Source organism: Lissotriton helveticus, chromosome 11 (genome assembly GCF_964261635.1).
Source record: "Lissotriton helveticus chromosome 11, aLisHel1.1, whole genome shotgun sequence".
Taxonomy (NCBI): Eukaryota; Metazoa; Chordata; class Amphibia; order Caudata; family Salamandridae; genus Lissotriton; species Lissotriton helveticus.
This window is the reverse complement of record NC_136072.1, coordinates 1,090,032,465-1,090,176,643: the sequence shown is the minus strand read 5'-3', so window position 1 is coordinate 1,090,176,643 and position 144,179 is coordinate 1,090,032,465. Positions and strand designations below refer to the sequence as shown.

At 45.5% G+C, this 144,179-nt stretch overlaps 1 protein-coding gene, 1 long non-coding RNA gene and 1 other non-coding gene across 4 annotated transcripts; 2 read left to right on the top strand and 1 right to left on the bottom strand.

Annotated features, from left to right (window-relative positions):
• Positions 1 to 27,165: 27,165 nt before the first annotated feature.
• On the bottom strand, positions 27,166 to 112,531 carry HNF1A (HNF1 homeobox A). Of its 2 annotated transcripts, none has more exons than XM_078667703.1 (10): positions 111,909 to 112,531; positions 86,863 to 87,062; positions 83,238 to 83,424; positions 64,932 to 65,170; positions 58,359 to 58,516; positions 50,597 to 50,798; positions 48,990 to 49,181; positions 38,913 to 39,034; positions 38,591 to 38,729; positions 27,166 to 30,532 (listed from the first exon to the last, which is right to left on the bottom strand). In XM_078667703.1, exons 1-10 carry the CDS (start codon positions 112,244 to 112,246, stop codon positions 30,375 to 30,377), a joined length of 1,935 nt encoding a protein of 644 aa, XP_078523829.1. In that variant the 5' UTR covers positions 112,247 to 112,531; the 3' UTR covers positions 27,166 to 30,374. The 2 variants fall into 2 exon arrangements, with proteins under 2 accessions (XP_078523829.1, XP_078523828.1); XM_078667702.1 differs by having other exon boundaries at positions 50,597 to 50,810; positions 111,909 to 112,529.
• On the top strand, positions 103,553 to 142,522 carry LOC144792601 (uncharacterized). The gene is made up of 3 exons (XR_013602587.1): positions 103,553 to 103,876; positions 139,929 to 140,510; positions 140,960 to 142,522. It is a non-coding gene; the product is annotated as an uncharacterized LOC144792601 (long non-coding RNA).
• On the top strand, positions 142,523 to 142,595 carry TRNAG-CCC (transfer RNA glycine (anticodon CCC)). Its single transcript has one exon. It is a non-coding gene; the product is annotated as a tRNA-Gly (tRNA).
• The last annotated feature ends 1,584 nt before the right edge of the window (positions 142,596 to 144,179 follow it).

The following is a 144,179-nucleotide window of genomic DNA, read 5'->3' as shown; positions in this document are numbered from 1 at the left end:
GAGTAGTAACCCTGTGCACCGCGTCGACTTGCCAAGGCTTGTTGACCATCTCCTCCAGAGATCTTCGAGCTCCAAGAAGCTCCAGCCTCCAGCATCTCCTGCAGCCAAGATCTTCACCTGCACCTCATCCTTTGCACCACGGGCCTTCATCCTTTGGTGAGCTGCTAGAGGTCCTCTTGCGACTCCGGTGTCTTCAGCCCGTGTCTCCCCTTGAGGGTCTTCTTTAGCTCCACTGGGCTCCCCTTTTGCTCTGGGCCTTCTCTGACTTACCTGCTAGTGGTGAGTCACTTGGATCTTGCTGGTCCCGACACTGCACCCTTTTCTACTGTGGAAAAGTAAATTTTGCCATGTTCTGTGTCCCTACGTGTCCCCCATCTTATGTTATGTGTGCATGATTAATATGCATATGTATTCCCCATGTTTGATTAAAGACGCAATTACAGTTGTGTCCATCTCTAGTATGCCAGTTTCCAGTTCTCGTGAAAACTACGAGTATCAGGCCTATGTAAAGTTACGTTGCCACGTTTCTCGGTGTGCACGTTATTTCATTGAAAAGTCCCCGTTTCTAGGCCTCAAAAGGGCCCGGACACCAGATTCAGCTCCTGTCTCCTGAGCCCTCGCTGAGGAGCGATACAGCCCCCACCTGTATTCCTGACCCTTCACTTACTTCCTGCCTCACAGTGCCCGGCCCAGCCTGGCTCTGCCTGCTAGTCTGCCAAGAGTATGTTATGATTCTAGTTATCAGTCCAGCCCTCCTTCTCTGCATTCCTAAGCTACTGAATCGCATCAATAGTTTCCGTCATCGTCTAGCCTTTACGTCTCCATGTAAGAGAAATACTGTATTAATGGTCATTTAATATTCCTCAACACACACTACATGTAGAATAATGCATGCACCAGTCTTAGAGTCTGTTAGCCTTTACCCCGATAACTTCTGGATTCTATCAACATGTTCTCTAAACATCAGATACTAGATAGTGTTTAGGTACATGTCGCCCTGACTCTCCAGACTCCAGTCTCTGCTCCTAGCGCAGAAGTCATAGCCCCCAGCTTCTCCTAGTAACACGTCATTGTCAGTTTGCGCGCACCACTAGGTTAGAGGTCCCGGCTCCTCAGGTAGCCCCCTCCATGTTTCCGCCCCATTTGTGACATATTCTGTTACGTTTACATCACATGTCTATGTAAACGCCTTCTGTTACACCTCTTTTCACCCTTATCTTTCGCGACTGCTATTGACCACACCCACTGCTCCGCCTATTGTATGTATTGTAATGCAATTGTTTTAGTATATATACTTGTGCACTGTTATTAAATGTTACGCCAACACCGATCCTGCCCCCGGCAGCGCTGCCATCCTATTCCTGTGCAGGTTGTCCTGTTCCTGTTCTTATGCTGTATTAAACCTGCAAACTCCTACTACCTCGAATCTTGACTCTTATTTATTGAGCTATCTGTTATTACTATGTCCAGTCAAAAATAGATCCGGTATTATTTATTTATATACCACATAATGGCGCCCGAATAGGGACTTGCCCTTTCCCCACGTGCCGGTGAAGCCACGTATGCCCCCTGACCCTCTGCAGCCGTGACGGAACCATACCGTGCACGTGCAGATATTTCTGCTTCAAGTATCCCTCAGGCCCACGGAGGAGACGGAGGTTGCGGTCCAGCATCCAGACGAGGCGGTGGAGGAACGCGGCGAGTCCCGACCAGAGCCCAAGCCGAGAGTCCAAGGTCCGAGGTATCCGGAGGCCCACCCGTAACAGAAGTCCGAAGTGTGTCCGTCCGGCGTCGAAGCAGTCCAGTCCAGTCCGAGGCCTTCCGTTCTTGCTGCCCGGTGAGTACCGTTGCTGGGGTAGTATCTAGACAGGGTCAATCTAATTGACTCTGGTCCGTGGGTTTGGTGGTACACAGATCCAACACGAAGTGTCCACTTAGGTGGATGCGGGTCCTGACGTGTCTCTTTATGAGACCGGTAAGTTTCGTACTGTTTCAGCAGTGCATCTAGTCTCTGTTCTAGTCAGTTCTGTTCTCGAGAAAATTCATGTATTCTGTTTTCAGTATTCCAGGTAGTATTCTGTTCGAACTGTTATTTTAAATGTCATTCATGTATTTTAATGTCGTGGTATGAAAGTGGTGTAATTATCGTGTTCATTGTGTATTGTATTGTGTCTAGATTACAGTTCAGTCATGCCTTTGTTTTCCAAACTACGTCAGTTAAAAACCAGAAAAGGTCTGTTAGAAGCAGCGGTTCCTGTCCCGCCTAGGGACAGTCCAGGTCACTTTATGTATCAGAAGCATGGCATAAGTGCCATATTGTATCTAGATTTATGGGTAGAGTACACCAAAGAGTTAGAAGAAAAGTATAGATGGCCCGTATCAGGTACGTGGGATGCCGAGTGCATCATGCGAGTAGAAGAAGCATTATGGAAAAAGAAAGCCAGACAGTCACAGAAAGACGCCATCGAGTTATGGCGCAAAGAATCTCATAAAAGAACCGAAAAAGAAATCAGAAAGTCAGAATTAAGTAGAGAATCCTTAGAACGAGCCCAAGAAAGGGAATTAATCGAGATAAGTGAACGAGTTAAAACCGAACAGTCAGACAGACAGAGGAATGCCCTTATTAAGGGTATGTATCCTCTTCTTGCCGAGGGCTTGCCAAAAGCAACCCCGGAGGCATCCAGTAATTTTCCGCCACCCTTAGTTCCGATCAAGTTACGTCACAAACCGACCGCAGCTGATATTTTTATTTCGTCCTATTTGGACGACACAGTCCCGGAATATGCAAATCCTGTTCCGCCAGTTCCTGTAAATAATGCAATTCCTGCTCCTCCAGACACCGGGGCACCTTTTGCAGTACCTGCTACGGTACCCCCGGTCCAGCCCATAGTACAACTTCCCGCCACATCAGCCACTCTGCCAGCACGAAGAGTATCAGTCGACGATTCTAGTCTAGGGGCCGCAGGAGGAGGTCCTCCTGGTACCCCGCCACCACACCAACGTGTAACGTTAGTCGAGTTACATGAACGTGCGTTACAGCGTACGCCCAAATATAAGTCCGTTGCAGACATCCGACGAGCTCTTACTGAATGCCGCTATGATCCAGTCACAGGCGATGATAGTACGGTTATATACTCCATACGTGTAAGACGGGTGACCGGGTATTTGGACACCCTACCGGATATGAAAGAAGATCTAGACAGAATATATCGTTTCATCCGTACAGGGGATGATCCAGAAAGTATTGGTGAAGCCATGTCTCAAAGGAAAGCTGAGATCCAGCTCATGATGTTAAAGTTTCTGATTAATTGTTTAATAAGGGAACAAGATTATCCGACCAAAGATCCGGCCGAAATGAGAACCCTGACAAGGTGGAGTGATAATATAGCCGAGGGTAAGCACAGAACCATCAGTAGTATAGAGAGTATGTACAAGAAAATTCGTAAGGAAATAATAAGGTTACACGAACAACGTAAAACAGCACAAGTAAGCGAGAAAGAGAATGACTCTCCTACGGAAGAGGTAGAGGACGAGAATCCCGCCAGAATAGCGTATGTAGGTAAATCTAGATTTCCAGACCGACATTTACGCCTAGAACACAAGAAAATCTTTCATCATCCAGCACCGGAACAAGGTTCTCTAGAACAAGTATTTCAAGCTACCGATCACATTTTGAAATCACGAATCGGTTATAGTGAGTTAAGTACTATGCATGAACAAGAACTAGTCCGATCAGCAGTCCGATGGATTACTGATTCTACCACTTTTCCAGACGAAATAATGGCACAAATGTTTCTGAAATTGCCCCCAGCCGAGCAACGACTGGTGGGTATGTATATGATTCAGCACCTCATTACATTATATGAGGGTCAACATTCTGATCCAGGTCCGTTACATGATGTCCTGAACGAGTTACTCCAGTATAGATGGAAAGGTTTAGGTACCGATTTAATTAGTGTCATTTTAGAACAGCGCCATAAATATAGTATGTTTTTGAACCCACATTTTGTTCATGTCTCACCTCCAGAAAGTAAACCGTTTTACATAGATAGACAGAATCCGTTACGAGAAGTACACCCAGTCAGGACAGCAGATGGTGAAATGCAACGAGTATTTGTTTACACCCCGATTACAAAGATGGAACTCTTAGAGATGAAGAAACTAATTCCCTGTCACGACAAAGATCCAGCAGGGTTCCACCGAGAATTAAAAGACATGCTCCGTATGGGAGAATATACGTATCCAGATATTATTAAAATGCTAAAAGTCCTGTTGCCTGCGGGCATATATGAAAAACTCAAAGAAAAAGAATGGGAGGTGGGAGAGAAAAAGATCGATTGGGCAGTTCTAGAAGCTGAAGATAAGATACGAGTACCAGGTACCGGTCTTGGAGAGAAATGTAAAGAATTACCAGAACTGTTAATACAAGTTTTGCCCAGGTTATTAGCCACTAAAAAGGAAGACTGGGATGCAATCTCAGCCTGTAAACAGAAACAAGATGAAGACACTAGTGATTTTTATTCTAGATTTGAAAAATGTTATATTATAAACAGTGGATTGAAGACGAGTAGCGAGTCATACCCTCATCTTTTTGTTACTAAATTAGTCGAGAATTCAAGTCCACAAGTTAAGAATCGAGTTTTGAAAGTCGAAAGTACATGGCAAGCTAGTACCCCGTCCCAGATGTTACAGATGCTCCAGTATCACCAGAATAGAATCAGAGAAGAGCAAGAACACGAGAGAAGACGTATGAAAGACACGAAAATGAAAGTACTAGTTGCACAATCTATTCCTCAAGACAGTCAGAAGAGGGGTCCGAATCAAGCCAGTCATCCTGCAGCTCCCGTTAAAGGGACCTGCAACTATTGTAAACAGCCAGGTCATTTTATAAACGAGTGTGCAGTTCTGAAACATAATATAGCTACTGGTAAAACTAAAGAAAGACCACGTCCGCCTAGACAAGAACAAGTTTCACAGACTTCTCAGCCACAGAATGCACAACAGACAGTTCCAGCACCGCAGCCTATTGCTGCAACACAGCATGTTACACAGCAGATGTACCAGTATGCTCAGACAGAGTATCCAGAGTATCAACAGTATTCATGAAACAGCCTAGAGAGGGAGGTAGGCTTGCCTCTCATCGAGATTCCTGTAGATCAAGAAGGTCCCTATATTCATAGTCAAGTACTAGGGAAAGACAGAAAGTTTCTGATTGATACAGGGGCAAGTAGGACTACCATAAGTCACGCCGAAGTTCCAGGGGCTCCGCTCTCAGGCTCTAGAAATGTTTCCCTTGGATTTTCAGGAAAGCCTATTGTAAACGAGATTTCTAAACCAGTTACTCTAGAAGTAGGTCCATTGTCCCGAACTACTGATCTATTACTTACGAAGTCATGTCCAGAAAATTTGTTAGGCATTAAGACACTGAAAGAATTAGGTGCAGTTATTTGCTGTTCCCCCGAGGGAATACGTTTGTTTTTACGTGACTTTAAGGGTCACTATGTATTACGAGATTTTGATCCGAGATTGTCTAATGTCCCGCAGCATCTATGGGCGCAAGGTCCAACTGATGTTGGTTTTATGCAAATCACACCCCATCGTGTGACTCTCAAGCAAGGTATAGTCCTGCCACGAATCGGACAGTACAGATTGCCACCTGAGGCTGTAGCAGCCTTATCCAAAATTATTGACGAGCTCATGGCTCAAGGAGTAGTTGTAGAAACTGACTCCAATGTATGTAATTCTCCGATCATTCCAGTCATGAAACGTACTGATCCAAATGCACCCCCAGTATATCGATTTAGTGATTGACCTTCGAGAACTCAATAAATGTATTATTCCCCAGTACCCAGTTGTCCCAGATATCTCTTCCCTATTGACAGCCATTGATTCCGAAGCCTCATTTTTTACAGTCATAGACCTCAAGAACGCGTTTTTCAGTGTCCCCATTCATCCAGACAGCCAGTTTCTTTTCGGATTTTGTTTAAATGGAAGGAGCTATAAATTCACACGAGCTCCTCAAGGTTTCACAGAAAGCCCTAGTATTTATAGTCAAGCACTTAAGAGACAACTAGACAACATTCACATGCCAGCTGACACTGCCCTGCTCCAGTATGTCGATGATCTACTGATCACAGCCCGTTCTGAAGGTTCTTGCGAGCGAGCATCACTTACAGTCTTGTATTTCCTTGCCGAGATGGGGCACAAGGTGTCCCCTTCGAAGCTTCAATTCTGTGTCCAGCAAGTGATCTACTTAGGCCACTTACTGTCCAAGTGGGGTAGGCAGTTGACACCAGACCGTATCCAGTTAATAGCGAGTCTTCCTCAGCCCAAGACCCAGAAGGAGGTACGTGCTTTTATCGGCCTTACTTCTTATTGCAGACAATGGATTCCTCAGTATGCATTTCTAGCCAAGCCACTGATACAGTTAACGACACAGGAGGCAGCCGTATCGACTGTCCTCCCTTGGACATCTGAGCATACACTTAGTTTCAATGAGTTAAAGAAAGCTTTATGCCAAGCTCCTGTTCTAGCTACACCGAACTACAGTAAGCCTTTTACACTTTTCGTCACAGAACGTGATGGTACAGCATTATCTGTTCTCACGCAAGATCAAGCAGGACAATACAAGCTCTGTGCTTATTTTTCGAGCACATTAGATCCAGTAGCCCAGGCTCTGCCTGCGTGCCTCAAGTCAGTTGCAGCCACAGCACTGGCTATCAGACAAAGTGATTCCATAGTATTAGGACATTCCTTGACAGTACAAGTTCCACACTCCGTGGAAGTTCTTTTAAACCGAACACAGACTCAGCACTTGACAATTGCACGTTTAACAGGTTATGAACTGACACTGTTCCAGCCACACATAGAAATCAGACGCTGCAACGTTCTAAATCCTGCTACACTGTTACCGTCAGTTATTTCGAATCCTGCCACACACGACTGTGTGGAAGCAGTTAACACTATGACTAAGCCAAGACAAGATCTGACAGATATTCCATTACCAGATCCCGACCTGACACTTTATGTGGATGGTTCATGTATGAGAACAAGTACAGGAGAACTAGTAGCCGCGTATGCAGTGACTACTGACACTGAAGTTATAGAAACACACCGTATTGACACCCTGTCTGCTCAAGCAGCAGAGCTAGTCGCTCTGACACAAGCCTGCATACACGCCAAGAACCTGAAAGTCAATGTTTACACAGATTCACGCTACGCATTCGGAGTTGTACACGACTTCGGAGTGCTCTGGCAGGAGAGAGGTTTCATGACTTCTCATGGAACCAAGATTCAGCATGGTCTCCTTATTCAAGCTCTGTTAGATGCAATACATTTACCGACATCTGTCGCTATCATGAAATGCAAAGCACATACTAAAGTGACAGACATTATTTCCCAAGGTAATGATCTAGCAGATCGAACAGCCAAGCTTACAGCACAGACTCCAGACATGTCAGTCAATCTGACACAGACACATACTCAAGATCCGACTACTTGTATGACAGTTAAGGACCCCACTCAAGATGTCATAGATATCCAGTTACATGCTCCTCCTGATGAAATCAAGAAATGGTCCGAACAAGGAGGGGTCCAGACAGATCAGGGATGGGTGACGAAGGGTAGAGCCACATGGTTTCTCCCCGACTCTATGGTTCAAGTCATTATCAATACCGCACATAGTCCAGCACATTTAGGAGAAAAAGCTATGTTAGACAGTATCCAGAACATTTGGTTTAACAAGCATTTACGAGCTGCAGCCAAACAGAAAGTCCGTACCTGTATGATATGTTGCCAGTTCAATCCAGGTAAAAGTGTCCCGGTGGAACAAGGTGGATTCCAGCCCCCTGACCACCCTTTTGAAGTCCTCCAGATGGATTATATTCAGATGGAGCGATGTCGAGGTTTCAAGTATGTCCTTGTAGTTGTATGCGCTTTGTCCAGGTGGACAGAAGCATATCCAGTCCCAGATTACACAGCCGCGACCACTGCCAAGCAGTTGGTTCGTGAATTCTTCCCCCGTTACGGACTCCCTAGGGTCGTATATTCTGATAACGGCCAGCCATTCTCATCTGAACTGATGAAACACGTTTCCCTTTTGTTAGGGTACCAGTGGAAGTTCCATTGTGTACGCCATCCTGAAGCAGCCGGTCTAGTAGAGAGACATAACCAGACCCTGAAAATACGTATTGCTAAAATCTGTCAAGAAAAAGGTGTAGATTGGCTAGTTGCTCTGCCAGTCGCTCTGTTTTATATGCGCATGGTCGCACATTCCAGATCAGGTCTGTCCCCGTACGAGGTCGTATTCGGCCGCCCCCCGAATATGTGGGGTACACCTAGACCCCGAAGTATTACAGATGTTTCAAGTAATATGCTGACAGATTACCTAGCTTCCTTGATGTCTGCCCTACACTCTTGTCGTTCACAGGTTGCCGCCGCATTTCCAGACAATACCGAGGTGGCACCGCATGAAATCGTTCCCGGAAATCTGGTTCTTGTAAGGAACTTTGATCGTTCAAGTCCGCTGGAGCCCCGCTGGAAGGAGCCCAAGCAAGTTCTCCTGGCCACCCGTACTGCCGTCAAGCTGGAAGGCAGGAAGGGCTGGGTGCATTTGTCGCATGTGAAGAAGTTTTATGAACTAAAGACCGTTTCCAAGAACATTTCCCAGGATTTTAAAGACTGCCAAAGTACTATTCTCAAGGACTGTCCCGCAAATGACATTGATACGAAACCCTCCCTGTTAGAGAAAACTCCGCAGCAGGAGTATAAGTTAAAATTAAGGTCTAGTAAAATAAGTCAGCCAGTTTGATTGTCTAAGTCCTCCCCTAGGTGAAACGGTTAGACCGGTTTCTGACATGTATAAAATAGACCCCCATAGAGAGAGAGTTAGTGAGAACTCTAAAAGTTGCATTATTATTTTATGTTTTCTGTTATATCTCAGCCTTATGATTACCTGCACGAGTTATGCATTGTATTTATATTTTCCAGTTTCTCATGTAAATAAGTCTTCTAATACTACAGTAGAGCATACGTTTAGTGATCTGCCTCCTCATGAACTATCTTATCGTCTTGCTATGCGAAATAATTCCTTTATCCGCATGTTACATTATTCACACCAGACCAGCAATGCCACTAATTGTTGGGTGTGTGGTCGACTCCCCCCTTTTCAGACACCGAAGGGAGTTCTGCCACTTTTTCCTTATCCATTTTCACATAACGGTTCATGTGGAGCATGGTCCACGTTAACGTCATCCTCAAATGATATGTCTTTTCTTAACAGTACATGTTTTCCAGACAAGCAAGGTCTTCCCCACAGAACAGGGTTAGATCTAGAAAATGAAGTTTATAATTTGGGTAATTATTCTTCGAATTTCATGGTCCTGAATGTTCAGTCTGATACTACTCCAGACTTACCTGCTATGTCAGTATTACCAGTCAAAGGTGAATTATGTGTCAGAAAGAATGGTTCCGTACATGTAGGACATAGTGATTGTACTACTATTGTCAAGTATAGTGACAGTGGGAAATCTATTTTCAAAGCTTTACGTCATTCCTATTTTGTTTGTGGTCAGACCGCATATGTTCGTCTGCCCCTCGATTGGGAGGGAACCTGTTACATTGCCTTCCTACTGCCACCAGTTTTTCTAGCCCCACCTGACTATCATAGGAACTCCCACCTAGTACATACTAGACACAAGAGAGACCTCCCGATTGTCGATTATACTGAAACTGCTCTAGAACAATACATAGATATCAATAAAGGTGTCTTTCCCTACTTAGGTACTGTCGTGAATAGTAAACTGATACGTAGATTAACCAGAACACTTGAAGCAGTAGTGATTGAGACTACCTCCGCTCTAGGTAACTTAACCGAAGAGCAATCTTTTATGAGAATTGTCGTGCTCCAGAATCGTCTCGTCCTTGACGTCATACTGGCCGATAGGGGCGGGGCATGTAGAGTCATCGGATCTAGTTGCTGCATTTTCATTCCTAATAACGCGCCGTCTGTTTATTCAGCTATAACCAGACTCCATAAAATTGCCCATCTGTTACACCAAAATCCAGGCACCTGGACATGGTCCGGTTGGTTCTGGAATATAATTTCCGCCTAGGGATGGAAAGTGTTGTCATTTCTAGGTATTGCAGTAGCGATCATATTCAGTTGCTGCCTCTGTATACAATGTGGCCCTGCGATTTGCGGCATTTGTGCTACCTCTTGTATTCCTAGTCCCAAGTCCCGTTCTAAATCCAGTTCCAAGAAAATTCGAGACGAGCAAATGATACTGTATGAAATAATAGATGGTATCATGAATATTGATGTTTCCTGATGGAAACGTAGTGACAAGGAGGGAATGTGGAAAAGTAAATTTTGCCATGTTCTGTGTCCCTACGTGTCCCCCATCTTATGTTATGTGTGCATGATTAATATGCATATGTATTCCCCATGTTTGATTAAAGACGCAATTACAGTTGTGTCCATCTCTAGTATGCCAGTTTCCAGTTCTCGTGAAAACTACGAGTATCAGGCCTATGTAAAGTTACGTTGCCACGTTTCTCGGTGTGCACGTTATTTCATTGAAAAGTCCCCGTTTCTAGGCCTCAAAAGGGCCCGGACACCAGATTCAGCTCCTGTCTCCTGAGCCCTCGCTGAGGAGCGATACAGCCCCCACCTGTATTCCTGACCCTTCACTTACTTCCTGCCTCACAGTGCCCGGCCCAGCCTGGCTCTGCCTGCTAGTCTGCCAAGAGTATGTTATGATTCTAGTTATCAGTCCAGCCCTCCTTCTCTGCATTCCTAAGCTACTGAATCGCATCAATAGTTTCCGTCATCGTCTAGCCTTTACGTCTCCATGTAAGAGAAATACTGTATTAATGGTCATTTAATATTCCTCAACACACACTACATGTAGAATAATGCATGCACCAGTCTTAGAGTCTGTTAGCCTTTACCCCGATAACTTCTGGATTCTATCAACATGTTCTCTAAACATCAGATACTAGATAGTGTTTAGGTACATGTCGCCCTGACTCTCCAGACTCCAGTCTCTGCTCCTAGCGCAGAAGTCATAGCCCCCAGCTTCTCCTAGTAACACGTCATTGTCAGTTTGCGCGCACCACTAGGTTAGAGGTCCCGGCTCCTCAGGTAGCCCCCTCCATGTTTCCGCCCCATTTGTGACATATTCTGTTACGTTTACATCACATGTCTATGTAAACGCCTTCTGTTACACCTCTTTTCACCCTTATCTTTCGCGACTGCTATTGACCACACCCACTGCTCCGCCTATTGTATGTATTGTAATGCAATTGTTTTAGTATATATACTTGTGCACTGTTATTAAATGTTACGCCAACACCGATCCTGCCCCCGGCAGCGCTGCCATCCTATTCCTGTGCAGGTTGTCCTGTTCCTGTCCTTATGCTGTATTAAACCTGCAAACTCCTACTACCTCGAATCTTGACTCTTATTTATTGAGCTATCTGTTATTACTATGTCCAGTCAAAAATAGATCCGGTATTATTTATTTATATACCACACTACAACGACATTACTTTCCATTGCCAAGGCTTGTTGGTGCCCCTGCCGGACACTGACCCCTTGGCTCTTGACATTCGACATGGGACAGCTTGTGAATGACTCGTGGTCCTCTACAGCATTGCCTCATCCATACTGCTGCAACTTCAAGGTCACTGTCGGCACTCCTGCATCTCCGACATCGGTGGGCATTTGTCTTCCGTGTCTCCTGGTCACTCCTGATTGGCATAGACTCTGTCCCCTCTGCTTGCAGGTACTTCTCTTCTTGAATCCACCTTTGGGTTCCACTACACTCTTTCACCTTCTTCGCCAGCGGCATCTTCACTGAAGTCCTCTATTGTGGTCTACGGCGGTTTCTGACGTCACTTTGCACCCATGCACCCAGCTTCCCTGGTGTAGTTATCCTGGTTCCTGGGGTATCCACTGCTGGGGTGACTCGCCAACCTTCCATCTTTCACAGGGTTTCTTCAGGGTCCGCTAGGTAGCGTCCTTCTTTTTTCTTTAAAACAGCAACTTACCCATTGACTTGCATTGAACACGCGGTCATGTTCCCACTCTGCATACAACCTCCACGGGGTTCCTAGATACTCACCTTGGGTGGTTCCTTGGGTCCCCGACTACGTCTTCTGGGTCCCGTCTTGACTTAAGTCGTGGTTCACATTCCACTATTTAAGTATATGTTCTGGTCTCCCCCTGGAGACCAATGTGTATTTGTGCTACTTACGTGTTCTATTTCCAAAGTATTGTGTGCATTGTGGTTATATCTCTGGATAGGAGATATTGCAATGTGTTAGTGAGTGTTTATAATAAATACATATTTTTATAACTGCATTATGTGGTTCTTTTTCACTTAACCTATGCCATAGGATTATCTGCTGGTAAAACTAGCTGATTTACACTCCTTCTGGACTAAGCCTGAAGGCTGCTCTCCACAGTTACCACTTAGAGAGTTTTTTTTTTTTTTTATATCTTTTTATTGACAATCAACGAAAGAGAAAGGAATAAACAATACAAAACAAAGGCATCAGGCGGAGTACATTTTCAGCGGCGGTCAATGTCACAGTCTCATCTATACCAAGTTATACCAACAATAAAAAAAGGATCGGGTCATGGGGATTCTTGCGCTTCCACCTTTACTCGTCGCGCGGGGGTGCACAAATTTCTCCTCAGTAGCTATTCCAGGTCCCCCAAACCTTCCCCCATTTCTCAGGACCACCCCCATGGCCACATACACTGACCTCTCCCAAAACATACACCAGTCCAAGTCCTCCACCCACTTGGAAACCCGGGGCGGCTGACTGGTACCCCACAACTGAGAGATATTTTGTTTCGTTTCGCTACCATACACACCAGCATTACCCATTGTTCTGTAGTAGGGTATCTCGGTGTATAGTCATATTCTAGTGAATAGTCCCGCTCATGTGCGGGGACCCCTGAACAATCAAAAATAATCTCTTAAGCTGTCTTCTTTGCAGTCCTGCATAGACACTTAAGAGAAAATTAAAGACAAATAATGCAGCCTATACATGCAAGGCTACACTGTCCAGTACTTCAACTAGAAATGCAAAGGCTATTCCACCAATATCACATTTAACCAGTCTGCCAAGTTTCACCATGGAGAAAACTCCCCCCTTCTCCAAATCCTTGGGATGATAGAGAGGAAGGACAGGACAGACAAGCCCCCATAGGCTGCCATTATGTGGCTTAAAAAGGGATAACGTGCCTTTTAAGGAAACTTTCCAGAACTCTCCTGGTATCCCAGAATGCACAACAACTCCCTCCACTTTTAGTTCTTTTTTCTGGCTCCTGCTAGCAGGACCCTGGAGCATCGAGCTCTCCCTTTTTAGGTTTCGCCTGGGGCACGGAGCTTTAGCTCCGCCCCCAGAGAAATCTTTAGTTTTCAGTAAGGGACACTTGAATCCGCCCTCTGTTCCATTGGCTAGCTCCATAAATGGAGGCTAGCCATTGGAACAGAGATCTGTCCGTCAAGGCTGGACCAGATTCGGGGGGCGTTCCCAAGATTTTTTCCCTCTCCACCCACTTCTGTTCGTCATCGCGGTGGTGGGTGGGTGTTATTTTTTTTTTTCGAGTGGGCCTGTTTTGTTCCTTTTCAAAGTGTCTGTTGTTGGAGTTGGCTGCAAGATTCGAGTTCCCACGAGGCGATCAGGTAAGGAGCATTTTGTTTATAAATGTGCATGCGCTGTGATCCTCCCCCCACCCCTCCCGCTGTCCGTGAGCATTTTGTTTATAAATGTGTTTTCACTTTGTAAGTTTACGTACACTTCTAGTGCTGGAGCGCTATATGTGCCTCTATAGCGCTTGGAAGCGCGTTGCTGCTGGAGGCCGGCGGCGGATCGGCGCGGGAGCCCACTCCGCTTATTTTGCTGACTTGGATTTGCCCAGTTATTTATTTAATTAGCGAGTGCCCACCTCGCGATTTCTGCCCGCCTGCCTGCCTAGCGAGGGCCGCGGCGCTGCCCGCTGCGACCCGGAAGTACCTGGCCGGCCAATCCCTTCGCGGCCGGCCGGAAGTCCCGCCCCGCAGCCCGGGGGAGGGAAAGGGAAGCCTTGGTGTTTGCCGCTTCCCCCTGCCTGGGGGAAGCCTTTGCCGGTGTTGCCGGTCTCCCATGCCTGGAGGGAGACCGGAGAGGAGCCTGACGAGGGAGGAGCGGAGGGGGCGCGGGGCACATTGTCGGTGCCCGCCCCCACCGCTAATCCGTACCGGCAGCAAGGAGAAGCCTGGCGGTGCGAGGAGGAGGGCAGCTTCAGGCGCAGGCGGGGCTCCGGTGTCGTGGAGAGCCCCGTGCTGCCTCAAGAAGAGCCTGGGGTGTTGCTGGCCGGGACGGAGCTGTGCGCAGGTGACCCCGCGGGAGTAGCAGGTGGCGCTGTGGCCGCGCAGTCAGACTGCGCACTCAGAGCGGTGAGTGGGTCACGCTCCTCTTTCCCTCTATAAGCGTCGGGATTATGAGACCCATTTGTGGCTAAAGATAGCCAGGGGTGGCTGTAGTCCGTCCTCTAGGGGCCCATAGAGCGGCTCTGCTGAGGAATGAACACGTAGGCCCCGATGGAGGCTGGAATCCTTTGTCTTGCTGAAGGAGCTCAGCGCTGCGAGGCACCGGGACCTCTTCGAGGCCCGTTACTTCACCCCACGGCTCGCCTGACCCACTCCATACCGCCGTTTTCTGAGGGGGTGATATGCGCACAGGCAGGAGCGCGGGATCCGCCACTGTCGTCAGGCTTCCTCACAGCCCTCCCTGCAGGAGCTCAATGCACCTCACCGCCCTCCCTGCAGGAGCTCAATGCACCTCACCGCCCTCCCTGCAACTCACAGCCCTCCTTCCACCTCACAGCCCTCCTTCCACCTCACAGCCCTCCTTCCACCTCACAGCCCTCCTTCCACCTCACAGCCCTCCTTCCACCTCACAGCCCTCCTTCCAACTCACAGCCCTCCTTCCAACTCACAGCCCTCCTTCCAACTCACAGCCCTCCTTCCACCTCACAGCCCTCCTTCCACCTCACAGCCCTCCTTCCACCTCACAGCCCTCCTTCCAATTTACAGCCCTCCTTCCAACTCACAGCCCTCCTTCCACCTCACAGCCCTCCTTCCACCTCACAGCCCTCCTTCCACCTCACAGCCCTCCCTGCAGGAGCTCACTGCACCTCACAATCCTTCCTGCAGGAGCTCACTGCACCTCACAATCCTTCCTGCAGGAACTCACTGCACCCCACAGCCCTCCCTGCAGGAGTTCACTGCACCTCACAGCCCTCCCTGCAGGAGCTCACTGCACCCTCAGGTGGTTAAGCTGATCTCGCGAGGATAGCTCTGGTTGGTTCCGGAAGTGGGGGTCTACGACTTTGAGACCGCCTTCTCCGTGTTTATTCCACCTGGCTTTGCTGTGGCAGAGACTTGTTTGATATTGGACAAGGTGAGAGCAACTCGACGTGACAGCTTCTTGCATTTCCACCAGAATTTCCAGCCTGTCCTCTCCCTGCCTGTTGTCGTGTCCCGGCGGCAGCAGGCAGGAGCGTGCACTGCGTCCCCGAAGTAACAGCTCTAAAGCAAGCAAGAAGTACGCCCCCCTCCCACCAATCCCTGTTAGGTAGTGGAAACTGTCCAAACTGGGGTGCAGACAGCCCCTCTCACCTTTAGGCTTGGTACCACTGCACCAGCCGCACTACTTCCCTACTGACCGTTCTCCACTTCAGCCCCGTCTAAATTACAATTCCTGCTTGTGACCCTTTTGCCTGCTTGTGCTTGTTTTCCTGACCCTGTTGCCTGCTTGTGCCTCCGTGTGCCCCTGTTGCCTGCTTGCGCCTCCGTGTGCCCCTGTTGCCTGCTTGTGCCTCAGTTTTCGTGCCCCTGTCGCCTGCTTGTGCCTCAGTTTTCGTGCCCCTGTTGCCTGCTTGTGCCTCAGTTTTCGTGCCCCTGTTGCCTGCTTGGGCCTCCGTGTGCCCCTGTTGCCTGCTTGTGCCTCCGTGTGCCCCTGTTGCCTGCTTGTGCCTCCGTGTGCCCCTGTTGCCTGCTTGTGCCTCCGTGTGCCCCTGTTGCCTGCTTGTGCCCCTGTTGCCTGCTTGTGCCTCCGTGTGCCCCTGTTGCCTGCTTGTGCCTCCGTGTGCCCCTGTTGCCTGCTTGTCTCTCCGTGTGCCCCTGTTGCCTGCTTGTGCTTCCGTGTGCCCCTGTTGCCTGCTTGTGCGTCCGTGTGCCCCTGTTGCCTGCTTGTGCCTCCATGTGCCCCTGTTGCCTGCTTGTGCCATGTGGGTGTGTGTGGAGGGCTCTGTGTGGCTGTGTGTGTGGGGAGCTTTGTGTGGCTGTGTGTGGGGAGCTTTGTGTGGCTGTGTGTGTGGGGAGCTTTGTGTGGCTGTGTGTGTGGGGAGCTTTGTGTGGCTGTGTGTGTGGAGGGCTTTGTGTGGCTGTGTGTGTGGGGGGCTCTGTGTGGGTGTGTGTGTGGGGGGGCTCTGTGTGTGTCATTTGCGAGAGATAAAGCTAGCGGCATTGTAAATGACAATGCCATTTATTTATGTTAAAAAAAACATAAATAAAAATGTCAAGAGCAATGCCAATAGCTCTAACTTTAACAAAGGCGAAACCATTGCATTGTAAATGCTTGTTTGGGTTTTTTTCTACAAATTTTGCACTTTTAAAGTGTTAGTGTGTTCACTCGACATGTTTTGCCTTTTCTCATCTTTGCTGGAGTTTCTCTGGTGTTTTGACTGCGCTTTTATCATATAGGCCTACCTTATTTGATAAATGCCCTGAGTGCTCTAGGAAAAAGGCAAAATCGGATCCTCACAGGGTTTGAATCCTGTGTCTGCCTTCTTCTCATATCCCTGAAGAGTGTGATATCTGTCTGCAGATCCCTAAAAGGACCCTGAAGGACAGGGAGAAACCAGGCTCCAGGGTTTGGAGCAGAGAAGGCAGCAAGGACAAGGTGGGCTTGGGCATGAAGGGGCTCCTTCCTCTGCCCGTGCACAGGCCTCTGGGGGGCTCCCCAGTAAGGAAAAGGCCAGAAACGCCACCGGTCCCCGTCGACGTCGATGGCCTCGGCGTCGAAAGGAATGACCAGAGTCTGTTCCCCGTCTCCCCAGGGCTCTGGGTCAAAGCGCCGTTGACGTTGAGGGGACTGACGTCGAGATCGACGTCGAGGACTGACTCGTCGTCGAGCCATTATCGGCGTCGAGAGGGGTCAAGACGCCGGCGCTCGCCGTCAAGGCGACACCGCCGGTCGACGTTGACACGTAAGTCCGCAACGTCGAGACGAAGATCAGCGTTGAGACAGAGGTCGTCGATGCCGAGGAGATCGTCGTCATCGAGAAGACGTTCGCTGTCGAGGCATCGACCGTCGACGTCGAAGCGACGGCCATCGACGCCGAGCAGACGCTCGTCGACGTCGAGGCAACGTTCGTTGATGTCAAGGAGACGCTCGTTGACGTCGAAAGGGCGCTCAGCATCGAGGAGGAAGCCTAGACGTTCTAGGACCAGGACTGTCACAATCCGCTCTGTAATGTGTGTTGTATGCCTGTTGGACTACACGTCCCAGAAGTCATAGGGCTAGATCCACCACTCTGTTTTCTCTTTCTATGGCTACATAGGCTCTGCCTTCCTGGATGCGGGTGCTTGTCACCTGATTTTTGTGGACGCTTATGGAGAAACTCGTGTTTGTGAAGAGCCTGATCCTTGGAGTAGTTTCGTACCCCTGATGTTGTAGCGCATACACACGCTGGATTCTGAAGCTACACGACAAGGAAGATTAAGCCGTTAGCGTTTTCGTAGTTTTTTGGAGGTTGCGCGTGAACCTGAAACGCAAGAAACATTTTTGCTTATGTGGCGTTTGTTCGCGCCTAACACAGAGACTGGATTCTAGTTAGTAAAGCGCATGCCGCGCTGGATTAGATAGGCTCTGCTTCGCGTTCAACGAACGTGTGTCCACGGAGAACATTGCATTCTTTGGGAGTCGTGATAAAAAGCCGCATTCATTCGAGCCGTTGTTTGTGCTGTAGAACTGCTCAAAGGAATCGTTGAGCTGGTTACTCGCAGACCCTGATACCTACCTGGGTTCAGATAAGTACTTTTGCGAATGAAAGAGTGGCCATCTATTCTCCTTACAGTAATTACGTACTGCTTCAAGAAGTAGAATTACTTTTGTGTTTTTTCTTTTACTTTTGTTTTATTTTTTCTATTTTTGTGCTTTGTATATATCAGCAACTGCAGTAGTGTTTAAAAGTAAGTTATCTTTCACACATAGTCTGATTGATAGAAAGTGCATAGGGTGTATGTGTGTATGACCTGTGCTCTTGTCCTTGCAAGGTCCTGGGTGAGGAAGGAGTGATTTCTAACGTCTGCAAACAACCCCGACCTGCTGATTTACACTGCAGCTACTTTATGGTTTCTTTATCCACTTTTCCCCTTCCCCCGATTGTGATACCCTTGTTAGAGTTGTCTGTATTACTCGCAGGAGGTACTTCACACAGGGGAGGTAGGAAATAAGCATCAGACATCGCTCCTGCTGTATCCGGAATTACGAGGTTAGTTAACTTCTGTTCAGCATATGACAAGGACGGAGTCTTCGGCTTCAGCGAGCACACGGTCGCGGCGGTGCTGTCGCTCTTCTACGAGGGGTAGGGCCTCAAGATCTCCCCCCGCTGGACAGAAGAAGAAGAAAAGGAGAGTGGGACAGTCTCCGGGCTCGGAGTACTCTCGTTTACTCACCCTCCAAACCGAGGTCTCCTACAACCTCCCCCTTTGCCCGTGGATCCTCCTCCGCGTACCCCAACTCCTCCTCCACAACCTCCTACTCCTCCACCGCCTCCGGTTCTTCCTCACTGTCCTCCTCCACCGGCTCCGCCAAGGTCGGCCTCGCTACCTCGATTGCCGACGCCGCCTACGGGGCCTCCGCAACCTAGGCTCCCGGTTCGGCCGCCACAGCGCCCTCCTTTCCGGCCCGCGGAACGTCCGAGGCCGCGGAAGTCGAGGTCTCGCTCAAGACGGAGAGATAGGTCCAGGAGTCGCCGACGCTCGTCTACGAGGTCCAGACAGCGTCGTAGGAGGGACAGGTCTAGATCCCGCCACACGGATTCGTCCAGTGCCAGGGACTACTCGCCGACCCTGTCTGACTCCCCTCGGACGACTCAGTGATTGTGACGGCGGCGAGGAAGCAACACGCCACCACTCCGTCATCGACAGTGCCTCCTGACAAGGAGAGCCGCTGGATGGATTCGGCAGGCAGGAAGGTCTCGGGACGGCATCCACGTCTATGAAGCCCGCAAGTTCCTCGGCCTTGTTGGGACGTTATGATCGGTGCCTCTAGGAGTCCCTTACACGGTTCATGGAACTCCTTCCCCGGGAGAACAGGGAGGACTTCCAAGAAATCCTTAATGAAGGACTGATGGTCTCCAACCAGGTGATCAGTTTGGCTGCGAATTCCTCCCTCCTGGCAGCACATGGATACTGCCATGGAGTCAACCTGAGGCGCCACGCCTGGCTGCGTCTGACGTCCTTGAAGCCCGAGACGCAGCAGAAGGTTGTAAGCAAAGTGGTTGTACAGAGTTCCCCAGAGAGAGCCAACCGATTGGCTCAAGCTAACCTTTCTCTCACTAGGTATGACAAGGGAAGTGCATGATGTGAACCCTTTTCGGAATTTAAGGATACCTCACACAGGTTACCGGTTGGACGACTACTGTCATCCCATCCGATGGCCGTCCAGCGTCATCATTGGTATCCTGCTCCTACGGCAGGCTGGCGGTGCAATGCCCGTCGGGCAGCTCAGGGGGCTGCACTTTGGCGGAGTTCTTTTATTCCAAGCCAACGGGTGTGTGAGTGTGAGGGGCCTAAAAAAGTGCAATAGTGAGCGTGAGTGTAGTCTAAAAAAAGTCAGTAGAGTCCATTAAACAATTTTAATAGTCTGGCTCACTGCCTTGTTAAAAAGGAATTTAAGGGGTATTAAGGAGTGATGGGCGATGTAATCAATCCTTATTCAACCCTTAATGTGAGTGTGGTCGACATGTTTCTTGCCACGAAGGGCAATTCATCAGGACCTTTGGTGCTCATATAATTGCTTAGATTCCTCTAAGGTATGAGGACTCGAATATATGACCTGAATAGTGTCGCAGAATGACTATTTTCTTTATGGACCTCCCGGAAACCGCTATTCCCATTTGTAGGTACCACAAGCTGTCCTGGTGGGGCCAGCAACGAGTGATTAGAACCTCAAGGGTTGCTGGTAGCAGGCCTCTAGGCACCTACCCCTCCCACGTCAATGCCGGGATCAGGACAGCAGAAGGTTGCCAATCTACCCTTCTTGGGTGAGACCCTCTTTGGAAAGCATGCGGACGAGGAAATGGCCCGCATGAAGGTGGAGGCGGAGACATTGATGGCTGTCGGATTGGAGAAGCCGAAAGAACAGAAGAAGACCTTCCGCTCGTTCCAAAGACGGTACGGGGCGCAAGGTAGAGGGCAAGGTCGACAGGCTGGGCAGCAACAACAACAGCAGCAGTTCCAGCGGCACCCGTTCCAAAAGTGCCAGAGGGGCCATGGTGGTCAGCAGGCCTCATCCGCGACCAAAGGCCCGGCTGGGTCTAGGCCCTGAGGTGTTTCTTCCCCCTCATCCGTTACCCGCTCCGGTGGGGGGAAGCATCCAACATTACCTGGCAGAGTGGAGAAACATTACTCAAGACAAGTGGGTGCTGAATATTGTTTGCAATGGATAAAGTGTCCGGTTCACCAGTCCGCCTCCAGCGATTCTACCGCAGTTCCGGCTGCGCGAGCTCCAGGCGGAGGTTGATACCCTGTTAAGAAAAAGGGCGATAGAAGACGTCCCTCTGAGTTGGTTGGGGGTAGGTGGGAGGGGTAGAAGAGTTGGATGTTCGGTTCCCTGATCTATTGAATGGAAGACGACTATATCTAGTATGATTGAGTACCAAATAGCTTGAGTCCTGCGGAGATATGCTGCTAAGCGACAAAGCTGTGACACCTGACTCAAGGAAGGCTGCGCACGGCACGCTAAAAGGGCAGAGAATGCAACTGACTGGCTAAACGGTGAAGCAATGTTTTACTATGTCTACTTGTATAACTTGGACGTTATGAGCTTACCATGCATTTAATGAGCCCTTGAAAATGATGTATGCCCTCAAAACAAAAAACCCAATAAATTCTGTTTAAAAAAAAGAAAATAGAAGACGTCCCTCTGTCTCAAAGGGGAAAGAGCCTTTACTCGCGCTTCTTCCTAGTCCAGAAGAAGGACAAGAACGAGTTCAGACCCATTCTGGATTTGCGACAAGCAAACAAGTGGATCCGCAGGGAAAAGTTTTGCATGCTGTCTTTGCACCAGATTTATCCTCCGCTGCAGAGAGGGGACTGGCTGTGTGCGATAGATCTGCAAGATGCGTACTTCCATGTGCCCATTGCACGGAAACACCGGAAGTTCCTGCGCTTCCTCGTCTGCGCCAATCACTATCAGTACACCGTACTACCGTTTGGTCTAAAGTCCTCAACCAGGACTTTTTCAAAATGCCTGGCTGTGGTGGCAGCGCACCTGAGAAAGAACAAGGTGTTTGTCTACCCGTACCTGGACGACTGGTTGATCAAAGCCTCCACCTTCCAGGAAGCACAGTTGCACTTCAACATGACGGCCGTCTTGTTGAACAGTCTGGGGTTGCACATAAATCTGTCCAAGTCTGTCCCGATTCCTGTGCAGTGCCTGCAGTACTTGGGAGCCTCCATCAATACGCTGTCGGCAAGCATGTCTCCTTCGGAGGGGAGACGCTTATCCATCCTTCGGAAGGCTCAGCCTCTCATAGCTGCTTCATCTACAACAGTGAGGACGGTGTCTTCTCTACTAGGATCGATGGCCTCTTGTATCTTCCTCACTCCGCACGCGCGCCTACACATGAGGCCTCTACAGGAATGCTTGGAGGATCAGTGGGACCAGAGGAAAGGGTGTTGGGACGACAGGATTCAGTTGTCTCTTCACGCCCAACAATCCCTGAGATGGTGGTGCTCGGCAGAGAATCTCCTCAGAGGGGTTCCTTTCCACAAGGACATCCCGACTCAGACTATCGTGACGGATGCGTCCCTCCTGGGCTGGGGAGCGCATTCCGACCATCTACAGATCCAGGGAACGTGGTCTCCGGCGGAGTCCACATATCACATCAATTTCCTGGAACTCAGAGCGGTTCACTTGGCACTGAAGGCCTTTCATCCGTCCTTCCAGACCAACTCCTTGCTTGTACAGACGGACAATACGACCACGACGTATTACCTCAACAAGCAGGGGGGCTCAAGATCGCGCACACTGTCACAGGAAGCGCAGGCGATCTGGCACTGGCTGCTGGCCAGAGGACTGATGATAACGGCGACTCATCTGCCCGGTGTGCAGAATGTTCAAGTGGACGCCCTCAGCAGACTGCTTCAGGAAAACCACGAGTGGGTCATAAACGACGAGGTGCTCAGCGATGTCTTTGCCATGTGGGGCACTCCAGACGTGGATCTGTTCGCCACCGCCAAAAACAGCAAATGCCGCGACTTCGCCTCGAGGTATTATCAGCCGGGGACTCTGGGGAACGCGATATGGATCAGCTGGTCGAACAGCTTTCTGTACGCTTTTCCTCCCATTCCCCTGATTCCGGCGGTGCTCATCAAACTGGCCCAGTCCCGGGCGCGGATGATCCTCATTGCTCCGGAATGGCCCAGGCAGTGGTGGTTCACAGACCTGCTTCACCGGTCGATCCTGCCTCATCGGCAGCTGCCGTGTCGGCCGGATCTTCTCACGAAGTTCGGGGGCAGATGGTGCACCCCAACCACTCATCGTTGAGTTTGGCGGCATGGCTCCTGAGATAGTGCAATATGGCCACTTGAATCTTCCTGAGGATTGCATGGACATACTGAAGGAGGCTAAAAGGCCATCTACTAGGACCTCTTATGCTTACAAATGGAAGAGATTCTGCATCTGGTGCATGTCTAAGAACTATGATCCAACGACCTGCAAGGAAGATGTCATCCTACCATACCTTCTGCATCTAGCTCAGTAGGACTTAATTTCCATTCCAATAAGGTTCATCTGGCTGCATTGACTGCGTACAGGAAATGCCCTTCGCAGCCTTCCTTCTTCCAGATTCCTGTGATTAAGGATTTTCTGGAAGGGTTAAAGAAGGTGTTCCCTCCTCTTCGGCTTCCTTCGCCTGCATGGGAACTGAATGTGGTGCTGTCCAGGCTGATGAAGGAACCTTTCGAGCCTATTCACAAGGCTTCGCTGCAGCACCTGTCTTGGAAGGCGGCGTTCCTCGTGCCCATTACATCGGCCCGCAGGGTGAGTGAGATTCAGGTATTGTGTTGCCAAGAACCTTATACTGTGTTTCATGCTGCTAAGGTTGTTATGCATTCTCAAGGTGATTTCTGAATTTCATGTTAATCAGACTCTAACTTTACCGACTTTTTTCCAAGAATCCTTCCACTCCAGGGAAAACATCTCTTAATTCCCTGGATGTCAGAAGGGTGTTGAAATTCTATCTGGATAAAACCAAAGACATTCGAAGATCCGACCAATTGTTTGTCAACTATGGGTCGGTTAGGACTGGTCTGGCTACTTCTAAGCAATCTATCTCTAGGTGGATTGGGTCTTGTATCCAGCTATGTTATCAGAAAGCGAATAAGACCTTAGGGGGTAAGCCTAAGGCTCATTCCACCAGGGGCAAAGAGGCTACAACTGCTTTGCTTCGTAATGTTCCCATTGCAGAGATCTGCAGGGCTGCCACTTGGAAGTCGGTCCATACCTTTGCTAAGCATTACTGTCTGGACTCTGATGCCAGAGCAGATGCTCAGGTTGGGCAGGCATCATTGATAAATCTGTTTGCACAGTAGTGGTGTTGCCTTTTTTCTCCACCGCCGGGTTGTTTTTTGGATGGGCTTGCCATTCTATTCACTAGATTATGACTATACACAGAGATCCCCTACTACAGAAGGAGTAGTTTCTTGCCTGTAACTCAAGTTCTGTAGTAGGGGTATCTCTGTTATAGTCATAAGCGCCCGCCCTCCTCCCCGGTGGAGAAAAGGATGACGTGATGAATGCTACAGGTCTAGCTTTATACACCTCCAAAAAGAACTGAAAGTGGAGGGAGTTGCCGTGCATTCTGGGATACCAGGAGAGTTCTGGAAAGTTTCCTTAAAGGCACGGTTTCCCTTTTTAAGCCACATAATGGCAGCCTATGGGGGCTTGTCTGTCCTGTCCTTCCTCTCTATCATTCCAAGGATTTGGTGAAGGGGGGGAGTTTTCTCCATGGTGAAACTTGGCAGACTGGTTATATGTGATATTGGTGGAATATCCTTTGCATTTCTAGTTGAAGTACTGGACAGTGTAGCCTTGCATGTATAGGCTGCATTATTTGTCTTTAATTTTCTCTTAAGTGTCTATGCAGGACTGCAAAGAAGACCGCGTTAGAGATTATTTTTGATTGCTCCGGGGGTCCCCGCATATGAGCGGGACTATTCACTAGATTATGACTACAACAGAGATACCCATACTACAGAACTGGAGTTACAGGCAAGAAACTACTCCTTTCCCATATGCATTCAAGTTCGTGGGCTCTCATACGTTCAGTAGACCTCTCCGGGCCTCCGGCCGCATCTCCACACTCAATGCGCCTCACATCTCGTCGTGGATCTTTGTCCAGTACTCCTGCACTTCCGTGCAATGCCGGAGAATATGCATAAAGGTGCTGAGCTCTCCACACCCCTTAGAGAGCTTTCTAAGGTTGTCTAAGACCACTAAAATCACCATATGGGTTGTCTGGATTAGTGCAGGGTGCTACACTTACATAAGAGAGCACCATATACTAAGCCAGCTTCCTACAATTGTCCAGTATAAACGCCCCATTTTGAAGAGTACATCCCCATTCTTTTCAAGAAGCCCTTCTGCCTTTCTAAACCCATCCACATAATGGAACAATAATTGACAGGAAGGAAAGTCAAATGAAAGAAGTCACCAAGACCAGATTAACCAGGCTCGGCTTTGCAGGCTACAAATGCCAATACATAACCGAGCACACACTCTCCCTATCTGTATGTCTCATTCAGATCATAATATGTTCTCTGAGTTATACGTTGATTATGTTGTTGCACACTGAAAAAAAGTAGTCCTATTTCATCAGCACATTGACAAGCTGGCACATTGAGCACTATATTATTAACAGCACCTTTCTAAACTTTAGGAGCAATGTGAACCACAATAGCATCAGTTCAGATGATACTTTATTGTCTGGCACCAGAAGTTTGATGGGGTATTAACTGGTACATTCACAGTATATTTTTAAACACATTAAGAATGACTGCCCACGAGGGAGAGAGGAAAAAGTGGGTCCAGACCCCTCACTATTTCAAGATGAATACCCTCATGTACCTAGTTGGAGTTATGCTTCATTCTCGAGCCCCACCTTGCACTGGTCATTGTGATGTAGGAGTGATCTACTATCCACCGAATGATTGGGAGCTCGTGAGGGATTCTTTTTATGGGGATCGATCCTTATAGGGTGCGAGGGTGACCGTGCAGAGGGAAATGTACTATTATCAAAAACTGTTGCATTGGTGGACCATCAACATTTTATTTAATGCCCTAGTGATAGAATTAAAAGTAATGTGGGGGCTGATTCAACCCACCAGTGGAGATCAACATGTTTCTGCCAATGTGAAACCTTCTAATGAGATGTTGGTGGCATTCGTCAGGATTAGATGGTCCTCTCTGTTTTATGTTAACGTAAGAAAAAATCTGATTGTCACAACAAGCACCAGGGGAGAGATGTTTGAAAGATGTCTGGTGTGGTCCTTCTGGAGTCAACTAGTGTTGATCTAGAAAAGCAAAATCTGTCAACCATTATAACATATATTGCATCATAACTTTGTGTATTGTGTGGAATGCTGATATTGAGGTGGAATTCTAGGGAACATGGCATAGTAATTGTGGTTTGCAAGCTCAAGTATACAACCAAGCCATACTAAAAGGTCAGAAGACTATGGTTTCAGTCTCGATGTTTGAGAAATGTATCAGGTATCTAATTATAATTCAAGTATGACAAATATTAAACAATGGTAATGAATGTTTAAAATGGATACAGTAACATCTCATTTCTGTATGTAATTGTAAGGATATGTGGGGGGTCTTTAAAATCTGCCTTAAACATAGGTGCTTAAGGTATTGTCCCTTTTCAATTTTCGCATCATGTGTGATTGTTTTGTAGAACAAAAACAATTGTTACTTTTTAGCAAATCGAATAAGACTCCATGTTGCCTAAAAGATCATTGACATCCCGTTTATGCCCAATTGTCTTTCTCAGCCGCTTGTAGCCTTATAAGTGGGTGTACATTTGTGACTGCTAGTTATTAAAAGGGTTACTAGGTCTTAACGTCCCCCGTTACAACAGCCAATGCTATTGATGAACATAACCATTTGGTCCTATTTAGGATGCCACACTAACGTTACGATTTACCTGTCTCAGCCGAGCGCATCTCTATGCAGTGAGGGAACACCATGGAGCACTCCAGCGGGTACAAATAAGGCGTTGGGCAACGTCATCAATACATAATGCAGCGTTCTTTGGCATCTAGTGTTTTCCTCTTGTGTGAAGTATTTGATGTTAATGGAGCATATGGCCAATGTCCCTTAATATTGGTTCTATAATAATGCATCAACCCCACTATGGGGTGACAGGCAACATAAATTGTGTTTTCCATAAGGATACATAAAGGCAGTTTCTGGCTTTCTTCTATTATAAATAGCTGGATAATGGAGTTTTGTTAGCTCAGCTAAACACTGCTAAACCCCACTCCCGTTCAGTCTGACACTTCTTGTAAACGTTACAAATATAGCCTTATCATTTAGTGGAGAGATCAGAAATATGGCGAATCCAAAGCAGTACGTCACTGTCACCTAGGGTGATGTCGACCATCGTCTTGAAGATCATCTAGGCGCAAAAGGATGTCCTCTACTATTCGTAGGCTGACAACACTCAACTTTGCATCCACACCACTAAGTAAAGATAATCCATCCAAACGCTTTCCACTGTTTCTCACCACTTAATAGACCACCATCTCATATCAGTTTAATTTCTAGTTCTCATCCTAGTTCAATTACTTAGCCGAAACACTGAGGTAGAGTATACCCTTTAATTACCCCATAGGCTGAATTGTTTCGGCTCATGTTAGTCGTAATGGATTTGGGTGCATTCGATGGGATTTATGGCTTTCGTCAGTGGCTAGCGGGCAAGGTTTGTAAGCATACAGTCCATTCACCTTGCATCAGGTGTTTTCATTGAGGTTCTTTTTAAGAGAAATCCAGTCTTAATGAAATCATCCTGAGGACACCGTACAATGCATGATGGTAGCAGGGTTTAGCAAGTCTTTTATCTTTCGCACAAATGAGTTACATTTCATTGAATGGGATGTTTGCGTCCACAATGAAGAGTGAATACTGACGAGGAAAATATTTGAGGGGGGTTAATGACAATAGAAAAATAGATTAACTTGCTCCGAACGCTTTTTCCACTTTCAGTGGGAGACACAAAAAAAGAGGTTTTAATGCAGCATTACAGAAACATTTCCATCCATGTGCATATTTACCAAGTTGTCTGGTATCACTTCAGCCAGCTCCTGCTTGTAAGGCACTAAGAATTTGCATTCTTGGACTCGTTTTGCTTTTAGCATGGAAAACATACTCTTAAAAACTAAACATGCAAAACGCTGCTTCCAAGGAAAGCTAGGACTGGCTGAAAGTGTTCCTGATGAGTTATATTGTGTTGCACCTATTGTACATATACATGCATCCCCATTTTGCTCCCATCACCATGTGCCCTATAATGCACACAACCATGAGCCTATGAACTGTACATCACCCAGTGTGCCCCCCCCCCCACCACCCCCAAGGATATTAAAAGTACTGCTTTTGCACCCTAATGGGGATCAGATCGCCTTGCTGGGAGTTGTGAATGATAGTTGCTCTACATACATTGATGCATGTATATAATTTGATTTGTCAGCGGGTGCCTGCAAGTCTGTGGGTTTTGTTAGAATTGGGGTCTGCATATCTGTAGGTCTTTGGGCCTACTCTTTAAAGGTTGCTTCTGTGGTTCAATCCGTATTCAAATACATTATCATCTCAAATACATACCCCATCAACACCGCTCTTCCTGGGTGAGCGTCAGTGGCTACAGAGTTGAGGTGTACTGGTGAGTATATCAGTGCTCGGATGCAGCTGTGTAACAGTCGTTCGCTGATGTCTCTTGTGCATTTCGAACATGCCACGAAATCTATCTTCCATGGCAGGGTACCACTATAATTTTCTTTATAAATAACAATCAAAGCTATATACAATTTATTTTAATATATAAAACTTTGTTTTGTCCGTTATTATCGTTTTCCTAAACATAGTTCAGGTGAGGCAGTATATAAAACCATTAGTGAAAGTTCATTTAACATGCAGCGAATGATAGTTTGTGTCTGACTTTTGGTGCCCCATGCGTTTGCCTGTTCAGTAAAGGATCACCATGATGTTAGCAGTTTAAAAAAAAAACAAAAACTATATGGTAGCATCCTTAGTGGAAAGCTGATCGTGACAAAAATATGTGATTGTGGATTGCCCCGTTGGAATTCATTAGTCAGCTTTCACTAGTGCCTAACTTTGAGGTTGTAGCAGGCACTCCAAAATAGATCTGATAGGAAAGGAGATGGGAGTGTTTATATCTTATTGGACTATGCATCCCTTTTATTTTGATTGTTCCTATATTAAATGCAAGCGTTTTTTTCCCTTGAATGTTGAGGTCTCTATTCTGCCAGTTATTAACTCGTGGTCTTCGTGTGCCTGTTATGCCTGGCCGGACATCCTTTTGGATAGGTCTAGATCCTTTCTTGTGTATCTTTGGCCTTCTTCGTTCAGCACATTTGTTTTACTAGGGTGTCTCTCTAGTGTGGTTGGATAGAGTATGTGCCCACAGCCCTCTTTATCTTCAAGTAATTTGCTTGTATGTGAAATGTTTCATTTCTCCGTTTTCTTTAAATATCCGTGGCTTGTCACACCGTAAGGATATCGCACAATGATCTACCAATGATTGACCATCATACAAGAATGCTGCCTCATTCAAAAATTTGTCTTGGTGCTCAAGGATACCTCAAGGGAGGGGGAACAAAACAAATGATAAGCTAATAAAGTGACACAGCCCTTCCACCCTGGCACGCATGTGCAGAATAAATCCCTCTGCTCATCTGGTACATCTTTGGCTTTCATTGGAAGCGGTCCTTCATTGTCTCTTTCACTTTTTTTTTAGGGAATTAATCCCACTCCTGTGCTGACAGTGGTCCTCTGGTACATCTTTGGCTTTCTGTAGAAGGTGCATTACCCTTCTTCTTTAAAAAAAAAAAAAAAATCACCTTCCCAGAACTGCATCTGTGCAGTTGTTCTGTATTTCTTTGGTAACAACAGGTTCTCTTCTGTGGCTCTAAATGCCTTTTAGATGACACTCTTGTTCTGGTGTCTCTAAGGCTTCCCTTAAATGGAAAGTTTCCATTTCTCTGTGATTTTCCTTTGTTTGGACATTTCCACCTATTCTAGTATCACTGGAATTTCCTAGATAGAGCACACGTCTTTGCTTAGCTCTTTCTGTCTTGAACAGGGCGTGTAGGTATAACTTTGATTTTGACATAACATTTAAAAAGGGTTCACACTGTGTATACCTCTGTGGATGTAACAAACCGTCCTAGGTGACTCTTCTTAATTTTCTTGGACATTTCACCTCTGTTCATGTGTTTTTTTGGACTTTCTTGAGTTAAACATTTGCAGCTGGTCATGCGTTGTCTTTGTGTCCCTCGGCTGGAACATGTGGTACTTAGCCTGGCTTTCCATACATGGAGGATGCCCCCAGAGTTTGGGGTCCATTTGAAATTCTTTGTGTTGGACTGGTCCATCCATTCCCTGTGTTTAGCTTGTCTTGGACGGAACCAAGATCGCGTTCTCTGGCATTCTCTTTCAATTTTTGGAAAAATCTGATTGTTCTGGGTTTGTTTTCTTCTTATGGATGCAATGTCTACTCTATACCCTTGATACCATGTCTTGGCCTTTCTTTGGTAGGGCTTGTTCTTCCTCTTCTTTGGAGGAATCCATAGCTTTAGTGTCTCAGTGGCTTTCTGTGACCATGTCCTTGCTTTCCAGCATTGTCCCAGGATATCAACGCCCCCCCAGCACTTGCCTCTGTTGCTCTTTCTTGAAACAGGAATGTTTATGCTTGCTGGGGCCACAGCTTTAAAGACTGGAGGCAGTGAAGCCCTCATTGTCCACACTGTTTTTCACCAGGTTATGGTGGATTTCGCCGGTCACTGGCTGGAGGAAGCCATCTGTGTTGATATGTAGGCCTCGATGACACCCTGACTGGCAGTCAGGAGGTGACTGTGGCTGTGACTGTGGTTGTGGCTGTGGCTCTGGTTGTCTGGCGACTCTGAACTCTGGTACAGAACCAGGTTTCCGGAAGACACTGTCAATATGAAAATAGAAAGTGTAAAATTAAACTGGGCACAATTTATTGTTCAAAGTGATTCCTCCCGTCTCACTGGCACATCGCAAAATAACTGGGATACCATCCTGTTCCCTACTTCTGTCTGTATAATTGTAATTGAAGTGGGCAGTCTGTTCTCTCATTTCACTTCATCCTTGATCAGAAACTTGAAAACTCATCCTGTCTTGAGATCTATTCTCTATCACCAACCACTATTCATTAAGTGCACCAGAGACATTTGTGCTGGTGCCTCCACAGCATCAGTAATTCTATTTTATCTTCCCTACCTCTGATCCTTCCTAGAATCAGAGGTAGTTATATCCTGGCTACTCTTTCTTATTAGTGCCAGAGGTTCCATTGTGCTGGGCTTTCCCCAGGGTGAGAGATGCAGTTCCACCTTCCCCACCTATGCACCTTCATAGCACACAAAGTACCATTTTCAGCTTACCAGTCCCTAATTCTGACGTAGTGCCACAGTGCGAATTGGTTCTCGTCCTAATTAAATGATGCCACAATCTAAACTATCAAGAAACACCAAAGGGCCTTGACTCTACTCAGTAAGGCTGAGTCTCTATAACCACAACAGAACAATTGCCTATACTGAGCAACACTCCTATACTTATTTGATAACCAGAACCTAAGAACGAAACATGTAGGTCCACACTTTTTACTATGCCATCAATTATTTTATTTGGCAAATATCTTCCAAATCACTTATCAACAACGTTTTATATACATGTGTATCAAAGATGAATACAAAAATAAAATATATACACAAGACTAAAGGTAAATATTATTTACCGATTCTAAAATACCGAATTTTACCGATTCGCTATTTTAGAATCTGTAAATGATATGGAGATAATGATTCGGTAAGTTTTACCTAATCGGTAAAATGCCTGGAGGCCCATAGGAATAAATGAGAATTACCGAATAGGGGGTAGACCTACAAGGGTGGCAGGGTGTCACATTGACATCCTGTAAAGCACCCCTATATATTGCATGTGTGGCACACATACATGCCCTAAGGGCATGTATGTCTACAACATGGCACTGTTAAAAAAAACACAAATTGCCTTTTTAACGGTTTTCGTTATTTACCACCAACTTGTAGTTGGTGGTAAATAATACAAGTTGGTGGTAAATAACGAATCCTTGCAAGTGAAAAGCACTCACTTGAGTGCTTCCTACATTAAGGATTCGGTAATTTACCGAATCGGTATTTAAGAATTCGGTAATTTACCGATTCCTTAAATTACCGATTCTGTAAATTACGGAATCCTTAAATTAGGCCCCCCCATTCCAAAAGCCTAATACCGGTCGGTAACGGCCGAAATTCGGTAATTTCGGCCGCTACCGACCAGTATTAAGCTTCCTACATCTGGCCCTTAATTTCATAAAAATCAACTGATCACCAGGACACCACCACACATTCAATGCAAACCTTCAAACATTACTCCAAGCAAGCTCAGCAAACACTTATACCAAACACTCACACCATCCAACTGCCACACCAGGACGAGTCTAGCCACAATACACAATTACTTTTTAGTGGCCACAGACCTGGTGGACAACACTCATACTACAAAGGTCAAACAACCAAATAAATCCTATACACTCTTACTGAAGTGCACAAACAATTCTAAATGACCACAGTTTCCTACGTACAACAACTATTTCACTGCACCAGTGGATAACCTAAACAACATTGGTGTTTGACAAAGCAAAAAAGGTCGATGCTTTGTTAAGTGATTTGAAAGATATTTGCCAAATACAATAATTGATGGCAGAGTAAAAAGTGTAGACCTACATGTTTTGTTCTTAGGTTCTGGTTATCAAATAAGTATAGGAGTGTTGCTCAGTATTGGCAACAATCTAAACTATGTCCCACCTGACCATTCGTTTTCCTTAACATTTCACAAGAGCCCGTGACCTGTTCCATTATACTAGTGTTTTCCTTAATACAGCCCCACACTGAGCAATCTTCTCCACCTCATCCGTGACGCGGTGACCCTTGGCTATTACTCTGCATGCAGCAGTGATGCCCATTTTTCAGTCCTGCGCTATCATTTTCCATGGCTTCCATGTCTTCCCCCCCATACTCTGACCATTGCCCATTTTCCGCATAAAATATAGACTGACACTCTTGTCACAGTACTCCAATAGATTAGGCAGCTTCAACACGCCCACTGATTCTGTGACACAATCACCGCCACCTTTTCCACTTTAACATAGGTCCTTTGTCTGATGACACTTTGCTACTACCCTGCCCTCCACCCACGATCCCAGAACTGGTGCAAACTCCACCCCTTGCACCATACATTTTTTGGGGTCATATTACACCAGCAATCTTGGCTTTTCGTTGATGATCTCCATACTACTTCAGTGTTTTAATACCATATTCAGCACTGCACGGCACCCCCATTGTTCATTACATGATACTAGATGCTCCAGCCCATGCATTCATGGTTATATACCAGAAAAGGAACTCTCTCTACATGGCACAGAATGAGATACAACAGTCAGTTCCACTCTGTGAATGCCTCCATTTACCTGACACATAATCTAAAATAATAACTGGAGACCATGCAAGTCCACTTCATGCTCAACCAAGACTCTTTCCATCCTCGGACAAGGGGACATGGCTCAAACTCAAATTGAGGCCTGGCTATACTCTGTGCAACTAAATTGTTACTGCCCACTCTCACCCATGTCCTAAAGTTTCTACATTGAACCATTTGTCACTTTCAGAAAGCATTGAAAAAATAACCCTAGCACCTGGGTACTAGGTTAGATGGCAAGGAATAAGCCCTAACTCTTGGCCCACACATACCTTTTTGCTATAGAGCGTCTCAAGCATCAATACTAACAACACCCTGCAGGCGGGTGTCTTGAACTGCATTTTAACCCCACATGGGGCTTTCTTCCATGTTTTAGTCTGACTGATTATCGTATGTTGCATATTCAACATTTTAACCTGCCACTCTCTGCCTCGCGTACCATTCCAGCACACGTCAAGTTCAAATCACTATGCATTCTATAAAAGTCTATTCACACCATTCTGAGGCTGCACCTGCTCTACACAAAGCTTGTAAATAATGATTCTGGAGGTCATGGAAACCAGGAACTCGTGCTCTGTCTTAGGTACAAACAGCCTTTCTCACTGAAAAGCCATTTTTCCCATGACATACTGGAAAAAATGTAAGGTAATCCATTTCTCCACCTCCCTCCCTTTAAAGCTGCTCTTTCAAATTGATCTCAGTCCCCTCCTAGGTATGGGTAGCCGACTGTAATGTGTGTTACTGTTGAAGTAAGAATATGTTCGGAGCATGTGTGGTTGTAGAGCCCAGTGTTGAGTTCAGACATTTGCAAGTTGTTTTTATCCAAAGAAGTGCTTGATTCACGCAATGCACATGAGCACCAACTCAATGTTAGATATTTGTTTTCACCTTCATTTGGATATGCACCAAAAGGGCTCAGAGTCCTTTGTGCTCTTCACACGTTGTTCAGGCCCACATGATTTAAATTCGACACACATGATTCAGAAGAGCAATCCACTTTTCAATGACTGTGTGCTCTACTCCACTGACTACCTTCGGAAGACTGCTGATTACTGTTCGACACCCCGGTCACCAGACACCTTCCTATAATCTTTGGGAATTGTGAGTCCTTAATCGATGACCGGCACTGAAGCATGCAGACCAGAAGGGGGTACTGACATGCCCAAGGTGCAATTCCGAGTATCTGTGGGCCGATAACTACGATATATTCAACCTCTACCTCTCCCCAGTTAAGACAGTGCATCTTGAGAGTCCTGCAAGAATTGCACAAACATACATCCGTCGAAACTCTGGACATCTTTGGAGAAGAGGATGCATTTGGTGCCGAAGGTGGTGATGCAGCAGGTCGGTCTGGAGTCCGGGACCCCACAAATTCTCAGTCCAGAGACGTTATCCTCGAGTGATTCCGTACACAAAGAAGAAAAGGATGTCACACCAACAGTGAAAATTGCTGGCCCTCAACCAAGACGATGCCAAGAGTGGTAAGTACCATGCCTGTCTCCGAAAGCCATGCGGCTAAACCAAGTCTGCACCAGAAGCCATGGTAGAGCACAGTTGCTGCAGGAGTCTAGCATCTAGAACCATGAATGTACACAAGAAACCGCAGCCTCCTGGGCCTCCCCTGCCTTAGTCTGCACTAAGAAAAAGCTTTGATGTCGAACAAGCCTCTGCCGAAGGGTGCCTCGCTGGCGGGCATTAAGCACCCTCCCTGGCACCTGAAGTAGACGCCAAAGAAACTACCGAAGCCTGCATCGAAGATCCCCCTCAATGTCATAAGTTTCTTTGACGGCCGGATCCAAAAGAGCCGGAGGCACAGATTTTGCAGGAGGAACTCAACAGCATGCAGAAGTGTCTCATGCAAACTTTCACCTGGAAGATCTCGGCGAAACCACCTCTGTGGAAGCCCATAGAGCTACTTCCTCATAAGAGTTCTCTTTGTAGATGTCAGGAATAGCGGTCAGACTCTGGGATCTCCAAGTGTCATGCCACAGGAATACAGCCTGAGCCTGCAGTAGAGCATTGGTACAAGCATATTCAAGCTCTGAAGAACAGGTAGATGCAAACTGGAAAGGCTTTTGACGGCGGAGCTAAGCCATAAGGGTCAGCCCTTGGTTGCAGTCCTCGGCTATTCGAGTCAGTGGCCAACCGTTGCTGGATTTCATCCGCTTTGCACTCGTTTGGTATTCCCACTTGTTTGCTTTTTTTTTCTTCTTTCTTCCCACAGTTCCCTCTGTAGTTAGGTAGGGCTCTAGCTATCCTCCTTTCCGTCTGCTCCCCTTCTGTTCCATTATACTAGTCGGTGTCTCTATTGTTTGGTCCTCACTCAAGATTTAGAGTGATTCACACTTGTTAGAATGTGTTGTGTGCTTTTGCTCTAGCAACTCAAAGGTCTACCATGTGCTAAACTCCTTTAATCAGTAGCTTGCCTGTCTTGCTCCCGTGGCCCCTTTTTTTTGCAGTTTATTGAGGAAGGACTTATATTATATTCAGGTCTTTCAAATATCACGCTGAGAGTGTACTGTCTTAGGTAGCGAGGCAGATTCTTTCCGGACTCTGCACCGAAGAAGCACATGGACGCAAGCCCTCTTCCACCAGATCATAACATGGCCTACCATGAGGTCATCCACGAGGCAGCTAAACACCACAAAGTGGACATACATGTGGTGCCAAAGGAGGACTTCCTATTGGAGACTCTTTCCAAGCCTGAACTTGTGGTCCAATTTGCACCTAAACTCACAGGCATGCTTAAATCTGCCCCAGATAATATTAAGTTACCTGTAAAATCTAAGGTGCTAGAGAGAGAAGGTAGAAGCATTAAGCCAGTGCCCCCTTCCCCTTATTTTATAGCAGAAATCAGGTCCCCCCTGATTCTTTAGTGGTTTACACCGCACTGGTGGAGAAGTGTGGCTCAATGGTTAGAGCGGCAGACCCTGATGCAGAGGTCTAGCCCGGGACCAGGATTCAATTCCCTGCCTCGGCGGGTCTTGGGCTCAAAAATTCCACGGACCTGATAATTTTCACCTCGGAGCCTATTCCAATCATGGAGTCCCACTCTGCAACTCTGGGCAATAGCTTGCTTAATCTCCACAACGGCCCCCACAACGCTAAGTATGCCTGGCCTCCACCTTGGGGGTGCCCAGGAGTGGACACCTCACAGGGAAAGCCAGGATGGGTTCCACAGCGGTATTCGTACAAGCGCCTTGAGACCCTTGCGGGTGAGTAGTGCGCTATACAAGTATCAATTTTTTTATTTACATGCAAGAAAGCCTCCGCCCAAGCCACAACTATGCCCTGCTGCATGATGGAGTAAAACACAAGATGCTCTGGGCTGGACAGTAGCAGTTACTACACATTGGTGCATAGCCAGTTCTCTCGTACTCCTCTTCAGGGACCACAGTTTTTCATAGGAGGAGATGCACGAACTCCTCAAACATCCCCTAGATGAGTACAGAGAAAGGGGGGGGAGGAGATAGTGTCCGAAGGCAAAAGTGTCTCTACTGCCAACATTCGTTGCACGCTCTATGCTGTGGACTCAGTCCACAGAGGCGTTCACAGCATTGTCCTCAGAAGACATGCCTAGCTTCGCATCTCTGGGTTCAAACCCAAAATCCAATAGCATCTCCTCAATGTTCCTTTCAACGGGAAGCATATCTTTGGGGAAAGAAAAGACACAGCGATTACTAAAACCGTGGATGCCCTGCAAACTCAGCTGCAAGAGGCACTTTTGTTTTTTGCCAACAACAGCCCAGGAGAGGAGTCTAAAGCGGCATCCGTAGACCAGCTGCATTCTTATCAAAGACAGCAGCGTGCCTTCCACCAACATGCGGGCAGGGGATATACCAAGGGTGAGTAAAGCGGAAACAACAGGGGAAAGGCTAGATGTGGCTCTGGTAAAGAATGTTCCACCTCTAAACAATGACTCTTCCCACAATCACACATCTGTCAAGAGAAGAATACAAGTTTTTCTCTTTCACTGGGAAGAAATTGCATTCAGAAAAGTGGGTTTTATCAGTCGTTCATCACGGCTACTGCAGAGTTTCTCACAACCCCACCCAACATCACACCCCGCAGACACGTCCTCAGCAAGGACCATTTTTGCTTCCTCATGGCAGAGGTACAGGTGTTCCTCAAATAAGGGGCAATAGAGGCGATGCCTCCGTATCATCAGAGGAAAGGAGTGTACTCTCCAAGGGTGTCAACGAAGTGCCGAGCACTGGTAGCTGCACGTTTGTGAAGAGGAGGTTACTCACATCTTCTCCTATCACGTCAATTGGCTGATCAAGTACTGTGGCAGGCAGCAATGCCCCGCGCGCATTCAAGCAGAGATTTCCCTGCTTCACACCTTGGGATTCGCCTTAAATGCTGCAACAGGTCTAGCCCTTCCTGGGATCTGTGTTGAATACAGTTACAAGAGAAAGTCCACTCCAACCACCAGAGTGAGTTGGCATTTCAGCAGTTTCTGCCTCTTTTTTTTAGCCCAGTTGTTGGCTTACAGTCCAAACCGTGATACAAATTTTCAGAATTATGGCTTTGTGCATTTCCCTTGTACCTCACACCTGGCTCCATATGCACCCACTACAAGAGCCAAGGCAGAGGTCACAAGCAGAGGGTCTCTGGGAAAATCTAGAGTTGGTGAAGAAAAGCATGCACTCTTGTTAAGATGGATTAGGAACAACTTGTTGTAGGGCAGGGCTGTTTTAGAACCACTTCTGCCGGTGACCATTACCACCGAGGCCTCCTTCAGAGGCTGGTGTGCATATCTCAATGTCATGACTGTGCAGGAGATGTTGGACCCTCAACAGCCAGGGCACCCCATGAGTTACCTGGAACTACTGGCCAGAAGCTTAACCCTTAAAGCCTTCTTCAAGTTAGTGCTGGTCAAGACAGACAGCATGAAGGCCCTGTATTACCTGCTGAAACAGGGTAGCATGCACTCCTTCCAGCTCTCTACACTAACACAGAGGGTTTGGCATTGACTGCTTCAACTAGTCCATGGATGGGAACTTCACCCACAAACCCTACACAGATATTTCTAGAATTGGGCCACCTCATGAATAGACCTGTTTACAAACCCAGTAAACACCAATTACCCACACTTTGCCTCCGGGTACCTTCCTCCATAGTCCATGGCCAATGCACTGTGGATGAACTGATCTAGGATCCTTGCTACACTTTCTCTCCTCTCCCATCCCTCCAGTATGTGGTGAGGAAAATGAAGCAAGTGTGTATGAACTCCTTCTGCTTGGTACTCTGTTAATGAGTCCATTTCAAAAGCGACAGACTCCACACTCTCCCCACAGACTCACATACCTAGTCTGTAAAACGTAGAGCAATATTTCTCAAACTAAAAAAAGTCCCTTCTGCCTTATCCTGTTGTTACTAATTGCGCGGACTCTTCGTGATCTTTGCTCTTGCAACAACATGAGTCCATATGTAACATCAAGTTAATTTCTTGGGCAGTAGTTGCAAACCATACCTGTGGGGCTGGATATCCGATGACCTGTTGAGAGGTGGTGGATTGTTCCATTGTGGTTCTGGAGATGCACTGCTTGGGCCTGTGATACAGATGGGTGCATCCCTGGGTCACCGTGGGAGGAATGGTCTGTTATATGCACCTAAATATAGAAGACATATACTCCTATTAATTGTGGAGTGCCTGAATTCTGATGCAAACTATATTAAAGAATTTGGAGCTGCCAGCAAAACACAATTAACTCCTAGATTGTGATCTAGCACTTGGGCAAGCAGGAAGAGAAAACACACTTTCTGGGAACCCCTCCCCGCCCCCATTGCTTTACCTGTCTTGTCGGTGTCAGACTGGCAATGGTGCCCAGGTTCGCGGTGTCTGTGATGACCATGGTCTGTGGGAAGAATCCTGATGGCGCATACTGGGCCACTTCCGACTTGTGTCCATATATAGCTGTGTGGAAATCATCACAAGAAATATGAATCTTCATCTCTGGGTCTCTGCTCTGTCCTCACCACCACATTCTTAACAGTACCACCTTATTTCCAACTACCTTCTGCTACACTTTCTATAGCTCACGTAGGTCATGCTTACACCTTTCTGTCCCTTCACTGTGCAGCCTTATTAATTCTAATTACGTCCCTCAGTTTTATGTTTCTTTTTGTTTGTTTTTTAACTTTTCCATCTTTATCCATCCATCTGTCTTTTTTGCTAATTTTATCTGTATATATCCATATTTAATTTGGGTTTTGTGTTAACATGGAAGCTCAAACTAGTATATATCCACATGTATTTTACTGATAAATTTGCACTCCGGCTTAAATGCCTCAGAGACATTCATGATCTGAAATCCCACATACGATAAATCAATGCATTTTTCTGAAAACATACACATATAAGTATCAACCTTCCTCATCGATACTGCTGTTTAAGCATCTTTGCTAAAGTTCCTTTCTTTTTAAAAAAAATAATTTTTTAACTCCCTTCCTGCACAGCTATTCGCTTGGCAGCAATGACTGACAGCATTTAGAATTACTCAACAAACAACCCAATTTCCGTTTTTTTCACATTTAAAAATAAATACAGACAGGAAAATAAATGGGTTTTTGTCTGTATTTATCTGTAAAAATAAGTAAATAGGAAAACAGGGAGCCTTAATTATAATGTTTTATGTAGCACTAAAAACACACTTCTGCTGTTTTTAAGAGCTCTGAGCAACCGCTGTAACTCACATGAGATATAATACTAGCTGTTTACAGATCTATTCCCTGCGGACCACATTTTTGCTGTAGTATCCCATCTTCTTTCTCCTCTTTTGTGCTTGCGCCTCTTTAACGCTCTGTTCTGATACTTTCGGGCTCTATTTCTTGATTACACCTATGCAATGCTTATTCTATTCAGCTCTTTTAGTTGCTCCCATGTCTGACATCTTTGTTCCCAATCTTCTGCCCTCCAGTAAAGGTCATCTCTTTTGTGTCCCTACTCTTACCTCTGTGTGTACAACTTACTGAGGTCTACAGCATAAAAAACTAATAGGTCTCAATATGCAACATGGATATTATGTCCTTGTATAAGTTGGGGTACTTAGTATCTTCATCTACATTTAGGTATTGGAATTTTGAATTCATCATTCAAGCTTGCCTAGAGGTATCTAAAATATCAGCCTGGGTTTAAATGACATCATTTAGAAAGAGCTGTCAATTCTTAGACAGGTTAATTATTAACAAGCCCTTATGCATATGTATTTTGGGAATTCCTAAAACTGAGCCCGTACTATGTGGATATTTAGAAATGGTTTTCCATGCTCTGGATCTCCAAGCATAGACGGTGACCTTTGGAGTATCCGTCTGCTCCTAAATAGGGCATTTTGGAAGCCTTGTGTATTTACCAAGAGATATTTGGACAATTCTTGCCATGTTTGGCTTTACTAGGTAAAAATCTCCTTCCTGTTACTTACATTTAGAAGTACTTGTCTCTCTTGACACCTAAGAATATAACCTACCCCCATGCTTACAATGTGATGTTAAAAGTCTCTGAATGTGTATAAATATGGATTTTAAAACATATCTGTCCTTGGTTAGAAAGAAACATTATGAAATCTCGACCAAATATAAAATTAACATATTAAAAGGAAACATAGTCCATGTCCAGACAGGGCTATGCACAGATTCTGGAGCTGCAGGCCATGTGGAATCTACATGGCAAGTGGTGTAGGAGGCCCCAGTCCAAACTAGCACCAAGAACATAGCACTAACTAGAATCCAGGCTAAGACGGTGAAGAATGTTGAGTGAAGAATATGACTATGGTGGTTATGATTATACCGAATATAGCAACTGCTATGGCGATTATGGTTATGAAAAAGCACACGGGTGAGGTGGTCATCAAAAAAGTTTCAAACCATCGTGAAATAGTCCATTTGCAACTTGTACCAAACACACGCAGAAATCACATTTTCTGGGTCCGAAATTAATTCAAGGTGGTGCCTGTTGCATGCAAAAAAGTTGCACTGGGAGTATAGCATGTTCCTGGAATGTAAGTCAAAGTTGTTGGGTCCCTATTGAAATTCACTTCTGAGTTTGCATTATGGGGGATAGTAAGACATCTCTGTCCATGCCTCAGTAGGCTTATAAAGAAAGTTCTGTGCTTAGGTCAGTATTTTAAGAATATTAAGACATCTAGGCTCTGGAATCAAAGTAGTCCAAAGTGTGCTATACAGAAACCAATATCAAATCTCAGAGCAGGTGTAAAGTGCATGTCAGCAAATACTTTTTGGACATTTAAAGGCTAAAAACTTAGAATTTACTATTGATCAGACACTTACCTTCTCCAAGTGCACCAAACAAGTTGTAGGTCATCCCTTCTCTACCCCTTTCTGCCAAGAAAACAGTGGTTCATTCTCTCATTACCTTCCATCCAGATTATGGAAATTCCTTATATATAGGCATTACGGACTATCTTATGTATCGCTACATGCCATACAGAACTCCACAGCATGGTTAGTACTGAATGTACCTGACACGTTTTCCACCAAGACTTTGCTTCCGCAGCTCCACTGACTCCCTATCAAGAAGCGCACACAATTCAAGCACTCTCTTCGGTCCATGGCACCGTTAATAACAATGTCCTTCACAACATCAGAAAGAAATTGCAGAACTGTACACCTCCATGCCTTTTGGCTCAACGTTGGCTAATCTTGCTGTAGTATCTTGCATCTGAAAACCAGATCGGGTGTCTGCTTTCTTTTATACCTATTTACTATGGAATTTTTTACCTCACTCCCTTATCATTTTTAAGTATCCTTTGCCCTTCATAAACCATCTGAAAACCTGACTTTACAGCTAGCCCACTTGATGCTCGACCTACTTCTTTTCTTTCTCTTAGGGGAGGGATGCCCTTTAGGTTAAATGCACACTTTAAAAATGCTAACATAACATAATCTGATCTCTATCCTTCCAGATCAGTGCCTGTTAATTAAACACATTTGCAAGAGTCATTCATTAAGAGCACTGTTGCATTGTATGTTTCGACAATAGAAATTGAGTTTCTGTTTTGCCCTTATTGGGTTTCCCACCAACACACTCACCACATGAGACTGTTAAAACACTTTTTTGTGAGCCTGCTATGTTCTTTTATTGAATACCTCTCACCTATGCTAAATTGTACTTTTGCCCCATGGTAAAGCAGACTCCCCAGGCATAATTGGTATATTTTCATATTTGGGCACTCTGATGAAACTGCAATAATTAATGCGTTTCTGTGTTCAGCAATTTGCTATACAAACAAGCATTTGTCCATTTTGCTCACACTTCTCTTCATTTAGTCGCACTTGGTACCTAGTAGGGCATTCATTTCAAGGAGGCAGAGTTCAAGGATGACTCAATTAGTTTAGTTATAGAATGAGATTCCAGTAAAAGGAATTGGCTGCGGTTATTGTTTAATTGGTCTTCTACAGGAGGCTTTGGCTTCAGGTGCATAGACGTGAAGCCATATTCTGTCCAATGTCCCATTGAATAACTCAGTAAGAAAAGGAAGGAGACCTGGGGCCAGATTTGCCATAATATACAGTGGTGCAGGGTCCTCTGGTGATACAAATTTGTCTCGGTTTATCAGTGCCGTGACTTGGTTGGGAGTCACCTCATTAAACTCCTACAAAAGAACTGGGCGAATAGTTTCGGAAGAGGTGAGCACAGCCCTAATTTCCTGGGTGGTCCCTTGCAAAGGTATTATAAATTTTAGCTATTTTTCATCAAAATTGTTTGCAGATCATCTGAGAGGCTGGGGCAGATTCCATGCAAGCTATGGGATTGGTAACTTCCTTGAGAATCTTATACAGTTCTTTTGTGGAGTTATCTGTGTTGCTGATTCTATCAACAACATGGTATTTCCTTGCTGCTTTGATGTTGTTATGATATATTCCTAAAGCCCTTTTATAGGTTATACTATCTTCAAGGATTTTTGAGGTCCTCCATTCGTGTTCCAATTTCTACATGCAGTTTTTTCCTTCTTTAAGGCATCTGTAAATCATGGTGCCAACATAGTCTTTGGTGTAAGATTGCTCAATTTAGCAGGGGCGACCTTGTCCAGTGTTTGAATGACCGCACTCTCTAAAACTTCCAAGGCCATTTTCATATCAGGCTGATCTGTCAAGGATGGAGGGGAAAAAGTGTGATGTGAAGGGGGAAAGTGCGACTTTACCCCAAAGCCTGATCAGCTTACGTGCTGTAGTCCTGACAACAGGGAGCCTTCCCACTTTAAAGTTGAATTTAATAACATAGTAGCCAATCCTGACCAGTGGGGCGCTGTGATCAACCGAGAGATTGGAAGCATTTGTGAATAATAAATCCCAAGTAGGTTCAGCTTCGTGGGTATGTCTGACCACTTTTTGGTGCATACGTGGAGATTCCAAGTCTGAGAGTATGCAGATGGTATCAGGTTCGGTAGTGAGTTCTGCATGGTAGTTTAAAGTCCCCAACCAGCAGAAAATTATCTGGTGGAAAAATATGATATGAAGGGCTAGAAACTCCATCAGTTTGTTGCTCAAAACTTTTTTTGTCCCAAAGGAGCCTGTATACAAGTGTCCCTCCAAGTTCCTTTTATGGTTGTGTCCAGCTTACAGATGCATATTTCTTCCACTCAATATGGAGCGACTCTACTATGGAAATTGTTATTGAGTTACGGAAGGCAATGGCTACACCCTCTGCCTTTCTTTTACTGTCAATCCCGATTAACTTATAGTCTGCAAGGAAAGTAAGCGGAATATAGAGGCAGGCTCCCGAGTGAAGCTAGGTTGCTGTCAGGAAGCAGACATCTTGCTTTTCTGTATCCAACAAGTCCCACAGCTCAGTCTCATGTTTTGGGATTGAACGCGCATTGCAATATAAACCGAGAAACTTATAGGTTTGGGCTGAGTCCTTACGTGCATATGCTTTCAACGTTATTTGGGGAAAGGGCAAGGAACATCTAAAATTGCAAATTTTACAAAAGTAGGGGCCGCATGTACTCTGACTACAGGAAGCAATAGTGTTTACCTTAATATCTCTTAGCTCAGTGCTTGAATAAGAAAGGTGCAACATGGTGTTACCTTTTAATGGAAAGAGACAAAGGGGGGGAAGATGCAGGGCTCCTGGCATGTGTGCTGGCGGCGCGTCCACACCCTCAGTTGACATAAGTAGCCCTCTGGCTATCAGGAGCGAAAGAAGAGATTGTGAGTATTACAATGGGGGAGAGCGGTCTAGGCAATCCTCCCCAGTTGTTGATAATGCTAAGATGGGTCCTTCCGCCCAATCCGCACACACTGATAGACTGGGGACTAGTCGTGAAGCCCTAAAATAATGTGTCCGGTGCAAGGTCCTGCCCGGCACCAGAGGAAGGTGAAACAGCTAAAAACAGTAGTAAAACGGCTTCCACTGATAACAAATTGCACTATGATTTGTTGCAGGTGTACTAAAACACATACAATCACACTCAGAATAAACTAAAAAAAGATTAAAAGTGATTTGTTATAGCAGCTGGGCTCAAATGAGGCACGACCTGTAGAGTGTTGCACGTCTGTGCCCTCAATTGAATTAAAATACCCTCCGGCTATCAAGAGCTAAAGAAGAGAGTGGGAGGGTTAGACTTCTAACCAGCCAGTAAAAATGGTGGGAGCGGTATAGGAAATTCTCTCCAATTGTTGGTAAAGCTAGGACAGGTCCTCTGCCCAATTAGCACATGCCATAACTGACCCGGGACTAGTCATGAAGCCCTAAAATAAAGTGTCTTTTGCACGGTCCTGCTCAGTAACATAGGTAGGTGCAACTGCTAAAAACAGTCGAAAAATGGCTCCCACTATAACACATTGCACTATGATCTATTGCATGTATACTAAAACACATACAATAACATGCAGAATAACTGTTAAAAAAGATTAAAGTTATTTGTTATACCATATGGGTTCAAATGAGGCACCACCTGTCGATCGAATACACTTGGCTTGAAGGGAAGGGGAAACCCCTGATTGTATGGCAGGAGGGGCTATACCCCTCTTTACAGTACAGACAAAAGCAAATGCACACTGGTTAGAGCTAACCAGGTGGGAGATGCTTAAAATGATGAACAGCACAGAGCTTGGACTTAATTCAATCAAGGAAGAACTGAGAGCAATCCGCCTCATTGCGATGCAGTACTGACATGCACTATACATAGTGACTGTGATGGAGAAAGGGAGGGGTGTGTGCCAAGATGAGTGCGTCATGCTGCACATTTATCCATGGGAACGATATGGACAACTGAACATTGACTCTTGCCATCCAAGCACAGAACCATTAACAAGGAGACATGCAAGAGGAGGGAGGCGTCTCTCATAATAGGAACGCATATCGAATTGGTTCTCCTGGCTCCCCCTGTGGATCGCCGGTCTTTGCACATTGTTGTTGCCAGTTTTAATTGTGTTTTTGTTTTTGTGTGGACCTGTACACACGGGGGACTTCTTGCTGAAGAACGCAGTCCTCAAACTGGGAAAAATGCAAATTACTAGGAAAGTAGTGATTGTCGAAGGCAAGCATAAGAACAAAATGCCCCCAATAGAGTAACCGTCACAAAGTTTGCATTAGATAGTGTAGTTGACAAATCAACTAGAGGTGGGTATGTTAATATGGAAAAAGTGGGCAAGGTTATGAGAAACGAAACATTCATTTGTGAATGAAATCATGTCCTTATTAACAAATGCTCCTGTTGTGAACTCCACATCACCCCCCCCCCTCTCAAATACGTAGTCAGGCAGAGACCTAGGACCGAGGTTATTAATTGACAAGTCATAGGCGGGGTGGCACGTAGCTGGCAGACAAACTCCTGGACAGGAAACCTTAGTTCAATCCCACAGATAGGCACAGCGATACTACAATAGTCAAGGGAGATTGGCCAATATAGTACACTTGGCCAGAGGGGGTACGTGTGCTCCTACAACATCATAAAGTTAGATGAAACATAAGATCAGAACATGTAGCTAATCAGAACACTGCACACGCAGTGAGCAAATGCTCCCTGTGCCGGACATCTGGACACGTTACCCACAGGCCACATTGTGTCCATGCATGGCCAAGACCCACCTGGATTATCCATCAAACAATTAATTTATGACTCCAAAGGCAGCAACTTACATTCCTTACCGTACAAGGATCACCAGAACCGCTTATGTCATACAATGAACTGTATATAAGAACATCTCAAATCGACTGTAAATTGAGACAGACCCTATCCCTGAAACTGATCTCCAGGCTACAATGTTTTATTAAATGAACTGTACCTGTTTTGCCAAACGCCTCTTGTCTCTTGTTTTTAAAGGCATCTCATAGTCAAGACACAGCAATAAAATACCACAGAGAGTCATAAAAATGACCACAAGAGGAAATGTGAGTGGGCAATGGAGACTACAGTCATAGAGGACATTAGCTTCCAGGGTTGGGTCTGAGACACACTGCCACAGACACTGGAGGACCGGTAGTTAACTTTCAGATCAGTTACAGCAGAGCCCTATAAAAAAAGTCAGTGGGAGCTGAAGATTGCATGTGGCAACATCAGTTGTTTCAACTCTACTTCGCACCTGTTATTCCATTCCTCCTCTCTATTCCTTGTCCTGACCCTTTTTTTGTCTTGGACGGACTTTGGTTTTTGACTCGGCTGTAATTTTGCACTGACTTCTGATATCCTCTGTTATTAGGCTTTTGCAACTATGAAACTTTGCGACTAAGACTATACCTGCCTAGGTGCACAACTCTTCTTTAGTTTTCAGGCAAGTTTCCGCGTTTGCCTGAGGTTTGTTACAGCAATACCTCCTCTAATATTGGGTAAACCACGTTTTGTCATCATACCTATTGTGAAACTCTTCTTTTGTTACTCTCTACCCTTCTATTTCTTCTCTTGACAGTAAGTCCTAGTGTGCACCTGCAACGCTCTGCCATCCTTTACTTCAGAGAGTCCAGTCCTTCTAAGAGCCACTCTTCTCAAAACTGGTACAGTTCTATTTCTCTTTCTAACCACTTTTCGAAACAGGGGCACCCTACTCTCCTGGACTGCAATACGGGGTTTGGGATCACCAATCAGGGGAGAAAGTGGAATTACCCTCACTATCCTTCGAGCCGCGTTACAAAGGTTGTGATTTTGTGACATAACTGCAGCAGTATCAGAAGATGACAAATCATGCAGCCTAACTTCTTTGAACAAAATGGAATCCATGCGATGAAAGTTTATAAAATCAAAGATTTCACATTAATATTTGGGAAGGGATCTCTCCTTAATAACAAAGCAATTGATTGTAGGGGTGGTGGTAGAGGCTGGATCAGGAGACCTAAATGCGGACAGTTGCTGCTGTCTTATGTCGCTACAAGAATATTTTCAATTCATAGGGAGGAAAAGTGGGAAATTGGGCAAGAAAATATCCTTAATAGTATACATTGATAGTCTTGGTACAACAAGGCTTGCCTGTGGGCTTAAGAGCAAGCAGTTTATAGGAGGAGTAAGTAATAAAGAGGGAGACCGTATTCAGAAGGCCAGAATTTTGGACAGTGCGTGTGATCCAGGGGCAGACTGGCACAGTTGGACCTATCCTCTGGCATGCCTGTTCAGCACAGGCATGCAGCTGCTCTGGAGATATAGGGTGCCATGCTGGAGAAGAGGTGTGCCCAGCAGAGCGCTTAAGCACTAATTCAGTGAGAAAAGCAGAACGGGGAAAGAACATTTGAACTGGACCCTAGCTGCTCCTGTTCTGGTAACCAGATTTCCTTGGAGACCACAACTACTGGCAACTTCAAACAATCTAAAGCAATAAAATGAAAGGTAATCCAATGAAATAGTTAAAAGTGCCACGCAGACCATCATCATACCAGTGCAATAAGATAGGTACAGCGGTGTGGGCACATGCACCCCCAGCAATTACAAGGAAGTAAAGGCAGGACTACAACTCCTCAAAGCCTCTTTAGGAGAGGTCTTACTATAGGTCAGTATCGTTGTAGTTGTGTAGCTGCCCTGAAGATCACGGCACCATGCTGGAGACACGGCGTGCCCAGCAGAGCCTAGAGCACTAAGCGAGTGGGGGAAGCATGATGGAGAGGACAAAGTCCAACTGGAGGCAACCTGCTTCCGTTGTATTAACAAGCACCACAGCTACTGGGACCTTAAAACAAGCTAAATCAGTGCGTAAGGTAAACACAAAATAATTAAGAGCAGCACTCAGGCAGCGATCATACAAGAGCAGCAGGATAGGTACTGCAGCATATGATTTTCTTTTTTCCATATTATTTTCACCTTTTAGCACAGGGCGTAGTTCTCAAGACAATTGCTACTATTTAAAAAAATTAAAAAAATGCATTTGTTCCCCAGCATACACATTTTGAACAAAGTTAAACCTCAATCAACACATAAAACCGATACACCATATGAAACCGAAAGAGCTCATGGAGAGCCGCCGAGTAATATTTGTTGCTCGCAAGGAGTGTCCTCATGATAAAGCATATCCCCAAAGTGTGAGTGGGGGGTGCTGCCTTGTGGAAGAAGACTCTAATGTAAGGTAAATCCCTGGTTACCTAAGTGGGTGTAAGCACCAGAAGCGATACACTGGCATAGCAGTAGTGAGTAATTGGAGGTATTAATTAATTCCAAATTTGTAAAGCGTGATTTATCACCCCTAAGGGTATCTGGGTGCTGTCGGGGAGATTAAGTCAGCTATTCCCCAGAGTCACATGATGCTAAGCTGAGCTGCCGCCGGTGCCGGTGATCGAACCGTAAGCCCCATGCTATGTAATCACCCACTCTGGCCGCTGTGCTACACCTCTCCCTGGTCTGAGTGATATGGATTTAATTAGGGAGACTGTGTCTTTGGCTTCCATTCTCCACGCCCCTTTGAGCTCTTGGATAACTGTGTTTAGTACTTACCATGAGGATTCTGAAGTTGGGCCATGGTGGCCATGAAAGGACTGGAGGTCATGTGACTCTGAACTTGCTGCATCAGCGGAGGTTGGTGGGACGGATGGAGGTGCTGGGAGAACTGGACAGGCTGGAGAGTAGTGAGGCTGCTACCCATGCTGTTAATCACTGGAACGCTCTGCGCTTGGGATGACGTCAGGCCTGAAATGCAACGAAAAGGAATGTAAAAAGCCAAAACAAGAGAGTGATCGACTGTAAAAAGATGCCGAAGAACCAAAACAAATATATAAACTACGGTAACTAAATGGAACCTTAAGTATTAGGTCAGCTTGTACTCAGTTTGAAATAAATGCTCTTAGGCTTCGAATTGCAGAAGTAATAGGTGTTAATATCACCCACATCTATTTTACTAAAACAAGAGATACTCAATGAAGCTGGACTTTGAAGTACAACAGCTGTAGCTGTTTGATAGCAGCACTAACTTGACTAGAACACTGCAGCTCTGTAAGCTTCCTTTAGCGGGGCCTGGTCTGTGCCAATGAGCTCAGGCAGGGTACGCTCTCTCCAGCTTCTAGAAGAGCCTAATTGCATAGCGCTTTGCAGTATGAAGACATGTATTAATGCTCCATAACCTCTTCTCTGCCCTCTGTATGTGCTACTAGGATGGACCTAGAATTGAGGACCAATGTATCACTTCGAAGGAGTGTCGGCTCTTTGTGAAGGCTGAGTTCTAGGGATAGTACTTACCACCGGAGAACACAAGATTATAAATGTGACTATGCGCAGGTCATAAAAAGTAGTTGCTATTATTAGCATATACTAAACCTAGAGACAATACCTTTCTATTACTTGTATTTAGTAAGGCTGACTCTGGAGAGAACTTGATTATGCCCAAGCTGGAATACAGTAGATGTTAAACGCTGCTCACATGGACAGTAAATAATCCAGGAACTGGTATGAGTGAAGGCTGGGCCAATGACAATGACTTACCTACCCCTTGCGTGAAGCAGCAGTATTAGTATAGACTGGCACCAGAGATGACTTTCCGCTCACCATGGTTTTGTCCCTGGAGTTGAATAATCCTGATCTGAGTGGCAGTGCCTTGTCTTTCTCTATGATTTAGGCACCGTTGTTGCCAAAGTCTCATTCCATAGACAATAACTTAACATACTACTGAGTTGGAGATACCAATGGTGGTGAAGGTTGTTCTCTGATGCAGCGTTTACCGATCGCTAATGGGTCGGGTATCTTAGTGAGACTGACTGTTGTCTTAGTTAAAACTGACATGGAGGTACAGGTGTAGGAGAAGACTTTGCCCAGAAACTATGACTTGTCACTTAGGTGGAGCGCGGGTTACGTAAAAGTGGCCCACTTATCTATGGCCAAGATGGAGGCACAAGTTCTGATGATGACAAGCCTCAGAAACAAGGAGTTCATTCTTACTATGTTGAGTGTTGGTGCTTGTGATGACTGAGCCTAGGGATGATTACATACTCATACCTAAGGTTTAGATATCAGTATTCGTATGGTTTTATAGACCACGCCCAGGGAAAAGGCATGTGTTGGGCAAGTCTGTTTCCAGCAGCTATGACTTACCTCTATTGATTATGACTTACCTATCACAAGGGTGGAGGATCCGGTGTTGGTGAAGCCTGGCCCCAGTGACGATGACTCTCCAGGTCCAATGGTCATGACGCTGGGCAGCGACGCCATGATCAGGTTCTGAGTCGGTTGGCTGAGGCCATGTGGGTTGTTCTCGATGCTGTGCAGAGCGGTGAGAGTACTGACCGGAGGCAGAGTTCCACCCGAGGTAGAGATCTGAAAAGGGAACTAGGATATAAAACAAACATTCTGAGCTGTCCCAAGACTGTTGTCTCCAAGATTCAATCTTCAGCCTTGTAGCTGTCAATACGTAGGTGTCTGATCCCCTCTCGTGATCTTGGGGCGTTTCTGCCACATCTCACCCATCCAGAACAACCGACAATACATTAGTGCAATAATTCCAAGAACTTGGGCAACGGAAAAAATGGAATAGCTGCTGACTGCTTTTTCCACAGTCTCAATGGAGGGAGTTATGTACACCAAAGGCTGTGACAATATTCCTCATTTAACTGGATCTATGTTGGTAATTATGCGTATATCCAATGAGTAAATACTGAATAACATATGGCGCATGGCAATAGCAGGAAGTATATCATCAGAGGGCCTTTCTCTTTATAGGCGTTTCAAGACTAACGGTGTCAACGATATTGGCCAGAGTAGACCTCCCAGTAAAGGTCACAAATCAAACATCCCACCAAGCATTTTAAAGCTGGTTGTGTTGGCGTAGAAAGCTAAACAATTCATTCTACCTTGTAGGGAAAAAACAGACATACACCATGCTATGGTAATATTTTTAGTCACAGGTGCTTTTACTATACTAGAACCCCCAGGTACTTTTAAAATATTACAAAACGCAGGTACATTTGCAGTATGAGAAATGAAAGGTGTTATTACTATACTATGAAATGCAAGTACGATTACTGAAATAGAAATTGCAAGTACTATTAGATTACAGGAAATTCCAGATGTTACGAAACTAAAACTTTCAGATGCTGTTACAATATGACATAGTGCTATTCAATACCTACACTAAGAATTCCAGATGCTATTACAAAACTTGAAGTTGAGTGTTATCACAATAAAGATGTCTAAATGTTGTTACAATTGTAGATGTACCAATTGCTATTACAGCACTTGAAATCCTCATATTATAACGATGCTAGAAATATCAAATGTCATTGCAATACTAGAAATCCCAGGTTCTATTATAGTATAATAAATCATGGCTGCTATTGGAGCTTTAGCATTCCTGGGTGTTATTACTATTCCATAAATTCCAGGTGGTGTTACGATACCAAACATCTCAAGAACTATTACACTATATTTCCCACACATTCTACGTGTGATAAATCATGGATGTAAGTACAGTACTAGAAATCAGAGGCAGGGTTACTTTACTAGAGATGCCAGGTAGTATTGATATTTTAAAAGGGCACGTATTACTATACGCTGGTGTGTCGACGACGTTTCGATCCACATGAAATGGGATCATCATCAGGACTGGGTTGGGTTGGAAGGCAGTGCTGGATCCGTGGCCCGGGTCATGAATCGCCGTGGTCTGGGACGCCTGTGAGGTGGCGGTAGAGGCGGTATCAGCGAGCGATCAGCTGAAATCCGGCCGCGGAGTCGTCATGCGTGGGTTCGGCGAGGAATGCGGAACAGGGCGCTCATTCACGTGGGAAGGACGATGTCCAAGGAGTCCAGGGGGCCGATCCCGTAGTGATCGGTCTTGAGAGACTGAATCTCTGGCAGGCATGGAGTCGGCACGAAGCTCGAACAATGCTGGCGTTTCCCGTTTTTCCCTCACAGGCGTCCCAGACCACGGCGATTCATGACCCGGGGCCAAGGATCCAGCACTGCCTTCGAACCCAACCCAGTCCTGATGATGATCCCAATTCATGTGGATCGAAACGCCGTCGACACACCAGCGCAGCCATAGGCGCTTTACACAGAGTGGTTCACGAACAGTAAAATTGTATTGAAGTCGAAACGAACTCTTCTAGCCATCCAGAAGCATACTGTGCCAATTATTCACTGTATATATCTCGGCACCAGTCAACTTGCGCCGCCCACGCTGTTCACATTGTCACCTGAGTCGCTACTTCGGTCTTCACTCACAAACCACGAGCACCACGTGCAATTTGGGTTGCCACAATTGCTTTTTAGGTCGAGGTACTATCCGGTTCGTCAGATCCGGAAGTAGCGAGATCTTATGTTTCTTAGAGGGGCTCTTAATCCCGCCTCTAATTTTGTCTCTCTCCCATTGGCTGGCTTCCTAAATGGAGGCCAGCCATTGCAGGAGAGAGCCGTCACTCCAAATAGGCTCCGTCCTTTTCGGATTTGGAGGTGTGTTCGGCGTTCTTCTTTCCACTTTTTAGCCACTCCTACTTTTGAACACCGAACACGCCCCAAATCCGAAAAAAACCGGAAGCTTGTGTCCGCCATTGTTTGTCTCGTCTGGCCGTGAGAGGACATGAGGCAGCCCGCTGGTAAGTTTTGCTAGCTCTTGCACCAGCCTTGCACAAGCCGTGGCCGTTCTGTTGTGGCTCCCGCTGTCCTCCCTCCCGCTGTTCCCGCCCCCTCCCGCTGTTCATGTCTGTCCGCTAGTAGGATACATAAATTAATTAAATGGATATAGTAAACTTGCGGGAGGTTTGACCCGTCAATGTTTACAGTGTCTGCGCAATACTGTTTACATTCGTAGAACACGCCCTATACAAGCTCTTGCACCAGCCTTGCACAAGCCGTGGCCGTTCTGTTCCGGGAATTGCGTCCATTTTCCAGCTCCGCCCCATTTGTAATGGTGTCACTGTCTCAATCATGGAAATAAAAAAGTGGTCGGCCATTCCGTTAAGCTTTAACTCCTCTCGAAAAACCCATGTCGCCCGGATTTTTGAGAGAACAAAAATCATAATTTAATTAAATATTGCTCCTTTTAAGAACGTGTAGAAAAGTGTTAACTTGTTCGTGTCTGTCTGTGTCCTCTGTGAAGGTGCCCAAAACATACTTTGGATAAGGGCTAGCAATCACTTGTGCAGTATTTACACTGCCCCAGGGGTGTGAGGGGACCTCTGAACCGCAAACGTTGCTTTATTTTTCAAACGAACTGTAGATGGGGCGCTGCACTTGTTGAAACTTAAAGTTGGACTGAAATCCACTTTGTTTGATTTTCTATGGGGGCGCACCAAGAAGGAAGTCCAGAAATGTAGTCACTTGTATAAGTAGAAAAGTTCTTTATTTATTTTTGTCAATATTGTGGTGATATGTACTTGGGAGGAACTTAGAGTTACGGTGTAGCCCACTATCTTCTGACATATTCTCAGAGATATTGTGTTCAGATCGTATGAGGTCTAAGTCGACCTCCATTTCCTCACTGAGAGCAGTCAAACAATGTAAATTTTTAATTTCAGCAATAGACATAGTCACAGGTTCCCCTGGATCCCCAAAGATAGGATTACAAGTTGATTTGTTGCTGAAAAAATCTTTTAATTTTAGCTGCCTTGTAAATCTAAATAGATCCACATGTAAGTCAGAAAAGTCACCATCCTGTGTAGGACAAAACCCCAAACCTTTACATAACAGTGAATTTTCATCTGTATCCAAATTCCTGTCTGTGGTCGTATCTATACATTCGCGAAAAAATTTGATAATATAACACTAGATGAATCCAATAAGAAAAGAATGAGAGAGGAGAGTGAGGAATTAAAATCAGAAAGTAGCACCTCACTTTCTTCAGTTGAAAGCATGTCCTCCACAACAACCTCAGGTGGGCTCCCTTTAGTTGCAGGCCCCTCTACCTTTCAGAAAGAAATGGCGAAACTAAGAATAAGTGGAGATCAAGCCAGAAAGGTACAACATCAAAAAAGACAAGGAGAGGGGGTAGGAGGCACCAAAGGGGCAACAGGGGATCAGGGCGAAGAACAGCCGAGGAGATCAGAGAGAGCGAAGACCAAACCCAAGGAACAACTGAAACAATAGAACAGAATGGAGAGATTACAAATGGAAAAGGAGGGAGTAACACAGAACTGAGGGTGATTAACCTTTCAGACAGGAATTTGGATACAGATGAAAATTCACTGTTATGTAAAGGTTTGGGGTTTTGTCCTACACAGGATGGTGACTTTTCTGACTTACATGTGGATCTATTTAGATTTACAAGGCAGCTAAAATTAAAAGATTTTTTCAGCAACAAATCAACTTGTAATCCTATCTTTGGGGATCCAGGGGAACCTGTGACTATGTCTATTGCTGAAATTAAAAATTTACATTGTTTGACTGCTCTCAGTGAGGAAATGGAGGTCGACTTAGACCTCATACGATCTGAACACAATATCTCTGAGAATATGTCAGAAGATAGTGGGCTACACCGTAACTCTAAGTTCCTCCCAAGTACATATCACCACAATATTGACAAAAATAAATAAAGAACTTTTCTACTTATACAAGTGACTACATTTCTGGACTTCCTTCTTGGTGCGCCCCCATAGAAAATCAAACAAAGTACTTTTTGATCTGGAAAGCACAGCGACGTCAATTAGCAGCTGACGTCGGGGTTGGCGGCACAAAACTTTAAAGACTCTTGTTGGAACTGGGTTTTAGGTGCGGCATCGTATGGTCCGCTGCTACATTTTTTGTGATTGGACTGAAATCCATTCGGGGTCAATCCAACAGCGATAGTCAGTCTTCACTTTAAAACAAACGGGCATCTTCAGTTTTTGTCTCCTCTCTTGTCCTTCTGTATCTAGCATCAACTCTTCCCCCTTACAATATATTTATAGTCCGTCCTTAGTGTCTTTGCCCATACCCTTCCCCTGTGTGCCCGCCCTAGTCCCTCTTCGGTGTCCCTGACTACCCCGCCCCCTTTTGTGCCCTAGCTGTCAGCGCCAGCAAGTGCTTCGGAAGGTCTGCCTGTTTCCTCTGTTCTTCCCTATGGCGCTCAGCCGGCGCCTCTGTGTGCGCATTGCCTATGCGTCGATGGGGACACTGATCGGAGTTTCTGCCTTCCTGGCATGAAACGTGGCTTTTGGACAGCCCTGGACGGCGGCCATGGGGGGTCTTTCAGGTAGGAAAGTGTCGGGTTGAAAAAGAAAAGTAGGACATAAGGTACAGTAGGGAAGGGCCATGTCATGGCTACAGTTGCGGGAGGAGAGGGTCGCAACAATATGGGGAGGGGTTTTATCAGGTAATGTGGGGGTGTAATGTCCTGGGAGATATCAGTGCTAATATTTAGCGGTCCCATGCAGTAGGGGAATTCTTCAGGTACACTTGGCCAGGCTTTTAGATCTGCAGAAACGTTTGTTCTTCAACGCCACAGGCTAGGAAGACAGCTTAAAACAGAGGCGCTGCCAGGTACATTAGCATGAGCGAGGGTCGGAGGCCAGTACTACATGAATGTGGCGGTGAGATAGTAAACAAAAGTGTGCCAGGTGTGGGGAAGCGGTGATCACAGAATGTGGACTTTCAGGTGCAGCAAAGGTGAATGGAGATTGTTCCAGGTACAGGTAGGGAAGGGAGCAGCATTCGAGAAACGGTTTGTGTCAAGTGCCACAGGTTTATGTGGCCCAAGTTGGAATAAGCAGGGCGCTCTACGGGGTATTTATTTGTAATTTTGCAATTTTTATATAGCGTGGACATGATCCGAAGGCTTCAGAGCGCTTTACAACAGTAGCAGGGTACCTGAGTTACAGCGAGTTACAGTTATGCGAGCGTGCAAATCTCTTGAACATTTTATAACCAGCTCCACTTAAAGATTTACTAAGTGGAACTACAATTTCTCCGAATATTTCTTTCTTTGGTCGACAAATCTTTGCCACTGTGTTAGAATGGAGCACAATCTGAATACATTGCTAACTAACAACATTTAATGTTTGGTCAATGATGAGTGGTTTGATTAAGATTCAAAAGCTTTATTTCTCATAAAAAAGGGATTAGTTTGTATTTTTGTTATTTTATTCAGGTTAGACAGAACAGTTTGTTTACTGAAATATAAACAATCATTATTCAATCAATCAAGGTTCAAAAAGCGTGGCTAATCACCCAAATGTGTGTGGCTATGTGTGTGTGTCTGTGGCTCTGTGTGGGTGGCTCTGTATGTGTGGGTGGCTCTGTATGTGTGGCTCTGTGTGGGTGTAAATGCAATAGGTCATGCATTTGTGAGCTATTAAGCTATTGGCATTGTAAATGACAATGCCATTTATTTAACAATTAAGTTAGTGGCAATGTAAATGACAATGCCATTTATTTAACAATTAAGTTAGTGGCAATGTAAATGACAATGCCATTTATTTATGATTAAAAAAAAAAAAAAATGTCATGAGCAATGCCAATAGCTCTACCTTTAATAATGCCGAGACCATTGCATTGTAAATGCTTGTTATTTATGTAGTACAGTGCTGTTACAACTGTAAATTACTTTTCCTTTCCAAATTTACCTCAAACTGTTTATATAAATGATGCCATGAGCACATGCTATAATCAAATAGAGTCTCTTTATCTCCTTGTGGATAATGTTGTATGCATATCCTTATTAATTGCCTATGAATAAAACCAGTTGGGATACTCCTTGTTCCTATTAGACTTTATCAGGAGCGGAGGAGAGTCGCCCCACTTAAAAGCCCCCAAAACCTCACATGATGAAAAATAAAATGGTAATTCATTACCATTTTATTTTTCATCGACCAGTCCTGAACCGAGCGTCAGGACGAGGAGGGGCCTGCTGAGTGACAGCAGGTAGTAGTGGTGGGCAGAGGACTGTCTTTGCACTGTTGAAAGTGCACATGTCTCTTTGGCCGGCCATCTTGGGGCGGCCAGCCACACATGTGCACTTTAAACCTCTCAACCCAGATGTCTTAAGACAGTTGGGTTGAGAATAAGTCCAGGCCTCCAGTGCGCTGAGTAAGGACGCTCTCTGCAATCAGGGCAATGCTCACAAGCTGCATGTGTGCAGCACCAGGATTGGATAAGGTAGTTTACTTGTGCCTGCAACACCGCACTTGAGTAAGAAGAGGACAGGAGCGCAGGACATGTAAGATAGGTGTAATTTTTAAAAATGTTTTATTTTATGTGCCTTTGCGCCAACCCCTCCCCCCTCCTCCCTGTAGATGCCAGGATTGGATAAGGGAGTTCACTTGTACCTGCAGCCCTGAACTCGAGAAAGAAGTGGACAGGAGCGCAGGACATGTAAGATAGGTGTTACTTAAAAAAATTTTTTTATTGTATTTGCCTGCGCGCCCACCCCCCACTTCCCGTAGATGCCAGCCGCCACTGGACTTTACATCTCATTGGGCATTGCTAAAACAGCCGGGCCCACTGCTAGACTGGACATTCAGTAGGCATCTGCATGACTGGTAATCCCATCGGGCATTGTTAGACCAAACAACCAATCATTAGCCATCTCACTGAGCAATGCAAGACTTGCCTTCGTCGTAAGTAATACTCAAGTATTAGCATAAGTTTCGCATGGGCCTTTAGATGTTTGGATGATTTAAAACAAAATATGTTAGGTTGATAGAAAAGTGTACCATTACTATTATGGATCAGACCGGAGAGGTCAGAGTTTGGGTGGTAGGAACACAGGCAGGACATGCCTGCTCTTTGATTGGCTACACCCTACACACGATCCTCCATGAAGAGCCTGGAATTGTCGGACAGTGAAGACTAATATTCATAAAATGGTATGGTAAGTGGTTGACCTCCTTTCTCATGCATATTTTGGTCGCCATTTTGTGCCTAGAAATAATAAGACATATTTTGCTGCGCTTCTTCACATAATCCTACCAGTTTAGTATCGGCGCTCATCAGGTTGTGGCTTGGCTCCAGACCAGGGGGAGAAACCTGATGAAGACTTGTGTGGGTGGTCACCATCGGACTGCCTCCATGCTGGCTGCCACCGGACGATCGCAGTTCAGTTGGAGTTTCATGGCCGTACCGTACACCTGATGAAGGAAGACAGGATGGTTATGTTTCACTTATATAGTCAAGGCAAAAGTATGGAGTTTAGATTATGAAGCCCATCACTGGACAGGTCCCTGCTCGTTCAACACAAGCCGGATGCAGAATTTAGAATTGAAGCACACATTTTGTGAAGCTTCTTCATTCACCATAAATCACACAAGTGTCAATACAATAACACAAATTTAGTGTACTCACTTGTCCTTTGTTTAATCCTCCTGTTAGGACTTTTGTGATGGGAGCATTTCTAAATTCTCACCCATACAACTTTAGGCTTTCCCCAAACCCTCTTTTCAACAATTCGGTATCCAGACTAATTGTCTCCGCGTTGAGGCCTTCGGTGTCTGGAGCTGACACATTAAGACCTACTTAGTGACATTCAGTGTATGCTGGGTACATTTTAGAATCTTCCGCTCCGCCACAATATGTGTTGATGAAATAGGACACTGGAGTTACATATCTTCTATCACAAACACCTTCATTCTTGTGTGCTTTCTCCTTATCTTGCTCCCCCCATTTTTCTGAGTGCTTTCCCCTGCTTTTGCCTCATATTTATTGCTTTTGCCTTCCTTTTCCCTCGTTTTTCTGGGTGCTTTCTCATGCTTTTACCACGTTTTTATTTTTATTAGTTTTTTTATTGCATTTAACATACAAGGCATCTTTCCCAGATGCAAACATAATTCGAGCATCTACTGCAGTTTACATAGATCGTCAATGTAAGTTACAATTAAACATTTGGTAGAGTATTTCTCGTTTTTAATATTTGCAGTTCTCATTCTAATCCTAACTCCCTCTCCTGCCTCATCCCTGTGTGACAGTCCACATCTTGTCTATTATAGCACATCCGGGTGCATGGGCAGATAAGTTGTCATGGGTGCCCATATGTCTTTAGGTCTGGAGGCTGCAGGCAACTCCTCTGCAGATGTATTGAGTTGGTCTGTGCAATATACTATATCTTTGAATGAATGAATGAATGAATGAAAATATTTGTAGAGCGCACTACTGCCGAGGCGTCTTGGGGTTAAAGAAAAGTGAACAGACACAATGCATACCAGATTTAACGCTGATTAAAAAGCCAGGTTTTAATTTCTTTCCGGAACAACAGTCGATTCGTTACTATTCTCAAATGAACGGGAATTGAATTCCATAGCTTAGCTGCTAGGAAGGAAAAACGTTTTCCTCCCCATCTTACTTTTTTTATCTTGGGAAGTTTGACCAACCCAAGAGTGGCCGACCTCAGATCACGCATTGGTGTGTAGCGGGAAAACAGGGACTGCACATACTCTGCCCCTCCACCAAACAAGGCTTTATGAACCAGGCAGAGGGATTTAAACTCAATGCGCCGCCGTACAGGGAGCCAATGGAGTTGTTTTAACGCGTGTGATGTGGGGTGATGTTTAGGTAAGTTAAGCAACACTCTGGCTGCCGCATTTTGAATTGATTGCAGTTTAGCCATTTGTGCCGCACCAGCTCCTAAATACAGAGCATTGCCATAATCAATTCTGGAGAGAATTGTGGCAATTATCACTGTTTTCCTCAATATGAGAGGGATGAACGGGAGGATCTTTCTCAGGCGTTTCAGCATAAAAAAACAGGCAGATGATACTTGATTAATCTGAGCAGCCCAGTCCAGTTCTTTGTCGAACATAAAGCCGAGATTCCTGGCTTTATTTACTGGTACTGGGCAGACCCCAGCTGAAGATGGCCACCAATGCTGATTCCAGATCAAGGCTTTATGACCAAACTCTAATACTTCCGTTTTATCGGTATTCCGTTTTAAAAAGTTAGAGTTCATCCAGGTCATCAAAGCCGAGGTGCACTTGGAAAATTCCACTGCCATGACATCCGCCGCCTGGGTTACAGACACTATCAGCTGAGTGTCATCGGCATATGACACCAGCGTGAAGCCAAAACTCTTTATTAGTTTTGCCAATGGGGCAACGTAGATGTTAAAAAGAGTGGGGGATAATGTGGAGCCCTGAGGGACTTCTCCCGGAAGAAGAAATTCCTCTGACTGATATCCATCCCAACGGATTACTTGTTCTCTAGATGATAGAAAAGAGGAGAGGAGGGCAAGTATGTACCCCTTTGAATTAGCACCACATGACTCACGGTATCAAAGGCTGCTGTTAAGTCAAGCAGGACCAGTATGGCCCTTCCACCCTCGTCCATAACCTTGCGTATTTCTTCCACTGCCATGATCAGTGCTGTCTCCGTGGAATGATTTGCACGGAAGCCATGTTGGGTATTATCCAGGATGTTGTAAGTTTCTAGATAGGATGTTATCTCCACATTCATGGCCTTCTCCAGCACTTTAGCAGGCCACCATTGTGCCACCTTAGGAGCAGATCCCCCCCCCCCCGCCAATGGCTCGCCACTTGCCTTTTGGTCAGCAGAGTCGACACCGCTACCAGTCTCCCGTTGCTAGGTTGTAATGTTGTCCCCAGTCCCAGCAGGCATAGCTGTGGAGTGCGTTCCACCTTTTCCAACACAACTTCGTTCAGAATCTGTGTCGCCTTGGTCCAAAAGTCATATACTGGAGTGCAGCACCCTGCCAGGTGTATAAAGGCAGCATCTACTGCGCCACATCTAATAGAATTAGCATTCTCTTTCAGCTCAAATCTACATAACTGACCTGGGGTATAATATATGTGCTGCAGAAATTTAAAATAGATTATGCCTTTCCCTCGCATTTTACTGCTTTCTACTTCCTCTTGACGCATTTTTCTGAGTGCTTTGCCTCGTTTTTCACTGATTCTCCTTGTTTTGTTTCTCATTTACCGATCCCGCCTGCCGACTGTATTCCTGCCTAGTCCTACCCACCTAAAAATCCATGTAGGTTAATGAAATGTCCTCATCCCATCTGTGGAAAGGCCACAGAAAAAACAACATAAATTATCTAGGCCTAGATGTAGGTAATTTTATTTTACCACTTCTTAAATACCGAATTTTACCGATTCGGTATTTAAGAAGTGGTAAAATAGAGGGGAGGGGATGTAGGTATTACAGATTCGGTAAATACCGAATCTGTAAATACCGATTCGGTAATGCCCATTGATTCCTATGGGCATTGAAGCCCATAGGAATCAATGGGCATTACCGAATCGGTATTTACAGATTCGGTAAATACCGATTCCAGCAAGGGTGCAGGGGGTGTCACTTTGACACCCTCTAGCACCCCAAATACAGGTATGTGTGCCATGTGGCACACAGACATGCCCTAAGGGCATGTCTGTCTGTCACATGGCATAGGTGTGCATGCACACATGTGCAAGCACACCTGGATTCGGTATTTTACCACCCAATTGGATTGGGTGGTAAAATACTGAATCCGAAAGGCCTTTGGGACTCAGAAGAGTCCCACCTACATCTAGAAGTTACCGATTCGGTAAATTTACCGAATCGGTAAAATTGGCCCCCTACATCCCAAAAACCCATTTACCGGTCGGTAACGGCCAAAATCGGCCGTTACCGGCCGGTAAATGGCCACCTACATCTGGCCCCTAGTTATTTAAGACACTGTAATAGCATTCCAATGCCATGGTTGTGCCCCTGAAAGTTCAAGCTTATGCCGCTGCATACATTAACAAAATGATCACAGTTGCTTTGAAGCAAGCACTTTTTTGTAGAAGCGCACAACTTCTGCCCAATCAAAACATGTGCTGCTGAGTCCTAAAATGTGGGCGGAGCCAAAGCCCCTCTCCACTAATGCTCACATAATTGTCTTGTGACAGCTGCACAGTCAAGCCAGACCATAAAACGTACTGCCAATGTGTGTTCTACCTTCCATCACCCTGGATCCTTCACCATCAAACAAGGCCTTCAAAATCTGGTCTGCTTACCATTGCACAGTACTGATAACTTTTGATCTATTCACCGTCACACTCAGTCTCAGAAAAGAGCTCTGTTAGCCATCGCAAATGGGCTTCATATTGCAATCTGCTTACTATCAACACGGGTCCTTGTCTATGTGATCTACAGATGACCACACAAGGTCTTTGTTAGAGGCCAACTGGCTGTCGGTCATAAACACGTGTTATTAACCAACCTCAGCATAAAACTCAATATCTTATGTGAGTCGTGTATCATTGCTGCATTGGCCCAGATTCTAGCTCTTCACAGAGATTGATAAATTGTGATGTAAAGACACAACTGTGAACTCTGTTAAATCTAGAAGTGTGTGGGGAGTAGGGCATAGGGTTTTAGCGCAGCTATTCCTTTCTCCCAAGCATCTGTTGAAGGCCTCTTGAAGGCTTAGCCTGAAATGTGACCGACACTGGCCCACCCTGACCTGTCGGATTAGCCATTGCATCATCCTGCTTTAGTTTGTTCTGCCCCATCACATTAACCTGATTAGAGTTACATAAAATGCAATCTAGTTAAATGTATCCTATCTGCGCATTTTCACAAATCTCGGATCACTACCACTTAAAACCATTAGTGTTCTGAACCGTATGCCCCTTTGCAATGTTACAGCTCAATGATGCCCAATCGCTATGTCGCAAACACAAAAATTGCACTGAATCACACTCTCAAAATCTTTACTCTACATCGTAATGTGGCAACAACCCCACACATAATCATAATATTAGAGCAACTATTGCCAACTCACTGTTACCGAAGAACCCCGTTTACAACTACAAATCTCCACTCCCAAACGTAATGCACAACTACAATGACACAACAACCTTTTGTTCAATGGCAACGTCACAAAAACTCCAAGCTCTATTACAATGTGACAACAACGGCATGCATGTCCAATTACAATTTCACAAAAACCACAAAGTTCACTTATAACAGCAGAACCACACGGATACCACAATTTCACAACATCCACACAACTAACTATATTACTGCAACTACAAAGTCCCAACAACTTTGTGTCCAATCGGAACATAGATAACTAGCCCACACTCAATTATAAGTCACAACATCTCCATGGCCAGACACAATGCCACAACAACCACAAACGTATTTGCTATTGCAAAGTCACGATAACCTAAACCCTCTTCAGTACAACCATATGCCCAATTACAATGTACAATAACCTGGGCCTTATACCAACCTCGCTACAACTCCATGATCACATTGTCAGAATTACCACACCGAACAACAATCACATGTGATGTGACATATCACATGTAACCATGTCACAGCAGTCCACTGTACCACATACCAATCATGTCACTGCAACCCCACACCAATTGCACGTTTTAGCAAACTTGCTGAATCACAAAGTCACAGCAACACCACAGGCAATTACAATATGACAATAGATGAAAAAGCCAGTTATCCAGTGACAAGACCAGAACTCTACACTCAGACTGCAATATTGCAAAAAAGCAAAAAAACTAAATTTAAAACGAACTGTCACAAATACGCGACACCAAATAAAAGTGTAATAACACCATCCTCTTCAATCACATCGCAGGAGCCCCATAGTCAATTACACTGTCTCAGCTACACCATGTCTAGTTAAAAAGTCAGACGTCCACACCCAGTTCCAAAGTTACAGAAATCCAATATTCAATTACAATATTACGTCAACGCTATGACTAATTATAATGTCACAACTGCACACAGGGTTACAATCTCACTACAACCCCACTTCCTACAATCCCTCCATCACCAATCACAATGTTGCAAAAATCCCAAGGTGATTCACAACATCACAGTCAAACTACGCCTAATCGCAGACGTCTTAAGATCTCTAGGGCCAATCAAACATCACAACAAACCCAAGGGTCAGTCATAGTACCTCAACCACATATCCAACCACAAACTTGCATGACCAATATTGCTACTTACATTATGACAACCCAACCACAATGTTTCAAAACCATGCCACAGGGACACAACAAATCCCATTGGCCAATCAGTGTCAAGAGTACACGACCGATCACAGTCACAAACCACACCCAGCAACGATGCCACATCAAACTCATTTCTGGTTGATTAAAAAATAGAAAGCACCCGAACTGCCATGAATGTTATATGATGATGTGAAAGGCCATATATCACATGCATGATATAATGCGCAAATTCTGTCATCTGTGGTTTTTAATGCTCAATGTTACTTTAGAACTTCAATCTCAAACAAATAATGAAATTGTATGATGAAAATTAAATTTCAGAAAAATTCACTGTATTTCGATGAGCATGCTTACCTAATTACTATGTCACAGCCTCCTTGGAACCAACCAGAATGCCATAACAAGCCCACCATCAATGAGTTTCACATTCTCCCAGTGTCTAATCACAATGTCCCAACTGCAGGCCCAGTGACAAGTTCACAACAACCTCATATACAATCGCAGGGTCACAACAGCCCTGCATCCTAACCCATTTCAAGACTGATCAGGACCCCCTGGTTCCCCCCGCGACTGGCTTGGTACTTACCATGGACTTTGCTTGGGGAGAGCGCAGAGGATGGCTGCAGGGGAGAGGGGTTGTGGGCTGGTAAGGAGGCAGTGGAGGTTGGCGTCTGCCCAGTGTAGGTGTCCATGGCCAGCTTGTGCCGAAAGGCTTCCTCCTTCCTGCGGTTGGCAAACCAGTTGTAAACCCGCACCTCGGTCACCAGGTTGGATCCAAGCCCTTGAGCCTGAGAGGGGGAGACCCCTCGCTGCAGACACTCTGCCCTAGAAAAGCAAACGAAAAATCATTCTATTTGTTTATTGAGAGGTTTTGTAAAGGACTTTGTGTCTCCTTTCAATTACTTCAGAGGGCTATGATCGGTGCACGCATTAGTTACTAAATTTGAAACTACACGAGTAACCACAAATTCACAGAAGCTTTACGCCATCACCCTGCATTTCAGTGGCCCAATTCAGAAAAAAAAACAGAAATTTACTCCCCTAGGTATTCTCTTACTTTTGCAGTAAATTTCCGACTTTTAACAAATTTACTAGGGTTTCTGAAGTTTACCCGGAAAGCTATTATAGTCAAAATTCCCTAGGTGTGCTCCTTAAAAACTTTAGCGAAATCACAATTAATGGAATACAAAGCCATCTTCACATGCATGAATGTACACGCGTACACGATGTACATTCACACATGGCAAAATGTACTACATTAATTACACTGAACTCTGAGGATGCGTTTTTCCTCTCTATGGTGGATTTTTCCCACAGAGGAGAAGCCCCTTCCCTTAATCCCCCGCGATCTTGAAGATTTGTGGGGTGATCCATTCCCATTCTCGAAACAGAGTTACTCCTGCTCATGACAAGAGTAAATCTCTGAATATTTCCGGAATGGGAATGAGCAAGGCAAGGATTATGAATATTTTAAGTGTTCCCAAAAACTTTTATGGACGGTCCCTTCCTGCATCGCTCCTTCCTTTCCCAGAGCGACGGTTTACGACACATAGTCGTATGCGTGTGTAAATCTCTTCATGAGTATAGATCATGTTTTGAGAATCAAAAGTATGGGTTTAGATTGTAAAATGGCCATTTCTACAGATGAGGTCTAATATATTCGGCAATGGGAGTATTAACATTTTTACAGATCACAGCCTAACCTTAGAACGTGACTTCCATGACTGCAGGACACAGACCCTGTCATCTGAGTTAATACATGTTTATTTCAGCTGGTGTCAATGACCGTTCGACTGCATCAGGTACCAGGTGACTGTACTTTCTTTGCAGCAGGAGTTGAACCTCTGCCATTGAAGCCTGGTACCAACCCAAACATTCCTTTGCTGCCTTAGACAAATCCCTGTGCCTTTCTTTGGCAGGAGATGTTCTGGCCTTTCATGTCCCCTTCCCTGTCCCTCAATGGAACCATGCTCTATTTGTTGCAAATGTACCAAATGTTGACCACGCCCACTCCACAGGAGCTACATGAAGGGTGATTCCCACTGACTCTTTATTGACTTAACTCTCGGAGACCCCCACTGCTTGGCTTGTGCTCCAGTTCAGACCCTTGATGGCCCCATGCTTTGTCAGGGACTGGGTGAGGTGTTTATTTGAGGGGTCGAGATATGGAGTTACTTCCTGGAACATTACTAGTCAAGGGTCCCTTGTAATTTGGCTATTTCTTGAGGCAAGGCAACCTCGCCTAATACCAACAAAGGGAGCACACAAAAAACTGTTGCCTTTGTGACAGTGTATGGGGAGGGCTCCATCAGACACAATGATGTTTTGCAGGCTGAATGCCATGGGGAAGTTTTGTTTGTGTTGCTGACAGCAAATTTCAGTGATATTTTTGGGCCTACAACCGAAGCATAATGTTTCTTCAAGTAACATTTTCTAGGGGAATTTCAATGTGTTTTTAAATAAACATTACTTTCTCTTCCAAATAAAGAACTAAACTTCCCTTTAACAAGGTTTTCAGTCACTTTTAAAGATGTTTTTACCGATAGACATTAGCACCTGGTCAAAAACAGAAACATCTCAGCGTGGCCTTTGGCCAGGCTCAGGGGGATTAGCGTGCATGGACATGGGCAGAGGCCATCGCTTGTGCCCAGACACTATGCCCCCAGAGCCAACTGTGCATGGTCAAAGGCCCTACACCCAACCCCTGTGAGCATAGACCCTGCTATGCATAGCCTGATGTGTGATGCTGTTTGATGTGTCCTCTGGTCAGAGAAGGTGGATTCTGGGGTGTGTGTGTTTATGCAGTTATTCTGGCATAAATGCTTCCCATTAAGTAACAGGCACCTGTCTTTCACTTGAAAGGTACCAGATAAGAAAAGGCGAGAGAAAGATGGCAGCTTCCAGGTATTAACTTTCTGCTTTGAAACGTGGTAAAGTGTACAGAAGTTCCTTTTGGAAAAACATAGAATGACTGTATGATTCTGGGATTTAGAAATGGAGCCAAGAAATCGTCACAAATGGGTTGGATGGAAAGTCCCCTGTATTTGTTGATGAGACCAGATATTGTACTTTGCACTACTCATTCATACCGCACATTTTTGGAATACATTCAAACTCACCAGGTCCTTTTCGTAGTCATGTGTCCTAGTGATTGGCATACGACTTTTCATAGCACATTAATTAAAGTCAGAACTTTATTTACTTTATTTATTTACTAAATATCAATTTTATAGATCCACCAAGGGTATTAAACCTTTTATAATTCGTGACGATTGCATGTCTGTCTCTGTCCCTACAGATCGAGTGTCAATAAACTTTTGAGCAGTTGATTATAAGACAAACACCTGAGTGATAACTGGTTTCTTAAAAGATCATGATCTGTAAGACTAGGCAGCAATGATAACCACCTGTATGAAGAACTTGTAATCTAACACTGTGCTGCAACCTTTGTACAAATGTATACATTGGGCAGAGTGATCTTCTCTGGATGTGCCTTGAGAGACCTAAAGTGTATCCCTTACATTTGATCTTTGATAGAAGATTGTAATACTGCTGACTTATGGTGTCATATTCTTTCTCTCCAATTTCCATACTTTGCTGTTATAAGCTGCCTCCAAGGATCTTCCCTAGGGAAATTATCTAGCGGAGTCCACAAAAATATTGTCTTTCAAGTATGTGCACCTAACAGTCCTGATCAATATTCTTAATAAAAAAAGCATTGCTCATGCAATGATATTCTAACAAACAGCACAACAGCTGTGCTCATTTTAATGATTTGTCCCTATGGATTCATATCTGTTGCCACTAAGATGACAAAGATGCAGTTGCTTCGATCACAAATAACGTATTGCTTTTGGACAAGAAAACTCTTGCGTACCAAGGGTCCGGTGGACCACATTTCCTTGTATAAATATAATTTATAATTTGCATAATGGCTCAGTTAAATCAAATAGAACCAATTGCCTTCTTACCCAAAGAATATTATAAGCGGTGATGCCAACTGAGTAAACCATCAACTTTTGTTCCCATTCTGTTATTTTATGGTTCAGATTTTTGCCTGTGGTCGTCTTCTGGAATAGAGTAAAACATGTGGAGGCAAATATTTTGAAATCCAAACCAAATCATTTGGGTTTCCTGCCTGCTTATTTGCTTTGATGATGCTTGGGTTCTCAGCCATAGGCTGATAGCAGTTATAAATTAATTGTGACGTTGAGATTGTCCAGTTATTTAACTGACAGCTCATCGGGGATGCAAGGGATCAAACCACCAAGTATTTTTGCCTCATTAGAACATATACTTGTTGTTCTAGGTGTTCTGCATGCTTTCAGCCGGCTGTTGTCATGGAAAGACATCTGACCGGTGTCAATGCTAGTTGATCCCACCGTTTAAATGGAAAGGATCTAGGTCAATTCTTGGGTTTAATGTGTGCAGAAGGTACAGTTATTGTTGGGTTGTCTGTGTTTTCTTGGTAACATGGACTTTGAAGGAGAGTTGCTATCAATGATGAATCTAAGTGATTTTGCATGTTGATATCTGGCATGTGAATCCACCAGGCTCCATGTCTGACTGTCATTTCTGAGCTGAGTTTGTTTGATGATGTTAGTAATGACATTGGGTTTGTTTGTTGAGGTAGGTACTGGACATTCAGGCTTGGATAATGCAGTCTTTGAGTTGGTCCATAGCTTGGTTGTGGATCTTTCTGGTAGAATTGTGTGTCATCTGGCATATTGGTAGATCTTTGATTTGTGGGTGGACCTGAAAGGCTTCAGGTACAGTGTGACTTTGGAAGTCGCTGGTATCTGCTGGGATCAGGCATCCATCTGGTGTTGGTGTTCGCTGAGGCGATATGAGTAAATTTAGAGTAAACGTGTAGGATCATTCCATGTGCATTGACAGAATGTCCATCGGGGCTTGTCTTGTTGAAAGATTGCTGAAAAATCAAGCAGGATCTAGGAGCAAGGGCCTGTGTTGTCTTTGGTAAGAAGGCCCATTGACTATGACCTGGGTAGTTGTTGTCTGATTGTTAGGATGAGAGTCCTCTACATGGCATCAAAAAGCTACATGGCTGCACTCTGTTAAATTTATTTGGCCTTCCATTTGTTATTTCTCCACCAAACTCAACCCTGACACCACTGGAAGTGCTCCACAGTTTAACATTGCCTGCATGTGTGTGAGTGCTTAATGGTAAGCGTGAACCACGGGTAGTTATATGGGGTACTTTGTGGATGACTACACAGAAATATTGGTTTCTCTGCAGGCTGTCCTTTCTCCATAGTGAACACAAAAGCCTGTGTGTTCTTGTGCTTACGACCCTCCTCCCTGAAACAAGCCTTACGTATTGGGCAGTATAACAACCATTGCCGTCACGTAAAATAGGACCCTTCAATACAGTGAACTCTTCTCTCCACCCCTCTTCCTGTGTTGCTGGCTATAGCCTAGAAAAAGTCACCTTTGACTAGTATTTTAGGCCAAAATGCTTCCCTAATTTGACCAGTTCAAACTGGCCTGACCTCAGCCAACTTGAACAATGGAAAAAGAGGAAGATGGTCTTCTTCCTGTTTGGGAGAAGATCTGGTATTTAAAATAAAGCAGACCTTTCTTTGGCTCAGGCTTCCTTCAATGACCACTAAAGTCATATGAATATTTGTGTCCTTTAGTGAGTTGTCTGAACATCGCCCTTTGTTCCTCTTACTTGGGAACATGAGAAGTAAGACTGCACTGGTAGATGAGCTGCGCTCTCTGACTACTGAAAGCCCTGCACATGGCGCAAGCGACTGAAGAGCTGCATGGAGGTTCTAAGCTCCTAAGAAGCCCCAACACCCCTGCAGCACAGCCAGCTGGAAGCAGAACAAAGCACCACAGACTGAACCGTGCTTGAGTCCTGGAACTGCAGAGATGTTTCTTTGAAGTTGCACTAGTGAGGCCACACCATCTGTGATCATGCTTGGAAGCCATGGTTGGTTCATAACCTGGAAGTGCAGTTCCAGTTGGAAATGGTGAAGCCTTAGGGTCCAATGTTGAAAAACAGGCCCACAAAGTGTGGGTGATAAAACAGTGAGTGCTGACAGTACTACAATCGTCTCTATTTAAGAGACTTTGAGATCGGTTGGGCCGTTAACTAGCGTCATAACTGAACTGCACCAACTGGACAGTGGTTTCTAGCCATATGTATCTAGATATTGAGACCTTTGCAACATATAACTTTCCTATTGACCTGACTTGAATGGGACCTTGTAGTGGGTTTTTGGTAACGGTAGTTCTCCTGTTCTCCTGATAAGACTTCACCCCTTTGAGTTATCAGATGTTGCACCCAGACCCGGAGGCACGTCATACAGAGGGCTAGATGTATCGTAGTAAAATGCTATGCTGCATTTTGCTTTGTTTGTCACCTCTGTTCTACTGACTGATACTTTGGGCCTGTTTTAAAGTGTAGTAGATGCAGGACAGCTGCCAAAATGCATTGGATAGCAAGCCCGCTCACCCCGAAAGTCCTGAAGTCTCCCCAATTCAGCCCAGGGCAGCTCCAAATTAGAACATTGGCCATAAAGTCAGGGCAATAGAAAATATAGTGCCTAGCACATACACACTATGAAAATGTTGCACTCTTATCCATGACACAGAAGGCACTAGCACCTTCTGGTTTCCACGGGGAAGCGTAGTTACAATGTTCTTTTTATTTACCTCTAAATAAAAACCCTGTTTGTTGAAGAAATACTACTGTCTGGACATTAAGCAAGAGTCTAATGCTTAAAAGGAAATATTTCAGTCTCCAACTGGAGTGTATTATTGTTCAGGTTTATGGACAGTAATGATACATTAAGTACCCACACAGGATACTGTCCAATACCCAATGATTGCCCCAGGACCCTTAGAAAAGACCCGATACTCAGTGCTGCAGCATGGTCTGAAGGCATACTGGCAGTCGAATAGGAGACAGGTGGCGATAACTTGGGTTTGCTTTTGGTTAGTGACCGCTTTGTGACAGCTTTTCTGATTTCCTTTTGAATGAGTGGTTCTGAATGTGATGGTTTGCCATTACAACCAGAAAAAAGGAGCCAACATGGCTAGTGGGTAATCACTAAATAAAGGAGTCATTACCCACTAGCCAGGTATTTTTAAATCACCACCCTTTATCTTCACTCCTTCCCTGCAGAATCAACTGCCTCTCATAGTGAAAAACGTAGTGCTCCCACTTAGTTTGTCCGGTCACAGCACGCCCCGTTCTGCAGCGGAACGGGAAGGACCCTATAATGAAGCATGCCACCAAGGGGTAACCCTGGTGGGTGAGGGTTTTACCGAATACTTTGGGGCAGATTTATGAGTTCTGGCGCATCTCTGCAAATCAGCAGGGATGCGCCAGAACTGATGCGTCACGCAATTCCCTCCTTGCGGCACCACAGATGCGCCGCATTTACAATGCGGCGCACCATGGTGCAAGGAAGGGCAGATGCATCTTGTGGTGTACGGGTGGCGCATTGCTGGAGTAGCGTCGCAAGTGCGACGCAACTCCTGCAATGTACAGAGGCCACCCATACATAACGTGGTGCGTCACTCCTTACGTCTGCTTCAAGCAGGCGTAAGGATTTGACCCAGCAGCGTCGTAAAACTGACTCAGTGAAATCTTTTAGATTTCACTGCGTCAGTTTTACGGGGCTTTCCTACGCGGGAACGCCCACCCTGCGACAGAACGCCCACATGAAACCTGACGCAGGTTTCATGTGGCGCAGGGCTTTACAACGTGACGCATCTGCCTAGATGCGTCACGTTGTAAATAGGTCGCAGGGATGCGCCACGTTTCCGCGCCATTGCGTGACGCAACGGCGGCGTAAACGTGGCGCAAGTCCGACATAAATCTGCCCCTTTATGTTTTCCCTTGTGAAGGAACAATATCTTCCCTAAAGTAAGGTTGTGTCCTCTTTTTTTGTGTATAACTGTTTTTGGAGGGTGGCACCAGCCCTTATGCTCTGACTCCCCCCCCCTTTTTAGGTCTCGCCCTGCGATTGCAGGCCAAAGGCCTGCTGTCGCAGAGCGAGACTATTGTTATCATTCCGGCTTTCAAGGACTGAAAGGGAGCCGGAGAGGACAACAGACTGTCACGCGCACGCAGCAGCAGCAGCAGCAGCCTGCCGGGATCAGGTCGCGCGCATCAACAGGCTCTTCACAACACATGCACAACACACATACAGCCCCCCCCCCGCATACACACACACATACATACATACAGAACCCCCCCATACACACACACACACACGCACACACACACACACACATACACAGAGAACCCCAGGCGCTTACACGCACATCCCCTACCTCGTCTCGGCGTCTTCGCGCTCCCTTGCCCCCGCTCCTCTGGTGCGCGCGCACCACAGGTTTCGATTCCCGCGTCGGCTCCTCTACAGCCAATCAGGAGGCAGAACTCCTTTTAGAGATGCTCCCTCTCTGGTCCGCTACCATTTTTTTCTTTTTTAAACAGAAATCAAATACAATATTAAGTATACATTTTCCCCAGTGATGCAAGTGAGTGCGGGCACTTAAATAACGCCACTGTGAAGTCACCCGACACAATGCAGTGGCGGTAAGGTGTGCAGAGGTGTGTAGTGCGGTGAAAGGAAGAGGCGTGACGTGAAATCCAGACAAGGCGTCATGACATTCGGCAGCCCCGAAGGCGGACCCCAGGGAAAAACGTTGAACACCTGCACTTATTTATTTGTTTACTTGTTTATTAATTCATCCATTTTTACACATTCAGGTAAAACAAAAGGGTTGTTCAGTGATTAGCCCAGACCTCAGTGTTCACTGTAACTTGTACTGTAAGGTTCGAGAAGACAAAGAGCGTCACCGAAGCCAATCTGTTGTTGGCCAAGAACAAAATGAAAAGTTCCGAACCAGGCTCCTGCTGAAGACTACACGCACGCACGCACACGCACACACATTCATGTCGAACGCATCAGTCACCCTCGCGGAGAAATTACATTTAATACATCAAAAGATATCAACTAAAACCGCGCTTACCTTGTAATTGAAAGGTTTCGAAAGTCTTGTGTACAATAAGAAATTCTCCATTTTAAGCGAGTTTTCAGGCACAGAGCATAATGCTTTAACGGAGCAGGGTCGAGTCCGAGATAGGATGAACGGGGTATAAAAATAACCCATTCAAGTATCAGACACCACATGACAACTAAAAGCGTGCTCCCAATCAAAACTCTAATTGCCAAGAGTCTGTCCGTGATCAGCGGAGTGTCACCGAGGCGGAAGGGCTTAATTTGTGCCGGTGCTTAGCACCGGCACCTAATTATTAGGGCCGGGTCTACAGTCACGCATTAAGAAGGGCACCGTCAGTAATTTGATTTATAATGATTCGTGGGTGGCACTGGCATAGAGAGCGTGTGCTGTGCTCTGCTGTTGTAGTACTGTAGGTGCCGCTGTCACTTAGTTACCGCGTACTGGTGTAAAACACTTACTGCCTTAAATGTGGTGACGTCTGAGTCTGACGTGACTCACTGACTCCGATTCTCAATTTCAAATTTTCTCCGTCCTCACTCTTAATGACTTCAACTTCCGGCCGCGGATCAGTGTTGCCGCCGCAGGCCCAGTGGGCGGGCTGGTCTTCTTCTGGGGGGTTGGGGCTGTGAGCAGGCAGAGGCAGCGATGCGCGCGCAGATTTTTCATTTTAATGCGCGCGCATTCGCTTTAATCTTGACACGGCACGCCCCAGCATACCCACAAGGCCGCATGCACCTCACCACCGCACCGAGTATCCACTGGTGGTTGAACTTCATCGCGCCGCCGTTCAAAGAAGGGGGAATCGGAACCTGGACGACGTTGAGGTTGGCTGCGTTGAGGTGGAGTAGACTACTGAGGCAGTACATCGCTCTGCTCACCAGGTGAGGGTGAGGCATGGCCTTGGTCGGCCGCCGGCCTATAAATAAAGCTGCGCAATTAAAGCCAAATATTTTTTCTTTAGGGTTGCTTTCCTCAATGTGACATCTTGCATACGCACAGTTATGCACCACTATGAACGAACTCTCACCGTGTTCATTAGCGTCTTGTGTGGGTCCGGCTGTACACCCTTCTTAGCAAGATGTATCTCCAAGCCTTCTCCAATTGGTTACTGAGATGCAAATCATTCAACATGCCTAAAATAGTCTAGTTAAACATCGATTTTGATGGCAGGAATTTTTTTTGCAGAGTTTTATATAGCGCGAACCAGACCCGAACTGAATCCGGTATCAGAGCGCTTTACATAGTACCAGTTACGTTACATGAGGACACGCATTAATTTTAGGCACGGGGAGATTAAGTGATTTGCCCAGAATCACAGGGGGTTGATTACCCACAGATTTGCTTTCTGATGGGCGTTTTCCACACTCACCATCTTGCCACACTTTGCTATTGTAGATCTGTTTCCATGTTGGTGGTCCACCCCTCAGATCCATTTATCTCAACCATGGCTGCAATTTTGATGTCTGCTGTCTTGGGTTAGGTTTTCATGTTCTACAACAGGGATGACTGCTGACAAATTATCAAGCTTCTTAAGGATGCATTACTCTTTTTCCCTCCTCTGCCCAATATCACTCTGTCTCCCCAAAATCTTTACCCCGACTCAGAGGGGGCCTGAAAATATTCCACTGCCTTTAGGGCTTTTTTTTGGACATTGTACGTTGGAGATCCACTTCTCTTCCTGCTGCTGGTCTATTAGCTACCTATCAACAGTGTCTTCATCCAGCCCCCATCCACGGACTCCCAGTTTGGCACAGCCTTGTTCAAGAGGTTTGTTCTACTCTTGCAAATGTCCCAGTGCTGCATAAAGGACATGTAAAGATTAGTTCCCTCTACAGTGAATAGCGTAGGCGCAATCTCTGACCTTAGCAACCACACTTAGCAGCCAACTAAAACACTTCCTAGGACAAGGGAACCCAACAATGTCATCTGTGCTCAGCCATGTTGGTCAGTAAACCTTGGAATTGGAAATGAAAGCGTTTTCTCTTTTCTGAACACAATGGAGAGCCATTACCTCGCGCAGCAGGATTTCTTACCTTAAAATATTATAACTCTTGACAAGGTTATTCTCATAAATATTTATAAATGCAGTCAAGCCCCTCTCCGGTTGATTTTTAAAATACTGATTATACACGTTTGTTGCTTTATGGCCTATCTTTCAAGTTAAGAAGTTAGAATATTAATAGAATCTTCAAAACAATGCATATTTTAATTTATATGGTATTCTACAAGGGAGGAAGACATACGATTTAGGGCATGCATGGACAGGAACAATGTGAGGTAGTAATGTAAAACCTGCTATGTGGGACGATGGTTTGTGGTCTCTGGAGTTGGTATCTGCGAAAGTGGTGCAAAGCACAACACCATGGTTTGGGGGTCAAGGTTTTTATAAAGCAACTGATGCCTGTCATAACCCCCCCCCGACTTTCAGCTTCTTGTAATGTGCCTGCATTCACCATATACTATGCGGAAGGACTGCGCCATAATCAGGACTAACTATGAATATAAGATCTTATTTTTTGGGAGAGGGGCAAAGATCTGGAGCAGTCTGAATAAACACTCACACACACATAGAGATGTGGTGGTAGAGGTATTTCTAACACCAAGACATTCAATGCAACTTCATGGGGTGGCGCTCCTGCAGCACTGCTGGTGCCTCAAAGACACGATATAGTATGTTATGGAACCACTGATTTATGAATCCTGCTTTTTGTGCTGCCAATTGCTGAGGACAGATGAAACATACATCCTGTGCTAAAAGGGATAAATACATTAGTTTATATATTTAAATCAATATGTCACTTCACAAAACAATAGTCCCACTTTAGCTAATTCAAATTTAAAATTTCTGTAATGGACACATGAAAATGTTCTCAAAAAAAGCCCAAGAGATTAAATCAAGTAGGCACTTGAGAGGTGCGGTTATGGTGGTGAGATCCTGATTTCTGACAGAGCCTTTTGGTTTATTTTTCTCACGTAAGATATGTAAAAGTTGTATCTTTGAACTTGTGACACACAATTAGACTCTGCTAAAAAATAACACAAAGCACATTTGTACATACCCAAGTATTGTTCCCAAAATCATCACATAGAGCACTGGAATATTTCACATGTCCCTTTTTAAGGCATTAGTCATTTTAGCCAATTTATTCCAAAATTGTGCTGTAAATGCACTTTTGAGTTCATCTTTTTCAAAATGTTCGCAGAGTAGGTGGAACCTCCTATCAAAACCTTACTTGAGGAAGGCCCCCTTGCTGAAATTCAGAATGGGTATTACATCTGGCTTTCAGCAGTGTGAATTGAGAGTGTGGATGGCGCCAATAGATTAAGTGGGTGAAACCAGCGGGGGAAGTGGGAGGAGCCGGTGGAAAAGTGTGAGCGGCCTCCTAGAAACATTTGAGCACCTGCACTTAATATTTTACAAATTAAGCACTGTGGAAGTCCTCATAACACGTTCTGCCTGCTGCAAGCTTACACTTTTTTCACAAGGCAATTTCCAAACCACTTCTTTAATTCACAAAGTTCGGATTACACTTGACAATGCATTTACTTATGTTTTCAGTGCAAGTAAAATTCTTTACGTTGTGCGACATGTCTTGAAGTGTGTAGTACCTACAACCTTACGCATAAAAATTAGAATACATAAGTTACCCTCTCACCCTCACCCCCTCACCCCCACACACCCTCAATCTCAAACCCCTCACCCTCACAACCCTCTCACCCTCCCTCACCCTCACTCACCCTCACCCTCACACACCCTCATCCTCAAACACCCTCTCACCCTCACACATCCTCACCCTAACACACCCTCACCCTCAAACCCCTCACCCTCACACTGCCTCACCCTCACACCCCCTCACTCACCTCACCCCCACAACCCTCTCACCCTCACACTCACATCCCCTCACCCTCACACCCCTCACCCTCACCCACCCTCACACCCTCACACACCACCACTCACACTCTCACACACCCTCACCAGCATAGCATAACAAAACATAGCATAACAAAACACAGCATAACATAACAAAACACAGCATAGCATAACAAAAAAAAGCATAGGTTAGCAAAACATAGCATAGCATAACAAAACAACGCATAGGATAGCAAAACAAAACATAGCATAACAAAACGTAGCATAGCAAAACACAACATAGCATAGCATACCAAAACACAACAAAACATAGCATAGCATAACAAAATATAGCATAACAAAACAAAGCATAACATAACAAAGCATAGCAAAACAAAACATAGCATAGTATAACAAAACATAGCATAGCATAACAAAGCATAGTATAGCAAAATACAACAAAACATAGCATAGCATAACAAAGCATAGTATAGCAAAATACAACAAAACATAGCATAGCATAACAATACACAACAAAGCATAGCATAACAAAACAAAGCATAGGATAGAAAAACTAAACATAGCATACCAAAGCATAGGATAGCAAAACAAAACATAGCATAACAAAACATAGCATAACAAAAAATAGCATCGCATAACATAGCATAACATACCAAAACATAGCATAACAAAACACAACACATAGCATAACAAAACATAGCAAAACACAACAAAATATAGCATAGCTTAACAAAACACAACAAAACATAGCAGAGAAAAACAAAACATATAGTAACATCGCAAAACATAGCACAGCATACCAAACACAACAAAATATAGCATAGCATAACAAAACAAAGCAGAGCAAAACAAAGCATAGCATAATACAACACAACAAAACATAGCATATCATAGCAAAACATAGTATATCATAACAAAGCATAGCATAGCATAACAAAGCATAGCATAGCAAAACATAGCATAGTAAAACATAGCACAGCATAACAAAAAACAGCATAGCATAACAAATAAAAGCATAGGATAGCTAAACAAAACATAGCATAGCATACAGCATCACTCAGCACCACCACAGCATCACTCAGGGGCACCACAACATCACAATGCGCCGCCACTGCATCACTGAACGCCACAGCATCACTCGTTCGCCATCACAACATCACTTAGCGCCACCACAGCATCAATCTGTGCAACTATTCAACAACAGCTGGTTCAAATATGTTGTCTTAATGTTTCAAGCTATATTACAAATGTAACAAAAAGATGTTAATATTTCACTTCTGTTCTTGGATTTTCTTAACAATAAAATACACTGAACATAATCTTCACAACAGTTATTTACAAAGTTTAAGCTATTGCCATTATAAAGTACAATAACTTTGATTTAAGTATTAATTATTAAAAACATTAAAAGCCATTGTTATTTGTAATATCAATACATGCAAGTCACGTAAATATGACACATATTGCATTACAAATGCTACAGGTGTCACATTTGCGAAAATTATAACTATTGGCATTGTAAATGACAAAGCTATTATTTTCGCTATTTTCAAAAACAAAACATGAATAAAAAATGTGTCATTTACAATACCAATAGCTCAAACTTTCCTAATGCGAGACCTATTGCATTGCAAATGCTTGTTTGTATACTTTGCCATTAAAACTTTCAGGGTGATGAGTCTAGATGGACAGGTGGTATTTAAGTGTAAAACTCATTTACTGGTTTGCAGAAATTATGGCTTAAGTTGTCTGAATATTAGTTGGTTCCAAGCCGGAGTTGACTGTGGTATACCTACATACGCACGGGGATAAGAAAGAGAATAATGGATGTAATCCCTTGATTACTTAACAGCAATCCCCATTACTCGTAGTCCATAATTTTCATGTCACTCGCACTGCGTCCTGCCCGCCCTCCTCCCCCCAGCTATTTATGGTTTTGTACCTCTGAGGAGCTCAGATATTGTGAAAATGCTTCTGAATAAGGTGTCCTCTAATAGGAGCCCATTGGACTATGGGGGTTCAGACTGTCAGAATGTCAGTAGGTTTTTTCTGCCTCGAAGTGGGTTCCCCCCATTAACAAGGTCTTGAAATTGTTTTTATTATGACAGCAACAGAGCCCCTTTCATGTACTATTAGTTCAGCTCCTGCCCAATTGTGACTAGGCCTGGGCGAAGTTTGCAGAGTTCCTTTAAGCAGAACTCTGCGCAGTGACCTTAAAACTCTGTCACGCTACAAGGAGTTCGGCAAGTGGCCGAGGGCGGTGGTCATGCCGTTCATGCTGATTTTAAGTGCTGAGGGGCAGATTTATGATGACTGGCGCATCCCCAGGGATGCGCCAGTTATCCTGCGCCGCTGCTCCGCCACACATGGCGCGCCGCATTTACAATGCGGCGCACCATGGGGCAAAAACGGCACAGATGCGTGACGCATCTGTGCCGTAAAGGTGGCGCATTGCTGGAGCTGCGTAGCAAGCGCGACGCAGCTCCAGCAAGGCTCGGGGGTGCCCCATCTATACAATGCTGCGTCAAGACCTACGCCTGCTTCAAGCAGGCGCAGGGTTTTGACGCAGCATTGTCCTGAAAGTGACTGAGTGAAATCTTATAGATTTCACTCAGCCACTTTTAGGAGGCGTTCCTGCGCAGGAACGCCCCCCCCCTGCGCAGGAACGCCTCCTTATGGCGCAGGGCTTTACAACGTGACGCATCTCCTAGATGCGTCACGTTGCAAATAGGGCGCATTGTTTGCGCCGCCGTTGCGTCAAATAAAGTGACGCACCGGCGGCGCAAGGCCTTCATAAATCTGCCCCTGGGTGTTTGTCCTGTGGTTTAAAATCAGTGCGAACTGCACCATGTGCAGAGCAAGAGGCTGCTGCTTCTTTCTGCCGCTCAAGTAGATGTTCTACTCGAGCGGCAGCTTCCTCAATGCAAACAGAAGGTTTCTCAATGTGAGCAGTTGCGGCCATCCACGACCACCTACATTGAGAAATCTTGCCGGGAGGTGGTCTGGTGTAAGATTTTCCTCGCTCACGCTCGCCAACTTAACTTTGGGGAGCGCAAGCGTGGAAAAACTCTGCTCCACTATGCGGAGCAGAGTTTTTCGGAATTCCGTGCGCTACACAGAATGCGGAGTGGGAAATACTCCGCAAGCGGAGTGGAATTTCATGCCAAGGCCTAGTTGTGACAGCAAGAATTGAGTGTCTTTGCTTTCTTTGCAGCAATGACTTCCAGATACTTATGCATGGGTGATTTGTCACTCTGAGACGTGCAGCTTGAGGGTAGGGAACCTTGTGATTCCTGTGGACTGTGGATCACAAAAGCATCCAAACACCTCCAACTGAGACAATTCTGGACACTATTGTAGATGAGCCTAACTATAAAAAAGAGGCACTAGACCGCTTCTAATTTTTCACTGAAGGGTATTGCCAATGCCACTGGAGTTATGTAGCAATGGATGACAAAATAATGCAGCAGAATAATTACAGTATGTGACAAGAAAAGGTGAAGAATGTGGCTGTATTATTCCAGTATTTTGCACATTTAACACACTTTAAAGCTGTTTGGGCAAGGTTTCACCTTATTAATTCCACTTTAAAACTTGAATGCAGCAGTCAGCAACTGATAATCTTTGCAAATAGTCTGCTAAGCTTTTATTTAGTTTCTTTTAATCAGTTTGAACTAGAAACACTTCTTAGAGTTGAAATCTGCAAATCATACCGCAAAAACAGGATCATGCCCCAACTATGGTAAATTCATAATTATGTAGAGAACACAGCGGCTGCAGAATCTCCTCATTACAGTCAGTGACACTTGTGTGCCACATGGTGCCTCCTGCCTACTATGTCCCTCTGAGCTCCTTGACCTCCAGAACCATCTTGTTACTGGGTTGTCCAGGGTCATGGATTTGTAGCCGGTTCATCAGATAGCCCAGTGCATTATCTTATGACCCAAAGCCAGTGGTTTAAGTGTGATTATATTTTATTACTGTCCTTTCTCTGCTGCTTTGCTCTACAACTTACTCTCGTCCATTGCTGTCCTTTCTCAATTGCATTGATACACCAGAGCCCCCTACTCTCACCTATTGCGTCCTTCCTCTGTTACACTTCTTCACAACAGCCCCTTACTCTCACCTGTTGTGTCCTTCCTCCGTTGCATTGATGCACAAGAGCCCCTTACTCTCACCTATTGCCGTCCCTTGCCTGTTGCACTTCTCCACAAAAGCCCCTTAATCTCACCTGCTGCTGTCCTGTCTCTATTGCACTTCTCCACAACAGCCCCTTACTTCTACCTATTGCCGTCCTTTCTCTGTTGCACTTCTCCACAAGAGCCCCTTACTCTCATCTAGTACTGTCCTTTCTCTGTTGCTTTGCTCTACAACTTAAACTCACTTATTGCTGTCCTTTCTCTGTTGCACTCCTCCACAACAGCTCCTTACTCTCACCTGTTGCTGTCCTTTGTCTATTGCACTTTTCGACAACAGCCCCTTACTCTCACCTATTACATAACATATGTCACATCTAGAAGTGGTCCAGTTGTTAAGTTACTATTGCCATTCTGCACAGATACCCAAACGACCCAGGTTTAATGAAAGAGTGTCGACGTTTCGACCTGACACCTGGGAGGGGAAGGGGGCCACTGAATGCCTCAAATGATTGCCTTCATCAGGACTAGGAAGTTGAAGAAGCGACCTGGAAGAGAGAGGATGCATTAGTAGCAGCTAGTAGCTGCAGGGCCTGTGTGATTAACTCCATTGTGTGTGCCTCAGACTCCAATTGTGGATTTTTTCCTAGCCATGGCCAGTTGAGTGGAAGCACGGCTAGACCACACGATAGGCTGAATATGAAGGCTTGTGTTCTCCCCATTATGGTCACTGTTACAACCATATATTAAAGTGGAGATTGTTCACTCATCAGATTGGTGCCTTTGGCCCTTCTGCTTCATGGAATTATCCATGTCTATTTACTCAGTTAGATGATTTCTGCATCCAGGTTGCTCCTTCACCTTCCTAGTCCTGATGAAGACGCGTTTGAAGCATCAACGGCCCCGTTCCCCTCCCCAGGTGTGGGGTCGAAACTTCAATGTTCTTTCATTAAGCCCAGTTCGTTTGAATATCTGTGCAGAATGGCAATAGTAAATTAACAGGTTGTATAGCATTACAACGTGAGCTTTTACCCAGCATTCCATTACAACGCGGGGATTACAACGAAAGTCGTTACAACAACTTTCGCTGGAGGGCTCTGGATAGTGAAATAGTTTAATTTTCTATTCCAACTCCAGCCCACGTTGACAGTAGGGAAGGTGTTGGATAGAAAATTAAACTATTCCCTATCCAACAGCGCCCTCCAGCGAAAGTCGTTGTAACGACTTTCGTTGTAATCCCTTCGTTGTAATGGCAGTGCGGGGCAATCCCCGCGTTGTCATGGCTGTTCCCCAAATTAACAACTGGACCACTTCTAGATGCAACATATGTTATGTAGAAATTGTATATCGGACAGGCTTCCATGTACAATAATATGATTTGTGAATTCTGTTTTTTTTTTAAATCTTGACTGCTGCCCTTACCGCGTAACTGTGGATTGAATCTACGAGATTGTTTATCTTTTCCACATAGTGGTAGAAGACCTTTTGATATATTCAGTTCTCCTATGCCTCTTGTTGCTTTTTCCGATTGGACCATTGTTTGTCTGTTTCATAAGTCACCCAGGTCCTTCGGGTTAATTTTGGGTTACCCCATCGTTCTGTGTGCCCTCTTCCATCACATCATCTTGCTCTCCACCCTCACCAGTTGCACTCCTCCACCAGCATTTCCTACTCTCACCTATTACTCCCCTCTTCACCGGCTGTACTCCTCTTTCAGATCTTAGTACCTTATTTATTACTCTTCCCTACAAGAGGTACTTCCTATCAACTGTTTCTCTCCACCTTCACCTTTTAGTTCTCCACCATTAAAGATCCTTCATTTCACCTGATGTTTTGCTCCCTCACATGTTGCTCTAACCATCACCTGTTGCTCCTCTCTCACCTGTTGCACTCCTCCACGAGCGCCTCGCGCTCCTCCTTGCTCGGGTTCTTCTGCCTCTCGTAGGCGTGGAACAGGATCTGCTGCGACGCCGGCCCCCACTTGAAGCGGTTCCTCCTCGCCTTCTTGGTTGGGAGCTCCTCCCCATCAGGCTCCTCGCTCATCATTCCCTGTCCTGCATGGGTGAACTCTGGGGAACATAGGAGGCTGCTGTTAGCGACAGCGCTCATGTGGTACACTTGGGGACAATTTGGCAGAACTCCTGGGGACATGGAGGGTGCTGAACAAATACTACTGGAGGCCACTGGACACAAACTCCTATCAGGTACCCCAAGACACACACTGCAATCAGGGGCTCCTGCATACAAACTTCAATCACACTGCAATCAGGGGCACCTAGATACAAACTCCTATCAGGTACCGCAAGACATACACTGCAATCAGGAGTTCCTAAATACAAACTCTTATCAGGTGGCTAAAGAACTTATGGGCTCCTAGATATAACTTTAATCAGGAGCACCAAGACACTCTGCAATCAGGGGCACATACATACAAACTCCTATCTGGGTCCCCAAGACACACACTGTAATCTGGGACTCCTAAATATAAATTCATATCAGGGGCACCAGGACACACACTGCAATCAGGAGCACCTAGATGCAAACTCTTCCCAGGTGGCCAAAGACACACACTGTAATCAGGGACTCCTAGATATAAATTCATATCAGGGGCACCAGGACACACACTGCAATCAGGAGCACCTAGATGCAAACTCTTACCCAGTGGCCAAAGACACACACTGCAATCAGGGGCTCCTAAATACAAACTCCAATCTGGGGCTCAAAGATGCACACTGCAAACACAGGCCCATACATACAAACTCCAATCAAGGACCCCAAGACACACTACAATCCGGAGCACCTGGATACAAACTCCAATCAGGGGCCCCAGGATACACACTGTAATCGGGATGCTTTAACATATAAACTCCTTTCAGGGGCCCTAAGACATGGACTACAATCAAGGGCTCCTACATGCAAACTCCTATCAGGTGGCTAAAAACACACTGCAATCAGGGGCACCTAGATACAAACTCCTTTCAGGTGCCCCAAGACACACACTGCAATCCGGAGCTCCTAGATACAAACTCCTTTCAGGTGCCCCAAGACACACACTGCAATCAGGGGTACCTAGATACAAACTCCTATCAGAGGCCCCAAGACACACACTGCAATCAAGGGCACCTAGATACAAACTCCTATCAGTGGCGGCCCCCAGGCACACACTGCAATCAGGGGCTCCTAGGTACAAACTCCTTTCAGGTGCCCCAAGACGGACACTGCAATCAGGCACCTAGACACGCACTAGAATCAAGGGTTCCTACATGCAAACTCCTATCAGGGGCCCCCAGGCACACACTGCAATCAGGAGCTCCTAGATACAAACTCCTATTAGGGACCACAGGACACACACTGCAATCATGGGCACCTAGATACAAACTCCTTTCAGTGGCCCCCAAACACACACCGCAATCAGGGGCACCTAGATACAAACTCCTATCAGGGACCCTAAGACACACACTGCAAGCAGGAGCTACCACATGCAAACTCCCATCAGGGGCTACAAGATACACACTGCAATCAGAAGCACCTATGTACAAACTGCTATCAGGAGCCACGAGACGCACACTGAAATCATGGGCACCTAGATGCAACCTCCTATCAGGAGCTCCAAGACACACACTGGAATCAGGAGCTCCTAGGTGCAAACTCCTTTTCAGGGGCCACAAGACACACTGCAGTGAGAGGCACCTAGATACAAACTTCTATCAGGGGACGCAAGGCACACACTGCAATCAGGGGCACCCAGATGAAAACTCCTTTCAGTGACCCCCAAACACGCACTGCAATCAGGGGCACCTAGATGCAAACACCTTTTAGGGGCCCTAAGACACGGGCTGGTAAAGTGGGCCGCTGCAAGGGCTATATGCCCCAAGCCCCACTCTTTTTAGTGCACCAACTTGCCACTGCTAAATCTATTTATATATCACAGGAGCAGGCTTGGCCTGCTTTTGTGGTTTGCTCTTGAAAAGGAAAGCAACCTCAGCTGTCCCATACGTTTTTCCATAAAACCAGAGGAGGGTCCGCATCACATTTGTGACCTGAGCCCCACAAAATCTTTTGGCAAACCGGCATAAAGTTTAATCTGGGCCAAATGGACACACATTTCATATGGGTCCCAGAACACTCATGGCCGTCTCTGCTCCCCCGTCACCAAGTACCCTCTTGTCTTGAATGCTACTCTCCACTCTTCCTGCCCCCCTACGTCCTCCTATTCTGTTGGATGCTCCACTCCTCCCAAGACCCTGTGCTACTCGTGTGCTGGATGTTCCTCTCTGTCTCTCCTATGCCCTCTTTAACACCTTGGGTGCGGCTGGTATTCCGTGCCGGTGCTGGACATTCCGATCGCGGGCGTGGTCATGACGGCTCCCGGCCGTCATCAGCACACACCCACCGTGACGCATGACGACCGGGAGGTGTCATCAGCACCGAAGGGGTTAATCCTCCTGTGTTGGAGATTCCTCTCTTCCTGTGAGCCCTAGGCTCCTCCTTTCCTTCTGTGGCCCCGCCCCATCTTTTTATGTATGGTCCTCCGGTGGCCCCCTATGCTCCTCTTGTGTAGGATGTTCCTCTCTAATGCTGGCTTGTGTTTGGGGTGTTGAAAATGTTATATCATATGTGTGGGGAAGGAAATGTTGGTTGAGAACCTACCATAAGCCTTTGGTTGACATCCTCTGAGGTTTTTAAATTAAAAAGTCTACATACAGCTAGACTTGCTAGGTTGGCCACTAAATTGTTAAAATTTAATTTTTATGTGCACTATATTGCTAGTGGCAAAAATGTTAAAGCTGATTTTCTATCCAGGCTTCCTGTTGAAAACGTTGAGTTGAATGTGGAAGGACTAGAGGACATTGAAGAATGTATCATTGCCAATGTTGATGGCACTGTGATCTGTCCCAATATGTCTGCCAGACCTGATCGTTTTCCAGCCCGTTGATTCTCCCACACTTCCTTCTATTCTTCATGGACTTGTTCTATGTGTTTTTGCTATGCTCTAATTATTGATGTAACTTTTTTTTTGTTCCTCATGTAAAGCCCTCTGATACCCCTGGGTCTAGCCAGCGCTATATGAAATTATCCCTGTCTCCCTTCTGTGTGGAGTCCACTTCTTCTCCTGTGACCCTTGTACTTCTCTATTGATCCAGCGAGCCCTAGTGAGCCCCTATTATGCTGGCTCCACCTTTCCTTCTGTGATACGATACCCTCTATGTTTGGATGGTCCTCCTGTGATCCCGCGTTCATCATGTGTTGGATTTTCCTAACAGTGAACCATGAACCCATCTTGTGTAGGGTACTCTTCTCCTCTTCTGGCCATGTACCCGTGTTATGCTGTCTCTGCCTGTGACCCCTTTGGGGTGAATCCCATCATGTTGAGAAAGCCTAGTCTGTTCCTATGTAAGATGGCTACACCACCCTCTCTCCTTGAGGTGTTATCCCTGCACACTTTTTACAAGGTCCTTCTTGCCCAGGGTGTATCCCACCCTCTCCTCCCATTCCTCCATACTTACGCTTGGCGATCTCCCGCTGCTTCCCGACGTACCAGGCGTAGAGGGCAGCCCTCTTCTGCGTCTTCATGGGGGTGCCCTTGTTGAGGTGCTGGGAGAGGTGGGACTGGTTGAGGCCCGTGGTGTCCACCACCTCGCGCTGTGGGATGTTGTGCTGCTGCAGGTAGGACTTCACCAGCTTCGCCACCCTCCACGGGTCTTCCCTGGCAGGACACAAATCCTCCTATTGAAAGATTGCAGTTCTGGGCGTTTACAGGTATGCACGCAGATGTACGCAAACTCACATACACATGCACGCAGATTGCCATGTTAATCAATTTATCTTCCATGCATACATTTGTACTTTACTTAAACACACTCACAACTATTCACATGGAGACACATAGCGTTTTTTCACCTGTTTTATTATAGTAGACTTCTGCGTGTACACAACCATTCTATTCAATATACTATATACGCATACCTCATATTCTAAACAAATTTATCACAAATAGGGGCTATTCACAAGCCTTACAAACACTTGTAAGAAATCTAAAAGTGTAGTCAATTAGTAAACTAATTTACTGTTACACTTTTGAGTAACTTTACTGCTTTTGGATATTTACAAAATGCGATTGTAAAGTCACTCAAATTGTAGACTTACACAACTCCACTCCATGAAAAAGGGGTTGGTACTAAATTTAGAAGTAAACAGTAATAAGTCCAGCACCACACACTAACAGCCCCTGATACTACAACACTTTCCCATAGAACATAATGGAGATAAGCACTTAAAATAACACTCCGTAGGAAGTAATGCTAACATAAATTAACTTATTTAAAATTGTTAAACTTATAAATAAATATAATTTAATGTTATGAAAAAGACCTAAAAAGAATATTTTTTTTATTACAAAATATTTGTAACAATTGTTTTTAATTAAAAAAAATGTAACATTCATTTTTATTGAATTATAAGTAAACTACTTTTGTTTAATTCTATACATGGTTTAAAAACAACTTTTTATTAAGTTTAGATAAACGAGAATAGTGCACTCAGTGTGACATCCATATTCAATGAAACAGTACTGTACCAGACGAAAATTAACTGTATATGAAATTGTTCCCCCGTAGAAGTCATCAAAAATATGTACATTAAAACAACAGTGCATGTAAATGTATTGCGACTTATATAGCGCACATATCACCCGAAGGTATCAAGGCGCTTGCTTAGGGAACCCGTCCTGGTATTCCCCTGTGAGATACCCCGGCAGGGTATCCACAAGGTGAAAGCCAGGCATCCCGCCGCGAGGGGCCGTAGTGGAGATTAAGCAAGCTATTGCCCAGAGTCGCAGAGTGTGACCCCGTCAGTCGAGTAGGCACCGGAGCGAGAATTGTCGAGTCCGTGGAATTTTGAGCCCGAGACCCGCCGAGGCGGGGAATCGAACCCTGGTCCACGGCCGATCTCAGCTTCCGGGTCTGCCACCTCTAACCACTGAGCCACGCTTCTCCGCATGAGCCCCTCACTTATGGTCATACAGTGAAAATACAGAATTCTGTGTTCTCCAGGTCTCCCTGGCTCCCACAACCTGTTCCCATGCTGTTTCATATGGATCCCTCTGTGTGCCACCCAGGCTCCCCACATCTTGAAATATTTCTGGGGACATCCTGGTGATAGATAGATCGGGCATTCCAGTCCCATACAATGGTCCATACCCTTTGCCCAAGCTTCCTCCACATCCTTCCAGGCCCTAGCGATTTCTCTCTTGGCCACAACTAAGCCCAGCCATAGGAGTGCCCTCTGGTACCGTGTGCCCCCCAGGTTGTTAGTGATGTGAAGAAGTATAAGTTTGGGATCCTGTGGGACGCTCATACCAGTAGCCCATTGAGTTTCCTTAGCACAGTTCCCCAGTAGGGGGCCAAAACAGGGCATTGCCGGAACGTATGGGGCAAATCATCCTCCGGATCACCGCACCGTCGGCAGCAACCCTCCGGATTGAGTCCCATGCTGGGAAGTCTAGCTTAGTGAAATATACCCTATGGAGCACCTTTAGTTGAATCTGCCAAAATTTGGAAACTATCACAGCCTCTCTAGAGGACTCCACCGCCTCTCTCCAATCATTGTCTTCCAGCAGGTCCAAATCTCCCTACCAAGCTGCCCGAACCCCCACTAAGGGATCGGGCATGCTGCGCAATAGCATTTTATAGAGCTCCGATAACTTATGCTTCCTGAGGTGTGTGAGCAGTATTTTGGCTTCCAATGGGGATAACTCAGGAATAGTGTCTAGTGATTGTATTGTGGGGAGAAAGGCATGCCAAAGCTGGAGATAATGGAAAAACTGGGAGCGGTGTAATTCTAACTCACCTTGCAAGACCTGCAAAGATTTAAGCGTCCACCCCTGAGCACGACCCCTACCATTGAGATGCCAATAGTATCCCCAGCCAAGAAGCCCGGCAAGGGGACCACCTGTGGCAATCTAGTACCCTGCCATAATGGGGTCTCCAATGTAATGCAGTCCGCCCATCCCACCTTCCTGAGGGCCACTTTCCAAACCACTAGCTGCGAAGCAAGTGGGAGATTTGAGGGGATATGCCCCCGTGGAGCACATGAATAAAATCTCGGTCTCCCAACAACCATCCCTCCACAGCATACGTTGGATCCCCAAAGCCTGTGAACCACCAATCATTTCCAACCAGCAGATGTACCGCATAGTAGTATAGGAGCACATCCATCTGTTCCGCCCTCAAAGGCCGGCCTGCAACCCTTTCCCAGGGCTATGTGGAGCATTCGCCTTTCCAGAGCAGCAACCTAATCTGCACATTGACTCACTTAAAGAAGCCATTTTTTATCCGAAAGAGATGGTTCTGCAGATGATACTGGAGACATGGGAGGGAGACCATCTTGAAGATGGCTGGGTATCTCAAAAGAGATAAAGGCAAAGCGGACCAAAACTTGACATCACTTCCTAGACGCACAAAGTGCGGCACCAAATTCTGTTCATGGGAGCATATTGTGTCGGCAGTGACTTAAATTCCAGGGTATTTAAACCCACGAGGAAGGACCTGTAACTCGGCCACCCATGGCATGGCCGCGGGGCACGGAGGATTAGGGTAGACCATTGATTTGCGAGCATTCAGCAGATGGCCAGAATACGATCCATATATGGTCAGAATCCCCAGCGCCCGGGCCCCGAGACATCTGGGTTAGCCAGAAACAGGAGAACATCATTGGCATATAACAAGATCTTATCACAAACACCCTCCGATCACTGGAAACCTTCAAGGAGACTGTCAACCCACACCCAAGCAGTCAGGGGCTCTATCGCAAACGTGAAGAGTAAAGGTGGAAGGGGGCAACCCTGACGGGTGCCCCACTCGACTGGGAACCAATCCTATGCCACTCCCCTGACCCGTTCCCAGGCCATCAAGCCAGTATGGAGAAGCCGAACGTATCATATAAATTTGGGGCCAAAGCTGACTCTGGAAAAAAGTTCAAAAACAATTCCCAATCCACCGAGTCGAAGGCTTTCTGGAAGTCGATGGACTGAAGGGTTCTGTGGCCAGGTTGTGACTCACTCAAGGCTAATGCATTGTGCACCCTTCGAAGGTTGTGCCGAGTGGCACTCTGGACCATGAATCAGGACTGGGCTAGGGGGATGACTTCTCCATGAGCAGGACACTGCAGGCACAGTCCTTTCGTTTGCTGGCCCAAGGAGCAGCAGGTGACGGCCAACTTCAATAAAGCCTCTTCTTTTACCAGTTCCGGGGTCAGCAGGGCAGTTCTTCTTCAGTCCTCTTCTCCAGTCCAGGCGAGATCTGAGTTCTGGTTTCCAGGGGTGCCCATGTTATGCCCAGAAAGTGCTCTGAAGGGAGGTCACGGTCACCAGCCAGTAGGCTTCTTGGTTTTCCCCCCCCTGATGACAACTTCCTGTGAAGTGTGGCATGGCATCTAGGTATCCCAGAGTGCTCTATTCTGCTACTTCCAAGATGGCAGAACCCCTCTCTTGGTGTGTGGCGCTCAGTAGCCAACCCTAGAGGTGTGGCTATCTGGGGGCTACACGCCCATGGAAAAAACTGTTTCACAGTGTTTCCCCCTCTTTGTTCCTGATACCAACCTATCTACTCAGACAAAAGAGCAGCCCCTCTCAAGTGTGGTTACCATTTGCCCTTCAAATGGAGCTTCCCTTTTAAAGCTCACCTTTTGGGCCAACACCCCATGTGGCTTCCTGTCAGGAGGAGGTACACGTCCTCCAGGGGCAGGCCTCTATTGTTACTTGTTCTGGGCGCCATTGACACGTCTCCCCAGGGGGGCTGAAGGCTGTCTAGTGGCCAGCCTCAGCAAACCACTGTAAAACAGGGCAACAGTGGGCAACTATCTAAAAGTTGCGTTTGGTAACCAAATACATTAATTTCGAATAGGGCATCAGGTTGGGCTTAATGTTATGAGTTTTTTGATACCTTGATGTACCAACTTTGGTAGTCACATTCTGATGTTAGCACAGCTGAGTTGTCGATGTGTAATTCTGTACTTGCCAATGGGGCTATCAGTCTCCCTCATAGTAAAAAAATTACACCTGCCATAGGACTCGGTAGGCTTGTTGTAGGGGTGACTTACATCTATTAAAACGGGAGTATTGGCTTTGCCGTTGCTTAAAATGGAAAGTTGAGTTCGCAGTTTTAAACTGCTCTACCACCCTTCAGTGACAGGATGGTAGTCAAGTTTGACTATGTTCCACTCAGGGTGGTACAACAAGAGCAGCAATCCCTAGGGGATGCCCTAACTTAAAGGCCCTGGGTACCCCTGGTACCATATCCTAGGGACTTAGAAGCAAGTTAGCTAAAGCCAATTGGATATCGGCCAATTAAACATACGTTTTAAGGGTCAGGGCACTGGCAGACCTCAGTGCACTCTCAGAGTCGAAAAAAACAGCAGCATCAGCTGCAAAACTTTGGGGGAGAACTTACAAAAAGAGTAATTTCTTTGCGGCAGGTTATTGGGTTTGAATCTCAAGAAGGTGGCAAGTGCATGCCACAGTCTTGGGCTCTGCAATCATAGGGATGATTGCTTCATCTGTTCGAAATGGCATTGAAGGTAGGTTGTAGCAGATGAGCGGAGGTTCTAATGTGTTGTCTAGTCGTGGGGCTGATTGAACATATTTGGGTCTTTTTCCTGGAAGGCTTTGTGGACAGAACAGAGAACTTTATCCCAGCTTCGACTAGTAGCTAGAGAAGGCTTTCAGAGCAGGCCTGATGTGGTCTGGCTTGTGAAGGATAAGGCACATTAAGCTGCCTGGTTTTGAAGCCATTTTAACCTGGCGATAATTGGTTTTGGGAGGGGGAGGCAGTGTATATGATGTTGCCTCAGTCCAGCTGTGACTGGTTAAGGGCCCTTGTCAGTTAGTAGTTAATGGAGTTGGGATAGTTGGAAGGTGATGCCTTGACCACAGCATTGACGTGTAAAGCAAAAAACAGATCTATATCAAAGTGCATCCCCAGGTGCCGGGCTTTTGGGGCGGCTGAGGGAGGGGACAGGCATACTTTGCACATTGCACAAATTTCCATGGAGACTCTATAATACATGATTCATTCACATTGCACATATGGTCAGTGGTGCACTGTTAAAATATCAATGTAGCATGTTTATTACTAGAGAGAATTGTGAACATAGCATAAGTAGACAGACTGGGGAAAGCATGATTCCACATCGCTGTAGACTGACCCAGGAAAAAGTCAGTAATAATCTATTTCTAGACGAGACTGCCTGTGATGGTGTGGGAAAGCATTACGGAAGCGATTCACATTGTTTTTTGTAGGTGTAAGTGTAAACGTAGAACTGCAAAAAACAGGATGTCTGCATCGAAGATATCTAACCTGATTCACAGAATAAATATAGAAGTAGTTTCTGTCTTAAATATTATTGTATTTGAGGATTTTCACATGCCCAGATAAAGGTTAGTTGTAGAAAAGGGAAGGATAGTGGTGTTTCGGCATGAGGAACAGGGGACATCAGATCATGTGATTACACACAAAGTCAGGTCTCTGGCAGTATTTAAAACGCTATTGTGTGCCATTTCCTATCCTGGATACTCACAGGGAAGACAGTAAGTTTGTTTCCATGTTGACATGGTCTAGACAGAGGAAGCTGGTCCTGTTGAAGCCAAGATTAGAAGACCTACTGAAATACAATGGTTTTAGGCGACCATCCTTCATTATGGAACATTTAAGAACATTGGGCACCCCAGTTCTTTAGTAGTCTTCCACAAATCTGCACCTGCAACACCAAGGCACCGCCAATCAATTTACAAAAATGTGGTTTTCTGGGGCAGTTTGAAATGAAGATGCCTATTTTAGTGGTGTATCTTCTGCAAGCTTTCAGAAGTTTTGCAAAGTTTAGAAAATAAATTGGTGGTGGAAAAAAATCCCCCAAATGTATGCTTTGCGAGGAAAAGAATCCTGCAAAATTAAGTTTCGTAGGGAAAAAAATGGCACAAAATTAGATGTTGTGGGAGAAAAATCTTCCTCTATTTTTTTCCAGGAATTTTACCTGACCATTAAGTTTTTGATAGCTGAGAAAGCATGCATGCATTGCAAAGTTTGTAAACTCCCAAAAACTTTGCAGATGGAAATTCAGAATTCCCCCACCGCTTGATCAGATTAGAAACTTGTTGTGAAGGAAGCCATGTTAATCACCCCTCGGGTGTCTTCTCTCGAAACCTGTATGCAAGAAGTGCCTTTAGTGATAACTATGTACACACTGATGGTACATGTGATGTAACACATAAACCCAAGTGCAGGCAAACGAATGATAACTCCGGACCATCTCAACAGCCAGTCTCTCGCCAAGGAATCCTTTCCTATGCTGCGTCTCCCCTCTGACTCTATTCCATGGAATCCTGCTCTCTGTGTTGTTCTGCATTCTTGACTTTCCTGACTTTTTTGGTTCCCGCCTGAGATGGTCTCCGTCTCTACCCACCACGAGGACCCACCATTTTGTCTGACCTTTGTTCCCTTCCTCCTTCCATCAGGACTCCTCCTGATGACACTTGATCGTTTTTTCTCTTTTTGCTGGGGGGCTTTAAATATATATGTAAATATGTATTATATAATTATCCAAGCCTAATTGCTGTTAAAATGTAATCCTGTGTGAATTTACTATTTGTTTATATAGAACTCTAACCACTAGTATATGTAGTAGACTTTTGTACTTACTACCATTCCTATGTGATTTTAGAGTTTACCTGTTTGTATCTCTTCCTTGAGTGACTTTTAACTTGTACATGTGCAATTTTTTCCTGTTTTTATCTTTTCCTTGAGTGACTTTACACCTTGTACATTTGCAATTTTTTTCTGTTTGTATCTCTTATGTAACTCATGTAATCAAAAGTCCTTATGTAACGCAACTGGTTCTTTTGTAAAGCGCTCTGACACCTTCGGGTAATATTCGCGCTATATAAAATCGCATAAAATAAACTAAAAATAAAAACACACACACAGACTGTAAATCAGCTACTTAACTTCCAGAAGATGCTCAAAGCCTGGCTATTCCAGAATATCTCCCTTCTGAAGCTTCTGTGCCGCACTATCAGCGCTGGGATGCCCACGGGTCGCTAAGCGCTCTATAAGTGCTTCATAGGATAGAAGAGAATAGAAAAGAACAGACGCATACACACACAGACAGCACCTCCCTGGATGCGTCTTCGCGTTAAATTTTGCTGCATGCACCACGGGGATTGGGCAGGTGAACACTCATTCCCAAAATCAGGATAAATGGAATTTTTGAAATGCAAACTAAGTTTACTATGTTGGATAACTTGCCAGGAAGGTGCATTTTCTATTTCCGGGTTGGGACACGTAGGGGGCTGTTCCCTCGTGTAACGGAGGCTGTGGGGAAATATAGGACGGTCCAGAGGGAAAATCATTTCCTTTTGGAAAACAAAGTTAAATCTACAAATGCACTACCGCATGATGTACGCGTGTAAACTTTCCGGAAATCAAGAAAAGCAATTTTTTTGAAGTTATATTACAAAAATGATATCCACGAATTTCGCACACGTGCAGGCCTACCTCCCGGATTCTTTGTGAATCCCCCAAAAAGTTGGAATAGCACTCAGACATAGACCGATACCCACCGACATTCATATATGAACTTTTGAAGCAGTCCTCTGTGAATCGGGACCTTAGATGTGTTCAAATAAAAGTAGAAAAACTGAGAGTAACTATCTATTAATTTTTTGTACTCATAAAAACACTCTTTACGGTGGATAAATGCCCCGTAATAGGAGCGCGAAGCCACCTCGACTTGCTGAGTTAGTTACTTTCACGTTGCACCCCCAGAAAAGCGGGCCTCGTAGAGAATTCTAGAGCTGCAGGTGCTGCCAGCAGGGGGCGCACGTGACTCTGTTTAGCCACGCCCTGGGTCTTCTTACCCAGTAGGATTCTGGGCCTGGCTCGGGTTTGTATTCTCTGTTCCCCTCTACGCCATTTTCCCTGTGCTCCACCTGTTACCCAACCTGTCTCTGGCCCTGTCCTTGCTGCCCTCACTCTGTCTCCGCCCCTTTGGCTCTATCTTTCTGCTTTATTGACTCTCAGAGGTTGTGAACAGTTACAGAGATAAGGTGCTAATTTGAGGCCAAAGTCTGCCTCTGTTTTTTAAACGCAAACAATGTCATCTGTTCCTGTTCCTAGAAGTGGGGGAAGGCAGGAAGAAAGAGCAGAGCACGGAATGGGGGGAGCAGACTGAACACCCACCCCATGTTTTTCTGATGGAGGCAGGAGGGCGTTTGTTGGTTCATAAAATCTATCGCTGATGCTGCAGGTGTTAGGTTATATGATAACAGTAGTTCTGTTTGTCTGTCCGTACACGACAAGCTGGCCACCATATTGCCCATCCGTAACCTATAGCCTAGAGCAGTGACATACACCCATGGCAGATTCAAGGGTTCCATCCCACAAAAGACATAGAAATAGCGCACCATGACTACTACTGGTTGAGCTACATAAGGTGTAGAGGTGAACGAAGAAACCGTGGTAGGAACATTGAGGCGATAGGGTGATTTTATTAGGTTGCTGGTGTTACCGGTGTTTTTAGGTGGGTTAATTCCAGGTCGTGTCATGGAGGTTTTAGGTAATGGGGGATGGATGGAGTGTTGTGAAGCAACTTGACAAAACAGTGACAACTGTTTGCACTGAGTGGATGTTGTTTGGCATACAGAGTGTTGACTTCAGTACTTACATTTTGTATGTATGGGGTATTTCTGTGTTGAGAATCCGTCCGAAAGGCTGCGGAGTGCTGTATGTGATGAAAGACACAGTCAATATGTGACAAGATGGGTTGCTGGTTTCAGAGAGCAAAAGTAGACTACATCATGATGTAGTGTTCTTTAAAGAGAAGTGCATAACATTTTGTGATATAGTGTAGATGATTGGAAATCATTGGGCAGAACAGCAGTGTGAGGTTTGTGGGCCAAAAGGGACTTATGCACACTTCTTGCATCTGTGCCTTTAATGAGCCCATAGTTGTTGGATGCTGTGTTAAGAAGTGGCAATGGCTATCTCTTTCTTGTTGTGTGTTGTGTCTGGGTTGGTTGGTTCCCATATGAGATGTAGGGTGAGTCTTTTACATTGGCTCTGATAGAATAATATGGGAAGGTACTTTGGAATGAATTGGAGTTGTGTTGCGATGCAGTCTGACTAATCGAGACTGGTTGAGTTGAGTGTCCGAACAAAAGATCTGTGGACTAGTTTGGCCTTGAGAGAACATGGAGTAAGGGTTGTGTGGACTGGTTTTGTTTTGGTTTGAGGTGCAATATGGGTTTGATAGACTAGGTTTACTCTTGTGTTATGATGGAAAGAGTTATGTGAACTGAATCTTGGTTGGGGTGCACTATGGATTATCTTGACTTTTCTCTTTTTGTGTTGAGGTGCAAAATGGGTTGGGTGGACTGGCCACGTCCTGTGTGAGATTGCAATGTGCCTTTGGCCGTGTGTAGCCCAGGGGTAGCTGCAGGGCCTCGCCTGCAGCCAGGTCCTGCTCTCAACCCCCCCCCCCCACATTGGTAGCCAACCCTCCATCATGTACGTTTGGCCGTAGCAGCAAGGGTTAGCCGCCGGGCCAAACATCTGTATTCGGCCAACCCAACACAGACACTCACAACAGCCAATTGAAAAAAAAAGATTTTCCAGTCTCGCTGGACTCCCTCTGGAGTCATTGTGGCCACCATGCCCTTCTTTTTCTCTTTTTGTAAAATGTACCCCCGCCTGGGACCCCCACCACAAGGTCCAGGGGGTCAGGGTAGCCCTACACTGCTCCCTTATACCTTATTTTTTTTTATTTTCAAGACGCTGAGCTTACTCCTTGTGCATTCAAGGAACATTCAAGGAAAGGGTTTAGGTGGGTGGACCTATTTTTTGGAAAGTTTTGTGAAGATTTATCAAACAGCACAAAAATTATTAGCAAATCAAAAAATGCTATTTCTATGGTAACTAGGCCCTAAATATAACTACACAGTGGCAGGTGCCGCTGTGTTGGGCTGTTCTTTTTTAATGAGATATATCCTTCATCCATTGGATCGGGTGTTTGTGAAGATATGTACCGTGGGTTTGCGGACTAGATGGGTTTTGTGTTAAAGTGCAATGCAATCAAGAGTGTCTGGTAGGAGGTTAAATATATGCTCCTAAATAACTTTTGGCATTTTGAGATATTATGTAGTCTAACCTGATTGGGTGTAATACTATTTTGTAATTTGGTGCCTATGAACTGGTTGGGTTTTGTGTTGAGATTTGATTTCTGACTATCCTTTGCTGGTTCGTAAGTTGAGACATAGTGTTATTGGTGTGGTTGGGTCTTCCTTGGAGAAATAATGTTAGTCATGTGGTAAGCTATGTGTTGTGATTGGGGTTCCTGCAGAAATGCAATGCAAGTTATGTCAGTTGCTCAAGTGTTCCATTAAAATGTAATGTGAACAGTAAGGACATGTTTTGTGAGTTTGGGATGCTGATTAGGTCCAAAATGTATGCTTGGTGCGAAATATGTAGGCTTGTCTTTCATGAAGATATAGCGTTCGTCTGAGGCATGTGGATTACTTTGACCTTCCATTATGATGTAATGTGAGTACTGTAGCCTTGGTGCAAACGTCGTGGTGATGTTTTGCGAGTTATATGGATGCAATGGGTCTTCTCCATGTAGAGGGGGGTATGGACTGATTAGATCTTCTCAGGAGATCATATCATGTGGGTTATCCAGTTGTTCAGTGTTGGTGGAGAGGTAGAGTGAGTTTTGTTGACAGGTGGGTTTTCTGTGAAGATGCAGTGTGAATTGTGTATGTTGGTTGGCTCTTTCAAGTGAGTTATGTAAGTTGTGTGGACGTTGACACTGAGCTGCATTAGTGGTGGTGCTGGTGAGTACCATGCTGGTAGCTCCTTGTGAGCATTTATCATGTGGATTCAGGAAACAGTGGCAGGTGCTGCACTCGCAACTCAGAAAGAGAACTAAAGCCTGTTGAGCCCTGCCTGTTGGTGTGCATGACAGAACCATGCAGGTCGGGAAATCAGACCAAACAAAAACACGTACCGGCAGAGCTCTGCAAGGAAAGGAGGAGCCATAAATCATATCAAATATTAAAGAAGAGAACAGTGAAATGAGGCATGCTGGATCAACGCTTGGAATTCACCAGCAGAGACTGTGCCACTGTGAATTTTCAGTACAAAATTCACAAAAAAACACCTGATTAGGTGTGCTTGATTAACAGTGTGGATAATATTGTATAGGGATAAGTTGTGCTGAGAAGCAACTGACTGACTGAGGGTGGAGGGTCTAGAATGTGCAGTGTGGCCTGTGTAGACTGATTGGTTTTTATTCTCACATCATCAAGGGAATGGTGGACTCTGCAGGGGTTGTGATCAAAGGCATCTAACGTTCTATAGACTCTTTTGGACTTACTATGAGATGCAATATTCTGGACAGCTGGATCAGTGCTTTCGAAGCACAGGGACTATGAAGACACCCGCCGTTGTTCGATAATGTGTATTGTGTCTACTGGGAGTGGTTTGCTGTGATGCATTAGTTAGGAATCTATTTGAACATATACAATTTAGATCATAAACAATAGAAACTGTATTAGGTAGTAATGCCATAGGTAGTAGTGAATTCATCGCAATGACTTGCTGGGTCTCCTACTGTAGTGCCGTGCTGGATTTGCAAACTAGTTGTGTGTTTTAGGTGCAGTTTGACACTTTGAAATGGATGGATGTTGTGATGCAACTCTAGTTCTTTTGATTAGTTGTGTAGCATTTGCAGATGACCCCATAACACTCCATGCACCATGAATGGGCTTTGTTTTTTAAAACCTTCTGACCTGAAGTTTTAGTCGAATGGTTTAACTGAACTAACGAAGACTGAAACTCCTGGGACACATTAGGTTATTGAATAAAGGCCCAGTACTAGAATAGGAGTCCCTGGTGATGAGGGGCCAGATGTACGAACATGCAATTTTGCATTTCCTAAATATAGAGTAGGAATTGCTATTAGAAAATCGCAATTAGGAAATCCGACGCCATTAGTACCAATGGGCTGGTTTTGCATTTCCAAAACAGCGATTTTCAATTAGGGAATCGCTGTTTTGGAAATACTAAACCAAGGCTAGCTATGGACATAGGGCACCTCGTAATTCACCCCAAAAATAGTGGTGCACATGTAGAGCACGCATATACCCATGGGGGCATGTGTGTGCTTTATAGCACTTTAAAAAAAAGCATCTTGGGTGCTTTCTTTAAATTGCGCATGGTTACCATCAGCTTTGAGTCAATGGTAATTGCATTTCCTAAATGCTCATTTTGCATTTAGGAAATGCTTTGTACATGTGCTAGGAAATCGCAAATGGGAAAACCCTGTTTGCCATTTGCTATTTAGGAAATCACAAAATGCAATTTCAACTGGGTAGAAATCGCATTTTGCGATTCCTTACATGGCCTTTCTACATAATAAAAGGCTGTTTTTTCATTTCTTAACGTGGCAAAATTGTGATTGGCCCATTCAGAAGTGCAAAAGGCCTTTGCACATCTGACCAAATGTGTTGTCTAATCGCCCACTGCTGCCTGACAGCTTGCTATGCAGGACAGTTCCTGACTGGCTGTAGTGTGAAAGGGTACTGTGGCTCGGGTAAGTGTACTGTACTGAGTTCTGGTTTGATCTTAGCTTTGACAAGTACTGTAATGTATATGGGTCATGGATTGTTGTGAGAAGCAGTGACAGTTCTCTGGATTCGTTTTATTCATTTTGAGATACACTTTACGTTCTGTGGGATGGTAAAGCCCTATATAGGGATGTGGTGTGCATCTCTTAAGCTGACGTAGTGTTGCACTGTGTTGTAATGCACTGGGTGCCCGTTGTAACACTAAGGTGTAAAAACTGGGTTTAGATATGGAATAGGTGTCGATTCACATGTCTGTAGGGATTCGTTTGTGTGATTGCGGAGTACGTGAATGCTCTGCACGTTTCGTGGACTATGGCTTGGTTAGAGATGCTCTGTTGGTTTCATCAACTAGTTTGGCCTTTTATCAAGATGCAGTGTGGTTTTCATTAGCTAGTTGAGCTCTTCCAAGATGCAGTGTGGTGCCATGCAATGACAGTGTTTAGTTGAATTGTATATCAGCTGTAAAAATAAGCTTGGTTATGTGTTGTATAGGATGAGTCTTGTCTTTAAACACAGTACTCACCCACATAATTGATTTGGGGCCTGATTTATAATTTGGTGGGTAGCCCGCTCTCCTCCAGGGCGACAGAGTAAATTACCCCATTGCCTCAACGGAGGTGCCGCCGCCAAAATTTTGTAATTTACGCCGGTCCTGCGATCATTTCTAGCATTGGCAGGAACTGCCCCCTGGCGAGGGGGTCAGTGAGCCCTTTTCAATGCGCCGTACCGCCAGGTTTTTCCTGGCTGTGATGGGCATTGTAAAACAGCTGTATGTCTGCCCATATAAATTAAAATGGCGGACATACAGCCAAACTCCGGATGGCCCTTACTCCATTGGGCGCTCGGAGGGGCTTGACCATGGTGGAGACAGGGTAGTCTCTGCCCTCTTCAAACATTGGTCTGTCCGACTCTGAATCTGGCAGCCAGGCTATTGTGTTGGTGGGGAGGGAACGCCATAGTCGTTGCGGTTATGCGGGCTTGTGATGCCATGTGGGTTTTGCTACCTAGTTCAGCTATTGTGTGCTTCATGTGCTGACTGTGTCCTGTTGTGTTAAGATGGATTTTGTATGTAGTAAAAGGCGATTGCTCTTGTATTGCATAGGATGGCCTTGCCTTGGAATACAGTACACACTTGTATAACTTTGGTTTTGTGTTTGGTCGTGATGCTGATATGTTCTACTTAATAAAACTGGTGGACAATGTGAATGCAGTGTTGTTCTTGATCAGCAATGTATGTTAAGATGGAATGCAGCGTGTGTTCCGGGTACTTCAACAGTGTGATGGTGCAGTGCCACAAAGGTTCAAGAGAGACAGGGTGGGCTCAAGGCAGCTTGGGTTATGCATTGTGGAATCCATGTAACTGGTTTGGTTGTAGAGAGATACAATGTGGAATCCATGTATTGGTTTGGTTGTAGAGAGATGCATTGTGGATTCCATGTGCAGGCGGTGTTGTGCTGAGAGGCAGCGCGGGCGTTGTATTCAAGCTTTAAGTAATATGACTGCCTGTTTGCAGTGTGTGTGCTTTAAGGACATGGACAAGCTGTGTTGTGATGAGGTGCATTGTGGACTGGTTATATTGATATACACTGTCGATTTCATAGAAAGGCTGTGTAGAAGTGCAGTATGGATTTTATGGACAGGTTGTAATGTGTTAGGATGCAGTATGGATTCAGGTGGCAGGTTGTGTTGTGTTGTGAGGCAGTAAGAGCCCCATGGGCAACTTTGTTTGTGTTGAGATGCATTTGGAATTCAATTGTCTGGCTTTTCTGTGTTGAGATACAATGGGGTTCCATGGACAGGTTGTGTTGTAGTGAGATGCAGAATGGGTTCAATAAAAATGTTGGGCAGTGTTGAGATGCAGTTTGGATGTCATGAACGGGTGTGTTGAGCTAAGATAGGATGTGGGTTCTATTGACAGGTTGTATTGTGCTGAGATTCAGCGCAGATTATTTCATGGGCAGGCTGTATTGTGTTGCGCTGTATTGTGGATTACAAGGACAAGGTGTGTTGTGTTGAGATATGATGTGGGATACATTGACAGGTTGTATTGTGTTGCAATCGATTATATGTACAATAGCTTATTGGTGTTGGGTGTTGAGGAATTTATTTAGCTGTGTATTGTGAAAACCACATAATAGGTGTGTTGAGATGCAGCATACGTTCAAAGGCCTTTGTGACTTGTAGAGAGATGCAGTATAGATTTCATGGATGTGCTGTGTTGTGTTGGTGTCACAGACATGTTGTATTCTGCTTACATGAAGGGCGCGTTCCATTCACAGTTTGTGTTGTGTTAAGATTCAATGTTGGTCCGATTGACTATTTGAGTTGTAGAATTGTTGGGTTGGGTTGTGTACTTTAAAATATACTTTAATACTGTCTGTATTGAGATGCAGTGTGGATTCCATAGACATATTGAGTTGTAGAGAGTAGCAGCACAGGTTTCATAGACAAGTTGTGTTGTCTTGGGTTGCACTATAATTTCACAGACAAGTTGTTGTGTTAACATGCCGCGTGGATTCCATGGACAGACTGGATGTGGAAAGTTGAGTGTGGCTTCCATGTGATGGTCTAGTGTCCTGTGAGATGTGATATGCCTTCTTTTGGATGTGTGAAATAGAATGTATAACCTGAATATAATTAAATATGTTTGCAATGTTCCAGTTCTACCCCAGGGCAAGATTTCGATCTTTCTGTTTTTCAGAACCCATTAACATGTTTTTTCTTTTTTATAGTATCCAGCAAAGTTAGCACAGAAATGCATTGTGCATTTAAGGTCGGAGTTAAACAAGAGAATCTGAGAAGGAAGGTGGAGAAACGGTGAAACTTACAAAAATAAGTGGATTTATGAATCATAGCAGCATTTAAAGGGGATGTGGGGGTGACAGGAAATACACACAAGCAAGTGTGACATCCTGGCTGGAAAATAAACATAGGACAATAGGTAAGCATTTTTCAATGAAAGAGGTCTAAAAGGCTGTACTACTAAATAAAGATCTGGGATTGGAGAGCCCATGATTTAAAGGAGAAAATGTTATTTATCACAGAAGAAGTGGTAAGGTCCTCAAAAACTTTCCCAACAGGGGGAGTGGAGACAAAAGTAATTTAAAAATAACCTTCACAGATATAGGTGAAAACCAATGCTCAGACCTATGGTTAAAAGTAAAGACAGTGGAAGGTTTGCGTGTTAAGAGAAGGCAGTGATCAAAGCACTGTGGAAAGAGCCTGAGAGCCGCCTCAGCTGGCTCCCTCTACCCTTCCATGACCTTCCAGCCACAATCGGTGGCCGGCCCTCCGCGATCTTGACGTCCAGCTCTGCCTTTACTGGTGATACTGAAATCTCTCCCTCCAGGTTCTCCTTCCCGTTTCAGGTGACTTTTTAAGGGCGTTCTCACCTCCCTTTTGTTACCTGAACAATAAGTAACCCGGGTAGTTAGTTATAAACTCCAACTGAACAAGGCCCTGGTTGATAATTTATAGCGAGATCTGAAATTTAAATGGAAAGTAAATATCGAGTTGGGAACGTTAATGAAAGCCCAAGCGAGAGAGCCGGAGGCGGAAAGTGGAGAGGCCAGCCTGGACGTGGCCATCTCTGTCGCCGTCCATGGCCTGGGTGTGCAGGACTTGAGACCTATGGTTGAGATGGGCTGATCCACCAACACCGTCTACCAAAACATGGTGAGGACGACTATCATGGTTCTTCTTCCACAAGCTGGGCAGTGAGATGTTTGCTCATAAGCTGGTCCCAAACTACGGCTGTTCCGAAGACATTCGCCCTATGGAAACTGGGATTTGGGATCTTTTGAAAGCCGACAAGCCAGGAATCAGGAATTATTCATGGACCAGAAGAGGTAAGTGCATCTACTAGGGTTAGGGGGTTCACTTTTGCATGGAGAATGGATTAAGGCAATGGGGAGAAAGAAAGTAGGTGGGAAACGAATGTGGGGGCAAGATGCTGGGAGGGAGGTGTGGATGCTTTGGCAACAACGGATGATATAGATTGGATGGAATAAATGTGAATGCATCCTTTGTGACGTCTGCAGATCTAGTCTCTTCCTTTTCATACTCGGCCTCAGCCAGATGGCAGCACGTGGAAGCATAGGGATGACTTATATCTTATATGTGCACACTTTCAACACTGCCTATTATCAGAAAATGCCTAAATCTGAACTTTAGATGTGAACAAATCTTCATAGGAGCGGTGAGTGTGCGAGGTTATGAATGCAGTGCGTGGCATTGGTGCCCACACCCCGCCTGGGTGTGTCGAGGGTGACTGGTGTTATCTGTGTGCGTGCAGGGACGTGTGATGCTTGTGCCAGGAATCATGCTGAAAAGTGCATACGTGCGTGTCTAGATTCCAGTGAACCCATGTCAGACATTTAATGTGGATTTATGGCTCCGGGTGTGGTGAAGGTGTGAATGAAACTTCGTGGGCCTCGGTGCGGGGGGTGGGGAGAGGGAGTTTGTGCTTAGGCGTGCAGTCGGACGGAAATATTCTGTCCTCGGTGTGTGCGTGTCCCCGTGTACGTTTTTGTGTGTGTGGAGATATATAAACACCTGGGGAGGTTTGTGCTTGAGTAGAACTAAAGGAGCGTTGGCCTAGGTGTCTGCATGCACTTTTTTGGTGGACGTAAAGGGTCAAACTCTTATTTTGTGTCTGAATTTAACTGGCTATTTCTCTGACAAGTCTAGGGGGAGGTGCACCTGTACAGATACATGCGTGGGCATACGTGTGGGTTGTATGTGTCCCTATGCTTCTTTTTGTATGCTTCTGGACACGGCTGCGTCCTGAATCCGTGTCCTTCCCAGTATTAGAACGTGTGATCGTGTGTGCTTGGTTGTTATGCATGCTGTTGTGCACATGTTTCTGTCTGGTTGCGCGGGTGTATTTTTCCGATAGTGCAGCTTTGTTAGTGGGTTCTTTGTGTCTGATGCGAATCTTTCTGGTTTATTTGTTACCGTTAAATTTGCTTTTGGTCATTTGTAAATTTCTGTGTTCACAGTTGTGAAACATGCAAGTTTATGCATGGTCAGTATGTGCATGCATGTAATGAGTGGGCACAGACGATCCCTCATAGTGCATATGAGTTCCCTTATTTGTCTTTGGTTTTGTATAGCTCAGGGTGTGAGTGTATTTTTATTCTTTTTGTACTGGCTCTTTGTGGATGTTTGTCTTCACATGTATCAATCACGCGAACCTTTTGGAAAGGTCCATGCAGGACTGCTTGTTATATGATGTATCTGATTGTATGAGTAATGGGTAGGCAGGCATGTGTCTGAAACGTATGTGCTGTGTGTTTGCACACGTCTCTTGATGTGATGTCTGTGCGAGTGTTACAGTATGTCATGTCGCGGTGCGTGCATGTCTACATGTGACGTGTGTGTGCATGTGATGATTGTGGGTCTGCATGTGATATGAAGTGGTTTGTGTTTGTGTGTGGGTGCATGCACTAAAGAGTGTCAGTCAATGCCGGGATTACCCCTGACCAATATATTCATGTGGGAAACATCCTTTACAACGCAACTTTTACCACGCAGTGCCTTTACGACACAACTTTTACAACGCAAACCATTACAACGCATTGCGCTGGGGGGCGCTCTAGAATAGGGAATACGTTTAATTTACTATCCAACACCTTCCCTAGTGTCCACGGGGACTGGAGTTGGAATAGTAAATTAAACTCTTCACTATCCAGCACCCCAAAGCGCTATGCGTTGTAAAGGTTTGCCTGGTAAAAACCGCGTTGTAAAGGCATGCGTGGTAAACGCATGCATTGTAATGTCATACATCTATTCATGTTTATGGTCTGCAGTGAGCCTCTGTACATTTTACATGATTTGTAACATGCAGAACCCAGGAACGTGGACAGGCCTAGAGAATGGGCAAGGAGTTGGTTAGGAGTGGAAGGGCAATGCTATGTACTTAAACATTAATTCATTCTGTGAGGTAACCTCCAGCAATGTTGTCCATCACAAAGTAGAGAGTGTGTATCCGTGCCACATCTGCTCCTTTTACCAATCAGTGCGATCCCACCTCTCCAACATTCGCCCTATAATCAGAAATCCCACAGTCATAATCTCTGTCCAAAGATACACCATCAGATGCAATTTCAATAGAACCCGTATAATTAGAGGCCACACACCATCTCATCCTTTATTCAGTAATCAGAAGCCACACACCATCGCCATGGAGCTGGTATTCCATGTAGAGGTTACGCACCATCTCAACCTGTATTTAATATATCTCAGACCACACACCACCTCAACGTGTACTCGTTAAACTGAGACTACACACCATCTCAACTTGTACTCGTTAAACTGAGACTACACACCATCTCAACTTGTACTCGTTAAACTGAGACCACACGCCATCTCAACGTGTACTCGTTAAACTGAGACTACACACCATCTCAACTTGTACTCGTTAAACTGAGACCACACACCACCTCAACGTGTACTCGTTAAACTGAGACTACACACCATCTCAACTTGTACTCGTTAAACTGAGACTACACACCATCTCAACTTGTACTCGTTAAACTGAGACCACACGCCATCTCAACGTATACTCATTAAACTGAGACCACATTCCATCTCAACTTGTATCCAGTAAATTGAAACCACATACCATTTCAACTTGTACTCGTTAAACTGAGACCACACGCCATCTCAACTTGTATCCAGTAAATTGAAACCACATACCATTTCAACTTGTAGTCGTTAAACTGAGACCACACAGCATCTCAACTTGTATCCAGTAAATTGAAACAACATACCATCTCAACTTGTACTCGTTAAACTGATACCACACGCCATCTCAACGTATACTCATTAAACTGAGATCACATTCCAACTCAATGTGTACTCATTAAACTGAGACCACATTCCATCTCAACTTGTACTCGTTAAACTGAGACCACCCATCATCTCAACTTGTACTCATTAAACTGAGATCACATTCCATCTCAACTTGTACTCGTTAAACCATGACTACATACCATCTCAACTTGTATCCAGTAAATTGAAACAACATGCCATCTCAACTTGTACTCGTTAAACTGAGACCACACAGCATCTCAACCTTTACTCGTTAAACTGAGACCACACACCATCTCAACTTGTACTCGTTAAACTGAGACCACACACCATCTCAACTTGTACTCGTTAAACTGAGACCACCCATCATCTCAACTTGTACTCATTAAACTGAGATCACATTCCATCTCAACTTGTACTCGTTAAACCATGACTACATACCATCTCAACTTGTATCCAGTAAATTGAAACAACATGCCATCTCAACTTGTACTCGTTAAACTGAGACCACACAGCATCTCAACCTTTACTCGTTAAACTGAGACCACACACCATCTCAACTTGTACTCGTTAAACTGAGACCACACACCATCTCAACTTGTACTCGTTAAACTGAGACCACCCATCATCTCAACTTGTACTCATTAAACTGAGATCACATTCCATCTCAACTTGTACTCGTTAAACCATGACTACATACCATCTCAACTTGTATCCAGTAAATTGAAACAACATGCCATCTCAACTTGTACTCGTTAAACTGAGACCACACAGCATCTCAACCTTTACTCGTTAAACTGAGACCACACACCATCTCAACTTGTACTCGTTAAACTGAGACCACACACCATCTCAACTTGTACTCGTTAAACTGAGATCACATAACATCTCAACGTATACTCATTAAACTGAGATCACATATCAACTCAATGTGTACTCATTAAACTGAGACCGCACACCATCTCAACTTGTATCCAGTAAACTGAAACCACTCACAATCTCAACCTGTACTCGATTAACGGAGACCACCCATCATCTCAAACTGCACTCAATAAACTGAAACCACACACCCTCTCACCCTATATGCAATCAAATAAGACCACACACCACCTAAGCCTTTATCCTTTTATCCATGACCACTCCATCTCCTTCCTCCACCCATTTCTTCCAGTTGACCACCTGCCATCTCCAAATTCAGTCCTAAAATCAGACCACATTCTATCCAACCATCATCCATGAATTCTTCCTTCAGTCTCCATTCTGTGCTCAGACCACACACTACCTCTAACCTCTATTCCTCAATGAGACCCCTTTCCGTTAAATCTACAGCCAATAATCAGAGTTTATACCACGCCTCTAACCAGATTCCAAAATCTGACTACCCATCATTTCCAAACTCCATAGTCCTATCCAACTTGTATCATGTAAAGAGAGCGCTGCAGCATTTATAATTTATTGATACAGACCAACATATTATCTTGTATGGGTGGTTCTCTACAGCCTCTTCCCTTGCCTCCAGGGATAGACTCAGTCAGCCATCAACACATATAAACCTATGCAGCCTACACTTTGTAGTGATGGACTGCGTCAGTGAATCAGCTCCAAACAACCCTCAACAAGCGCCCATAATTACATTCTCCACCTCCTGTACAATAAAGACAAATCCTTGTGGCCTGCTATAGATACCCTACAGCTGTCACCCTGTAAAGACATGCATGAGAAACCTGCATTCAGCAAAGAGAACCACAAAGCCTGCGCTCAGCATCTATCCTGTCATGACCGGCTTCCCAAGCCCCCAACCTATCAAAGACGGCACATATGAACGTCATTATATCCTATTACCCGTTCACTGATTCCACCCTAGGAAGACACCGGAGGCATATAACTCACAAAGGAAGACCCCCCTGGATCCTTCAACCTACAATGACAGTCCCTCCTAGCAACATCCTACATTGACCATAATAATAGGACTCCCCAGATTTACGAGTGGACCTTAGGTCCTCACTTTAAATAGACTATATTGATAAACATTCTTGATCCTACACCCTACAATAAGAGCACCTCTGCATCATATTCTTCATTGATTATATTGATTAGAAATACAAATCTTACATACAATGAGAGAACACTGGAGTCACATTAACTATAATAAAAAGGCCTTCAATGTCCTACATACAATAAGAAGACTCTTAACCAACATGCTACATTTACTATTGATGTGGCTCCCCAGATCTAACCCACAATTGGAGGACCCTAGACCCACTCTGTACATTTACTGTATCGAAAGACCCTTCATATCCTACATTCCACAACGTGAGACCCCAAAACCACAACCCAAATTCACAATTTTGAGAGACCACCCAGAGCCTACATCCTACACTGAGAGGACCCCAGATCGATATCCTAAAGTAACTATATTGATAGACCCCCTCCTCAAATCCCACATCCTACATGGAGAGTGCTCTACTCTAGAGCCACATCTACTCTGACTATATTGAAAGACTCCCAAATCCTACAATAAAAAGACCCCGTAGCCCTGCCCTGTATGGACTCTATTGACAGAATACGCAGATCCTACATTGAGAGGGATCCATAGCTGTATCCTCCTTTTATTATTGTGGTGGCCCAGATCTTAAATCATGCTATAAGGAGACCCAAGAACCTCACCCGACATTCCCTATATTGATAGCGCTCCACAGCCTACATCCTATAATGGGAAGACCCCATAGCCCAACCCTCTATTGGCTGCTGTGATAGACCCAAAGATCCTTCACCCTAAAATAGGGAAACCCAAAAACCACACCCTACATTCACTATATTGATAGCGCTCCACAGCCTACATCCTATAATGTGAAGACCCCATAGCTCAACCCGCTATTGGCTGCAGTGATAGACCCAAAGATCCTTCACCCTAAAATAGGGAGACCCAAGAACGACACCCTACATTCCCTATATTGATAGCACTCCACAGCCTACATCCTATAATGGGAAGACCCCATAGCCCAACCCTCTATTGGCTGCTGTGATAGACCCAAAAATCCTTCACCCTACAAAAAGAACTCAGAAGCACACCCTAGATTGATAGTTTTCCAAAGCCTATATCCTACAATGAGAGGTCCCTGAGCTACACCCTTTCTTGACTCTCCAGATCCTTCATTGAGAGGAACTCCAGGCCACATTTTTCAATAGACTGTATGGATATCGGCCCAGACCTTGCTTTGAGAGGACCCCGTAGCCCAATCCTCTATTGGCTACGGCGATAGACCCCAAGCTCCTACGTCTTACAATTGGAAGACCCCAGAAGAACACCCTACATTGGTGCTATTTCTAGACACACAAGGTAGTAGATTGAGAAAACCTTAATTCCACACCATAAACTCCAGATCCTATGTCAATAGAATCCTCCATTAACTCTATTGATTGACCCCCAGATATGATAAGAGCTCCTCTGAGCCCCAATAGCAAAGACCCTTTACAGCGCCAAGGTCGTGTTTTACCGACAGACAGACCAGGTGCTCGGAGAGCTGTCCTCGCGCTTGTCTCTATGACCCATCAGTCAGAGACGCACCTCATTAATCATCAGAAGTTAATGATCACATTGCTCCCAGGGTTTTTCGGTTTATAAATTTACAAGACAACAAAACAGAAATTATAAGGCACCTGGATAATTAGTAACCAGCCCAGGTCTGCCTGGGGCTGCAGCGGACCCAATGGGCTTGAACAGTCTCCAGAGAGACGAAGGCAAGAGGGACCGAGAGCAGAGGCGGAGGCGGTGGGCTGCACATAGATGGAAAGGTGAGAGAGAAGGTGAGGAGAAGACATGAGGGGTGAATGGAGGGAAGTAGGGGGGGAAAGAACGCTGTAGAGAGACGACCATTGAGAGCTGGCGTGCCAGAAAGATTGAGGCCAGGGAGCGGTGGCAAGTCCTTTTACGCAGAATTCTCTATTTTGTGGCCGTGACTGAGGAGTTAATCTCTCTCTACTAGCCCCTCAGCCCTCACCTGATGTCCAGGAAGTGGCAAAAGTTGCTATCTTGCCCAAGTCTCTGGGAAGTTAACTTCTGACATTTACCTTTCTTTCTAGTATTGAAATGGGATTTTGCATATGATTTGTTGTGGGAAAGGGTCATTTGATGGCCTTTCTCTTGCTCCCTCGATCCTTCTGCCAGTCCTTTAGGGCTAGCCCTGAGTTTGTAGCAGAGGTGGTCTCGCGAGCACTGCTCCCGTGCACCCCTCCCCATAGGTGAAGAAGGTTGGTGGCCAAAGAAGCTGACATTTTTGCTAAAATTAGTATGTGATCATTCATGCCTGCGGTTCTTCTCCTCTGTTACTCATCTGCAGGCCTTGTCCTTCTATCTACTAGGCCAACAGTGTGTCTTCTTATTGGCATTTGTATAGCACACTGTCTGTCTTTGGTAAGGCATTGAAGTGCTCTTGTGAGTTCAGAGAGTGTTTCCAAACAATACAGAGGTTTCAAGGAGTCTGACTTGGCATGTGCTATCACTAGCGTGAATGGACATGTCCCTATGTTAGGTTAATGCGCCAAAGCCTAAGATGTTTGTGGATGAGGACAGGGGACTATATAGTCATTGTGGATGAGGACAGAGGACTATATAGGGGCAATTTTATTTGGAGAGTACGTTTGTACGGTCTGGGGCTTTGGCCACAACATCTCGGGCAAGGTTGTCTTGGTAGAACTTCCATGGCTGGCCTTGCAAGGATGGTTCTTGTATAGTTCCTGATCCAAGCAGGTTGTGGGGCAGAGTGGTCTACCATGAGGCTGATCTTGGGGGTGTCTTGGTCTAGGGCTGTCAACAAGGACACAAGAGAGGGAACCCTGCGTCTGGAAGGCCGGGCGGGGGTAACCTCAGGAGATAACCAGTTGACCAAGAAGTAAGGTGGGTTTCTGGACTGTGGGACATGGAGGACGCGGGGCTCTAGCTATACCTCAAGATGAATCCACTGATGCAATATTAGAAAGAGGTCCCCAACAGCAAGCAAGAGGGGGGCAAGAGGCTGTTGAGAGCCAAAGAGAGCGCTGAGAGAGACAAGGAAGGAAGGTCCTTACTGTAAGAGTCCTTCCACCACCGCCTTCTGGTGGGCGGCCTCCTCCGGGCTCAGGTTTTCGAGTTCCTTCAGGATAGGTGGGGCAAAGTCCTCGCCGTCGTCCGAGCTCTCATCCCCCGACAGCGGCGTCCCTCCCAGGCCGTTGGCTAGCTCGGGGAGCTGGGCACAGAGGACCCCCCGGTGGGTCTGGTGGACGCTGGCGGCCAGCGGCTGCCCATCATTGGAGAACGCGTACTGCTCCATCTGGTTTAGGTATTTAGTGAGGGTCTCCCTGGTCAGCCCGGACTCCAGGAGGGCGGCCAGGAGCTCCTGCTGCAGACCGCTCAGGCTGGAGGCCATGTTCCAGCTACCTGGCCCTCAGGTAGGGCACGCTCGACTATAGCCTCCGCCGTCCCAGCCCTTGTACCATGCCCGGCTCGCCGGCTCCAGGCACCCACCGTCACCCGAGTGGCAAAGACAATGGTCCCATCAGCTGGTGCTCCACGCCGAATTTTTTTTTAAGCAAGTCCCGAGGAAGCGCTTTCGCCCCCCCAGGAGTCCATGAGATAGCGCTGATAAGGGGACCCCGGCTGTCTGTTTACATTGGAGCGCTGCAAATTCTCAAAGGTTCATATTTATTTGTGCGCGTGCAGCAAGTTGCTGAACTTTGGACCTGAGCGCCGAAGCCCTGCGCAAAGTGCAGAGGGAGGCAGGAAAAGAGACGGAGGGAGGGGGGAGAGAGCGACACGGAGAGGCAGGAAAGAGGAAAACACCGCCGAGGGAGAGAGAGAGAAAGTGGCAGAGAAAGGGAAGAGGGAAGGAAAGAGGAGAACGCAGTCGAGGGAGGGAGGGAGGGAGGGAGGGAGGAAAGAAAGTGGCAGAGAAAGGGAAGAGGGAAGGAAAGAGGAAAACGCCTTCGAGGGAGGGAGAGAGAGAAAATGACAGAGAAAGGGAAGAGGGATGGAAAGAGGAGAACGCCGTCGAGGGAGGGAGGGAGGGAGAGAGAGAAAGTGGCAGAGAAAGAGAAGAGGAAAGGAAAGAGGAATACGCCGTTGAGGGAGGGCGGGAGAGAGAGAAAGTGGCAGAGAAAGATGGACGGAGAGAAAGGAAAGAGGCAGAGGGACAGATAGTAGGTAGGGACAGTGGGAATCTCGAGGCAGAGGTAAAGTGACAGAAAAGGAAAGAGAGAAAAAAGGCAGAGAACGGGCCATAGAGACGGAGAAGGGGAGTGGGGGTGAGAAAATAGAAGAGGAGGAGATAAAAAAGGAAAAAGAAGAGAGAAGACTGGCAACGATAAGGAAGGGTGAGGTGAAAGAAAGAAAAGGGGATAGGAGGAAAAAGAGGGAGAGTGAGGGAATTGGCTGGGAAGAGAGGGGCAAAGAAATAGAAGAAGAATAAGTGAAGAAATGAATGGGGAAATAGTGAGAGAGAACGGTAGCTAGTGAGAGAAAGGGAGAGTATGAAAAGAGCGAGGGAAGAGAGCGTAACAAAATTAAATGAGAAGAGGTAAAAAGTGACAGGGTGGATGGAGGTGAGCGAGGGAGACCGCAAAAGGGCGGGGGAAGAGACAACGAAAGAAGAGGGGAACAGAGAATGAGGGAGAGCAGAGAATGGTGCCCGATTAACACAGAACGACAAGGAAAGAGATAATATGTCAAACGGCAGAGTGAGGAGGGAGAGAGGGAAAGAGACACGGGGAGCGACAGAAGAAAGCGAGTGGAGGGAGAAGGAAGCAGCAGTCTGGACAAAGAGTGACATAAAAAAGGGGAGAAGCGAGAGGGAGGAAAAGACGAGGGACGGAGAGTGAGAAGGAGAGATTAATAAAAGAGACAGAAGACGAGGAGGAAAAGTCGGGCAGTACGGAGAGAAAAGGGGGCAGTGAGAGAGCAAAGGGAAATCGGTGAAGGATGGAGAGAAAGGCGAGAGAGTGGCAGACTGTTAGGGCCTCATTTATGAAAAGTGACGCATCGCTGCGTGAAAACAGCGATGCGTCACTTTTCACTGCGCCCTCCTTGCGACACCAATGATGCGTCATATTTACAGTATGACGCATCATTGCGCAAGGAGTTACAGATGCGTCAGTATTTCTGACGTATCTGCAGGCGCAAAAGTGACGCATTGCTGGAGTGTGTCACAAAAGTGACGCAACTCCAGCAATCTATGCTTTCACATGGGGCAAGCCCCTTGTGAAAGGGCCTGCGTCAGCCTTACGCCTGCTGTGAGGCAGACGTAAGAAATTGACGCATTTGTGTCCTAGAAGTGGCGCAGTGAAATCTCATAGATTTCACTGCGTCATTTCTACGACCCTTTCTTGCGTCAAAACGCCCCCCTTGCATACATTATACATGGTGGTACAAAAGGGGGTGGTGATGGACGGAGCATCTGAACCAATCAAACACTCACACCCAGTCAACAGATCTGGGTTTAATCCATCACCGTTCTTTAGCCCACTCTGCCACCCCAGTTCAGACATGGCCATATGCAAATCAGTCTAACCCTGTACCTCATGGGAACAGTCCAGCCCGAACTGCCAAGCCATGCCTTCCCTGGACCGGAAACAAGCTTCCGAGGACCGGTTTCTAGCATTTCAGCCGTCTTCAGCCCGGCTTGCTTGAATCCAGTGGCAAACTGAGCAAGGGACTCACGTCTGAGCATACCCAGCCAACTTATGGCGAACAAAGTGGTACAAAAGGGGGTGGTGATGGACGGAGCATCTGAACCAATCAAACACTCACACCCAGTCAACAGATCTGGGTTTAATCCATCACCGTTCTTTAGCCCACTCTGCCACCCCAGTTCAGACATGGCCATATGCAAATCAGTCTGACCCTGTGCCTCATGGGAACAGTCCAGCCCGAACTGCCAAGCCATGCCTTCCCTGGACCGGAAACAAGCTTCCGAGGACCGGTTTCTGGCATTTCAGCCGTCTTCAGCCCGGCTTGCTTGAATCCAGTGGCAAAGTGAGCAAGGGACTCACGTCTGAGCATACCCTGCCAACTTATGGCGATCAAAGTGGTACAAAAGGGGGTGGTGATGGACAGAGCATCTGAACCAATCAAACACTCACACCCAGTCAACAGATCTGGGTTTAATCCATCACCGTTCTTTAGCCCACTCTGCCACCCCAGTTCAGACATGGCCATATGCAAATCAGTCTGACCCTGTGCCTCATGGGAACAGTCCAGCCCGAACTGCCAAGCCATGCCTTCCCTGGACCGGAAACAAGCTTCCGAGGACCGGTTTCTGGCATTTCAGCCGTCTTCAGCCCGGCTTGTATGGCGCATGTATAATGTGGCGCAGGGGTTTACAAAGTGACGCATCTACCTAGATGCGTCACTTTGTAAATATAGTGCAACAAGGCACATTTTTTACGCTGCTGGTGCATCACAAAAAGTGACGCACCGGCGGCGCAAAAGTGACGCACGGCCTCATAAATGAGGCCCTTAGAGAGGAAGGCGAGTGTACAAGGCAGCTGGAAGGAATGATGAAAGGAGAAAGGCAGGGGGCAGAGCGAGAAAAAAGCGAAAGTTATTGTTTCCAATCACCTGTAAATGTCTATAGTTGCATTGTCTATCTTACACCATCTGTAACTTCCATGTAACAAAATTATTTTTCTTGTAAAGTACTCTGGAGCCTTTGGGTAATGTCTGCGTTATATTAATATACATAAATAAATAAATAATGGTGCAAAACAGAAAAAAGAGGTGCTTACAATAAGTTGGGCGACAGAGCAAGTAGGGGTCAGTCCAAGGCTGAACAGAGGATGGTGAGAGCTGGAGAAGAAGCAGTACCGGAAAAAGTAATAAAAACCCTTTTCAAAAGAAATAAACTTCCAGTTTTTCAGGGCCTTGTTTCAAAATTGACTTAGAGCAGAATCCCTCCGCCCCAGCTGTGTCATTTCATTCCCCTCTGCTCAGCCTCCAAAGCTTTCAGGGCTGGTGTTAAGGGAGTACCCCCCACCTCCTGTCTGCATTGGTAGGGACTACAACACTCGCCTGACCAAAAGCCAGGATCATGTGGCATTGTTAATAATCTTCTACAACCAGAGTGTGAGTGTGTTGGCATTTCAAGTGATCCACGCTATACAGGCCGGCCAGAGCCAAGGACCCACGAGCGAGTGTAGCGCGCCATCCGTGCAATAGAAAACATGACCAATGATCACTTGCGCGTTACTACATCAAGACTACTACCGCAACATATGACTGCATCGAACCACTGCATAATTCTATCACTACATGAACAAGGTAAGTATGAAATTTAATCAACCACTTCATCAAAAATACATATACACTAACTACCCATGTGCGTCGACCATAATTCTAAACTTGACCAAAACCCTATCTCTTACTTGACCTAAAGCTACCCTAGCAGCATCCTTGACTCAAGCACCACCCCTGATCCTAACCTAAGCCTACCTCTAGCCCTTAATCTAAACCAACGCCAACCCCTTTGATTCACCCCAAAACTAACCCTAATCGTACACATTACTCTTACCTAAACCAAAAACTCAACCTGACTGTAGACCACAATCTTATCCTATCCTTTCAGTAACTCTAGCCCTAAGCCTAAACATAACCCAACAGCAATTCATGTGCAGCTTGTCTAAGGAGCGCCAGGGGTGTTGACCCGCTATGTGCGAGCGAGCTGTCACTGACGGATCAAGTAGTGTTCTCTGTCTGTTCTGTTTTGTACGTAACTTTAGCCAGGGTGAAGAAGGGGGCTGCTCCCCAAGCATGATGATTGGCAGCCAACCTGCCTGTCACTGTGAGATGAAGTGCGCATGTCAGTTTGGCTGTTTCTTTAACCACAGCCAACCCAACATGCATACTTCACTTCTTGTAACTAGCGCTGTGTCAGTGAGCCTGGGGAACATAGACAGAGCCTCAGATGCGGCCGGTACGGATCGGAGGTAATGGGGCAGGAGCAGGAAGGGGGAGAATGTGGGGGAAGTGGGCAGGAAAAAATGAATTAAAAACGTACCTTCTCGCCGCGCCTCTCCTCTGTAGTCCTCCCTCGCTGACCTGAACAACAGAAAGCACACCCAGGCTCCCAGTCAGCCAATCACAATGATCCCTTAGCAGCGTTGTGATTGGTCTGAGCGCTGTGTTTTGGCGCTCAGACGCAGACGCAGCCTGGGCAAATTCTCCATGCAGGCTGTAATGCAGCCTGCATGGAGAACATGTGAAGTACGTAGGACTGTTTTGGATGGCCCGAGGGGGCCGGGCAAGCAGCCATTGCGCACTTAGGAGGGTGCTACCACTCCTCACCTGCCCCTGCCCGCCCCTCACTCAAAGCTGCGGAAGGAGGAAAAAATAAACTGATAATAACGCAAGTTAGTATCATTTTATTTTTCTTTAGTTACACTGCATAAAAGCAGTGGGGTGACGCTCCTCCGCCTTAGCAGAGGAGCCGCCACTGTAGAGCCTACAGATCTCCCTGTGAGCGCTGTCTCTGCCCTCTCTAACCAATCCGGTTGTTGCTGTCATACTGTTGAAAGCAGCATCAGAATTGGTTTAGATGACGACTACGTATGAGTGCGGCATATGCACTTGATTGTGAAGCCATCGGAGCGTGGCGCAGGGAGCACGGACTGTGGAGCAGATCAACTTGGGTACAGTTTATTTAAGCTGAATGCAGGCGGTAATATGGGAGCGATCTTTTAACGTATATAAAACGATGTGGTTAATGGTTAGTGCAGTCTGTGCTGCTAGTTGCTATCGTGCATGGAGCATGAAATGCCCAACCACTTTCAAAAGTCACCAACCGCTACTGCCCCAGTTAAAGCTTAGCTTTACTGATGGCTGTAGGCTTGTCCCTTAGCTTAACCTTGACTGCTTCAACTCCTACCCTAAACCTGACACTAAACCAGACCCAGTTTTTATCCCCCACAGCCTCTATTTCTAACCCTAACCTGACCCTTTAGCCTAAATTGACCCCTTACACTTACCTTTGTACCTACCACATTTGATATAATGGTACCACCAGTAGTGATATTTTAGATGGAGTGCCTTCATTGTAGTGGTGGGTCAATATAGTGGATACGAGGTCGTGGGACTGCACCTAATAACCGAGACCAATCATTGGGCGGAAACTTGACGCACGAGCCAGAACATCAGCCATCAACCAATACACAACATCCCATTTAAAGAAACATTTCAGGGCAAGGTATGCACAGATACATAGACAGTCCGTGGGGGCTGAGGCTCTGCCTCTTCAACCAAAGAAATGTTCCCTTCAAGTGTTTTTATTGGTCTTCTAGTCACATCTCCACTCCCTGCTCTCTCAAGATGGTGTGCACCTGTCAAGCGGGATAGTTTGACACCTATGATGTAGGTGAATGCAAGCCGGGCATGTAAGATGACTTAGGGTCCTGGAATCCGATGGTCATGGCTTGTGAAGCTGCGGTGTGGATGGAAATCCAAGTTGTCGGAGAAGGACCAAACGGTATATTCAGGGTTCAAACAGAGCCCTGGTGTTGGCCTTGGTCCCACCTGCCATATTGCCACAGCCTTCTTGCTCAGTGATTTCTTGGGCTGTACCTGGGACCTTCAGTGCCAACCCATGCGGTGAACTTAGAATACACACCGAAGGAGCACCGCTGAGATGAACTTAGAATGCCCACCAGTGGAGCACCACAGCACACACAGCACTTTCTTTTTGCCACTGTGCATGCATCAATAGTATAGTGCAACCGAAAAGGCATACAGCCTGATTCATCAACGGGACGTTTTGCGTGGCCCTAATAGCGATTCATAGCGAATCGCTATCAAGGACACGCAAAACGGTATTCATGTAGGAATTGCTAAATAAATAGCGATTCCTACACATTCCTTATTTGCGAGTAGAATAAGGAATAACTCCCCATTAGCCCAAAGCCCAAAGGCCCATAGGAATGAATAGGGAGTATTCCTTATTTGCGAGTAGCAATTTGCTACTCGCAAATAAGATAGCGATTGAAAGCATTTTTCTAAGTTTTTGCTATTTACCGAGAGGTCTGACCTCTCGGTAAATAGCGGCCCAAATTTGCAAATTCGCAATTTTTAAATGTGTCATGAATAGCATTTAAGGAATCTCTAGTAGAGATTCCTTAAATGCTAATCCTCGCATATTTGCTAATTCTTTATTAGCGATTTTTGCATTTGGGATGATGAATCCCAAATGCAAAAATTGCACTCGCAAAGGGCCAGATTCTGAGAATCTGGCCCTTTTGCGAGTGCATTTAGCTTCATGAATCAGGCCGTTAGAACGGGCCAGATGTTGCATTACTTGCATGGTCCAGGCCCCTTCCAAATGAAGGAAAACAGCACTAAAATATGCACTGGTGTGATTTACATTAAAGAAATAGCAGCAACATCTGCAGCTCCTTCTGTAATAGGAAAGTGCTCTGAGTATTACAGATGCTAACGCCCACTGTACTTCCAGGGCATCTTCATAAGAGGTCCCCAGGGGGGTATGTTTTTTAGAGAGAGGGGCAGAACGGGGAATAGAGATACATGCACAGCTGTAGACAAATAAGGAAGAGCAAATATGGAATCATCTATTTGTTATGCCCACTATGTTTTCTGTGATATACTAATTTGTTTGTAAAAACACAAAGCCAATAATTGACACTACCTCAACATACCGCTAGATCAGCTATCTCTTAACTTAACACTAGCCCTTGCACTAACCCTGAACTTAATATGAAACCTTATTCTATCCAGATCCATTTACCTTACTGTAAGAAATTGGATTATTATTTGGGGGGGTTGGCGGTGATGCAACTAACCACCTCAAGGAATAATCACAGCACTTGTCAGCGTGAATCCTCAAAGTCACTCAATTAACATGTACTCAGTCCCATGGTAGCTATGGCACAGAGCAGGTAGGCTTAACCTAGGGCAATGTGTAAAGTGTATATGCAGTACCCAAACAGTAATAAAGTCCAAATGCAAAACAATAAAAATCCCAAACCAAATTAGAAAAATAGAGTACAATGTAAGAAGGAAAGTGACACAAAAATGAAACAAAATTCCATTAAGGGGAACCGGAGATCTGATTGTTAAAATATTGAATTTAAAAATAGTGCCATGAAGTGTGAAGTGCCAATGATAGTCAATGGTCATGGTAGACTGGGGCGTATGCCCAATTTGATGCTGCCCAAGGTGGAGTGTGGGTCAGATACGCCAACCAGATTTCTCCTGGTCAAAGATTTTACCTTCCGACTTCAGTCCTTTAAGTCTCACTCCACCACAAGCGTACACTTCTCAAGCCCCCACGGGAGGCACTAAGAGACTCACAGGGTGCCTTGTAACTTGAACAAGATGTCAGCTTTACAACTCTTTGAGTCCACTTCTTTTTCTTGGGTAAAAGAGAGAGCAGGTCTGGTCCTTCAGGGCTCTTCTCCAGTCATAGACAGATGTTTACATCCTCTTCTGATCCTCCTCAGGTCCAGGAGTGTGCTGAAGTGGGTGTCTTGAGGTGCCGCACTTATACCTAGCATGAGCTAGTTGGTGGGATTGACTTGTGGACACACCCAAGCTAATGAGGTAAAATGTTTTGGGGCCAACTGTACCCACTTTCGGCAGCACTAAACCTGGGCTGTAAGGGCTGGATGTGTGTGTGGGGATTGTACTATATAATCCTAGTGGCCTGCCACATCTAAAACTAAAATTCAGTTTGGGGCAGCCACTGTACCCACAATAAGCCCTGAGACAGAAGTCTGGTAGAAAAAAATGGGGTTTTCCAGCAACCAGACAGTGGATACACAAGAATTATTTTGGAACCCTGTTTCCCCTTCCTTTCAAGTGCACCTCCAGTGTTAAATGTAAAAATCCAGAGACGGAAGTCTACTCGGACAAAGCTGGTCTTCAGCTACAAAACATTGGATACATAATAATTATTTTGGCTTTTTGTTACCCTTCCTTTCAAGTGCGTCCCCGGCTGACCTTTCAATCAGATTTTGACATTCAATCAGGATTTGACTCTGTAATGTCAAAACAGATGCTCACAGCCCACCCTGCATATTCTGGCAGGTTCAGAGAAGTAATCTCTGCCCATTATTGTCAGCCTAATGATTGCTCCTGGAAAGCACTTCATACCTTTTTCACACCTATTCAAATGCTAATTCTTGGCTGGCACAGGTGGAAGAGCAAATTCAAATTTAGTTTCCAGGATTTCAGTCAGGAAAAAGGTAAATTTCTAAAAGTTACTTTTCCTTAATATTTATTCACAATCCAACTTCACCATTAAATAGGATTTCTAATAACTATTAAAAATAATTGTTTAATTATTTTTCTACCTAGTCCCATTCATGAAATATAGCATTAGGATTTTAATCTACACACAGTTTTTTTGCATATTACAACTAGGCCTGCCATAGTGAAAAATAGTTGTTGGGTGCGAATCACTGTAAGGACATGTTAACATTACATTTCCACAGATCCTACTTTTAAGTACAAAGCGATCTGTCTTGTAGGTGAGAAGGCCTACATTAAGGGTGTCATTAATATTTAAAAGGGAGGTTTGAACCTGTTAAAAGGGTTTATTTTGACAGCCCAAATTGTAGTGTTTAAACTGCCCAGTCAGGCTACAGTGGTAGGCTCAGAGTCATGTTTTACACTGTTGTATAACTCCTATATATCCCTATATCGTGTTAAGTTAGCATAGGTACGTTTGAGATTTAAACGCCATTTTTCCTTTCTTGCAACTTCTGCACACGACCCTCATTTGTTGACTTAGCTTTCAACCTAGTAGTTTGGCGTGGTGAATGTGAGAATAATATGTTATTGCTCTGATATCTGCTTTGTTTAATAAAACATGTCTGCACGGAGAGTGCTGAAGTTTCAGGAGCAACACGATATGGAATTGTTATGAGGTCTGATCTCCACGCCTTCATAGTCATAACACAAGTGCAGCCTTTGCCAACTTGGGCTTGAGGCGGGATTGATATTGCTTTGCACGAGAATTGTTAACACACTTGATGCGGTGCACATGCAGAGAGAGCTGGTGTATGCTGATGTGATTCCTTCATGCTAGGACACTAAGGTATGGGCCCGCCCTAAAACAACCCAAAGAGACCTTCTTAGATAATAATATAATATATGTGTTAGGGAGGGTGAGATATAAGTGTTGTTAACTCTTATTCATTACAGCATGTTAACATGCTGTCACCATTCGCTTTTTATGTCTTAGTAACTATGCTGATAATTTTGCTACTGATAATAAGTATACTTGTATTATCAAAGATACTGCGCCTGAGAAGACGGCATTAGTAAATAAACATTTCAAATGCACATGTGTCTTCTTTACTCCATGTTCTGGTTTGTAATGATAATATAACGAAAGAGTGTTCATGAGTCCCACGTACCCTGAGGTACTGTAAGTTCATGTTCTGGTTTGTCTAAACATTGGGTGTTTGATATGTCCAATGAGACACTGTAGCTAGCTCGGTAAGGGGTGAGTTGGTTGCTAAGGTAAGTTTTGGGACACCCTAATTTGCCGAGGTTCCACTCCTCTGTGCACAGTTCTGTGTGAGTACAGAAACCCTGCAACATGGCGCCCAACGGTTTCGGTGGTCTTATATCATGACACTCGAGTAGTTTATCATTCATGCCTTAACCCCTTCACATCCGTTTCCGGAAAACGGGGTGTTGGTGAAACCTACCTATTTTTTGAAATAGGTCTTTATTCAAGCTTGATTCTTACCTAAACGGTTTCTTTGAATTACTACCCAGTTGTGCTACAAAGTATTCTTTGTTTTTTCTTGTTTCCAATTCTGTAATGGCGGCAGCGGTGGCTATTGCGCAGCATAGTCGCGTAGCGGTACGCAACCATCTTCAGACGTACCAGGTCCCAGTAGATGGGATGGCTGTGATTTTCGTGGTATGTGCAGATCCGGCGTTTCCTTACGAGTTGTTTTACTCTTGGGTTACGTTTCCGGCTGTGGACGCTAATTCTGGTTTGTTCCACTCCTACACCGCCTCAGATGTCCCAGCTGAATATACGCCGTACAGGGCATTGGAAATACCTATTGATCATTGGCAGCATCGAGTTTGGTTTGATGGCGCCCTCCCCCACTCTATGTCCCCTGCGAGGTTAGGTCCACTCTCAATTCCAGGTACTAATTGGCCTGCGTTGGGTGGCTTTACCCCGCACCCGAATCACGGGGCTTGCACCCTGGCTGAAATTCGCAGGCTGCATGTAGTTTCCATTTCCGTGATTCGTGCTTTAGTGCAATACATCGGTCGACATCTTCCTGGTGGTCCCCAGGGGGGTGCGGCCGCTCCCATGGAACGAGGCGGTATGCGTCTCAATCCAGTGATGGTAAATTCGGTTTTTGGTGCGCGTCCTGTTGACAACGATGACTTCCCATTCTGGCTAGCAGAGAAGTTTGATCAACTGGAGGCGGTTTTTCCGAATTCTACTCCTGCTGATAAACATAGAATGTTGACGATTACTCTACCGAAGGATATTACTCCTGAACTTGCTGACTGTGACAGCTGGGGAAAAACATTTGCGGCAGTTTATACAAGGTGCTTCGGCACCCCGTCTATGACTGCCCTGCCTGAAATCGTTAGACGTGTTCAAAATGATCACGGTCCAGAGGCAGCGGTTGAATTGGGTATGCGCCTGTGTGGTTCTTTTGAGATTGTAAGTGATCTCATTCTCTCCAATGTTAAAGGAGATGCAGTTAACTTTCAGGTGTCGAATGCTTTGGCTGCTCTGCCCGATGCCGACAAACCCCGCCAGTTAGCAAAGATTGTGGTGGCCGCTTATAAAACAATTGGCCGCACAAGTAGAGGTCTGAAATATTTTCCAGTAAAGGAGAAAAAACAACCACAGGGACAATCTGCAGTGACAGATGCCCAGCCCAAGTCCAAGAAACAAAATTGGCCTAAGAAACAGACACAGGGGAAGCAGACAACGCAGACTCAGGGTAATTTTCCTGCAATACAAGCTCCTGCGCCACCCGAAAAAGTTTATGATTTGCGCGACCGCGCGATGATTAAATCGCCTGATCGTTTTCAGGGTTCTGATCAACGCTCTCCTCGTTCCTTTCAGGACACATCGGCTCCCAAGACCGGTGGAGGAGGAGGGGGTGGACGTGGACGTGGTGGCCAACAAGGACGTGGTCAGTCCCGCCAGACGGACGGCGCAGTGAAGCAGGAGGATTCTACGCCTCGGCGTCCGCAGTTTGCGAAAAAGAAAGTCGCAGCCTTAACAGCGCATCGATATGCCACAGATAGTGAGAACGCGGCTTCGGAATCTGACGTGGGCTCTGACCTTGCTGGACAGCGCGGCGGAGATAACCATAGTCAGAGAGGCGCTGCGTCCACTACTGAGGGTGACAGCGACTGAAGTCTACGTTGTTATAGAAACAGCGGATACGAGACTTGCTCCCCCTGAAAGACTATATGAAATTGTCCTGTTAATTGAAGGTGACATACAGCGTACCGTTAAAGGTGTATTTTGGGAGAATCTGTCTTCTACATATGATATTTTACTTTCGGAGGCTGACTGGCCCCCACCTTTTGTGCTCGCGGCGCCGCGAGGGGAGGAGGTAATCCTACCCAGTTTCGCGAACACTGTCTCGAAAGAGCATGCGCAGCATTTTGCAGAAGAGTGGGCTCGGGCTCTCGCGCCGGCTCTGTACCGTAACCAATGTGGTTGGGATAAATTGTCGCCTTGCCACGAAATTCCGTTGCGGTCTCAGCCGCAGCCTCAACCTCAATATCCCATTCGGCGTGAAGCAAAATCTTCCGTCGCGGAAATCCTTGAACAATTGGAATATCAGGGAGTTATTGAAACGTGTGTGTCACCGATGAATAATCCCCTTTTTACTGTGAATAAACCTGACGGATCATATCGTTTGGTTTTGGATTACCGGCATTTGAACTCGCATTGCCGTAACTGTGCAGTACAGAATACCCACGGCTCTGCCCTAGTGGATAGTCTCGTGCGTAAGCGTTTCAAGACAACGCTTGACATATCCAATGGTTTTTATGCCCACAGATTGGACAGCTTTAGCTCCCAATGGACCAGTTTTACGAGCGCTGGAGTCCAAAAGCAATTCCGGCGTCTTCCAATGGGCTGCAAGAATAGTCCTGGTATATTTACCGCTCGCATTGTCTCTATTCTGGAGGCACTCGACCCTGATGCTTTTTCGTATGTGGATGACATATATCTCACAGACGACGATATTTGGGAGCATCTGTGTCGTGTAAATTCTCTTGTTTGCAACTTCGCAGACATGGGTTACAAATTCAACTTTGCAAAATCGCACATTGCTGAACACACAGTGTTGTTTTTGGGCTATGAGCTCAACAATGAAGGTAGAGGTTTGGCTCCTCACTTCTTGGAGAAGTGCGCACAATTGCGCGCACCAACAACTCTGAAAAAATTACAATCCTTACTGGGCTTTTTGAATTTCGGCAGAACTTACATTCCGGAATATGCCCAGCGTGTCAAGCCTTTGTATGCTTTGATACAACCAACTTTCTCAAAATCATGCTGGCTGCCTGAGCATTCAGCCATTTTGCAATCCTTGCAGGCTGATCTGCTCGCTTCTAAATATTTACTGACTCGTGATAACCACACCAACCTGGTCATAAGAATAATTCCTGGGACGGTGGGTTTCACGTACCTCACTTTTAATGAAGGTGACACTGTACCTATTGCTTACAAGTCACACTTGTACACCTCGGCTGAGATGCGGTTTCCCACCATAGAAAAGGTTTTAACTGCTGTACAGATGGCTATTCTAAAGGAACGAGCTCTGTCGCAGGGGAAGCGCATGCTAGTGGTAACACCCTGTCCTCATTTAGAGGCAGTCACGAAAGCCAGTGTACCAAATTCAAAGGCTTTGCACCCTCGGTGGATACAGTGGGCTGCGTCATTGTCATCCGCAGATGTCATGTTTATTTTTGACGCTTCCTTACGGTCGCAGGAGTACTTGCAGTATGAATTCGTTCATCCTGCTCCTCTGGCGATGCGACCTTTGGAAGACTTCCATTGCATCATTTACACTGATGGGTCGGCGCAGGTTGCGCATGGCTCTAAACATGCCTACGTTTCCGCATGCGCCATTGTGGTCGGTGCTATGTTGAATGATGAGTTCATTTCCAGGGAGGTACACACGTTGCCCCTGGGCGATTGCACCGCACAATTGGCAGAGCTTCGTGCTCTCTTACTAGCTTTGGAGTACGCAGATCCAAGTGTTACTACTCTAATTGTAAGTGATTCTTACTACTGTGTCCAGTCTTACAATGAAAACTTGTTCTTTTGGATTCAAAATGATTTTCATGATTCCAAGGGTAGCACAATAAAACATAAAATGATCTGGGTTCGAGTGGCAGAGCTTAAGGCTATGTTGCCACTCGTTTATGTGATTCATACTCTCGGTCATCAGCGCGTGGGAGTTCACGCTGTTGGCAACTCGCTTGCTGATGAAGCGGCGAAATCAGCAGTATCTACATACTTAGTTGCAGCAGTTACTAGGTCTAAAACCAAGATTGATAGCGACATCTTGGCAGCGATTGCTGCCTCTGAGAAGGGAAGTAAACATCCTCCGGGATTCCCTTCGAAGTATAAATACCACTTAAGTCCCGAAAAGGTTCCTTTTGTGACAATTCCTGATGTTGGGGAACGGCTGATTCCCAACTCGGATCGCAGAGCAGACTTGATTACAGCGGCTCATGAAGGTGTGGCGTCTGCGCATGCGGGCGTCTCGGCCACTGTAACTCAATTACAATTACGTTTCTGGTGGCGGGGACTGTACAAACAGACGCGTGATTATGTCCTTCTGTGTGACATATGCCAGCAGATTAAACCTTCAACTGCTACGCGTCCGCCTCAGACTCAGTTGTACATTTCTAATAAACCTCTAGGCTGTGTTTATTTAGATCACTGCGGTCCATTTTCATCTGATACTGCGTATAAATACATCTTAGTAGCAGTTGACTCATGCACACGCTTTGTGTGGGTATGGCCACATCGCAGCGCTGATTCCCGGACTGTCATCAGAGATTTGCGTATCTTTATAGGGATTTTTGCCTGTGGTACCTTCCATTCGGATCAGGGTCCGGCTTTCGCCTCTAAGGCGTATAAGGATGCCATGACTTCGATGGGGGTCCAAGTCAAGTTTTCGTCACCCTACAGACCCGAGGGTAATAGTGTAGTTGAACGAATGAACCGTGATTTAAAGCAATCTTTGACAGCCCGAGTTATAGGCACTGGCAGAAACTGGCTGGCTCACCTCTATGGCGTGCAGCGTGCTCTTAATAATCTCCCTAGAAGGTCTCTGGGTGGGCGGACCCCATACGAACTGCTCTTTGGCATCAAGATGTTCGTCCCTGACCTTGACGGTCTAGACTCGGTGGTTCGCGCCACTTCCTTTGACGCAGATGAGCATTGCAATGTTTTACAGAATCTACAAAAGACGAGAGACACTCTTGCAAAGGAACATTTGCCCTCCACATCGGATGATGCGTTGCAGATCCCGGTAGTTGGCTGGCTACCCCAAGTTGGAGAACTGGTTCGAGAGAAGATCGACAACAAGAAAGAGTTTGGTCCCTCCTATCGAGCTCCAGTCCCAGTGCTTGGAGTGAAGGGCACAAGAACAGTCATTTTACCACCACTTCCAGGTCGTAAGGAAAACAGGTTTATTTCTATTGACAATGTCAAGATACACAGAGTGGCCGATTCTTCTTAGCATGACACCGGCTGTTTCCTGTCCTTCCATTGTGAGAAATTCAATTATGCCCACTGCTTCTAATAATGAACCTGAGGTGGCCATCGAATTACCTGCTGTTTCCAGTCCATTATTGAATAATTTACCAGGAACTAACCTTGATGAGACAGACTATACATACCCCACTGATTTGTCCATGCCTGACATGCAAGCTCGTTTAGCCACGGAATCCAGATTTTCATTTGACTCTGCTTCCCTTGCCTCGAAAAAACCCTCTAAAATTGCAGTATATGCTAGCCTGTTTAAAAAACATTTTTTGATACCTCCTTGGATATACATTTGGCTGGTCCTTTTTTCAGTTTACCTTTTTATGTCAATTGGTTTTGTGTTTTATTTTTTTCGCATTATGAATGGACACTATGTCGAGGAGAGAACTTGCATTACTCATTTGAATGGAACTTTGGCCCCACTTTCCTCTTCACATTCTACACACAGATTAAAAAGAGACTTGACTTTGGTTAACATCACAGCGTGGCCTGTTCTGGATGGAATCGCGTGGGATGCAGTTCGTTTTCAGATACATGGTCCAACGGAAGTCGTTAATGTCCCTAATGTACTAAGAGTTAATATGGGGGATGTGGTGAAACAAAACATTCGTTCTGATGATTGGGATGTTAATGCTGTGGAAAGTTTGTTTTCTGATTTGAAATATTATGCTGCTTTTGATGCTGAGGATTTATATTTAGAATCTGCTAATTATGGTGAATTGTTCTGTTACCAACATTATGGCAATCACTTCTTACACAAGACATCTTCCCGAAGGGATGCGGTTAATTTTACTCAGTGGGAACATTGCCCAGCACCAACACAAGGGAGTTCAGAAACGTTTCTTAAAAAGTATACTTATTTCACTGACTTTAATCAGTCCAATCCCGAGTCCTTTTATTTTAAATTTCACAAACAGCCACTGTCCAAGGTTCGACTTACAAATACAAAATTGTTATATTCAAAGGCCTTCCTGGATCAATTAGTTACTGGAGGGTATGAGTTATGGAAGGATACCATAGACCTTAAATCAGTTTGGGGCTCAAGGGCCTGGCAGGTACAAGGTACTGAGGCTTTGCACCGTGCATGTCTCATCCCAAATCATATGTGGTTTTTAAATGAAACCATTTCCCAGACCACGTGCTTTGGATTGGCTACATCTAAAAGGTTAAACACCCCGTCTTTCCCGGAGTTGGAGGAATATGAGAATTGGAGTAATTTTACTAAATTGTCCATTAGAGATATACAGGCTCTGCTTCTGAATTCCTCCTTTAACATTTCCAGTATGAATCCCAAGGGTTGGCTGCTTTGGCACCGTGGTGCTGATTCTTGCCAAAAGAGATTTTTAAATATAACTGACGGTTTTAAGACTGTTAGATCTGATCCCCGTTTTGATTTGAGTCATACTGTCACCTCTTACTCAGTTGGCAAGTTGTGTCAAGCTTGGCTGAAACATTCAACTTTACCTGCGGTTAAGTATCACCTTTCCAAACTGAATGCAGACGTGGATTTGAATGATTTCATTAAGGGCCCAGCTAGTGGCAGGTCTAAAAGGTGGTTATATGGTGTTTACAATGAAATTTGGAAACTCTCACAGATTGAGGCTGCTTCACGCCTTAGGGCTATTGATCAGGCAAATCTTGAGAAAGTGCTTGCAGTGGTTGACAATAGCATTAACGTGCTTTCCTCTAGAATTTACACATTAGATAATATTGTGTCGTCTGTTGTTGATATTGTGCATGATGAAGTGTCTGTATTATACCATGGTCAAAATCAATTACGTTCAATCATGCAGTTTGCATGGACACTACAGACTCTAAAAATGGGTAAAGTTCCCTGGGGATACATGAACGTTTCCTCTTTATTTGCACCGTTTAATTTGACAGACAAACAACGCTTGCTTTCAATGCGTGATGCTTTCTTTTCTATGCTCCATATTGAAAGATTGGAATCTTTACCTTTTTCTGTGGCAGAGACCACTGCTGCTACGTGGCTTATCCACGGTTTAATAACGCTGCCGTTTGCTTTATATAAGTTTTCAAATTGTATGAAATATGTGCCAATAGGTCGTTTTGAACCCTTAGGTAGCGGTTTTCTTCATGAGGTCTGGTCACTCCCATACACATACAGATGTTTCAAGGATGAACAAGAGGTTTATCTAACAGGGGATGAGTGTACTGAGACGCCAGATCATTCTTTAATGTGTAGACACATACAGTTACACGGTTCATGTAACAGGGACAGACCGAATATGGCTTGCGTTTTACAGGGCACGCCAGTTCCTGCTATCATCCCCACGTTTAAATTGTTAGAGAATGGTAGTTATTTAATGCTCAATAATGAAAACTGCTGTGGTTTAATTAAAGGTATAGCTTTCATAGTAACGGTTAGTGAGCGAGTTATTTGCTGCAGAAATGTTCTTTATCCTCCCACACGTGAACATAGGTAGTCTTCCATTTGGCCACAGATACCGACCTTGGGAGCAGAATTCAGCGGCATGGCTAGAATAAGAGCTCTATTGTCCCAGAAAGAGGTGGCCTTGAGCTCGGCCCGTGAAACTTTCGTGCTTCACATTGCTAACACCCGCACGGAGGTTCAGGCTCTTTTAAACACTGATTTGCCCTTGCATTTCGGAGCCATGGTCCGTTCTATCTTTAACGCATCCTCCACAACGGGCCTAGCACATTTTTTTAAAGTTGTTAGCGGTGGTCTCGTGACTTCCTTTGAGAAGATATTTGGAGTCATCCCTGCATTCTTCCATTCTATTTTTTCATCCTTATTTGGAGGGTTCCCGTTTTTGCTTGCATTAGCGGCTGGCGCATTGGTGGTTTTCTGCCTTTTTAAATATGGATGCCCTTCCTGTGCAAGACCACGCACGGCTACTACTGACGCGGTTTCGCAACCGCATGCTTGATTACTATGGCACACTGCCGTTAGCGACTCTAAGCACGGCGTTTGGATTATCTTTTCGGTTCTCCTATTTCACCTGTGTCCAGCCTGTATTTCGCTGTCTGACCTGTGATTTCCTTTGGGCCATTGATTTGTGTCTCTGCGGACCAGCATCTTCTGACGTCGATTTTGATCAACTGATGAGTCCTATCATTGCTCACGAGTTGGTTTGTTCTGACGAAAGGGTTATGGCCTTGGCGGTGGCACATGGACTAATGGGTCCCTGGGATGTGTTGTCGGCAGCGCAGAATTTCTTGGAACTAAGTTTTCTTGAGAACCCACCGAGCTGTCCTCTGATGGTTATAGAGGATCCGGTGCTGGAAGATCACGTATGTTCCTTTCATCTTTTAAATTGGATGGCTGAACTGTTTTCTGATGAGGACAGTGACTTCCTCCTGGAGGCTGTTGCAGCTTACTTTTCATATACGGTCTTATCATAGACACTGCCTCAAATTGACATGCTGATTGATAGCATTTCCTTGATTTTATTGACTTTTGGTCAAGACATTTTATTTTTTGCTTGCCTATTGGCTTGAGCCACAATATATTTGTGGGCTATTTTTTTTAGCATTAATTTTTATATTTGAATCTTTATTCATGCTCGTTTATAAATGGATTCTGCTCTCATGTGATGGCACTTCTGTTACCTTATTTAGTCCGTTCTCGGATCATGGGGGGGTGTTGTATAACTCCTATATATCCCTATATCGTGTTAAGTTAGCATAGGTACGTTTGAGATTTAAACGCCATTTTTCCTTTCTTGCAACTTCTGCACACGACCCTCATTTGTTGACTTAGCTTTCAACCTAGTAGTTTGGCGTGGTGAATGTGAGAATAATATGTTATTGCTCTGATATCTGCTTTGTTTAATAAAACATGTCTGCACGGAGAGTGCTGAAGTTTCAGGAGCAACACGATATGGAATTGTTATGAGGTCTGATCTCCACGCCTTCATAGTCATAACACAAGTGCAGCCTTTGCCAACTTGGGCTTGAGGCGGGATTGATATTGCTTTGCACGAGAATTGTTAACACACTTGATGCGGTGCACATGCAGAGAGAGCTGGTGTATGCTGATGTGATTCCTTCATGCTAGGACACTAAGGTATGGGCCCGCCCTAAAACAACCCAAAGAGACCTTCTTAGATAATAATATAATATATGTGTTAGGGAGGGTGAGATATAAGTGTTGTTAACTCTTATTCATTACAGCATGTTAACATGCTGTCACCATTCGCTTTTTATGTCTTAGTAACTATGCTGATAATTTTGCTACTGATAATAAGTATACTTGTATTATCAAAGATACTGCGCCTGAGAAGACGGCATTAGTAAATAAACATTTCAAATGCACATGTGTCTTCTTTACTCCATGTTCTGGTTTGTAATGATAATATAACGAAAGAGTGTTCATGAGTCCCACGTACCCTGAGGTACTGTAAGTTCATGTTCTGGTTTGTCTAAACATTGGGTGTTTGATATGTCCAATGAGACACTGTAGCTAGCTCGGTAAGGGGTGAGTTGGTTGCTAAGGTAAGTTTTGGGACACCCTAATTTGCCGAGGTTCCACTCCTCTGTGCACAGTTCTGTGTGAGTACAGAAACCCTGCAACAACACTGTCGGTATAGTGGATGGCACAGTAGGTTCTGAGGTCCATTGGTGCCTTTAACTTCCAGACCGTGGGTATACTTTGTACCATATAATAGGGGCTTAAAGACAAGTTAATTATGCCAATTAGGAATATGCAAATTCCACCATGTTAAAGGGGGAGCACAGACACTTTACCACTGGTTAGCGGGGGTAATGTGCACAAGGTTCTCAAACTAGCAAAAATATAGGGTCCATCAAGAGGTGAAAAATATGCGGTGACCGCATAGGAAATTTGGATTTCCTATACTTATCATATACCAATCCCTAATAAGTGCTTACCGCCAGCTCCTAGACTTGCTCAAAGATAAACCTTATTCTTAATCAAATGCGTAACTCTAACTCTAAACTGTAATGGCCTTATCTTAACCTTAATCTTAAAGTTTACCCTAACCTTAAATCTAAGCCTAGCTCTAAACCTAACCTTAGCGTTGTAGCGTTCAACAGAAGTAAAATATCAGATGATATTTAAAGTAATTTTGAATTTATTTTAGTAGGAGGCTCAGGGGCCGATTCACAGAACTAATCTGAGATAGAATCCTAAACGTACTACTTTTCGTATTCACGGAAGGCATTTAGTAGTAGTAAAGTTAGGCGTCCTAACTTTACTACTACTAAATGCCTTCTGTGAATACCAAAAATAGTAAGTTTAGGATTTTATCTCAGATTAGTTCTGTGAATCGGCCCCTCAGTGACTGCTGCCTCCGGCACTGGTTTTCAAATACAAGTGACTAACCAACCAACTTTTAGAGTTTGGATGTCCACTAACTGAATAATAGCATGAGACAAATGAGCCATGCACTATAATGAGTGCCACAAGTCCAAATGAGCAATACCATACATGTGAACAAATCAATATATATAAGAGAGGTGACGATAGCTCTAGAGTAGTTATGGTTGGGTCTAACGTTCCACTAAAAAGACGTTTTTAGTTTTTCAAATAACTTTGGTGCAGTTTGAGGAATCTGCACAAAACTTCCCAAAAGAAATGCTTATCCTATATGGGCTTGACATGAAAAGTATTGTGCAAATTCATGAAATAGGGAGGCAAAAAAGTGACATTTGACACTTTAAATTTCATAAGAAACTGTTGGTGGAGCTCCATATAAAACTGCTGAACAGAATTACACCAAAACGTACTTAAACCAAAAACTAATAGTGCATTCATAGTCGTACCTTTCATAGCGTTATGGGTAATATGGTAATCTACCATGTTGACACCCAGGTAGTTGGGATTTGAGGCAAGGTCCAGATGCAAGTCTACCAGTCTCCACCTCTGTGAAATCTATGCTCGCCATGGAATACACTACTGGCTGTTCATCATTTGAAGAGAATCACATGTGGTCTCAATTCGCACCTCCAGGCCTTTGCGCCTACGACTTCCTGTATGCTTCTCTGGGAATTCCTGCAGGCTTTTGTCACCCACCCTCTGAACTCCAGGTTTGATGTGATCAGTTCATATATATATTCCATAGACTGCCTTCACAGACCTTGATCAGGTTTTGTGCAAAGCAGGTCCATCCAGCTGTTCCTGGATATCATTTTCCCTTCTGGGGCCATTTGAAGTCACAGAACTAATAAAGCTCAGCGATGAGTGGTTGTTTATGGATTCTTTTCAGCTTTCCTTTATTAGTAAGGTTCTTCCACGAATCTGTGACATGGCTGACTTTAGGGTCCTGGACAGAATAGGAAAGGTTAGGAACATGAGCTCCTGTCTCTAACCGTCCAACTGGATTCCGTCCTTATATACTGAGTAGTAACCACTTGTTTCTTCTTTCTTTGTGTCCTTTGAGTGGTGTGGATGCTGTTTTTTACCATATCCTAAACCTTTTGGTTTAGTGGGATTGGTCTCCCTCAGCCGCGGCCCGTGCAGGTAAGAGCAGTGGGCGATGGTGCCGGGTGGGTTGCCATTTTGACAGATGATGACAAGGGAAAACGAAATAAATAGTTAATTTTCCCTCATCGTAGTCCTTCGGAATCCCCCTCGCCCCCTGTCCCACTGCCCCACTGCTCTTACCTACACAGGCCTCGGCTGGTCTCCCCTCTACCCTGCCCCCGCCCTGTATATAGGACATCATCCCTCCCCTTTCACTGCGCTTTGTCCACATCCCTATGGATTTCACGTTGCGGGTTCACACAACTGTGTTGGAGCGCGCGCCCTTCTTCGTCTCACAGCGATGACCTGTGCTGCCATACCCCAGGTAACGGTTGCAGAATAAGCTAGTCGGATTCTGCTCACCTGTACCTTTCGTCCTCATCTGGATATCTTGTGGCATGTCTCTGCCCTGTATATTGATGACATCCCTTCCGCCCCTATGGAGTCACCCAACCAACCACGAAGGCCACCAAGATGCCCTGTTTATGAACGATGAATTAAGTGAGGGGTGACTTGGTTTCAGTCTCTTCATCTGGGCCATCTCAGTCCACTGGGCTCACAGGTGAGCAATCTCATCTGTGAGGTTATTTACAACATGTGTTATTGGATTTGTCTCATCAAGAGTGAGATCATGATCATTGCATTTGGTGTGCTGTGTAAATTGATATTAGAAGAGATTTATCCCGCACAGAAAATGATTAAGAAGTGGCATGATCTTAATCCCCTTTTATTTAATTTATATCTGTGATTTGGAACCTAAAATAACATGCGCCAGAATGTTTCCTGCCAAATCAGTGTGTGAGCAATGCCGCTTTGCTGATGACATTATCCTCTGACTTCACCTTGGCACCAATATGCAACAAGCATTTACAATGCAATGGTTTCGCCTTTTGAAATGTTTGAGCTATTGGCATTGTAAATGACAAAATTTGTATTTATGTGTTGGTTTTGAAAACAGATAAATAAATGGCATTGTCATTTACAATGCCAATAGTTTAATCTCTAGATCGAAACTTGTAAACAGCTACTCCAACCGGAGTGTCTTCCCGTAACACAAGGGTGATGCTGGGGTTACCCATACTTAAATTGATTCCTGAACACACAGCCATGAGGAAGAGAAACACTATCTGCTCCCACCCAACATATATACACTCTGATACAAACTGAAACTCTTCAGCACAGCACACCGGTCTTGGGGCTGGGTGTGCATTTGTTAATTGAAGGCTGGGGTGCTGCAACCATGCTTTTAGGGTTTGGTGACCGGAGGGCAGGTTTACAAAGCAACTCTAGTAACACTGCCGCTTTTCCCTATAATACTGTGTAGTAAATAACTGTAGGTGGGGGCGAGCGTCAATCACTTCATGCCTTCTGTACATATTCCTTACAGCACGTATTTGACAGTAGCTAAGGCCTCATAGTCTTCCCGCCCAGGGGTCTCCTTGCAAAACTTTGATCTACATCATAAAATGTTAATGGCCATCGCATCATGATTCCTTAAAGTGTTGCATCCCTTTATTTGAGCAGTCAGCTTGACCCAGTGCAGCCGCTGTTCAAAGAGCACCCCAAATATTAAGTGACTGTTTTGAGGAGGTAACAAAATGGGTTGCATTAAAAAAAAAAATCAGCACTGCAGAATAATCTGCACATTATCATTTATTGACAGAAGACAGCTCACTTTCCATTCGTCACAAAAAACAAAGACATGCAGCTGCCAGAAGAAGCACTCTTACACAGAAACACTAGCTCCTTCTTTGTATTGTATTATTGTTTACAGTTCCACATAATGTTAACTTGGCCCAAGGGCATTAAAGTGCTTTACATTACACAAGGAACGATTTTTATTGGGTTGTTTTTTTTTGCGCTGGGAGATTATGTGATCAGATCGGCCCAGAATGAAAAGATGTTGAGCCGAAGCAGGGATTCGAACCTGCTTTCCCCACGTCGGCAGGTCATTTCTTACCCACCACACAGCACTTCCTCAAACACACACCTCTCTAATCAGCACTGCAGAATAATCTGCACATTATCATTTATTGACAGAAGACAGCTCACTTTCCATTCGTCACAAAAAACAAAGACATGCAGCTGCCAGAAGAAGCACTCTTACACAGAAACACTAGCTCCTTCTTTGTATTGTATTATTGTTTACAGTTCCACATAATGTTAACTTGGCCCAAGGGCATTAAAGTGCTTTACATTACACAAGGAACGATTTTTATTGTTTTTTTTTTTTTTGCGCTGGGAGATTATGTGATCAGATCGGCCCAGCATGAAAAGATGTTGAGCCGAAGCAGGGATTCGAACCTGCTTTCCCCACGTCGGCAGGTCATTTCTTACCCACCACACAGCACTTCCTCAAACACACACCTCTCTCTGTCCCTCTCACACGCACAAACACATATCAACTCATACACACTCTCTCGCACCCACACTTTTCTGTTTCTCTCTTACACACACACATGCGTGCACACAAACACACCAGCACATACATAGATAAACGTTTAGGAAAGGAGGTGGGGTTGGGAGCAGATTTGGGAGCTGGGATTTTCCTGTTTACTTGAGATAAAGAACTCTCCTGCTTGTGGCCTCTCTGTTAACAGCATGTTCTGCTTTAACGACACAACTTGCTTGCACTTTTTTCACCATCTTTGCCCCCAAGACAGACCAGTCAACACAATTCCTCTCTCCATAATTAGTCTGTTCCTCCAAGGGCCCTGGAGTAGGTCTGCATGCCGTCGATTTAATATCCGTGCACTATATCCATATTAAAACAAGCACATAAACCAGCACATACGTATGAGCGATCCACGTCACGCACCTATCCGGGCCGCAGAGCGTTCTGAGCCCGGCTGTAAAACAGAATGTGTCCTGCAGCTGCCGTGACTCATACTGCATATAATGCCATATTAAAACAAGCAACGGAGAGTGAAAGGGGAGGGGGGCGGTAACGGGCACACGGGGAGGGGGGGCGGTAACGGACACACGGGGAGGGGGGGCGGAACGGACAGCGGGAGGGGGCGGGAACGGGGCACAGGACAGCGAGGGGGGGGAGGGCGGGAACGGGGCACAGGACAGCGAGGGGGGGGAGGGCGGGAACAGCACACGGTCAGCGGGAGGGGGGGAGGGAAGGCGGCGTCTTTGAAAAGCAAGGCGCCCCCGTGCCTACTTCCGTCCGGGCGTGCAGCAGCAGAGCGACGAGCAGCAGGCAGGCAGCAAACATGGTGCACGGAGATCCCTCGCCGTCCGCGTGGACCCGGATCCAGCCTCCCCCTCCTCCCGGCTGGCTGGCACCGAGATACTTTGTGCAGAAGAGAGCTCTGGAGCAGGGTCAGGCTGCGCCCCTGAGCTCTGCGGCAAGGGAAAGGATGCCTCCATCTTCGGCCGGTGCCGCCATCAGGAAACAAGCGGGAGGGGGAGGAGAGACGCAGCGCCATTGCGAGGCCAGCGTCAGGAAAACAAGCGGGAGGGGGGCGGGAGAGAACACGGACGACGGGAGGGGGGCGGGAGAGAACACGGACGACGGGAGGGGGGCGGGAGAGAACACGGACGGTGGGAGGGGGGCGGGAGAGGACACGGACGGCGGGAAAGGGGAGGGAACGGGAAAAAACGTAACTCCGCCCAGGGAAAAAATCTCGGGAACGCCCCCGAATCTGGTCCGGCCTTGACGGACAGATCCGGCACCCAATGGCTAGCCTCCATTTATGGAGCTAGCCAATGAGAGCCGGGGGACGTTCCCGAAGTGCTTAGTGTCGACATAGGATTTCACCTGCGCTGAAAAGCTGCGCAGAGCGCAGCCTTTCGGCAGGCGAAACCCAAAAAGGCACTAATGTGTTTAATGAATACCCACTAGACAGCAGCTATTAGATCAACAAGACATTGATGCAATGCACTGGATCATCCTTGGAGGGTAGTAGTTTGTGTATGGGTACCAAACGCTTTCAGGGTGTCTTGGCCTATCAGAAGCCTGTACAGTGGACAAACAATAAACTGTTGTGTCTCTAGAGCTGGAACAAAAACTCGGTCAGCCTTAAAAAAGGAAAGATGTTTTCGAAGTTAATGAAAATAATTTTTGATGAAGTGTAGGATACATCATGTTAGCAGAACATTGGTGGTGCAAAAGCAAAATGGCAGAACCAGGACATAACCCCTTTTTCAATCTATGCTCATCAATCAATCATTCATTCAAACAATCAGTCAATCAAGTATTTATAAAGCGCTGCAACACGATAAGAGAGCACGCTGCAACGCTATCTGCCAAGCACAAATAGGGCACTGTTGCTACTGGCACATGTAGGTTGACATGGAGATTGAAAGGAATCTGTGATTTGTCTCCTCCACGCTTATAAACAGCGCAATCCTTGTCACCAAGTGAAGAGATGGACATGTACGAAGAAGTAGGAGATGCAGTAACTCATCCTACAGCTACCTCCTGTCAGACAGAGCTGCCAATAGACTCCACGCGTCTTTCCCCATTTGTTTGAGTGCCTTCTCCTAGCTCTTCCCTCGTTTCCACTTCTTTCTCCTGTATTTCCCCCATTTTTTGACACATTTTCCTTGCTTTTTCCACGTTCCCTCTGCTTTCTCTTTGCTTTTCCCCTGTTTTTTGAATGCCTTCTCCTCCTTTCCCCTTTTTTCACTACTTTTGCCTTGTTTTCCTCCCCATTTTTTGAGAGCCTTCTCCTTGCTTCTAGCTCGTTTTCACTGCTTTCTCCATGCCTTTTCTCCTGGAGTAGAGGCGCGTCACCCCTCTTACATTACCCCCAAAGCACCAGAGATGAAAACTAAAATGGTAATTCATTACCATTTTATTTGTCATCCCTGTCCCGAACAGAGCCCCAGATCAAGGGCGGGCCGCTGAGTGACAACAGCAGGAAGGAGAGTGGGCTGTCTTTTGCACTTGTTTTAAGTGTGCATGTCATTTTGACCCGCTGTCTTGCGACGGGCAGCCATACATGCGCACTTTAAACCTCTCAACACAGCTGTCTCAGGACAGCTGGGTTTGGAGTAAGTGCAGGCCTCCGGAGTGCTGTGGAGCACAGAGTGTGGGAGCTCTCTCCAATCAGGGCACTGCTCACATGCTGCATGTGAGCAGCACCAGGATTAGGCAAGGGAGTTTCCTGGTGGCCGGGCTGCTGTGGAAGGAAAAAGACATCCACACCGGAGGACATCTTGTTTATCTCCATGTACGTTTTTTAATATATTACTTTTGGGCACACGCACGCCCGCCCACCTTCCCCCATAGATACCAGCTGCCACCTCCTAAAGCATGGTGGCATAGGGGGAAAAGAAAACACCGTTACATGGAATGGCACTGTGGCATGGAGATACTGACGATGGGACAGGAAAGCACCAACAATGCAACAAGGACCTTGTGACATATGGACACTGTGACGTAAAGACACTGACAAGAATACAGAGCCACTCTGAAATGGTTACATAGATGAAGCTGGAATAGGAATACTGTGGCACTGGGACAAGTATACACAGACAAATGGACAGCAACACTCTGAACTGCTGCAAAGAGAAACCAGGAAAGAGACAGGAGTATCATCTGTTGCGCTTACTGGGAATGCAGCAGTTGTTAGGAATGTTCCAATGGGACACTCCAACGTCGTACATAGGTTTGACATTACACGCACCACATAGGGGTAGAAATAAATGTGATTAGTGGATGTGCTTCTTTGGAGATAAGCAGACCGGGGGATAGATACTAGGGCATATTATCCACATCATATAAGTAATGTAAGAGCTGTTATGTCCTGGAGAATCTGCTACATGTCACTGTTTTATATGAACACCATGGGAATACACCAGTCATGTGATCAGCTGGGCTAATACCTTGTTTTTGTCTTCTAGACTGTGATGAAGAACCCCTGCGATGAAGAACCTCTGCAACAAAGAACTTCTGCAACGAACAACACCTGTGATGAAGAACCCCTGCAAGGACGAACCAATGCCACAAGGAGCCACTGTGATGAAGAACCCCCGCAACGACCAACTCCTGCAGTGAACAACTGTTGCAATGAAGAACCCCTGCGATGAAGAACCCCTGTGATGAAGAACCCACGCAAGGAAGAACCGCTTCCACAAGGAGCCACTGTGGTGAAGAACCCCCGCAATGACCAACCCCTGCAGTGAACAACTGCTGTATAGAAGAACCCCTGCGGAGAATATTTCCTGTGATCAAGAATCCACGCAATGAAGAACCCTCGCAGTGAAGAACCTCTGCGATAAAGAACCCCTACAAAGAAGACCATCTGTAATGAACAACCCCTGCAACGAACAACCCCTGTGATGAAGAACCCCTGCAAGGAGGAACCACTGCCACAATGAGCCACTGTGATGAAGAACCCCCGCAACGACCAACCCCTGCAGTGAAGAACCCCTGCGGCGAAGAAATCCTGTGATCAAGAATCCACGCAATGAAGAACCCTCGCAGTGAAGAACCTCTGCGATAAAGAACCCCTACAAAGAAGACCATCTGTAATGAACAACCCCTGCAACGAACAACCCCTGTGATGAAGAACCCCTGCAAGGAGGAACCACTGCCACAATGAGCCACTGTGATGAAGAACCCCCGCAACGACCAACCCCTGCAGTGAAGAACCCCTGCGGCGAAGAAATCCTGTGATCAAGAACCCACGCAATGAAGAACCCTCGCAGTGAAGAACCTCTGCGATAAAGAACCCCTACAAAGAAGACCATCTGTAATGAACAACCCCTGCAACGAACAACCCCTGTGATGAAGAATCCCTGCAAGGAAGAACCGCTGCCACAAGGAGCCACTCTGATGAAGAACCCCCGCAACGACCAACCCCTGCAGTGAAGAACCCCTGCGGCGAAGAAATCCTGTGATCAAGAACCCACGCAATGAAGAACCCTCGCAGTGAAGAACCTCTGCGATAAAGAACCCCTACAAAGAAGACCATCTGTAATGAACAACCCCTGCAACGAACAACCCCTGTGATGAAGAATCCCTGCAAGGAAGAACCGCTGCCACAAGGAGCCACTCTGATGAAGAACCCCCACAGTGACTAAACCCTGCATTGAAAAACCTCTGCAGCAAAGAACCCCTGCAAGAAGACCATCTGAAAATGAACAACCACTGCAATGAACAACCCCTGTGACGAAGAACTCCTGCAAGGAAGAACTGCTGCCAGAAGTGTACCCCTGCAATGGAGACCCCCTGCAAAAAAGACAACCTGCAGTTAACAACCCCTGCAATAAACAACTCCTTCAATAAACAAGCCCTCTGACGAAGAATACCTGCAAGAAAGAACTGCCACAGACAAAGAATGCATGTGATGAAGAACACCCGCAACGACCTACCTCTTCAACGACCAACCCCAGCAGAAAAGATCCCCTGCAGTGAAGAACCCCTTTGTTGAAGAATTCCTGTGATGAAGAACCCCAGCAATGAAGAACCCTCGCAGTGAAGAACCCCTGCAAAGAAGACCATCTGTAATGAACAACCCCTGCGATGAACAACCCTGTGACGAAGAACCCCTGCCACAAGGAGCTGCTGTGATGAAAAGCCCGTACAACGACCAACCCCTGCAACAAATAACCCCGACAGAAAGGATCCCCTGTAATGAAGAATTCCTGCGATTAAGAACCCACCACAAGGAAGAACCCCTGCAATGAATAACACCTATGATGAAGAACCCCTGCGATGAAGAACCCCTACGATGAAGAACCCCTAAGAAGACCTACTGCGATAAAGATCCCTCCAATGAACAACCACTGCGATGAGGACCCCCTGGGAAGAAGATTATCTGCAATGAACAATCCCTGCAATGAACAACCCCTGTGGTGAAGAAGAAGAACCTCACAATGAAGAGCCCTTGTGAAGAAGAACCTCACAGGGAAGAGCCCTTGTAATGGAGAACCCCGCAATGAAAAGCCCTTGTGATGAAGGACCTCGCAACGAAGAGCCCTTGTGATGCCGAACCTCGCAATGAAGAGCCCTTGTGATGAAGGACCTCGCAATGAAGAACCCTTGGGATGAAGGACCTCGCAACGAAGAGCCTATGTTATGAAGAACTCCTGTTATTTTCAGTCCTGGGGAAGAAAGGTTTCCTTCTGTGTTACAGCTCTGGTGACATGAGGTTGGCTCAACTTCAACCCCTTACTTGACTTTAAGGTAGTACTGGCATTGACTGACCAATTTATTTTCCCTATTTCACTTTTGGCCAGCTCACATCTACATTCACATACAAAACACTGCGCCCTGCAGCCGAAGCCCATAAAGCACCTTAATTTACAGCTTAATTTGTGCCACTGCTATCCCTTTGGTCCCTTGTCCTGTGCCCTTTATTACTTGTGCTCCACACCCCCAAAGGCCCATCTCACCATCAAATGAATACAGCTCAAAATGGATCTCTTCTGCAAAGCACAGAACCCCTAACGCTGCCACATCCATATTATGCCCTAGCACGTCAGCCTGCTAAGCCCCAGTGGCCTAATGGTCAAGGCACCGGCTTCCCAAGCCAGAGATTGTGGGTTCGAGTCCCACCTGGGGCGAGCGTGACTTTCTTTGCTTTGAAAGGGCAATCGATTTAGGCAGGGGGTAAACATTGTGTAAGAGCAAAGACAGAGCTGGAGGCAATGTAGGGTCTTTGGTGCAGTAGCTGGCAGGGAATATAGCAGAACTGATGGAATTCCATTCCTCATCTAGTGAGAACATCTAAGACTATTCACTATCCAGATTACATGTGACCTTGTCCAGCAAGTGTCAGGTGATGCTCTCCTTCTACTCACTTATCAGAGGCGAAGAACAGGCTCTCTCTTGCTTGCTCCACCTCTGCATGGACTCATCATGCCTTCCAGGCACCACCACCTGCAGTCATATATCGTGCTTCCACCTAACAGCACTTAAAGTATATTCAAGTCCTGGACGTGTTTTAGGATCTCCATGACCAGAATCTGGCAGTAGCTTGAGAGGAGTGAGTCTCCAGGCTAATGCAACCCTTACACATTGCTTGTCCACTAAATACCTATATACCCAGGCCTGGATATCTCTCCTGTCGGGGTGACTTCAATGCTCCCGCTTAAGGTAAGCGTCCAAAGTAACTTTCACAATTCTGCCCTTCGTAACTTTCATGCTCATGTCCAGTGTTAACCGCACATACCATTCCAGAGTAACTCCCAAAGTACTATCTGGGATATCCCATACTCTGTCTATAGTAAAAACACCTATTCTCCGGTCTGGAGTAATTCCCATATTCTGCTCTAAGTAACACCTATACTTAGGTCTGGGGTAGCTTCCATACTCTTTTCCTTAGAAAGCCAGCACATCCTGTCCTATGCAACCCCATGACTTGTGTCCTCTGCAGCTAATACCCCAGTCCAGGGCAACCCCCATATTTTTTATTTAATTACCACTATACTTCAGTCTGGGGTAAATCCCACACAACTTTCCTGTGAAACCCCACTACTCCTGTCCTATCCATTCCCATGAGGTGTGTCCTTTGTAGCTCTAATACTGCTGTCCAGTGTAACTTCCATACTCTGTCCTAAGTTACACCTATACTCCAGTCAGGGGTACTTCCCATACACCTTTGATGGGAAACCCCATAACCGGTGTCCTACGCAACTCCATGACTCCTGTCTTAAATAACTCTCACACTCATGTCCAGGGAAACTCTCATACTTCTTTCCTGAGTAATTCCTTTACTACCTTCCAGGGTAGCTTACATAGCGTCCCGTCAGAAGAACTGAGCGGGTCTGGAGTTCATTTACTCCCACTTTGATAATCAGAAAAAGGCTGGCATTTTTATTTTAAATTTATTTTTATTGATAATACAACAAGGTATTCAGCAGCAATTACATCAGCGCAATCAAGGGCATCAACAGTGTACCTAGCGCACAGGCTCATATTACTACAAAGGTTGGCCTTCTTGACTTTGACCCTAGTGGCCAGTCCATGAGGGATGGCCCGGCATTGAACACCTTTGAGCCTCTTTGTTTGGGTGGTTCCGATTCAGCTATTTGTAATGTGGGTTCTGGGTCACCTTGGGATCCCTGTAGTATCCTAAAACTGGTGTATTTAATGGTGCATCCAGTAATTAATAAGTTGTGTAATCAATCATTTGAAATAGGAACCTG

Excerpts from the sequence above, each read along its gene's own strand:
- HNF1A (XM_078667702.1), bottom strand. The coding sequence starts at position 112,246 with ATGGCCTCCAGCCTGAGCGGTCTGCAGCAGGAGCTCCTGGCCGCCCTC. Across the intron at positions 65,171-83,237 it reads CTCGTGGAGGAGTGCAACAG|GGCAGAGTGTCTGCAGCGAG; the intron begins GTGAGAGAGGAG and ends TTGCTTTTCTAG. Across the intron at positions 58,517-64,931 it reads CTCCCCAAGCAAAGTCCATG|GTGTACGGTACGGCCATGAA; the intron begins GTAAGTACCAAG and ends TTCCTTCATCAG.